The sequence below is a fragment of the Alligator mississippiensis genome, chromosome 6 (assembly GCF_030867095.1).
Source record: "Alligator mississippiensis isolate rAllMis1 chromosome 6, rAllMis1, whole genome shotgun sequence".
NCBI lineage: Eukaryota > Metazoa > Chordata > Crocodylia > Alligatoridae > Alligator > Alligator mississippiensis.
Genome location: NC_081829.1, coordinates 6265349 through 6388258, shown reverse-complemented (window position 1 = coordinate 6388258; position 122910 = coordinate 6265349). Strand labels below are relative to the sequence as shown.

General features: G+C 59.0%; 3 protein-coding genes and 1 long non-coding RNA gene across 8 annotated transcripts; 1 reads left to right on the top strand and 3 right to left on the bottom strand.

Annotated features, from left to right (window-relative positions):
• The first annotated feature begins 7650 nt into the window (after positions 1–7650).
• On the top strand, positions 7651–39752 carry TINAGL1 (tubulointerstitial nephritis antigen like 1). 3 transcript variants are annotated; one of them, XM_014601183.3, is made up of 12 exons: positions 7651–7794; positions 11823–12145; positions 14533–14596; positions 17595–17687; positions 18161–18275; positions 21238–21361; positions 21471–21621; positions 22099–22288; positions 22807–22852; positions 24393–24516; positions 28210–28255; positions 28800–31140. In XM_014601183.3, exons 2-12 carry the CDS (start codon positions 11839–11841, stop codon positions 28941–28943), a joined length of 1404 nt encoding a protein of 467 aa, XP_014456669.1. In that variant the 5' UTR covers positions 7651–7794; positions 11823–11838; the 3' UTR covers positions 28944–31140. The 3 variants fall into 3 exon arrangements, with proteins under 3 accessions (XP_014456669.1, XP_059585575.1, XP_006274876.1); XM_006274814.4 differs by having other exon boundaries at positions 7673–7794; positions 11826–12145; XM_059729592.1 differs by lacking the exons at positions 28210–28255; positions 28800–31140 and adding an exon at positions 39432–39752 and having other exon boundaries at positions 7670–7794; positions 11826–12145.
• On the bottom strand, positions 39753–46426 carry LOC109282047 (uncharacterized). Its single transcript, XR_002088924.2, has 3 exons — positions 44142–46426; positions 42589–42905; positions 39753–42315 (listed from the first exon to the last, which is right to left on the bottom strand). It is a non-coding gene; the product is annotated as an uncharacterized LOC109282047 (long non-coding RNA).
• A 4117-nt stretch (positions 46427–50543) lies between these two features.
• Positions 50544–55347, bottom strand: PEF1 (penta-EF-hand domain containing 1). Its single transcript, XM_006274813.4, has 5 exons — positions 55261–55347; positions 54423–54723; positions 53169–53324; positions 52348–52491; positions 50544–51756 (listed from the first exon to the last, which is right to left on the bottom strand). Exons 1-5 carry the CDS (start codon positions 55282–55284, stop codon positions 51527–51529), a joined length of 855 nt encoding a protein of 284 aa, XP_006274875.2. The 5' UTR covers positions 55285–55347; the 3' UTR covers positions 50544–51526.
• Positions 55348–57072: 1725 nt separating this feature from the next.
• COL16A1 (collagen type XVI alpha 1 chain) lies at positions 57073–121014 on the bottom strand. Of its 3 annotated transcripts, XM_059729589.1 has the most exons (72): positions 120911–121014; positions 119412–119528; positions 112850–112924; positions 111939–112056; positions 106309–106432; positions 105401–105676; positions 105047–105127; positions 104410–104544; positions 101336–101386; positions 100279–100323; positions 99390–99425; positions 97333–97359; positions 97006–97068; positions 96285–96326; positions 96156–96200; positions 95411–95446; positions 94974–95036; positions 93150–93194; positions 92960–93055; positions 92640–92678; positions 91552–91596; positions 90932–90967; positions 90382–90498; positions 89657–89692; positions 88698–88733; positions 88401–88514; positions 87888–87932; positions 87574–87609; positions 87234–87287; positions 86470–86601; positions 85232–85267; positions 84800–84907; positions 84238–84360; positions 84085–84138; positions 83963–84004; positions 83158–83193; positions 82808–82861; positions 81446–81514; positions 80669–80722; positions 79522–79548; positions 79205–79261; positions 78918–78971; positions 78240–78293; positions 77151–77204; positions 76906–76950; positions 76223–76339; positions 75551–75586; positions 75060–75134; positions 74626–74670; positions 74039–74083; positions 70851–70904; positions 70436–70489; positions 69957–70010; positions 69316–69360; positions 68995–69048; positions 68423–68458; positions 67371–67433; positions 66285–66356; positions 65160–65213; positions 64884–64928; positions 64400–64444; positions 63368–63421; positions 62603–62656; positions 62128–62178; positions 61524–61613; positions 60966–61001; positions 59932–59976; positions 59560–59748; positions 59370–59436; positions 58893–59069; positions 58565–58642; positions 57073–58303 (listed from the first exon to the last, which is right to left on the bottom strand). In XM_059729589.1, exons 2-72 carry the CDS (start codon positions 119494–119496, stop codon positions 58101–58103), a joined length of 4938 nt encoding a protein of 1645 aa, XP_059585572.1. In that variant the 5' UTR covers positions 119497–119528; positions 120911–121014; the 3' UTR covers positions 57073–58100. The 3 variants fall into 3 exon arrangements, with proteins under 3 accessions (XP_059585572.1, XP_059585573.1, XP_059585574.1); XM_059729590.1 differs by lacking the exon at positions 74039–74083; XM_059729591.1 differs by lacking the exon at positions 78918–78971.
• Between the last annotated feature and the right edge of the window lie 1896 nt (positions 121015–122910).

Below are 122910 nucleotides of genomic sequence, written 5' to 3'. Positions count from 1 at the left end.
AAGCACGCAGCCTTCCTTAGCAGGGCAGCGGAGATTCAGGTACGTGGGTCACCTGCCCTATCTTGCTTCAAGCGGGCAAGGCTGCTGGTGCCAGAGGAAAGGGGGTTGCCCAGGATTTTGGGCCAGGCTCTATTTGCAAGAGGCAGCCAGCTGCTGTTCCCACATGGGCACCCTTCCCTCGGGCACTGGCAGGTGCCATGTGGGCAGCACAGTCATGCCAGCTGGCTGGGATCGGGAGCACCTTGGCAAGGCTGACTGTATGGTTGTGGGGCCGGCAGGGGTGTGTGGGCTTTGTCAGTGTTGTTCAGGCCGTGGGCTCCAGGCAGGAGTGGAGAGCCGGGCATCAGGGCCTGTCAGAGGAGGTGGTAGCTGGAGGTTGCACCGTATCACAACACACATGGTGCATGTGGTGCTGCTCAGCTCTGCACTGTGTGCTGCTGAGTCCAGCCCAGCTGGGCCCTCCCCTGGGGCTGCTTTACAAGGAGGTCCTGTGTGGTGCCTGGGGCAGGGTGATGGGCACCATCTTCAGCCTTGGGGTGGGCAGGAACCTTTCAGGAGGTCTCACAGGGGTTTGCATAGTGATGGTCTTTGGCCAGAGGCTGGGGGTGGAGCTCAGGCCCCTCACCTGGCTGGCTCAAACTGGAGGCAGGGGCAGATCCTGTGATGGCAGGGCCCCGGGGCTTCCCAACCAGGCCAGGGCTCTGGAGGCTGGGTAGCTCCTGTCTGGATGCTTTCAGGCTTCCAGGTCATCCCCTTCCCCTGCCCACCCTTGGGCTTCTCTAGATGGGTGCATGCAGGCTGGCACGGCCCCGGTCCCAGGTTGCAGAGACTGTGTACCTCTGCCAGCTGCTCCGGAGGGGAGCTGGGTGCCTGGGTGGGAAGGCGCCAAGCAGGAGGCTGCCAGGAAGGACTGAACTTGAATTTTATATGTGTGTGTGTGTGTGTGCATGTGCATGCATATGTGGACACATAGATGTGCATGCTTGTGTGCGTGTGCATGCACACATACACACACATAGAAATGTGCGCGCACATATATGCATGCTTGTGTGTGTGCGTGTCAAGGGGCCCTGGACCCTAAGCAGCCATTATGGCTAACTTGCCCAGAGTCTAGCACAGGGGACAAGGCTCTGGCCATCCCATCAAGGCCTTTGGGGCTTATTTGGCCCATCTGTGGTACCAGCTTCTTGGGGAAAGACCCTGCCCCAGCCTTGCCTTGCAGATGTCCCCCACGTGCCTGCCCCTGCCTCCTGTAGATGACTCCTCCTTGCTTGGACACCTGCTCAGACCTGCTGCAAACTGCACCCCCAGCCCCAGGAGGTGGCACTGGCTGTGGTTAAATCAGGGCTGGATTCTCCAGAGGTAGCAAAGGTTTCTTTTCCTTTGCTTGCTCCAAAGACTCAGTCTGGATTGGGGAAGGGGAGATCTTTCCAGGCCATTCCCCTGCATTCCCTGGCAGCCTGTCCAGCCAGCGGGCACGTTCCCAGCTCTATTAGGAATGAGCCTGCAACGTGCCAAGCTCCTCGCTTTTCAGAGATCTTCCCTGCACTTGCTAAGAGATTCGTCCCCACATCCCAGGATCTGCACTTTGGTGACAATAGCAGCCTTTGTCTGCCACATCCCCCCAGGGACATGAACTCTGGCTGGTCTCTGGGAAGAGACAGAGGCTTTTTTCTGGCCGCAGGGAGAACATCTGGGCTGGCTGGTGCAATCCCCCTGGCTGATGGGAGGCCCCCGAGGTGCCTGGTCCTGGGGGAATCCTTGGCCCCACTTGCCAGGGGAGAGATGCATCCGTCCCTCTCATCTGCTTTGAAGGTGGCAAGATAATCCCGCGGATCCTGGTTTTTAAATCATGTTCTCAGTGCATTTGTAAGCCCAGCTGAGACAGAAGCAGAGCGGGGCTGGAGGGAGGCAGCCCCACAGGTCCCCTCGGGGCATTGTGTGGGATCGCACCAGCCCGGCAGCGTAAAGCAAGCTGCCTTGGCAGTGGAGTTGGAGGCGAAGGGCTGGTCCTGGGCTTTCATGAAGGTATACAGACCACCTCCTATGAACTCTGCTCCCTAGGGCATGGTTGCAAGGTGGGGGTGCTATCATTACAGCTGCTAGAGACACGGGCCCGTTCTCCCCAGACTCCCAGCTGGGGCTTGGAGCAGCCCTGCAGAGCGACTGCCCCCCGATGGTCCATCCCAGGCTGCTCCCCGTGCTGCTGGACCGGGCGGTTGGAAACGGCTGCACTGCCCAGCCAGGGCTCCAGGCCGTGCCGGGGGTGCGCTGCAGGGATCCCAGACACAAGGACAGGGCAGGGCTTGCCAGGTGAGGACACCCCACCACTTCTCACATAGTGTGGGGTGGGCTGGGGTATCTCCTACTGGGCTGGGTCCTTCCCCTCCCCTGTCCCACTCACCCACCGCCCCACTTCTGCATGGCACAGCCACATTACCCCACCTGCTTTGGAGGGCAAGGGCATCCTGTTCAGCAAGGTGCCCTGGTAAGGGTGCGGGGAGGCGGATGGCCCCAAATCTCTCTCCCCTGAGGCAGGCAGTTCAGCTGCCTGAGTTTACAAAGGGCTGAGGAAGGAGTAGTGGGGTGCAAAGGGCACGAGTCTGGCTTTAGAGGTTTCCTGCTGGAATGCCCTCCTCCTGACCGGCCTGGGTCTCCAGGGTCTCCCAGCGCGCTGGCGAGGCTGGGGCCCCAGTGTCCCGAGGTCAAGGCAGTCCAAGCGCTGCATCCTTTGGGGTAGGGGAGCTGGGGCTGAGTCAGAGGTCAAAGCTCCAGCTGACACCATGGAAAATGCCAGAGCAGGAAGAGTTACTCATGTGCCTCCTGGCCCCCTGTGCTCCCAGCGTCCTGCCAGCAGTGACACAAAGGCAGGAAGAGGGTGAAAGGGGATCGAAATACCTGAGCGATGCTTCATCATCACCCACCCCTCCACCCCGGGCACTGAGTGCAGCCTCCAGCCCCCACAAGGGACCCTCTGCAAACACCAGGGGATGCTGCCCAGGCTGGGGCAGAGCCGGGACAGGGGTCCCCAAAGAGCTGTGGGGGCTGTGGGCAGTGGGGAGAGCTGTTAGTGGCAGTGGTAGCTTTGGGACAAAGCTGCTAATGCCATGGGATTGGCACTTGGACTCGGCTGTGGGATCCTTCCCACAGCATAACTTTGTGTGCCACCAAGCAGCTGCCGGCTCCCACCCCAGAGGTGGCTGCATCTTGGTGCTGGGGCAGGGGACTCATGCAATGAGCAAGCGGCTGCAGGAAGCTTTGCAACCATGCAACCCCCGTCTCAGTGCCCCCCCAGGGATGTCTTGGCAGCCAGTGGCCCTCACCCTCCCAAGGGACTCCCGGAAAGGCTGTGCTTGTCCCTGGCTTCTCCCTGCCCTTCGTCATCATGTGAGTCCATGCCAGAGCCTGCAGGGCTCAGAATAGCTGACAGTTCCTTCCTGACATGCACACCCACACCCACCCCCACTTCTTCTCCTGCCGCCGGCGCCACTGCTAGCACAGGAAAAGACCTTCGAGGTGCTTCAGCTGGCGAGACAGGTCCTGGGGCAGCCTCCATCCCGGTACGGTGCGGTCAACCAGGCTGCATGGGTCTAGGCTGGCAGGGAGTCCACTGAGCCCAGCCCTGCTCCAGCCAGAGATCCCCATCTGTGCCCACCCCAGGTTAAAGCAAGAAGCAGGAGGTTTGGTGGTATCTGAGCTCTCATGCTTCAGGGCACCAGCCCACCCCTGAGTATCGGGGTCAGGCAGGAAAGGGGTCCAGGGGCAGCTTTTCCCATTAATACAGGGGGTGCCTCTTCATCAGCACCCTCCAGTGGGGCTGGTGGTCCATCTCAGGCAGGAGCCTGGGTGGGAGGGACCCCGCTCGGACCCACTTGGCTGGTCCCGTGCACTGCTCCTGCCTCTACAGCTGCTTTGCTGCAGATGGGGAGGTCCCTTCCCCACCCCGTGCCTCACCTTCCTCCTCTGCTGGCCCACAGTCTCCTGCATGGGACCTGGAGGGGACATGTCCATGGCAGGGCCCAGTCCCACACCCCTGTGCCATCCCACCTGCCCCCACCGTGTAATGCTCCAGCCCCATTGCCATCTGCCCGGGGCGGCCTGGGGTGAGTTAAAATAATTATACCCTGTCTGGCAGCGACTCCTCTGGGGACGCTCCAGCTCCAGCGCAGCAATGAGCCTTTCCGGCCAGGACTGGTCCCTGCACGCCCGAGAAGCAGCAGTGTCTGCGTGTCAGGGACACAGATGCTTTGAGAAACCAGCTCCTGTGGCCCGCGGAGCATCTGCGGGGTGCGCACCCCCTTCCCAATTCTGCTGGGAGCCCGGGAAGGGGGGAGCAGCAGGCGGGTGCATAGGGGGCACCATGGCCCAGGTTCTGGGCATTGCAGGCCAGGCCTGGGGACAGGGCTCAGCCAGCTGGGGTGGGAGCAGGCCAAATCCGTGCCAGCTGGGGAGTGGTGGGTGTGCATGTGTATAGGTGTGTGGTTGCACCAGCAGCTCTGCCCTGTCCCAGGCAGAGACAGCCCACCTGCATGTGTCATGTGCCCTGCACTGCAAGGGGAGGGCTTGTTCTGTTCCCTTTGAGGCAGATGATCTGAAGCCCATGTCCCCTTTCCCTTTGGACCCCCCTGAGGCTCCCAACCTCTACCCACGGTGCCAGCTAGAGGCCCCCAAATGGCTCTTTGGCTCGCCACCCCCTGCCCCAGATGTCCAGCTTGGATCTGTGACACCCCCACTGCCTGATGCATCAGCTTCCTGATGCGTGGGGCTGACAAAAGCTTGTTCAGCACCTCCTGCGCGTGACACCCTGAGGGGACGAAGGCAGCTTGGCCTCAGCTGCCCTCTTGGCTTGCCCTTGCCCTCTGCCCGATGACTGATGAAGCTTTCTTGAGTTGTGGCCGCTAGCCCCGCATGACTCAATGCATCTGCAAGCAATTTCGCAAAGCTGCCCATGGCACAGGCTGAGTCAGGCCGATGCCTACGGCTCTGGCAGGGTCCAGACCCCTCGGTTCCCCTCTGATTGTCACTCAGGGCCCCTGGGGCAGCAGTTTCAGTTCGTCTTCCCTTCCCCTACCAAGAGGCTCAAGCCCCATTGTGCAAACACAGCCTGGCCGGGCACTGCCATCCTGTGATGGGGCCTCCCGTGAGCAGCTCAGGGGGCCGAGCAGGGGTGCTCAGCTCTGCAGCAGCCATGCCAGGCTCCCTGCCATGCATCGCCTCTCTGAGCTCATTTCTCCATCTATGCCTGGTCCCTTTCTGCTAGGGACCATCCTGTGCTCAAACCCCCATGGGGCAGCAAGGGGCAGCAGCCTAGGGGCTCCCATCCAGCTGGGGTCCAGCATGAGGGCACTTGGCTGGGCTCTGCAGACCAGATGACCTAATGACCGCTTCCTGATGGAGCCCTGTGGTACCAAGCATGGCCTTAGTGGAGCCTCATGAACAGGATGAGGCCAGTGCTTAGTCTCAGGTGCTGGCCCTTTTAGACCCTGTGCCTAAGGAACTGAGAGGCCAGCTTGTCAGGGCTGGCAGCTTGTTCCTGCTCTGGGCAGAAGGCTGCAGTTAGCACCTGTGCGCCACATCCAGCACACCTGGCAGAGGGCCCAGCTGCAGCCCCACTGTTTGCAGGAGCTGGTGACCCCACCATGCCTGCTGGGTGCAGCTTGCGTCCCAAGGTGCAGCTCTGTAATGCCCACCGGGTTCAGACAGCAAGGGGGTATGCATCAGGAAAACCGACCATCACCTTTGTTTGTGGAGCTGTAGACCAGCCTTTGCAGCACCTTGATGTCTCTGCTTGACGGCTTACTTAACCGAGGGACCATCTCCCAATCACCAGCATCCTCAAATTAAATGATAGCACTTATCGCTGCAGTCATAAGGATGCAAAGGCGCATGCGTTTGTAAGGGGCAGGCCACGGAGTGAAGGGGTGTCGTGCTGCGAGATCACAGCATCGTGGCACTCTGAGTGACGCAGCAGACTATACCTGGTGGTAGCTCCCAAGGACCAAATGATGCTTTGCACAGAAGCATCCCTGCCCTGGAGACTCCAGCACTCCACTGGCCCCCTCCCCAGGAGGTGGGCAGGGGTCGTCACCCCCCAAACCCCTGTTCCAAAGAACCCCCTGCCCTCAAGGGTATTTATGGGGTTGCCAACTGCCAAAGGGCTCCAGGCCTGAATTTTGTGCATGCAAATAAATGACCCTGAATGCAGCTTGCAGGGCATTGTGGCCACTGGCATCCCTGTGCCTCTGGGGCTGTAGGCAGGGTGCTTTGCTGGCGTTTGTGCTACCTGCTCCTTGGAGTCATGTTTGATACATTTGGGGGGGTCTTTTCAGGTGCCCTGATGCCACAGTGACTGGCATAGATAGCACAGAGCTAAGCAGCACAGCCCTGCTCCTTCCCCAGCCTGCCTCCGTGCCAGCCCAGGCTCTGCCAGAAGAAGCCCTTGGTACCCAAAGCTAGCAAAACTGAAGCTATGGTAAAATCAGTGCTCCTGTGGTGCAGGTTTGGCTTTTCCCCCTTCTTTCCTCTCCCTCCCACTCCTCAATGCTCCACCTGTTTTCTATGCCCTGGGTCAAACTCCATTAGCCACGCCTGGAGGTTTGCTCTGCTGGGGTTGAGTTTGGCAGGCTCTGCTCAGGAGAGACCTGGGACTGGCATGGGTTGGCTGTGGGTTGGGGCTGCACTGTGCCAGCAGAGCGGTGAGTGGGGACCTCTGGACTGCCACTCTTTGGAGGGGCTGGGGTGCAGCAACAGAGCGATGTGTGGGTCGTCTGGGGTGGGAGTGTAGTCGTGGCCTCTGGCCTTCACTGGGCATATCTCCTGAGGTCAGGCCACAGCCCCTGACCCCTTTTTTGGGCCAGTGTGATTTCTCTGGAGGGGGCAAAGTGCCAAAGTGAGTAACTAGAGATGATCTGGCTGTGACAGAGGGGGAAACTGAGGCACAGGGCATAGCAGGGACTCGCCCAAGGCTGCACAGTGACTCAGTGGCAGAGACATGGAGTTTGGGCATCTCAGTTTCCATCTCTGCTCTTACAAGGAAGCCTGGCAGCCTCCGTAGCTGGGGACCAGCCCTCAGCATCCATGGCTGGGGTATGGGGATGGGCTGCACCCTTAACTCCCAAGCTTTGGGGAGCCCTATGTTGGTGTGAGTGGTTCCTGCACCCGATTGGAGGGGCTGGAGCCGGGCAATTTGGCGGGGCAGGGGCTCTGTGGCCCTCCTTGGTGTTGCATTGCTCTTGCAATAGTCTCAGCAAGAGCAGAATCCAGCCACTTCCCCTCTCAAATCTAATGCAGTCACAGTCCTGGGGCACTTGGCATCTTGGCTCCCATACCCCTCTCCCTCCCCACTCTGGGCCAAAAGCCCCCCGCTTCCTGCCTGGCATCTCATAAGGCTTCCTTATTCCCAGCCACTGTCGGGTGGAGGGGCAGCCCTGCATGCCCAGCAAGGAGGCAATAGGACACATGGAGATGGGGGGACGCAGGGCCCTGTTGCCCGAAGCCAGGGCATGCCGTGCCTTCCCCACTGGTCTGGGTCTCTCCTGCCCATGTGAGTGCATCAGCCTTTCCCACAGCCGCCCTGTCAGACAGGGAGGCCGGCTTAGAGACGCTAATGAGCAAAGCAGGAGGTGGGATGGAAAGCATTTGAACAGCGGCTGTACATAAGGAGCGCCCTAGCCCCTTGGCCCCAGAGCGGAGAGAGGAGTGGCTGAGGGAGGAGCCGCTGCCTACAGGCACCCAGCGAGACGGGCTAGGTCTTGGCTGGCAATCCCGGGTGTCTCGCTGCAAGGAGCCCTCCAGGTAGGACTGTCTCTCCTGGGACTTGCCTCTCACACGTGCCTTTGAGTCTGGACAGCTGGTTTCTGCAGGAGCGGGCACCAGGCAGGAGCTTGTGAGCTCAGGGGTGCTAGCACTGGGGAGGGGGGACATGGGGACCTGGGGGCTTGAAATCCCTGGCTCCGAATGGCAAAGCTCAGCTTTAGGGCCAGGTGGATGGGCTGTCAGCTGCTCGTTGCCTGCTTGGGGAGGCTCATCGAACACTTCAGACGCACCCTTGGGAAGGGGTGTGCTTGCTGGGAAAGCTGGAGCCCCCCAAACTGGGAGGGACTGGGGTAGCCACGAGGTTGGGGTTGCTTCCAGCTCACTTCTCACCAGTGTGTTTAGTGAAGGCGCGGTGGGGAGGCACCTCATGTCCCCAAGCAGCCAGCTGGGAAACTTTGAACCCAGGGTGTGTCTGGGCAGAAATCCACCCGCCTTCCCTATCATGCCTTTCCTGGAGAGCAGTTCCCCCCTGCTGTGTCCTGCCAAAGACCCAAGGAACTGTCTAGCTATTATCCAGCTTTTCTCACCCAAACTGAGCTCCATGGGGTTGCAAGAGAGCAGAATTCAGCCCTGTATTTGCAGGAGGGATTTTATCCGCCACTGAAATGCAGTTCAGTTATTACACCGCAAGGCAGCACAGGGGTCATTAACCTACCGGCAAAATGCAACAGCCTCCGGGATGGAACGTACCTGTGGTTTGACAGCCGGCACTAAATGCTACTTTGCATGGGGGTTTAATTGCTGCAGCAGCTGAGTCTTCCCAACCGGACCCCTATGCACAGCTTTGTCGGAGCCCCCAGCCTGCCAGGAGCCAGCAAGCTCGGTTTGGACACATCCCTGAGCCATGCCAAGACAGCAGACAGACGGTCATGGCTGAGGAAAGGGTCAAAGAACAGCAGGCATCTGACCAGGACTGTGCGTGCTGGTGCAGAAGAGGGTCCCAGCCAGGGGTTTTCATGCTTGCAGTGAGCAGGCAACAGCTGGTTGTGCTTGAAGTGCTGCCCGGAGAAGCACACTGGGTTAATTCAACCCTGTAGCTATCTGGGAGCAAATCTGCCCATGGGCGCTGACCTCGCCCAGGATAACATTATTCGAAGCTGCCCTGTGATTTTGAGGCAGGGCTTTTCTAGACTTGCCCTGGGATTTAGGCTCCTAAATCGCTTTGGGAATTTGTTACCTATGGTTTCTTTTTAATGGGTTTAAGCTAGAAGCAGAACCTAAGGCTCAGTCAGAGCAGGACTCTCCTTATCCCAAACCAGCATCTGCACACAGCACAGCCTGGAGATTTCGATGAGGGGCGTTGTGCTAGTTTAGGGGTGTTGAACTCATCTGGTACAGATGAGTAGCACAGGGTTGGGTCATGGGCTGGATCAGGCCCACAGACCCCTCGATATGCCAAATCCAGCACCCACTCTGGCCAGTCCAGGATTGCACTGCATGTGACCAGGTGGAGCGGGTGCCCTGGGTGTTGGATTTAGCATGCAAGGTGGGGATCCCTGACTGGCCTTGCATGAGTACTGTGTGCATCATGGATCCTGGAATGGGGACCACGTGCAGCATGTGCCCTGGGTCCTGCCCACCAAGCTGGCATAGCACACGCTGCATGTGTGGGTCAATTCAAGACCCAGGACCAGCCCGTGGACCGTACCTTTGACACCTCTGTGCTAGTTGCTCCACAGGTGTGATTTTAAAGGGGTTTAACAGCTGGAGCAAGATCCAGTGCAGACCCATGAGGTCTGTCTCCCGTGCTGAATGGTGTGCAATTGTAGTATGGTGAACAACCCAGCCAGAGCAAGTAGCAGCAAAGGTGGCAGTGACATGGCTTTGCTGTAGGCTGGCACAGCGTGGCACCGGGGCACCCATGCCTTTACATCTCCACCGCTATCAGTGCTTGTACCAGCCTGCCTACAGCTCACAGGGGCTGCACCCAGCAGGGTAGAGGTGCCCTGGGAGCTGGGTTAGGTCCAGGCTGTTCAAGCTCAACCGAGCAGGTTGAAATGGAGCTGAAACCAGTTCCTCTGAAAGCAGACTTGTGTCCATGCTGAGCATGGCACTGATTTAAGTACGCCGGAGCGATGTGGACTTAGACACCCCCTGACTGTGCCATGCTGGGAAGTGGGCATGATGGTGTGGTCAAGCCTAGGGGTTTCAGCAAGGACCCCCTACCCACTAGGGTGGGCAAAGCCATGGCAATAGCAGCCATGTGCCAGTCTGTGGTATTCGGGGCTCCATCCCCCGGCTGCCCTCCAGATGGGGCAGAGAGAGAGCCGTGTCCCCGGCTGCCTCCTCTCTTGTAACCATGAGACGGGTGGCACGGAGCCAGGCTCCCACCCTTTGCTGATGCCCTCCAGAGCAGTGGGGCTGAGAGCACTTAGGGAGGGGGCAGAGCGGTCGGGGCTGGGGAAAGCTGCCAAGCTGCATTCCAGTCTGGTGCCATTCCCGTGAGTCCAAGGGGTCTGAGTCACAGGCTGAGATCACCTTATTCCTGGCTGGCCCCGCTTGGCTGTGCCCCAACCCCAGACGGCTGCATGCTCAGGGTGTGTGTGAAGTCCAGCCTTGCTCATGCCCTGGGTTCATGGAGCACCGTGTACCCTGGAGCTCTCCTCCCTTTCAAGCAGCCGCCTCGCTGGAGTACAAGGCAGCAACCGCTGCACTCTGCACTGGACTGTCTTCCCCGCGAGCGTGCCATGCTGCTGGGAGAGCAGGCAGCACCACGGCTGCTGACCCCTGCTTGATCTGCAGGGGAAGCCAGCAACACCCCAAAGGTGCCAGGCCCCTGGCTCATAGGGAGCCAGCACCACCCCAAACGTGCCAGGCCCCTGGCTCATAGGGAGCCAGCATCACCCCAAAGGTGCCAGGCCCCTGGCTCATAGGGAGCCAGCACCACCCCAAAGGTGCCAGGCCCCTGGCTCATAGGGAAGAAATAAGACAGGGGCTCCGGATGCAGCGGGGCAGCTCAGGGACCCTTCTCCCAGGTTTTATTTTGCAACCGGCAGGGCAAGAAACAACCTCTTTCTTCTTTACATGGAAGCTCTAGGAAGATCCTGTCCCCAGGTGGAGGGTGGTGGGGTCTGGCCGTGTCGGGAACCTCAGCTGGCTCCTTTAGCAAGCTAGCAGAGAGCTCACAGCCAGGTCTCCGTGCAGGCTGCCTTGTGTCCAGCTCAGTCTACCAGCTTGGGCCTGGATCCAGCTGGTCTCACCTGTGAGCCTTCCCCACGGCGTCTTCAGACCTCCCCTAACCCCGGTGCATTTGGCTGTCACCCCAAGCAGGATTTGGGAAGCACCACGCTGGTCATTGCTCAGCTTCCAGCACCCGCCTTTGGAAACCATGTGTGCTGCGGCGATTGACACCTGCCCACCTGCAAGGGCACAGCCCGCCTGCCTCTGTTTTTCTCCCCTGGTCTCCTAGCTCCTGCAGGATGGGTCCGCAGCTCCAGAGAGCCCACAGCCTTGGGGAGATGGCATCTCCCCAGGGAGAGAAAGGAGGGAATGTGCCCCGCTGCCTAGGCCTTCCCAATCCCATTGCCCTTTGGGTCCAGATGGCCGATAGCCCCTTCCCCAGCCAGGCTGTGCGGCTTGTCTTTGCCTCTTTGGGACTCGGGTGTCTTGCAGGCTGGGGAACAGCACACAGCTTTCCAGCTTTCCCTCTCTCCCGTGGGAGTGGGGAGCTGACTGCCTTAGTGGGGGCATCATAGCTGGGGGGAGAAAGGGTTCATTGTTCCTAGGGGCAGATCCATGCATGCCGTCCTGGGGCTGGGGCTGAGGCAGCTCCAGTCAGGCCCTTCAGCAGTCACAGAGCCACCAGTTTCCACCTGGGCTGAGGGGCCGGGGCACTGCTCCCACTCAACCCCCTGTGAGGATCCCAGCCCCCCAAGGAGGGGCTCTGATTGCCCCTTTGCTTTGCTGTGCCAGGCTGCGGTGAGCCGGGTGCTCATGCCCAGAGATGGGAGGTGTCCCATGCCTGGAGAGCCCCGGCTCACCCTCCTTCCATCCTACTTTTCCCCCAGCAGATTCAGAGGCGAGATGAGGCTGCTCCGAGGTCTCACGCTCCTGCTGCTCTTGGCGGTGGCAGAGGGGCATGAGGGGCGCAAGGGGCGCACGCGGCGGGAGCTGGCGCCCGGCCTGCATGAGCAGGGTATCCGCGACGCCGGTGGGTCGTACTGCGAGAGCAAGGATGCGTGCTGCCACGGGCGGGACGACGGCTGCACCGTGCCCTACCTGGACACCATCTGCTACTGCGACCTCTTTTGCAACCGCACCGTGTCCGACTGCTGCCCTGACTTCTGGGAGTACTGCCTGGGCATCGAGCCGCCCTTCGCCGTGCAGAAAGGTAAGGAGGCCTCAGGCATCTGCGTCGGGGAAAGTGCCAGGTGTGTGGTCCCTAGCACCCTCCCTCCATCCCATGCATGGGGCAAATCCCCAGACACGGGGCGGCCTAGCCCCCCACTCCCCTCTGCGTCACGCTGCCCTTGACTCCAGTCCATGGGGCCTTCCTGGTCACCCTTCTCGCGGGGCCCCTGAGGATGTGGTCATTTCCCCCGCAGCTGTGAGCCGGCAGCTCTGCACACACAATAGCTGCTTTTCTCTGCGCTGGGCGGTGGGAAGGGGGGAGTCACCAGCAGCTTTTCCTCGGGCTCTGGATGTCTCTGGAGTGAGGAGCCATCCCTCCAGAGGTGCCAGGTGCAGGGATCCTAGTGAAATAGGAAAAGATCCTCTTTACCCCTGTGCAGACCCCGGGACCAGGCTCAGCTAGAAGCGAGAGGTGGCGCAGCATATTCTGTGCGTAGGGGCATGGGGCTTGCTAGTTAGCTGGCGTCAATCCACGTCCTCCATGGAGCCGCACGGTTTTGCATGCTACACACTGACCCTTTGCTAACCCCTCTGCATCCTCATACTCTGGAGAAACCCTGGCAGATCCCTAGCCCCCAGATTGCAGCCAGGTGTAGCCGGAGGCAGAATCCAATGCTGTGTCCAGCCTTGGGTTGCTTTGCCCATGGGTGTGGCGTGGCCACTACTGGGCAAGGACAGGACAGCTCTGGCTGCGACGCCCTGTGGGCTAAGTTGGGGCACAAGCATCCCCCATTTACTTTAAAAACCAGGGGAGTGATCCTGGAAGAAGGGGCCAAGACACCATTGACACCCATCCCCTTGGAAATGGGGCCACAGGGGCTTCTGTAGTGAGCTGGACCTGGTGCTTGTGGATGTCCAGGGCTGAGTTCAGCACTGTGGGCTTGAGACTCTTGTGGCCACACTGACTCACCCGAGCAGGACTTGTCCCCACACTGCAGGAGGTCCCTGCCTCTGGGGCCTGTGGCAAACCTCTTTCTGAGAAGTCATTGAGGACCGGAGCCAGCTCATGCATAGGGATGAAGCATTTGTCACTAGCTCCTTTATCTAGGAGTTGTTTGCGTGCCCTGGCAGCCTGGCACGCTAGGTCATCTGCGAATGCCCCTTGTAGGCAATGACGCAAGCGCTCCATGCCTGCAGGAGCGTGTCACACCTTAGACATTCTTAAGTCCTCCGGCATCAAACCCCAAGCCAGCCAGGGTCATGCCCCCTCCGCCGGCAATCCCGTGGGTGATAAAGCAGTTTCTGGCTGCACTCTGGGCAGCGGCTGCCACCAGACCCTGGGGGAGGGAGGGAGAGGAGAGGGGCAAGGGGCTGCAGTGCAATCAGCTAGATCAGAGGGGCAGCTGCACAGCCAGGGATGTGGGAGCACCTGCCTCTTCCCCACCTCCAAGAAGGCATTGAACCCATTAATGCTCTGGGAAGCCAGAGATCAGCACTGGGCAGTGTGGAGCAAAGCTGGAGCAGCTGGAAATAGGAGCGTGGGCTAGTCTGGGAGCATGTTACAGGACTGAAAGCACTGGGTGGGGACTCTGCAAAGATGTCGAGTGCCCTGCTCTTCTATGCCCCCCCTTGTGACCTCGTTCTTTCTCCCTGGACCTTGGTGAGCGAGTGGAAATGCACTCGAGCCTGAAGGTGCTCCCAAGGGCGGGGGGAAGCACCGGCATTTAGAATAGGATTTGGGAGCCAGGTGGATGCTTGTTCCCGGTTTTGCCCAGCTCCGCTCCAGAGCAAGCCGGACCAGGCCATCTGCTGCCAGGCAGGGCCAAGCTACAGCCTAACCTAGGGGGTAGAGCAGCCCCAGGCTGTGATATGAGGCTGAAAGCAGGTGAGTTGGGACAGTTTATTCACAGAGACCCAAGTCCTTGAAAGTTCATGGGCCTCTTCATAGCAGAAATGGCAGTAATAATGTCATGGGATGCATTGTCCTCTCCCTAGCCTGGCCCAGAGGTGCTGGGAGCCTCCCTGAGCAGGATTTAAGGGACGCTGTTAGCACGCTCCCCGCCAGGCTTCATTGTAGGCTTGTCCCCGTTGGACCTGGCATTGCTGCCTTGCTCTAGTCGTGCCCCTTCAGTCCTTCTCCGTGGCCTGAATGTTGTCCAGAGCAGTGTCTTTGCCAACGAGGCCATTCTCTGCTCCATCATGACATGCGAGGAGCCAGGGGTTGGATCCGTGGCACAGCGGGGAAGACCTTGCCCTCAACCCATCTTCACGGCTCCCTGCGGGCAGCTCTGACCACGCTGGGTGTGGGCCCAATCCTGCTGCCGCTGAGAGCAGAGGGAGTGAGGCCCAGCCTGGTGTTAGCAGCCACTTGCCTCACACGCTCCCTTGCACGAGAGCTTCTCACCATGGTTTCTTTCTCCTGCCCAGTGTGTGTCCGTGGTGGACACAAGTACCCGGTTGGAGCCACGTACAGAGAGAACTGCAACCTCTGGTGAGTGCCTGTGCTGTCCTGCCTGCCTGCCAGGCTCTGCTAATTACTCCCTGAGCCCCCAAGGACTTGGGTTTGTCTTTAAAGCATCCAATGCATATATTTCATAGAGGGGAAAAAGGGATCATGGCCTCCCTCGCAACTGTGAGACTTCAGGCTGGGGGAACGACGTCCTTGCTGGGGACAGATGGGACAGAGCATTACACGTGGCAGGGACCGCCTTGGTCCGGGAGAGGGGTGTTGGATGCTTTGCCCTCTGCAGCGTGCAGCGGTGCGGGAAAGGAACAGCCTTTCTCTGCCGCCCAGCGTGAGCTCGTTCCAGGCGTCGGGGGTTTGTCTTTAAACACGTTGCAAAAGCATTTCTGGAATCCTGGAAACTGGAGATAGGAAAGGCAGATTTGGCTCCGCTGTGTCTCCATGCACAGAAAGCAAATATTCTGCGGGCCTGGAGGGCTCTTGTCTTAGATTGGCGATAGCAATGCCCATCAGAAGTCAAATCGTATGTGTGTGCTTCTCTGCAGGGTCGGCTTGCAGGCTTAACACCAAAGGGCTGCCCCCACTCTGCCAAGAGCAGATCCCTCGTCTTTTCTAGGTGGGATGCATAGAAAGCCAGGGTGTAACGGTGGGACAAACTGGAGATGGAGTGCATTGTGCAAAGCCGGTCCTCAATTAGATTCCAGCCTGAATCTGGAGTGACTCCATTGATTTCAATGGAGCTGCTCCAGATTTACACTGGTTTCATGGAAACGGATCCAGGCCCACTCATTCCACCCCTGCCTGTCACCTGCATCTGCTATGCAGAGTTTCCCTGCACCCGGGGCATGTTGTGAGCTTCAGACCGTGTGTCCCTTCCCACCTGTACTCCCTCCCAGCACACGGCCACCACAGCCATGGCACGAGCCAGTGTGGGTCTCAAGGGAAGTCATTTGCTACTCAGGGCATCGGGGAGGGGGCATGGTGCCCTCATTTGCTTCCTGCTCCAAGGCTGCAGGTGCTGGCAGGTGGCACGGGATCTGGCCCATGGGCTGTTCCCAGCCTGCAGGGGTTAATATCGCGGTGCAGTGCTGCCAGTGTGGTGTGCATAGAAACCAAACAGCAACACTGGAGGGGGGAGAGAGGGGGCTTTTATAAGGCATCTTAGAAGCACTGGAATTTGAACTCTGGCTTTTTCCATTACCTCATGGGTGTTGGTGGTCCAGCCCCGAGGCACGGGCTGAGCACCCGACAGGCTGCAGGGAGAGAGGATGCCCCCCCATCCTGGCTGATCCTGCACAGGAGAAATGCTGGGCCTGGGGGGCAGTGCTGCCCCGGGGGTGGCCATCCCGATGGACCTGGTCCCAGCTGCAAACTGTCCCAGGGGCAAACTGCTGGCTGCGGGTTGGGGTGGGGGTGTCTGTCTCCACCCTCTATGCAGTGCATAGCTATAGCTAGAGGCCTCTGTCTGCGCACCCACGCATCTCTCGGCCCCAGGGAGCCTGGGGTGGGGTGGAAGGAGAGCAGCATTTCTTGGCATTGAGGAGGTACAGGAGCAGGGGGCTCCTTTCTCCACCTCTCCTGAGTGGAGGATGCAGCTCATCTCCCTCCACCCACCCAGGCTGTGTTCCTAGCTGCACTGTCTCTCCTCTGGGTGTGTGTGTGTGTGTGTGTGTGTGTGTGTACATATGCACGCATGCATGCGTATGCACATATGAATATGTATGTGTACATATGAGTGTACATCTGTGTGCATTCATGTGTGTGCACATATGAGTATGTGTGTGCACATATGAGTGTGTGTCTGTGCATGCATGTGCAACAGATGAAGGTGTGTGCATGTGTGGGATACTCGTGATGTCCTCTCCATGCACCTGCTGCCACTTGCCCAGGCTGCCAAGCACATCAGCTGTCCAGTGGTGTGAGCCTGGCAGGGGGGCAGGGTAGGACCTTGGGCACAGTGGTCCCCTAAAGCCCAGCGTGCTGGCATGAAGGGCAAGGGGCAGAGGACATGTCTCACCTTCCTTTCTTCCCACTCCTCAGTCTGGCCAGCTGCCAGGGGAAGAAAGGCTCAGATAGACTGGCAGCCCCTGGTGGCAGTGCCTGGCAAGGGGCTCCCTGCAGCCCCAGGTCCCACCTGGCTCTGACTTTAATTGGTGCCCGCCATGCCAGCTCCTCAAAGGGAAGCACAGGCTTGCGGATGGGGAAGGAGCAGAGCCCGGCGGGGCCTGGAGGTGCTGGAAGCAATTAGTGCTGTGGGCAGCTCAGCTCTGGGCTTGCCCGTGGCAAAGTGGGAGTGGGGAGGTATGTGGTGGGGGCAGCGCAGCAGCAGGACACGCAGCGATGCCCCCTCCTCGGCCCTGATCCCTCCCTGTACCTGCCTTGGGCCTCTCTAATCCCAGCTCTGTGGCTTCAACTCGGGCAGATACCTTCGTTCTGCTGCAGAAACAGTGGCCTGAAGTCTTCCCCTCCCCAGTCTGGGCTCCAGCCCAGAGCTTGTTGATGTTAGCAGAAGCCTGGCTAACTTTCCAGCTCATTATTTTTCATCCCAGGCTCCCTTGCCCTCCTGGACTCCAGCAGGGGCCCGCAGGTCAGCGTGCCAGAGCATGTCCTGACTTCAGGGTCTCTCCAGCCTGCGATCCCGTGGCTGTGAGTGGCCAGCAGAGATGTGGGATGCGGGTAGATGCAGGGCTAGGGGAGACCCTCAGTTGCTTGTGGGAAGGGGAGAGCTTGCCAGGGGATTGCAGGAAGACTGCGGAGCCGATATCAGTCCGTGCACCATGGTGTTGCCCGGTGGCCCCTCTCGAACTCCTGACTGGGTAGCAGACCCACCCCAGCTCATGCCACAGACACGCTCATGACTGGTGGCCGTGTGCTTGGAGGGGGTGCGGGTGGGAGGCAACACACTATCTGGAGCCCACAACACACCCCGAGTACAAGGAAACCCTACACAGCAATGCCTGCCGGCCCCCTGGGTCCTGCTTTGATGTGCGTCCAACTCAGCACCCCGTTCTCTCCCCTCCACTAGCACCTGCGGCTCCAATGGCCGGTGGGACTGCGAGGACCTCGCCTGCCTCATGGATGGCAGGATGATTGAGGCCATCAACAGAGGGGATTACGGGTAAGACATGCAAGGGGTGCATGCAAAGGTGTTGGGCTGGAGATGTCCAGCCACAAGGCACCTGCAAAATGGGCCTTTTTATTCGGGAGGAAACCCTTTTTCTTGGAAAATCTGTGAATACTTTCTCTTACCATGGCCCTGTCCCTTACTTGGCCCCCCTGTGAGATAGGCACTGGGGCCAAGGGTGAGGTGACCTGGGGCTCTGGTACTGAGCAGGGATATAAAGACTTCAGGAGACGGCAGCTCCTTCCCAGCTCAGAGTTGGCTACCCCGCCATGAGCTGAGCTGAGCTGAGCTTGGAGGAGAGAGGTCCACGGCTTCTCGAACGTAGCAGTGCCCAGAGTTGGGCCAAGTTGCTGTCATGACATTAATACCCTCCTGCCTTCCCCGTGGGAGAATCTGGTCGTGGAGCCCAGGGAGGGCTGGGTGCCTCAGCGCTGCTCTTCTTTCACCTCCCTGGGGTTGTCCGGCAGGTGGAAAGCCGCCAACTACAGCCGCTTCTGGGGAATGACACTGGACGAGGGCATCCGCTACCGCCTGGGCACCATCCGCCCCTCCACCACCGTCATGAACATGAATGAGCTGCATGTGAGTTGGTTGCGCCCCTGCCCGGGGGCGGATGGGGGTTACTTGGGCTGGGGGATGTGGGTCCTGCCTGGGGCTGCTGTCCTGGAGACATCGGGACTTGAAGCACGTTTCTGTGCTCAGGTGGCCCGTGTCACTCCTTGCTGCTGTGGCTCATGGCTGTGAGGTGCGGGAGCACTGCTTCACCCCTGGCTTCATGGGGAACTAGACTTAGGGCAGACTAAGTGACATGACCATGGTCCTCCAGGGACTCTGAGCTGGGGTCCCTCTGAACCCAGTGCCTAACCAGCTCCCCTACTTGAGCAAGGCTAGGCTGCCAGGGGCCACCCCTGGCAAAGGCAGTGGCTCCATGCTTTGCAGGCCTAGCTGGGACTGCTGCTGCTGAGGCCCCTACAGAAATGCTGAGAGTGCCAGATGTATCCAGCAACAAGCCAACTAGTGCAAGCTCCCAGGTTGGAGAGCAAGCCCTGAGGAGCCTTCCAGTGCCCAGAGAGGGGATGTTATCATTGCATGCTGAGGGCGAATGTCCACAGCCCCCCACCATGCATGTGAGCACCGTCTACATGCATGGCTGAACATGCAGCAGCCCACGCGAGTGTGCGGCTTGCTCATGTGGAGGCACATGCATGACCTTGCGTGTACTGAGATGCAGTAACCCCATGCACCGGAGCGGGGAAGGGCTCAGGATAAGCTCACAGCCCTGTTTTCTGCATAGCAGTGGGACAGGTGAAAGGAGGCAGCCTCGGGGGGAGAAGGGAGAGAGATAGGGGCAGAGGCTCATCAGGAGAGGGACAGCGAGCCGCCCCCCCCCCTTTCCTTTAAAACCACTGGCTCAGCACATTCAGCCTCACAGTCCCAGAGTGGGATTTTCTTTCCCATGGGAAACCAGGTCCCTGCAGCCCCCCCACTCCAGCGCCTGCCGAGTCAGCAACGAGAGCCTGGCCGCATGCCACAGGACCCCAGACACCTCCCAGCCCTGCCACCTCCGGCTGTGCCCGGGCATCACCAGCAGCCCATCCGCTGGGGGCAAAGAGGGACTCTGCTCTCGCCCAGCACCGCCCTGTGTGCTGCAGAGCCTGCCCCTGCACGATGCAAGCGGGAGCTCGGTGCTGTCACGACTCAGGTTTTCCAAGTGTGATCCTGGAGGCTGTTTTTTCCCCTCCCTCCCCCAGCGAGGGACAAGGCCAGCCGGAAATCCAAGCTGTCCAGGACAGGACAGGACGTTATTTCAGCTCGGGCTATTGTGTGCTCTGCCTTTTTGTTTGTCTCTCCACGCTTCTATTTGACCCGACTGGGGCCGTGATAAGCCAGGGCCGGAAGAGGTGGAAATGTAGCAGGGGAGGCGGCAGGCTGCAGGCCAGGCAGGAAAGTCCGTGTCCTTCTGGTTTAGGGGTTTCCCTGAAATTACGTGACCCAGATGCAGCTGCCCTGGTTGGCAGGGAGAGGGCTGTGATGGGGCATCATCCACACAGCCGTGCCCAGCCCCTCCTGGCACTGACGGCACCTGGCAGCAAATGCCCAAGGTGGGCAGGGCGCACTGCTCTTGCTACAGCCCCCAGCCCGGTGGGTAGAGGAACCCCTCCTGCAGCAGATCCTGCCTGTTTCTGCTCCCACGTCCCCTTCGCTCAGGCCACTTGGGAGCTAAAGGGCCTTGCTATGAGCCCGTAGTTGTGGGGCAGGGCTGGGCTCCCCATGCAGCTGGCTTGGAGCCTCCTTTCACTGTGCCAAAAAAAGAGAGCGTGAGCCCAGTTGCTTTTGGCTTGGGCTGGGAGCCGCAGCCTTGTTCCCACGGCCCTGGGGGTGGCTGGGTCTTGGCTGCTTCCAACCCTCCCTGTTCAGGGACCCTTGGTCTCCTCGAGGTGTTAGGACAAGGGTGGACATTTTTACCCTGGCCTGGCTCTGCTCATCTTGGAGGGCACCTTTCGCTGGCTCTGTGGGAGATCCAGGAGGAGGGAGCCCAGACATTAGGCAGCCTCTTTGCTGGCCCCACAGCTCAGCGGGGGAGCAGTGCTCCTCCAACACCTGCTTTGTACCCCTGTGGCATATACTTGAGGACTGGCCAAGTTTAGGGGAAGGGGAGGACCAGCCACTCCCCACCTCCCAAGTGAGATGCTCCCCAGGGTGCTGGAGCCGGAGGAGGAGCTGGGCCCTCAGCAGCTCAGGCAGGCTGCAGAAGAGACCTCTGCCTAGTATCACAGGCTTGCCTGGGAGCCAGGAGGCAAGATGGCACTAGGCACTGCACAGCCACGGGGTGACAGCCTGCAGCCTTGCAAATGGAGCGATCACCAGGGTCTGCAAACACAGACCTACGTGAATGAGGAGAGCCAAACAATGGACTTTGTGCACTGAGCAGTAGGCGACCTCTGCAGACCCTTTGTCTGTCTCGGGGACTTAGGGACTAGCTCCCAATTCCCAATTCGCTTCAGTCTTCTAAGTAAGGGTGTGGCAGAGGAAGGCTCCTTACCCCATCTTGCTGGAGGGGTGGCGGGGAGTGGAGGCACAAAGAACCCAAGTGTCTTAGGATGCTCTGTCCTGTATCCAAGCCCTCAGGAGCTGGATGCTTAGCTGTTGCTCTCGGCGAGAGCCAGGCTTCCCAGTACCTTTGAGGCACCAGGTCCTGGGAGCCTGAAAGCCACCCAGTGAGGCAGAGGGTGGTGCGTGCCCAAGCCACTTGGGAAGTGCAGCGGCATCCTCCCTTGCCCCGGAGATGCCAAGCAGTTTGCCAGGACCTTCTCGGAGACTGCAGCAGTCTGGCAGCTCCTGAGTTCCCGTCATCTGCCTCAGGCTCCTTGGCTCAGGGACTTGCAGATGACTTCTGTGGGGCAGCCGGGAGCACTGGGGGCAAGAGATGAGCAGGAGGCATTACCGCCCCTGGCCCTGGGGCACCTTCCAGCCCCTCTGCCCTTGTGCAAAGCCCCCTGGCCTCACTGAGACTCCCCCACCTCCCATGTCTTTGCCTTTGCAGATGAGCATGGACACCAACGAGGTGCTCCCCAGCTCTTTCAACGCAGCCCACAAGTGGCCCGGCTTGATCCATGAGCCCCTGGACCAGGGCAATTGTGCTGGCTCCTGGGCCTTTTCCACAGCAGGTGAGATGCCCAGGAGCTGAGCAGGAGGCTGGGAGGGGGCTGAAGGAGAGGGGAGATGGGCTGTACCTGCAGTGCGAGGAGCCCTCTAACCATGTCGGCTTCCCCCCAGCCGTGGCTTCGGACAGGATCTCCATCCACTCCATGGGGCACATGACGCCCGCCCTGTCTCCTCAGAACCTGATCTCCTGCGACACCCGCAACCAGCGGGGCTGCAGCGGGGGCCGGATCGACGGGGCCTGGTGGTACCTGCGCCGGAGGGGGTGAGCATCTTCTTACCTGGGGCTGGGCTGGCCCCATGGGCAGAGCTATGGGCATAGGAGAGGGCACAGGACTGGAGGGCAGAGTAAGAAGGCATCAGCAGGGTGGTGTAGGGCTTGGATTGTGATTTGGGGTTGAAAAGCATTGGCTAAGCTGTGGGGGCCAGGGGAGCCCAGACCTGGGGGAGCTGGGGCTCAGGGTTGAGGGGCATTGGCAAAGCTTGAAAGAGAAACTGGGGGTAGCACACCCACTGGCATGGTCTCCCCCAAGCCGTGGGGTGGCTAACTTGCATGGCCATCTTGGCCAGCAATGGATACTTCTCGAGCGGTCATTATAGAGCATGTCCCTCCTGGTTGGCCTTCCAGATGCCATCGTTGCCCAGGACTGGGGACAGTGCCTGCAGTGCTAGGGGGACCCCAGATACTCTGGGAGCTGCTGTGCACCACGGGTTGACCCCCATGCCTTGTCTCGCTATCCAGGGTGGTGACCGAGGAGTGCTACCCCTTCACCAGCCAGGAGAAGGACAGCCCCCCTGCGGGCCGGCCCTGCATGATGCATAGTCGCTCCACGGGCAGAGGGAAGAGACAAGCCACCCAGCACTGCCCGAACCCCTACACCCACTCCAACAACATCTATCAGTCCACCCCTGCCTACCGCCTGGCTTCCAGCGTGAGTGCCTGGCCCACAGCCATGGGGGGAGAGCTGTGCAGAGCCCCGTGTTGGAGAAATGCATGTGCAAGCATGTCTGCACACTGGTGGGCTCACACGGGTGTGCCAGGGTGGGTCAGAGAGGGCACACGAAGGGCTGCATGGATATGTATAAGTGTGGGTACAGACGCGAGGGCTTCTGTGCCCTTGTGAACACGCCAGTTCACATGTTTTGCAAGCACTCGTGTATGCCTGTTGCGTGCCTGCAGGGCACTGCATGAGCATCTGTGCATGGCAGCGAGTGTTGTACACGTGTGTGCGTGCAAGTGAGAGTGAGCAAAACACATGGCTTTGGGAGGAGTTGCTTTAACAAAGGGGGTCAGAGCCCATCCTGCTGGCATCTGGCAAGGCACTCAAAGGGGCTGTTTGGATGGTCGCCCCAGATGCCCATCCTCGGCATCATTACAGGGCTGGGGGAGGACGGTGCCCAGGGGCTCCTGCCCTAGCAGTGGGTGACCCTCCCTGCTTTGTGTTTGCAGGAGAAGGAGATCATGAAGGAGCTGATGGAGAACGGCCCGGTACAAGGTAAGAGATGCCCCATCCACTGCCCCTGTCCCCCAACCCTGCCCAGCAGCAGGCCACCGCAGAGGCCTGCTAGCTCCCCCCACCCCCAGCCACAACTAGCCCTGCCCAGGACACGAGTGACCCTGTCTCCCAAAGGCCAGGCTTCCTTTGGTTCTTGGCTTTTCCTTTGCTTTCTATTTTGGGAACAGCCATTCCCAGCCAGACACCCAGGGTGGGCTCAGCTCCTCCAGAGCAGCCTCTGCTGCTGGCTGCATCACGGACGGGTGTGTGCCGGGCTGGCACTGTGCCCGAGCAGCCACGGGTGGCAAAATGGGGAGGGACCCAGTGGCAGGGGAAGTGAGAATAAATAGTCCTGTCGCCCTGCCGGAAGCACCAGGTGCCAGGGTGATGAATGACCCGAAGGGGCAGAGAACAGGCCAAGCTGGACCTTGCAATGGGAGGTGGCTGTGCCGAAGGGGCATTCCCTAACTTGGGGAATCAGAGTAGGGTGGAAACCAGGGATGAGGTGTAGACACAGCCCAGGGCAGGTGGGTCTAGGCCAGGACTTTGTTCAGTGCTTATAAGACACCTGGCACAACAGGGAATTTATGATCCCTTCTTAGCTGCTACCACGATATGAATAATACCACAGCAATAGCAAGGGGCTGAGTCCCAGAGTGGGGCTGACAATCAGCCGTTTGTTGGTCCCAGCCCCTGGCACTGCACCGGAGCCAGGTCCAGACTCAGGTGTGGTTGGGGTGGGGTGGAGCTGGGACCAGCAACCAGCTGCTTGTCTACCGCACAGCTGGCAGTTAAACAAATCATGCACTCAGCCAATATACAGCCAAGACCATGTTCCCCCTATCTACCAATCGGCCTAGCTCTGGCTATATTCTAAGCACCAGGAGCGATCAATCCCGTGCAATGTGATGCCAGCCTGCATCACAACCTCCCTTCCTCATCTCTGACCATAGATGCAGTGGGAAACACCAGCTTGCAGCCCCTGGAAAGACTCTGCTGTTTAATAGTCACCAGACTTCTTGCTCAGTAAACCTCCTCTGCTTGTTGAATCAAGATTAAAACCTCCTTGAAGCTGGTTAATAGCAGCTGGCCCCAGGCCTCCCCATTGCATTATCGTCATGATCAGGGGCTGTTTTCCACTAAGGACGCGTCAATTATTAACCGCTGAGATTTGATCTCGACATCCCAGCGGCTGCTTTTTAATTTGCATGCCCTCCATTGGTGAGATCTCCCTAGGCAGGAATGTAGCAATAGTCCAGGTGGACAGGGGCCAAGCAAACCCTCCCCGGCTAAGATCAGCAGTGACCTGCCCTAAAGCTCCCCTTGCTAGGTAGGGGCTAGCAGAGACAGAAGTCTGGCCTGAAGGACCAAAGTCATCCCTGGAGGAGACTTCATTGGTGTGAAGGGATCTTTGCCAGCTTGGGTCAGTGCTCTGTCCTGACCTGCCCCACCGCAGCAAATGTAACTGCTCCCAGGGCTGTAGCTGGCCCATTTCCCCAGTGATCCCAGAATAAAACTGTTCTCCTCCCTTGGCTTGCAGCCATCATGGAAGTGCATGAGGATTTCTTCATGTATAAGAGTGGCATCTATCGGCACACGCCTGTAGCAGCTGGGAAGCCAGAGCACCACCGCAGACACGGCACCCACTCGGTCAAGCTCACAGGGTAAGGGCCTTGGCAAGCATTTGCATTTGTGTACATACTTGTGTATGTGTGTGTGCATGTGTGAATGCACACAGGCATGTTTGTGCATGCTGGGGCATGGTTGTGTCTGTGTGTGTACCTGTACCTGCTGGTGGTCTTGGACTGGCATGTGGTCGAGAAGACATGTGCTGGAGTGTCTGGGGAACGTGTGCTTGTGAGTGTGTGTGGAGTATGTCGGGTTGTGTGTACGGAGGGTGTGTGTCGGGGTGTGTTTGTGCATAAGCTGGGGCTTGTGGCAGTCTGTGTGATTTGAGCTGTCTGTGGCATCACGGCGGGCGCTGCGATTTGTGCAGGTCCAGGGAACCCAGGCAGGGAGTGAGGGTGCTGGGCTTGCCTGCCTCATGGGTGTTGGTGCAGCTGTGCATGGCCAGGCTGGCACTGACTGCGGGGTGAGAAATGGAAGTGCTTCGTGGGGCTGCACAAGAAAGGCAGGGGCTGGGGCACAATTGCAGCTGGACCGGCCTGCTCCCCTCTGGGATCAGAGATGGGGATGAGGACCAGGCTCTTTTTTTGGCCCGAAGGCAGAGTAGTCTCCAAGGGAAGACCACTCCCAGCCTGCCCAGACTTCACAGGCCAGCACTTGAGTCTTTGCCAACCTCCCAGTGCCCCAGACTTGCCCAGTGCTTCCTACAGGCCAGGTTGGGTCCAGCCCCCTGCAGAGCTGGTTCGAATGGCCTTTGATGGAAGCCAAGGGAGGGGAAATTCAGATCGGTTTCCTCTGCTCTAAGGAAACCTCAGGGCGGGCGAAGTTCTCGTGGAAGGAAGTGGCCAACAGCGTGGCACAGGCTGTGAGACGGTGCCTGCCTGCCCCGACGTGCCCTCAGCTAGGTTGGCTGGGAGCTCTGCCAGCTCCTCTCTTCCCTCATCCATATCCCCTCCCTCTATCTCCTTGGGGCTCCCACTGCTACCCTGCCAATGCCCCTCAATCCCACCCCGCAGCCCCTGCTCTTCTGTGCCTCAGCCTCTCAACTGGGCCCAGGGTAAGGGGCTGGGCACTGCTCAGTGTGGGATGGAGAGGAGAGGAGTCCCTCCTGTGTTGGCATGCTGCCTTCCTGGGGAAGGGGTCCTTGTCCTGTGGGCTCTGGGCACAAAGTCCCCTCCTGCCCCTCCAGGCATCATTCTGGTGGCCCTTCTCTAGCTGCACAGTCCCTGCCCCAACCTGGCTCCTCCTGCAGCCCCCCATGCCAAGCTCTGGGCTGTGTGGAGCCAGGCACGGCCCTGGGAAGGAGTGTGCTGGAGAAGACGAGCTTTCCTGCTGCAGCGGAAGGGCGCTCCCTTCCTTGGGCAGAGGTCTGGGAGGGGGTGCAGGTCCCCGCCTTGCGCTGTTTCTGTTCTGAGTCACAGTATCCCGGCGTCCCCGCTCAGTCCCACCCTGTCCAGAGAGCAGCAAAGCAGGGGGCAGCTGTTCTCATGGGGAAGGCAGGGGATCCAGGGGGACTTTGCATTGCAGCAGTGGTTAAACCCACCCCTGCTGAGCCCAGGGTGCTGGTGCAGGACCTGTCCATGTGTTCAATGAGAGATGGTCCCTGCCTGGCCCCTAAAACTTAACCCTGAACAAACCGGGCAGAGTGAGGGGTGTTGCAGGGAACCCGGAGAGAGCCAGACCGCACTGCAGTCCACAGGAGCGTGGGTCTGGGTGCAAATCCCTTGCCCAGGGTCCCTCGGGCAGTGTAGCAGAGGCCACCTTCCCAGGGCCGGAAAGCGGGGCCACCTCTTCCCTGCGAAGGCATCTCCTCTGGGGCCGATGCTGGGAAACAAGACCGGACAAAGCCCGAGGAGCCTGGAATGTCCTGTTCCTGGGAGGGTCTGAGCCAGCTCGGCAGGTAGCGCCAAGAACAGCATCCGAGTCCTGGCTCCAGGCCCTGCGTGCTGTCAGATGCACGGCCCTCCGCCTCCCCCCCGGACACTGCCCCAGCATGCCGTGACCTGCGTGGCCCCGCTCCCCCCACGCTGACTTGGCCGCCTTGCTGGGTGCTGTGGGTGGGGGGCACCTGAGCAGTGTTTTTGCAAAAAAGTGCCACTGGCTTTTTCCTCCCATCTGGGCTGTCCAGGCTTGGTTCTTGGAAGCAGGATGTTGCCTGCCTGAGGTCTGTGTGCGGTGTGTGGCAGGCCCAGGCGTCGGGGCTTGCCTGGGGGGGGCAGGGAGGAATCCCGCTGTCCCCCCCACAAAGGCGACGGGCTTCTGGGGCATTGTCCATTGTCCTCCGAAGTCTCGGGGCCTGAGGCTGGGAGGTTTGACCATGCTCCTGCAGGTACTTGGAGGACTGGAGGGCCTGGTTCTTCTCCCAGATTGGGGGTCAGGGAGGAATGGGTCCCCTTAGGCTGGCACAGAGCGTGAGAGCTCTGTCCTCCTCTGTGGTGTGGCCAGCTCCAACCCTATGGTGGCAGTGCCCTCGGCTCCCTTGCTTTGGTTTGTGGCATCGTGCCATGGGGCGCTGGGGATTTCTGTGTTCCTGCCTTGTGAGCAAAGTCTGGAAGTGATGATCGGGGGGTTTCGAATGCAGGATACTGGACTCGGTGGCCTAGGACAGGGGTGGTCTTGCTGTGCCACCAGGGGCATGGGCAGCCTCTGTGGGTGGCATGCGGCTGACCGGGAAGGGGACCAGGCAGCATGGTGGCAGACAGGGCAGGGAGCAGAAAGCAGAGCAGCAGATCAGGCAGCAAAAGGGAACTGGAGTTCAGGGAGGGGGGGCTAATTTGTGGCACGCCAGTTCAAAAGGTTGGTGTCAACTGGCCTAGGAGGTCTCTTCCTCTCTGATGTTTCTAGGCATGTTCAGGTACCTCATGCCAAGCCCCAGCTGGCCGTACCCATGGGCTTGTCCTGCCCCAGCCTTCCAGCCGTGGCGCAAAGGGGCTCCAGAGCAAACAAGGGCTTTGGCCACCGATGCCCTGAGTGTGACGTACTCAGCTCTGGTGGGCTCTGGGTCAGGGGCCAGGGGCTTGAGCAGGGCTGTCTGTGTAGTACGTCCATGCTCCATTCCCGGCCCTCTCCACCCCAACCCTGGACTTGCCCAGCCCCAGGGCTAAATATACCTGGCTGCATTTTTGCAACCAGCTGCAAGCTCGAGCTGGGCCCCTTGGGAGGCCCATGGCCTGAAGGATCGCCCTTCCTCTAAGCAATGCCGCTAAACAACCCCTGGCACCGAGGAGCCGCTGCAGCTCCTTCCTGGCCTCCTGAAGGGAGACGAACCGGAGGGCTGCCTTGGTTATCCATTCCAAACACTCCTGGAGGGGTCACATCTCCTCTCATGGCAGGAAGAGCCCGAAGCCAAGAAAAAGACAAACAAGGAGTGCAGGACTTTTTTCCACTTGCCCTATCTGTGTCGGCTGGCAGGAGAGGCGCTGACAGCAGCTTCCAGCCGTGGAACAGCAGCCTGGGCCCCAGGCATCATTCTGGTGGCTCCAGGATTACATGCCCAGGCAGGATCCGGCCCCTGGAGCCACCCGGCTGGGCTGTCTTGGAGACAAGGGGGCACATGGGCCGTTGCCTTTGCATCGTGAGCTGACCTGGCAAGGGCTGTTGGAGGCCGGCGGGGCCGTGCTTCAACCCCATTGCCTGCAAGGAGGAAAGGTCCATGGTCAGTCAGCAGGGAGGGGAGAGGGGAGCATCTCTGCCAGCTGCCTAATGACCTGCTCCTTTCCTTCCCACTGTAGGTGGGGAGAAGAGCGGACGCCTGATGGGCACAGCCGGAAGTACTGGGTGAGCGCAGCTCCTTTTCCTTAATACAGGTGCCCATGATCCTGGGCAGAGATGCCCTTGTAAATGCCTCCCCTCTGCTGGGGCTGGCTGCAGGGGCTGGGCAGTGGTAGCAGGCATAGCTGAGCCATTGGCATTGATGTGCCCTCAGGCATTGGAAATGCAAAGCGAGCCAGACTGCAGGAGCCCAGGGTGGCCAGGAGGGACACGGCAGTGGCCAGGTGCTTGAGGCTCTCCCCATGTACTAGGGGGTATTTTCATAATGTTGCAAGGCTTCGCAGACCCTGGTCACTTGAGGAGGCACTTGCCCTGGGCATGTGGCCTTGCCCTTGCCATCAGTCGAGGGAGGGCTGATGTATGAGGATGGACACGCACGTGCCTTAGTGGGCTAGATGCCACAAGGCTCAGTGTCAAGGTCAGGCGCCAGCGGGTCTGTGTGGCACTGACCCTAAAGTGGGTGCCATGAGTGGGGGGAAGAATGAGCATCATAGAGAGGGCTCTGCCCTGGGGCATCCACGGCTGACTATCTTTTCCTCCTTCCTGGCAGATCGCTGCCAACTCCTGGGGCAAGGACTGGGGAGAGGACGGCTACTTCCGCATCACGCGGGGCAGCAACGAGTGCGAGATCGAGACCTTCGTGGTGGGCGTGTGGGGCCGGGTCAGCATGGAGGACATGCACCACCGCAAGTGAGGCCCCTCCACCCGCCGCCCCGGTGCTCTCCACACTGTGATCTGGCCCTGGCACCCGGCACCCGCAGCAGGCTCTGGCTTCTCCCAGGGACCCGAGAGGAGACGGGTGTGAGACCCAGCCACTCCCCGGCACCCCTTGGCACCAGGGCAGGCTGTAGGAGGTCTTGGCCGATCCCCGAGGCCTTGGGTCTGCAAAGGTTTTGGAAGGTCCATTAAGGCTCATGGAGTTGCCCCTAAGGAAAATGGCTTCATAGCACAGGCCTCCCTTGTACTGGGGGCAGCCTCTACCTAGGTCCCCGAGGGAGACAGGAGGGGACCCCCCAACCATCTGCTATGGACCGCATCCGTGAGGCTTGGGCTCATGTCTATCCCACAGGTGCTTGTGTCCCTGCCCACCCCCAGCTCCTTGTGGGCACAAAGCTCCTACCTGGGCTGCCCCTCACCCCACCTCTGCCATGCCCCCCGTTGCTGGGCTCTTCCCAGAGGCACCTCTGAGCATTAGGTGGCCCTTGAGTCCCCACCCTTTGGAGCCAAGCCTGGAGCTAACCCCTTTGCCTCCCAGTGGGCAGACACTGCTCCCCCTGCGGTGGTTAGTGACACCGAGATGGGCTCCTTGCCCCTGAGAGCGGGTGGCACAGCCTGTCGGGAGCCTCCGGGGAGCAGCTCTGCCTCTACCCCTGCAACCCCATGAGCCCATTCTGGGGCCTTCCACAGCCCACTCCAGACCCTGTGGGGTGCTAGCACCCCCCGATCCTGCCCTGTGCCCCTTCAGAGCCCCCAGCCCTGTATCTCATCCCACGCTGGTCTCCTTTGCTCCCGGGGCCTGGGGGGGTTTTGCTGACACCGAAGCCGCTGTGCACTGGCCCGGAGATGATATGTGTTGAGAGCAGGAAAGCGCATCCCAGCCTGGCTTTCTCTTTTAACCCCAGCACCCAGCTTTGTTCATGACACCAGGGTCTTAACGGTCTAATCCCAGCCTGGCTAAACAGGGCATTGTTGGGAGCCTTACGCTGTTCAAATGCTTTAGCCTAATGCCGCGGCTGGCTTGGTCAGCTTCACGGCCTCAGTCTAAACATTCGGCCTCCTCCATTCAAGTCAAAGCGGCAGAGGGATCAGCGAACCAGCCCTGCCTTCCACATGATGGGAGCGGCAGGGCTGGGGGCGCAGCTAGAACTGCTGACTCCAGCACCCGGGGTCACGTGGAGCCGGGCACCGCTCTGACGGAGAGCAAGGGGTGTCTGGGTACTGGGCACTGGGGGCAAGGACAGACCTGGGCATGGGCTGCTCTCCTCCCAGGGCCACGGGGCAACAAGCTGTCATCAGGCAGCTCTCCGGAGTGCAGGCAGGGCACAGCAATGGGTTCCCCCCATGGCAGGGCTGGGTGTTGCAGAGGCAGGGCACGATGCCTGTGGCATTTAAGGGGCAACTAGTGGGATGTTCCCATTCAGGTTTCCCAGTCTCTTCCAAGAAGTTTTTCAGGCCCATCTCCCCACTGTCCTGTGGCCTCCAGGTGCTGCCCCTGCAACCCCCAGGCTTCCCACCATCACCATGCTCAAGAAGAGGTGCTGGCATCTCTGCCAAAGCCAGCCATTAACTCACAGGCCTCAGGAGCCCTTGAAATAATGCATCAGCCAAGCACATGCAAACACTCCTTGTGCAAAGGTGTGCATGCTACCCATGCACCTTTGCACAGAGACAGTAGCATGGCATCAGCGTGCTCCTCTAGTGGTCCCACACTCCCCAGCCCTCCGCTTGCCAGGATAACCAAGGAGTCAGCAGGCTTGGCCTTGCCTGGATGGTGCTAATGCTCCTGGGCAGAAAATAGTCTTGCCCCGGGGCCTCAATTCAGGATGTCAGCCTCCTGTTGAAGCCAGTGGCTGAGCCTTCTCCCCAGTGATGTCTTCGGGTTGCCGGCGCATCCTAGTCTCTATTACCCTTTGCAATGCTCTGTTGTGCTCGCAGCTTTCCGGTGCTCCCAGGCAGCGTGGGGGGCGGCAAGAGACCTGTCCTGCTCCAGGTGGGACGTGCCTGGCTGAGAAAAGTTGCGCTAGCCAGGCTTTGAGTCAGTCTGTAGGCAAAGAGGAATGGAGAGAGCAAGCTACCTACCTACCTGCCTATTCAGAGGGCTTGTATTTTAAGGTTCTTTTGTATTTATTGTGCTTTTTATTATTTGTAAATAAATGGAAGGAAGCCTCGTCCCGGAGCGCCTCTGTGGTCTCCTTTCCCACTGCTGCAGCCTGCTTGCCATCAGCCCTCTATACAGCATCTGCCAGATGCTAGACCTTCCCCTTGAAGTCTGCTTTGGATGGACTCAGGTGGTTTGAGGCCAAGGGTATGACGGTGACTGTCTCAGGGCTCATTTCTGGCTTGCCTTTGGGTAGAGCATGTCACCCACATGGTTTTGCTCATGGCTGTTCTCGGGACCTGCAGAGAGAAGTGGGTTTTCTGCCCTGGCCAGGAGGGAACTGCCTGCTATCCCTGACCCCAGGCCGGCTACCGCCCTGCTCATCTCCCTTGCATGGGAGCTAGCGTTTCCCTTGCTGCCTCCTGCTTCGTGGGCCGCCTTCTGCTCCCCTCTGCCCCAGTTCCTGGCCCCATTGTTCTGTGCAGCCATAAATTTCCCTGGCCCTGACACAGGGAATGCTTTGCATGTTGGCACCCTGTCCGTGCCCCGGCTGGCAGCCCCTGAGAGCTGCCAGCTTTCCACCTCATTAGTGGCCTGTTCTCCAGTGGCTGGAAGTGGGGCACAGGTGGGGAAGAACTGGCCTGGGAAAGTGCTCTCTGCACCCCCACGGCTTCTCTATGGGTGTGTGGGGAGCATGGCTGAGGTGGTGGAGGGGGGTTGTGCCCTCCTGTGCCCTTGCTACAGCTTCCCTGCACTGCCCAGGGACTGTGCCTCGATGCCAGGGCACAGCCTGAAGAGCTGAGAGTGGACTGAGCTCCCCAGCATAAAAGAGCCATCCATAGCACACCAGCCCCCAGATGCATGGGACACCACCCCCTCCATCTAGCCTGCCCAAATAAGACAGGGCTGGGGGGGGGGGGGGGGGGCGGTCCCCAAATCCATTCCACGGTATTGCGCAGCAGCTCGAGCCCTCACCCCTTGGCTGTGGTCCTGCAGGCAAAGAGCCCATGTGTAAGGGGTAGCAGCAGGCCTAGTGGCCCCAGCTAAAAGCATAAGGGTTTTGTTGGGGCAGGCGGTGCATTAGGGGCATGTCTGCTGTAGATCAGTGGCGCTTTTGGGGGGGGTGCTATTTAAGGGGGGGAAGTCTGGGTTATACTGTTGTGTGGGGGAGTTTGTCGGGGGGGGGGTGTTGGGGATACACCAGGGCCATGTCTGGGTCATATTGTGGTATGGGGGGGGGGGGGGGGTTGTCGGGTGGGGTGTGGTGGAGGCATGTATGGGCTGTGTTGGGTGTCTGGGCCATATTGCAGCATGAGGTTTTTGTTGTGGGGGTATTAGGGGTATGTCTGGATCATATTACTATGTGGCACTTTTGTTGGGGGGCTGCTGTGGTGGGGGGTTGTCTGGGTCATATTGTTGTGGGGCTGTTTTGTTGGGGGGGCTGTCAGGAGTGGGTCGGGGCGTGTCTGGGTCATAGTGAGGTATGGGGTTTTTGTTGGGGGGGGGATGTTGCGGGGGCTGTGTCTGGGTCGTATTGCTCTGTGGTGCTTGCGTGTGTGTGTGTGCGCGCGTGCGTGTGTGTATGTGTTTGTGTGCACATGTGCGTGCATACACACGTGCATGCATGTGCATGTGCATGTCCTATTGCTGTGTGTGAGGTTTTTGTCAGGGCGGGTTGGGGGCATGGCTGGGCTTTGTCGGGGGTGCATCTCTGGGTGCATGTGATTGTGGTAGGGGCACGTGTCAGGGACACAGGGGGAATAGGGATGGGGATGGGTGTGCCGGGGGTAGGGGGTGGGGCTGGTGTGTGCAGCTGTGTGTGCTCCACTATGATAGGCTGCCGTCATCCCACCCCTCTCCCCAAGCCTAGGTCAGCACCTGGGAGGAACGCGCTGGCCGACCCTGCAGCATGGGGCCTGCTATTGTCTCGCTTCCTGTTTTGCCAGGACACCGTGACCCCTGAAAAACCCTTGTGTCGGGCGCACACGCCAGGAACATGCAGCCAGGCACGCCGGTGTAGCCGCAGCATCTCCCCTGCCTTGACCCTGGCTGCCCACACGTGTGTTTGTATGCCTTCGCGTGCTGCCTGTGTGCCCCCTGCCCTTCTGTGCACACATGCCGTGGACGTGTGCATGGGCCTGGGCTCTGCCTGAGCATGTTTGCACACACATGCATGCATCAAGTCTTCTGCATGCGTCACCTGGGTGCATGGGCCTTTGTGTGTGAAGAGATGAGGGGAGAAGTGGGCACGATAGAAGATGTGGGGAGAAGTGGGCATGCTAGAAGGGAGGGACAGGCTACAACTAGATCGGGACAGGTTACAGGGGTGGCTGGATGAGAACAGGATGGGATTCAATACTGACAAGTGCAAGGTGCTGCACCTAGGGAGGAAGAACCAGCAGCAGACCTACAGGCTGGAGAACTCCCTTCTCATCAGTGCAGAGGCAGAAAAGGATCTTGGAATCATTATTGATGCCAAAATGAACATGGGCCGACAGTGTGGGGATGTGGTCAAGAAGGTCAACCGCACCTTGTTGTGCATCCACAGATGCATCACGAGCAGGTCCAAGGAGGTGATCCTCCCCCTCTACACGGCACTGGTCAGGCCGCAGCTGGAGTACTGCGTCCAGTTCTGGGCACTGCACTTCAGGAGGGATGTGGACAGCATTGAGAGGGTCCAGAGAAGGGCCACCCGCATGATCAGGGGTCAGCAGAGCAGGCCCTACGAGGAGAGGCTACGGGACCTGAACCTGTTCAGCCTCCACAAAAGAAGGCTGAGAGGGGATCTGGTGGCCATCTATAAACTGGCCAAGGGGTGTTGGCTTTTTGTAGCAGGAGGGCACCACTGGGTACCTGCACACTGCATGCCCTGGGGTACCTGCTCTCCCATGGGTAGGGTGGTTGGTGACACCAGCAGCAGCAGCCTCTGGGTTTCTGTGTGCTCCAGGCATGGGGGATGCCACTGCTCACCCCTGACTGCTGGGGGACTGGCGCAGATGTTGCTGGGCTAGGCTAGGCTTGCCCAGATCTCCGTGGGCCTAGTGTACCTCACCTTGGCACCCATGCCGCTCGTGTCACTTGGGGTTCAGCCTCCCTGCTGGAGCCTGGTCCTTGCCTTTCAAAGCAGCCAAGACTGGCAATACCAGCCAAGTTGCAGAGCTAGGGTGGGATGCAGGGGCTGTTGGCCCCTTCGGAGAGCAGCTGGGTGGAGCAGGGCATAGGCAGCTGGTCTCTGGGGGGCAGCTCTAGGGCTCAGGGGGGAATTCAGGCTCTGGAGCACCCCCTGCCCCCCCATGGTGGGACCCAGGTCATGTGGGTGAAGTGGGCTCCCCTATGGAGCTCAGGCAAAAGCCTTGACTGTAAAAAGCCTTGGAGAGATGGGAGTCCAGGAAGGCTGTGCGTTTCTCAAGGGACTAATCCTGCAGGCACAGAAAAGGACCATCCCAGGAGACATAAAAGGGGGCAAAAAAAGCAAAGAAACCCTCTGGGTGCAGCAGGGAAATCCAGGAGAGCCTGGAGAGAAAAAAAGCTGCCTGCAGGCTGTGGAAGCAGGAGGCTGCCACCAAGGAGGAGTATACCTGCTTGGCTCGAGCTTGCAGGGAAGCAGTGAGGAAAGCCAGCGTGGAAATGGAGCTTAGGCTGGCAGCAAAAGTTAAGGATAACAAGAAGTCATTCTTCAAGTATATAGGAAGCAAAACGAAGGTGCAGGGTAACTTCGGGCCCCTTCAGGATGAACTAGAGCAACTGGTAACGGATAGGATGGCCAAAGCAGAGCTAATAAATGATTTCTTTGCATCCGTGTTCCTGGACACGAATACAAATACACATCCCGTTGGGACCTTAGGTAAGCCCAGTATAGATACCAACCCACCAACTGTTTGTGCTGACCTAGTAAAGGGGCACCTGGAGGGGTTGAATGTATTTAAGTCAACAGGTCCTGATGATCTTCATCCTTGGGTCCTTAGGGAATTGGCTGGAGTTGTAGTGGAGCCTCTGGTACAACTGTTTGAGCACATGTGGTGCTCAGGACAGGTCTGGAGGACTGGAAAAGGGCCAATGCAGTCCCTATTTTCAAGAAGGAGGGGAAGGAGGAACCGGATAACTATCCTTGGCAAGACCTTTAAGAAAATTGTTAAGGATCACACTTGTGGGGGACCAGCGGGTAAAATGATGCTAAGGGGCAATCAGCATGGGTTCATAGCAGGCAGATCCTGCCGGACTAACCTGGCTGCATTTTACAACCAGGTCACAAAATGCTCAGATGAAGGAATAGAGGTAGATGTTATTTACTTAGATTTTAAAAAGGCCTTTGACACAGCGTCACACCCAATTCTTATAAATACACTGAACAGTTGCAATGTAGATTATTATACAGTCCGGCGGGTAGAAAATTGGCTTATGGGACGCACCCGGAAAGTGGTGGTTTATGGGTTGGTTTCTACTAGGTCTGTGCGAGTCGGCAATCCAGGCAAGGTCAGTCTTGGTCCAGAGGGCTCCAGGTATTCATACTACGCAGGTGCAGCCGTGGCACAATGGTGGGTTGCCTCATCTTTTGTGTCTTGAATGCTGAGGGTGGTTCCAAGGGCTGGGTCGTTGGTCCAGGTATTGGTGTTGATGGTTCGGTCATTCAGAGGGAGCTAGTTTTAGACCTGCTGCCATTGTCTCTCAAGCACCCGCATTCATCCCCATTCATCCAGGAACCAAGTTACACAGGAGGGGTAGGTGTGAGTCATGGGTTGCAACTTCAGGGGACACAAGATGGAGGCTTGACATTACAAGAAGGGTACTAGCCATGACTTATGCTAACTTACATATGTAGGCCTAAAACGGTAATCACACAATATAAAAGCAGTAAAAAATTAACACAAACTAGACGGCAGGGAGCGAATCCAGGCTGATTTGGAGAGGCTGGGGAAATGGGCCGAACAGAGCAGGATGCAGGTTAACAAGGATACGTGCCATGTGTTGCACCTGGGGAGGAAGGATCTTCAACACTCCTACAGCCTGGGAGGCACCGCTCTAAGCACTGCTCTAAGCACCGCTCTAAGCCCCACAACTACAGACAGGGATCTTGGGATGTAGTTGACTCCAAAATGAACATGAGTCACCTGTGTGATGAGGTAGTAAGTAAAGCTACCCACACCCTTTCTTGCGTAAGTAAGTGCATCATGAACAGGTGCAAGGAGGTGATACTTCCCCTCTATGCTGCGTTGGTGAGGCTGCAGCTGGAGTACTGTGTCCAGTTTTGGGCACCGCACTTCAGGAGGGATGCGGATGGCCTGGAGAGGGTTCAGAGGAGGGCCACTCGTCTGGTTAAAAGCCTACAGAAAAAAAAACTTTATGTGGACCGATTGGGAGACCTGAACCTCTTCAGCCTCTGCAAGAGGAGGCGGAGAGGTATTCTGTGGGCGCTTACAAACTCATTGGGGGGGGAGGAGAGCAGGAAATAGGGGATACAGTGTTTACCAGGGTGACCATCAGGGTAACTAGAAATAATGACCACAAGCTGGAAAACAGCAAATTCAGATTGGACATCAGGAAAAAGTTATTTACAGCAAGGGTTGCCAAAATATGGACTACACTTCCAAGGGAGGTGGTGCTGTCCCCTTCCTTGGAGCTGTTTAAAAGGAGGTTGGACAGACACTGGGCTGGGGTCATCTAACCCCAGCACTCATTCCTGCCCAGGGCAGGGGGTCGGACTCGATGATCTAATAGGTCCCTTCCGACCCTAACAGCTATGAAACTATGAATGAGCCAGCTCTGCATGCCTGCCTCAATTTCCTCACCTGGCCAAGAGCCGTCTGGGTGAGGTTTGCTCTGTGGGACTCCTGGATGGCAGCGGCAGGGGGTCTCTGAGATGAAAGCGGCACACGGGAGGTCAGGCTGGAGGGGAAGAACTGCAATTAAGATGTTTCCTGACCCCCCATCCCCACTGCTTCCCCAGAGGAGCTCAGGGAAAGGGACCCCCCCACGCAGGGCACCCCTGTGCAGGCAGGCTGCTCTCGGTGCGCGATCCCTGCTCTGCCCGCCAGGTGGTGCCCCAGGCCCGCAGATGGCTTGTGGCCTGGTGCAGAGGGAGCCCTGCAGCCCCTTGCACCAGCCAGGCTCCCTGGGGTTTGGTCCTGACTCACCTGGGCTGGGCCTGTCCGGAGCAGTGGGGCACCCAGGCTGGGGTTGCCAGTCCCTCCTTCCAGCCCTTGGTGCAGGCTCCGGCTACGGGGAAGGCGCCAGGCCCAGAGCCGGGACTGAGCAGAGCCAAGGGAGAAGAGTCCGGATGCCTGGGTCCTATCCCTGCCTCTGGAGACTTCCTTGTCCCTTCCCCAAGCCTCCACTGCCCTGCAATTGCTGCTCTAATGACCCCCTTCCCACTCACGTGTCACTTGTCCCATCTGTTAATGCTGTCTGTCCAGGCTTGGGAAGAAGGACCTGACCAACCCACCTTTGCTACCAGCCCTAAGGGGATGGCTGTGCCCAGTCTGTCCTGTCTGTACAACACCTAGCACCTGGGAGCTGTCTGGGCACTGCTGAAGTAGCAGCAGCTGGGATTTGCATTGCAAGCAGAGCTTCTTCTCCCCATTGTACAGCTGGGGAAACTGAGGCACTTAGTGATAAAGTGCCACCACCCCTTCAAGGCATCTGTGGCTGAGCCAGGACATGAAGCCAGGTGTCCCGAGTCCCCATCATCCCTGCTGTCCCCCCAACCCCACCCCCACCCATACCAGCCCCCACTTACCTGAGAAGAGGTATTTCCACGCTGTTTAAGACTCCCAGCACCCTGCCAATTATGAAGGACACCCCCCCCCCCCGAAATCAGCAGCTCCTGGTGCCTGGCCTGGAGATCCAGCAGCCTAGAAAATGCCTCTCAGCTGCAGCACTGGGACGGGGCGGCAGGGGAAGGGCCAGGGCCCATGTGCAGGAGTGACAGTGTGGGGCTCATTAGCCCCATCACCTGCAGCCAGCGAGCAGCGCTGCGGCCATCCCCTCACAGCCCAGATGCATGTGTCCTCTGTGCCCGGCTGCACCGACAGGCACCAGCGCTCCCTTGGGATCCCTGCCTGCGGATCAGGGCTAACTGCACCAGGCTGAGACGGCAGGGATGCTCCCATGGTGCTGCAGAGACGCAATGGAGAATTCAAGGGAGAAACTCTCTAGAGAGCTAGAACCCCTTGACATACACACACATCTCTGGTCTAGCCCCTGCCAGCCTCCTTTGCTGTTTAGGTGGCATGGGGGGGTGCATAAGCCCTTGGGCAGGGACTGGACACTTGCATTCAGGGGACGCTGTTGGGATCCCCGTGGCCAGTACTTCCACCAGCCACGAAGGAGATGGAGAGCAATGTGGGACCATCCAGCAGTGACCCTGCCAGGGCCTGGCAATGATCCCTTCCTGGCTGGGGAGAGGCGAGGTGCATGGGTGGGATGGCACTCAGACCCCAGTTCCCACCACCTAGCTCAGCAGGGAGGGCACTCCCAGTTCAGGATTAGTCTGGACTGAAGGAGCCAGGACAGCTACAGCTGCAGCTTGGCAGGGCAGGACCAAGGTTTATCAGCAGGAAGGGGCATCTTGCTTGTTCATGTGGTGAAGCCGGGCTGCAGGGAGCAGGCGGGGGCAGCTTGCTCTATGCCAGCCATGGTAAGAGTCCGTGGGCTTATTGCATCTGGGAAGAGAGGTCCCAGACAGCAGCTACTGCACTGGGATAATCACCGCCTCCAGCCCCAGGACAGGATATAGGGCTACAGACACAGGGAGGGAGGGGATCCCGCAGGCCCTTCCTAGGAGCCCCCATGCCTGCAGCCCGTGTCAGCAGGGCCCCTGCCCGGCAGAGGGCAATGGTCCCCGCTAACGTGAAGAGCCGTGGGCTGGCTGCACCACAGCCTCTGGCCCCAAGAGCCTCCAGGAAGGTGTGGGGCACCCATGGACCAGTGCATGCTCAGGCTGGGCACGGCAGCACGCCCTCCCCACCCAGCTATGAACCACCACCCTGAACAGCAGCAGGTGCTGGATTCTCCCATCTGTCCTGCTGCTGACTTGCTGCCATCCTCCACCCTTGGCTCCTGCCCTGTGCCTCAGTTTCTATCTACAAGGAGGACCAGGAGATGCCCCCTCCCCAGGGGGTAGAGGGCAGGGCTCAGCCAACGTGCTCCAGACTGCTCTGAGCAAAGGGAGCAACACCGGCTACTACCACAGGTATCCGCAGCCGGTAGGAAGAGGTGCCGCGCACCCAGGGGTGATGCTATTGCTTAATGGCCTTGGGCTGGTCTCTTCAGGCGTCCCAGCGCCCGCCTGGGTGCCAGCAGTCTAGACCTCACAGCTGGGAGCTATGGAGATGCAATCGCTTCAGCTGTGGTCTTTTCCCCCCACAGTAATCCCACCCCCTGCCTTTCTGCTGGCAGAAGAGCATCGTGGTACAGACCTGAACAAAACACCGCCATTGCCATGCCCCAGCCTTGGATGCTGCCCTCACCCGCTGTGTTTCGGAGTCGAGGAAGCTGATGTTGACTCTGGGACTTTTTTCCAGCAAGCTGAATGTGGCTACTAAAGCACAGAGGTCTCAAACGATGGATGGGGATGAGCAACAGCCCAGCACAAACAGGGAGGCAGAGGCCAGGAGATGGGGTGACCAAGAATAAAAAGGCAGTTGTTCTGGGTTTTTTTAATAAATATATTTAATCTTCCAGGTCAAATCAGTTCCAAACTGAGCAGAACTTAATCATTCCAAAAACCATATCGACTAAGCAGGCAGAACTCAATTGCTCTAAACACCAGGTATGGCTCAACAACCGGTGAGCATCCTCTGTCCCAGCCGCTCCCCCCTATCTGGGGCTTCAGATACTCCCAAATCCATTAGCAGGATCCCTACATGCAGGCCCAAGCCTGAAGGTCTTGGGATTTGGATACCCCCAGAAAACTACAGGCAAGCACCCTCCATGCCAGATTCTTTAGTCTGGGACTTCAGATACTTCCTGCGCTCAGTCTTAGCCCACAAAGGTAGCTATCACTGGTGAGTGCCATGGAGGTCTGAGGAGGGCAGCAGCCTCAGCTCCAGACGGCACTTTATGATCCTGGCACGGGGCTTGGGAAGGGCAAGCTGGCTTTCCAGCCTACACCAGGCTGGGTACAAATAGGGAGAAGTGGGAAATGCCGTCCAAGTCCAAGCTCTTTCACCCAGTTAGCAATGGGCAGACACACGACTAGCTCATCTGGAGAAATAGTTCAGGACTAGTATAACAAAGGGCAGGACACACCAGTGTCCTACACCAGGGTAAAATTTGGAGTAGACAGACACCCGGCTATTCGGGCACCTTGCCCCAGGTGGCTGAGAGCACATTTGCTTCCAGCCAAAGCAGTTACCCTGGGATAAGCTGCAGACACATGGCACATACGTAGCTGTACTCCTGACTTTTCCAAAGGTAATGCCACGCTGGAATCAAGTAAGCTACACTGGTGTAGAAACACGTGCTTCGAGTCCCTCCCTGCCCCCAGCTTTTCTTTCCTGAAACACCCGGGGAAAGGCTGACGAATCCAGTGCAAACATGTCATGCGGGCTGCTGCAAAGCCTGGTCTGATTTGGGAAGTTCCAGTTCAGCAGCAGTAGACTTGGGGTGAGGGCTGACAACCTCCTGGTGTCCTAGGTCTGGGATCTCCCCCAGCACACCTGGCCATACAGCACTGCAAACAGTGCCCATCCTCCACCCTGAAGCATTAGGCTGGCAGCTGTCCCTGAAACCTGGCAGGTGGGACAGTGAGGCTATGACCACCACAGACACACCTGGTCTGGTTTGAAACATACTGAGCACCTAGCGCCAGGGCAAGGCAGGAAGCAGATGGAGGGAGGCCATGGGCATTCAAGTGGGCATCTGTACTCCCAGGGGACAATCCTCAGCACAGGGCAAAGCAAGGGAGCTCTCTGCCAGTTTGTGCCACTTGTGGGAGTTGGCTCAGACCCTCACCAACAGCAGGAAGGAGGAAAATCCCAGGCACAACGGAGCAGCGATCAGATGCACACAAGCTGGAACGTGCAGGATACAAGCCAGTTGCTTTGGGTGCCCAGAAGCTGCAGCTTCTACCCACAGACACTTTCAAGGGGCTGAATTGTCCCAGTGCCAGCGCCCAGCACATTCGGGCAATAGGGTCCCTTCCATGCAACTCTCCCAACTCCTCCAGCCAGGAGCCCTGGCAAGCCCTCTCCTTCGCACCGCCAGGAGATAAAGGGCAGAGCCTTTCAGAAAGGCACTGGAAATGTCAAGAACAGATTAGGGAGATGCTGCCTGGCTGGTTCATGCCACCTGCAATGAACAGAGGCAGTTAGACGTGCTGCTGCTCTCAGCACCTTCCTTCCACTGCTCATTTAAATAATGTATTCACTTGTTATCCATGCAGATCCCCTGATTCAGGCACACCAGCTGGGAGTGCCAAGAAGATGGGTCCAGCTCTGCTCAATCACATCCTTGAGAGACACAGCTGGTGGGAGCTTTACAGAAAGCCGTCCCAGGCATGACTCTTCATAGGGCTTGGTTCATAGCCCGGGCCCAGAAACCCCAGCGTGGCTGCAACAAAAAGGGGAAACTCAGCAGCCGGCTGCTTGGAAGAGCGAGGTCTCCAGTCAGCGATTGCTGTTTCCCAACAGCAGCAAACTCAGCCCTGCCGGAGAGCAGGCGGCGAGGCAGACAGCTTCAATGGTGTTTGACACCATTAGTGCCGCGAAAAACCAAGACGAGACCGAATTTGGCCTTGTTCCCCTGCTGCTTTAAGGAGAATTGGAGCCAAGCTGGGGGCTGGTGCAATTACCGAGGCAAACAGGATGCTTAGCAGGCTGGGGAGCAGGTGGAAGCTGCCAGCGCTGGAGTTTTCCATGGAGACTTGCTTTCCCCTTGGCTTGCTCCCTTCAGGGGGGCCGGCCACTCCAGGCCTCCATCTAGCAGAGCACTTGGCCACCACCACTGCGGCTCTGCTGGCTAAGCGGGATCTGCTTTTGCAACCTGCCTGGCTTCATTGCCTGCACCCGCACCGAGGTGATAGCTGAGCTATCGGCGCCCGCGGGGACGTGTCCCTCCCTGTTGCAGGCAGCCGAGCAAAAATGTGTAGCGGAGACACCTCCTGAGGCAGCGCCTTTCCAATCCCACCGTGTTTCGCTCCCCGGTTAGAGGTCAGGAGCAACATCACGTGGCCCTGGAGATGTCTCCGCTGGCCAGCTTGTCCAATAAAAGGGGCTCCACTTCCAATCGGCAGCTGCTTCCCATGCTCTCTCTGCAAATAAACCAATAAAACTACCATAATTACTCATGTACCCTTCCCCCAAATAAAACACATAAGTTGTTTTGGGAAAGCAGAATGAAGGAAAAAAAAGTTTTTTCCAGACTCTTACCTGCCACCGCATGGGCTGGTTGTGGCATCACTCACCCTCTGCCTGCAGCTGGAGGTTTAAACCTCGCACAGGGGCTGCTCAATTGGCAGCAGCTTTTGGCTGCTCGGCTTAACCAGGAGAGCCTGAGAAGATCCCATGTGAGTACATCCCCTCACCTGATCTCCGAGCTGAACTGTCCATGGGTTAAGCACATGAAGGACACTCATTCCATGGGGCTCGGTGGGCAGCTCCACAAGCCCTGGACATTTTATCTTGGTGCAGGAATCAGGGCTGGCTAGTGGCCTTTGTGTGCACTGATGCCATCAGCCCAGCTTGTTGCCTCCATTGGGGTCCTTCTTAATGTGTTTGCTGGGAAACCAGCATAACTGGAGCCGTCTCCTCCCCAGATGGTGTGCACACAAGGGGTCCTCTCCTGGCTGGCTGTAGAAACCTCTCGCTCAACACGGAGATGCTTCAAATCCAGCCACAGCCCCTAAGGCACAAGAGACAGACAAGTCCCATTTAGCAACAGACTCCCAGGGGCACCAGATCTCCACAGCCTTTTCCAGTCAGTGCTGGGAAAACTTTGCAAAAGCTAATGGAAACCAGAAGCCACTGTGATGGCACAAAAGGTCTGTAAATATCTGAACCTCTGGGGAGGAAGGGGAAAGGCAAACACCACTGCCCAGAGCCCGGACACTGATTCTGCCAGCGTGCTATCCAATGCAGTGACAGTGGGACTGCAAGGAGGACCGGCTGCTACTCTCCAGGACATCTGAGAAGTGTCCACTTTAAAGGGGATAGGGAGAAACATGATTGAATAGCCAAGGGATGGGGATAATCCCAGGGCATTCATGACCTGCATTCAGTACTTTGGACAGAGCTATTTAAAGCTTGCAATGGATTGTCTTTGGCCAAAGCAAGCAGGCGATCCAGCCAGGAATGCTGAGCTGCGAGGGGAAGCCAAAGAAAACATCTCTGGGAAGGTTTCTGGGGAAGATGGTCCTTCCCGGATTATTTGCAGTGGAACATGTACGGAGCAGGGTCTGCTTGGCACTTGCTTCACTCCACCCAAGGCTCCAGTAGAGAGAAAGAGGCAATTCTGAACATGCAGAGAGGCAGGAAGAGCTTGTGTCACACAGAGGAGCTGGAAACTCCTGCTTCACCTCTCCCGGGTAGCTTGACGGTCTTCCCCAGCTGTGCTCTGCCTAAAAGTCTTGTATCTGGCTCCACCAGCAAATGCAGTGGCTGGAGAGATTACCCGGAGAACACCATCAGAACAAGGTGGTGGGCACCTTAGGATCATCAGAAAGTAGGACTGGAAGGGACCTCACGAGGTCATCTAGTCCAGGCATGAGGTCATCTAGTCGAGGCTCAAAGCAGGATCATCCCTGACTAAGTCATCCCAGCCCAGTGTCCAACCTGCCTTTGAAAATTTCCAGGGATGGAGATCCCATGACCTTGCTAGGCAGCCTGTTCCAATGCCTGACCACCCCCCATAGCCAGAAAGATCCTCCTCTCCAACCTCAATTTCCTCTGCTGCAATTTGGGGCCACTGCTTCTAGTCCCATCCCCTATGGCCACAGAGAAAGGCCCATCTTCATCTTCTTTGTCATGATCCTTCAGGTATTTGAAGACTGTCATCAAATCTCACCCTTTGGGAAGGACTCCAGACTACGTAACCCTAGTTCTTTCACCTTAACTTATAAGTCTTGCCTCCTAGGCTTACCTTGGGATATGTTCTGTGGGACAAGGACATCAACCCAGAGCAAGTCCAACTTGCTGTACAAGAAAAGGCGACAAAAATGTGCTCTCGTGGCTGGTGTTCACTGGGGAAAGTCATCCGAGTCAGACAGCAATGCAGACATGCTCCATTCTGGTCGTGCTGCCAACCAAGGTCCCTGCAGGGAGAGGCCTCAGACACAGCCAATTTCCTGGTGCCGGGAGAAAAAGGATTATTTTGATTAAACTAAACCTGGAAGACAAAGAGCCTGCAAAAAAGGAGGCCTGAGTCACCAGCCGCCTCCTAGGGCTCCGAACCCCAGGGAAATCATGTGTGATGCACGGGATGGAAACCAAGAGTTCTGGCCTTGCGTCACAGCCGTGAGCTCTCTGGAGACTACCATGGCGCTTCGTATGGAGATAACCTTTATATTAGTCACGTGTTAACTCTCTGTAGGCCTGTTACAGCCATGAGTAATAGGAGCTGGAAGCATCGTGGAGCTAGAACATGAAGAGAAGATGGTATAACGGGGGTGGAGTGGGCCTGCTGCATGCTAACAACTGCTACGTATCAAGACCCCTGTCAATCATCATACCAACCCCCTTATACAGAGAGACTGCAAAGATAGCATCGTGCATTTGGCTTATGGCTTTTCATCCAAATGCAGTGTCTGGAGTAGGACCCTAGGCAGCACTGTAGAAATGGACCCATTTAGCGGTTCCCAGTCCCCTGCTAGAGACACGGCATTCAATGAATACACTCAGCCCACGCACTCTGCTTTATGAGACCCCATAGCACCCCTGCAAGACAAAGTGTCTCATAAAATGTTACCTTGTCCAATTAAAAATATATATATATCCCATTATCTCTCCCAGTCCAGGGGTCACTTACATCAGCTGAGGATCAACTCCTCCCGACCCCGGCATAGAAGCTGCCAGCCAGTGTAACCCTCTCTCTCTCTCTCAGAGTAGGGAATAGGAATCGAGACTGGCAGATTTTATGTCTCAACTTGAGCTGGATGTGGAATAAAGCAGCCGGGTTAATGAGGGTGGGGAGGGATGGCCTCGTTACAGCTGTCGCGGCTGCTGCGCTTAACGGCTGAGCTAAAATGGCACCGCTCCCTTCTGGGAGGGCTTCAGATGGGCTATCCACAGGAGAGGGTTAAAAGCATCCTCCTGTTGCCGCAGGGGCAGCCGTGTCTGCTTCGTTTCAGCCTCCAGGCCCCAAAGAGCAGCCATGTCTCTGCCAAGCCAAAGTGCCACGGATTTAAACAGATACCTCCTTCATCCCTGTCCCACTGGGTCCGCGGTGCTTGGAGACAAGTCCATTCCCACTGCCAGCTTGCAAGAGCTCAGATGTGGCTGCAGGTCTCAAGAAGAGCACAGACGGGACAAACATTTTGGGGAAAGGCTCCGGGACTTGACCCTGTCTCTGTTGAAGACCACAGGAAGAGGCCTTAGCTCCACACCCTTCCAGATGCCTTTAAGCCAGCCCATGTTACAAGAGGTAGTTTGCCCTTCTCTACCCCTCTCAGGGCATGTTACAGGCCTGATCCTGACTGTGCCATGGGGATCTGGGTCTCTCATTGAGTTCAGGCATTCAGCACCCAGCCAGAGGCGCTCCAGGACCCCAATAAGTGAAAGCCACCAGCAGCCTCTCCATCAGGGAGGTAGAGAAGCGTTACCACTAAGATGCAGCTACATCTGGGGTGGAGCGCAGCAGCTAGAGCCACACCATGGGACATTTTAGGCAGGAGCAGATGCATAGGATGCCAGCAGCAAGCAAAAACACAACAGTCAGCACTGGACTCTGGCCACAGCACTGGGTGAGCACCAGGCCCCTGCATAGCAGTGGGGTATGGCTCCTCGGGACCCAATCCCAGGGCCAGGGACCTGGTAGAAGTTGCACCTTCTGGTGCTGGAAGCAAGGTGAGCACCTGGCACCTCAGATCAAGTCCTTCTCTGTGTCTCAGCCAGCAGGCAGCTTCCAATGTCCCAGCCCTGTGACAGCCTGCCAGGGGGCCACAGGGGCAGGCTGGGGAGATGGCAGGTGGGACATAACAATGAGGTCTTAGCAGGTCCCACAGCATAGCAGACAAGACAACCGCCATCAGAGCCCAGGTGCTTGGAAGCAGTTGTGTGCATCCACCGTACAATGTTGGTGCCATGTACTATGCATTTGCTACGGTGCCCGTGTCCACATTAACTCTCCCAGGCCTCAGGCCAGCGCAGGTCCAGAACCAATAAGCAGCTAAACCAACGCCCGCTAAACCAATGAAAAACCTCCCCTTGTTTTCATCAGCTTCCAGTTGGGGCCCAAAAGACCAAAAGCAGAGCAGGAGCTGGATGGTGTGGCTGGCTCAGGGCCGAAGAGGAGCATTAGGCCTCACGAAGCTGAGCGTCAGACACGTGCTAGGCCATTTACCTCGCTGACGAGCCAAAGATCGTGTTGCAAAGCCCTGCTGTTTTCCTAACCAAGCGCAGCTATTTTGGGCAGGATAAACCCATTAGAAAAGCTATTAGACAGGGTTTAATTTAAAGTTGCATGAAGCTTAAATACCTTCATTGTGCAACGTCCTACAGATGTCACCTGAATATTTGATCACCGGCTAGGATACAGTTCTGCAGGCACAGAGCACACATCCTCCCCCCACCGGATAAATAGGCCATTCAGCCCACGCCGGAGATGGAATTTGGGCATGAAATTAATTGCAACAGATTGCATCAAAGCCCTGCGCCCAGCGATAGCGTCCTACCTGACATGAGAGATCAGCAGAGCGGCTCCCTTCTCCCCAGCACTGTGGCTGGCAGCCAGCCCGGACCCAAGGAAAAGCACAGCTCATCCACGCAGCCTGGTTAAGCTGAACACAAATGCTAAGACAGAGCAGAAATCCGCCGTGGTCTGTGGACACATCACATACCCTACATCGGGTGTGTATCAGAGCGACCGGGCTTAGTCACAGTCAAAGGGGGTGGAGGGGGTGGGAGCTATTTGCTGCACCCAAGAGAAAATGGGCTTGGGGCCAAATGTGCATGTGGTGTAAGTGGGGAAACCTCCTTTTTATTCTTTCGGCTGCACTGGAACTGCATGGAGCCTTCTCACACCAGAGCAGAGCTCAGCTGCTTCCTGCTTGGTCCCTGCCAAGCCAGTGGTTTCGTAGTTTCATAGCTGTTTGGGGCTGGAAGGGACCTTGCAGGTCATCAGGCCTCCCTGCACTTGGGAAGGAAAAACTGCTGGGATCACAGGGGCATACGGGAGAAAAGGAGCCTGGCCTTCTGGTGTGAAATGAGGCCTCTGCCCGGTTTGATGGCAAGGCCGAGGAAATTTCTTGCCATCACGGGAACTGGAATCTACTCGCAGGGGATGGACGCTGGCTGCCAGTTATTTTGGGGATGCATCAAGTCTTGTCACGCCCTTACCCCGGACGCAGGGTGTGCAGCTCGCCTGTGGATTCTGCGCTGGAGGTCACGGTCCTACAGGCCACTGGCAAACATAGGGCAGCCCCGATAGAAAAAAGGGGACAGGGACACTTCACGAGCACTGTCATGTGGGTCCCAAGGCAGCCTAGACTGAAGGGGCTGGACCCGATGACCTGTAAGGTCCCTTCCAGCCCCTAACAACTATGAAGCTCTGAAACTACGAAGACCAAACCTGTCAGTTCTCCGAGGGATTTTCCAGCACTGTCTGCTCCATCCAACATGAGTCAGCTTCATAGCTATGCCCCATGAGTACAAACCACAGCCTGGATCAAAAAAGAGCAACGTGGGAACAATGAACAGTCCTAGAGGAACAGAGAGCGAGCCCGGCTCTTCTAGAGAGAGGTGAATGATAAAGGGAGTGCCAGGTGCCACCTCCCTCTTTCCCCAATCTTAAAAGAAAGTTAAGAGCATTTCCTTCAAGCCACAGCAGATTCGACATCCTTCCCTTGAACACCAGTGGGGTGTTTCCCCTTTAAAGGGACTCTCTCACATGGATCTTACCTGTAGCAGACCATCCCCTCCATCCCCAGCCTCTGCTGTGCTGGTAAGGACCACCAGTAGACCTCAGGTCACCATATCCCAGGGGTTCTCAACCATTTTAGACGCAAGGTCCCCCTCGTTAGACGCAAGGGCACCTTCAGAAAATGCCAGTTTTTAGTGTTCGTGCATTTTTTTGACTACAGAAAAAAACAGAGCAGCTCTTCTGTTGCAAAGGACTCAGAAAGCCTGAAGCAGGGCAGAATGGTTTTAACACTGGGCTGCTTTGCAATCACTGGGTTTATCTTGTGAATCGTGCGGGGAGCCCTAACAGCAATAACACTGCAGGCCATCCTTGAAAGGATCCCAAGGCATCCCAGGGTGGCAATGGTTGAGAATCACTGACAGTGAGAGCAGCTGCCCGGGATGCAGGTGCTTATGGAGAGCTGGGGGGTCACATGCAGGTGCCCGCCGCAAAGGGGGCACCACGACCACATGCTTGACTAGGTCCTGGCCAACAGAAGGGCCTCATTACATGGTAATTTTGGGCAGCTCCTGGAGCTCTTCATCCCTGGATGGTCTGCACATTAACACCTTGAAGTGGTTTTAAGCACTCGTTAGGCGACTCAAAGTTATGCCACTTCAGAGGAGGATTATCTCTGAGCAACACTATGCCAGCTCTGTGGGGCCACTCCCCAGATGAAGTCCTCCAGTATCCCAGGATCTCTCACACTCCCGCCCATAGGCCTGCCCTGGCTCACCAGCCCTCCAGGGGCAACTCACAGCTACAGCTCCTAGTCCTGCCTCTGCTCCCCAGGCCTCCAGCGGCAAGTCACAGCTGTGCAGATGGGGGGGGACAGTGAGAGAAGGTTTCTAGATTAAGGATGCGACTGCTCCTAACTCCAAGCTAGCACTAACACGGATCAGCATTTGTCCAGCTCGCAGTGCAAAGTCCCTAGAAACAGCCAGGAGCAGAGCGTGGCTGTGCAATCAGATGCAACTCCTTTCCAGCACCAGCACAGCCACCTGGCCTGCAGCCAGCTGCTCCGGTAGGCGAAGGGGTGGAGGGCTATTTTGCCTCTGCAGGGCTCTCTGCACGGAGAAGCTTTAAGGCAGGGCAGGGACACCAGAGTGGTAGCCACTGCACTGCAGCCAGCTCCTTCAGACAAGGCCCTTCCCCAGCCTGCGCCTCCACTTACTCTTCTTCAAAACAGGGACGATGCCAACTCATCTCTCAACAGGATCCAATGCTTCTGTGAAGATGACAAGCACCGCATCATACCTTGCAGGGGCCAGGTTGTCAGCGTGGCTCGGCTCTCCTATAAAACCCCCATACATTGACAGCACTTTATAAAGCATCTCCCAGGAGCCAGCGGCAGGGAGCAAGGCTTGCCATGGGACTGGACTAGCATGCTGAGCTCACACAGGGCATCACACTTGGCTGTTTTACTGAAATCACCACTGCTTAAGCAATCAAGTCATTTGAAGCAACTTCCGCAGTGCCAGATCTGCTCACCCAACCCGAGCGCGCTCTGGGGTGAGAGCAAATGTTTTTTTTCCCAGGGAAAAGCAGAAGTAAAGTCTGTGTTAGGGGCCTGGAGCACCTTTGTCCAGGCTTTTTAATGAAATCTGTCCGAGGGAAAGGTATTTCATCCTCCAAAAGCTTCTAAGTTCCAGAGTTAAGCAGCAGAGGGAATTGAGGGGGCTGGAACATCTGGGAGGGTGGAAAGTCCCTTTAGGAAGCCAGAAGGTGCAGCCAGGCGGAAGGAATCAGGTGGCTGGACAGATTCCCAACTGAGAGCATTAAGAAAGGGCCCAAGCTGCAAAGAGAGGCAGGCAGAAGGAGCTTGCAGAAGTTGGAAAGCCTTAAAAGCCTAAAGAGAGAAAGGCACTGGTTTATTTGGTAGCCTGAAGGGAAAAGGCCCTGCTTTTGGTCTGCCTAACTTTCTTTCCTGAGGGCTTTGAATTAAGGACCTGTTTGGGACCTGGAAAGCATGACCGTGGCTCACATGAGAGCTGTTGGCAGGAAGCACTTCCAGCGCACGTGGCCATGTCTAGAGGAGAATGGAGCTCATATCACATCCCCATCTACCCCAATTTTCCAGATCACTCAATCAAGGGCACTGCTGGCCCACAAAGTAATAGCACTTTATCCTATAGGGTAGCAGGACCACTCTCCTCCCCACTGTGTGAACACAGATATAGCTGCCTCCTAGCCCTGTATTGATATAAAGGAGCTTAGAGCAGCACCGGTTATCCTGCATAGGAAGAACAAGTGTCACAGCTGGTACTTTGAAAGAGCAGGCCCATACTCGGACAGCTGTGACCGCTGCAGGGACAGTCCCCTGTCCCAAGTCCCAGCACAGTGCCAGGAGACAGGGAGGGAGGGCTGTCTCTCTGCTGGGTGGCCATGCAGCACCTGACACCAAAGCACCACTCCGACAGCCAGCAGTTGCAATGCACACAGTACTTTATTGTGGAGCTCTCAATATAAACCATCCACTGAAGCTGGAAACTGGTCATGATTTTGGCCCTTATACATAAAGACAGTAATGGGAAACATTATATGCTGGTAATAAAATGGAGCAAAATATCTTTTTGGTAACTGAAGCCAAGGGGCCTGACTGAGCACTGCAAAGGGAAACCCAGATTTAATGGCACCCAGACTTCCCGTAACGTCCCAAAAGAACAGGGCCCCACGCTGGAGACAGCAAGTATGGGGACTGGTCTGGTTAGATGCTGTATTGTAGGTAGGGGAGAGGTGTTTGAGAGGCAGGAGGAACCTGAACAGCTGCTTCAGTGAATGCTGCCTCCGCAGAAGCAGAGGATGGTCCACGGCAGGGTGTCGTCAGGGTACAGTTGGAAACGAGGAAGCCAGCCCAGCATGGCGTGCTGAGGAAGAAGCCGGTTTGGATGTCTGTCGATGAGGACAGCACCTATTGCAGGTATTAGGGTAGTGTGACCCGAAATACAATCTTGCCTGACTTGGGAGGAGAGAAAAAGGATAAACGCTTGTTCTGCACAGAGCTATAACAGGCTGCGATTTCTCACGTTTGGCTTCCCTCGTCCACCGCTCACCCCATGGCGGCAAGCTGGTGGAACCGGGCTGAACTGATGGCAAGGAGGAAAAGTGATTGGCTCCTGGGTTTCAGACACAAATCAAGGTGGCCAACAACTGGGGTTTCACCAGGCGTTTGTGGCTGGGTTCCACCTTCCCCTGTGGCTCAAGAGTTCTCGGGCACTTCAGGTTGGGTAGGGAGCTGGGAAGGGAGTGGGTTTAGCCTTCTTATGGGAGGTCAGGTGCACCCCAGCAGAGAGCACGGCTGATCCATCCTTCCTGGCAATTCCTGTTTTCAGGTAGACAAGCGTGGGAGGAGGCTGCAATGACCAACCTCCCATCCCCACCGCCATCAGGCCGAGCATCGTCCCGAGGCGTCACAACATGCGGGTGACGACCATGGTGAGGAAGTCTTCGTAGCTCAGACGGACGCTGCCGGACATCCCCGCATCCTTCTCTCGAAAGCTTTCAGTCAGGCTCTGGAGCTGGATGCAGACCTGGATGAAGCGATCCAGCTGGATGGTGGGGTTGGGGGCCCGCTGGGAGTAGCGGGATAGCAGCAGCTGGGTGAACTGGGGGCTTAGACTGTATCCCATCTGAGACAGAGCTGGGTGCAAGGGAACGGAGAAAATGAACTCCCACACATCTCTCCAGGAAGAGTATTTCCACCCCCACCTCTTCAAAATGCTGAGACACTCCCCCTAATAAACACACCTTGACTGGAGTTGCAATGTTATTTAACCTGATTGCAACCCAGGGCTGAGCTGGGTGCTAGGAACATAATATGGGCACACCCTTCCGGTGCTTCCTACACAAAAGGCTTACTCAGACCATGGCCACACCTCCTGCTCTCCAAGCCCTGGGAAGAGAGTTAGCCACAGGGTGACCAAGTCTGCTACAACCGGTAGAGATTCAAGGGAAACCTGATTCAGCTGAAGCTTCCCGCTCTGCTCCGCTGCAGAATGGGAGAGGTGTCATTATTTAAAAGGGGAGGCAACAAACCACTGTGGATTTACTGATTGGTCCACATTTGACCTGGATGAGCCTGGGCACAAGTCAGCTATGTAAATGGGGCAAACAAGTCCTTCAGCAGACTTGGTTTAAGGGAACAGCTACCACGGTGTGGCCAAGGTCACTAGTGCCGTACAGCCCAGGCTGTCTCCTCACTCCCCGAGGCCTGTGCTCCCTCTGGTCTCACCTTGCTGCAGCTCGCTGAAGTTGATGGAGCCCGAGTGGTCCCTGTCATACTGCTGGAACAGGTTCTTCCACTGCTGGATGAAGCGCCACAGCGCCGAGAACCCAAAGAGGTCGATGCGGCCTGACTTGGTTTTATCAAACATGTCTGCCAAGGAACAACACAGCCAGAGCAGGGCATTGAGCAGCGATCCAGGGACAGCACTGTGCACGCACCTGTAATGCTTTCCTTCAGAAGTTCCCCATGAATTTCGTAAGACATCATAAAGACAACACAGGGAGCTCAAAATGCAGTGGAAACCTGATGTCCCAACTCCCAACCCCCGTCCTCTTAACCATGAAACTGCTGTCTCTGAAACTCTGTTGCTTATGTGTTGTGGGCTGCTCTACATGCAGGAATTAAATGGAGTGCACCCAAATGCCAGGGTGATAGATCTGCTGGGTTGGCAACTACCCTTAGTCTCTGTGTACGTTCAGACCTGCACGCTGAATGAACCAACAGCACTACACAAGGCAGATGTGCAAGTTCCCTTTTCCAGGGAAGTAGAAAGCCCTGCCCAGAGAGCCTCTGATCAAGTATCCTGCTCCCTCCCCTTGATCTTGCATTCACCACCCATTGCTATATCAGTATTGGTCATGGCCTGCTCAGCCCATGGGGGAAAGCACATAGACACTATACGGTTGATTTGGGGTTCACCTTACAAGGTGCAAACACACACAGATTAGGGCAGAAACACAACCAGCTCTTTGTTTTCTCCACATTAAACAGCAGCCCAGCCAAGCTCAGCAAAGAACAGCGTCTGGAGAGGAAACACCTAAACTCACTTATCATCATCAGGCAGGTCTCATCATTGAATGCAGACCAGTTGGAGTTGACCAGGGCCTGCTTGAGTTCTTTAACGGAGATGTACCCACTGCGATCAGCATCCACCGTCTGAAACCAGGAGAAGGCTTCTGGGTCCACGCCAGGTGGGATGTTACCTGTCAGGGAGAGAACATATACAGCGTCATGCAATCTCTTAGAAATCTTGGCACAGCAGCATTGGGCAGGACATCACCAACCCACCTCGCTACCAAAAGCAGAAGCCAACTCGAGCACCTTGGGAAAAAGCCTCTGGCAAGCTAGTAATTAGGGATGGAGAGATACAAGGAGACGCTGAGCCAGCATTTCCGTTCTAAATGGCTGATTACAGCCTGGGTATCCATCCTACAAGCAGGTTAACTGTGGCTGACGCCTCGGCATGCGAGGCCTCGTGAGAAACAGAGCGAGCTTAAATGAGATGTCTTCAGATCGTTTGCAAACAAACGCAAGTGATGCCACTGCAGCAGGATAAATGCCGGCAGTTGAGGGGAGACAGATGTGCGGCCGTAAAGTTTAATTTCTGCTGCTTTGAGCTGCAGCCTCTTCAGCACTTTCTTCCACGGAGGAACTTTAACATAACAAACGGGGACTCTTTCCAAACTGGCAGCTTAATTGGCATGAATAATTCAGTTAAACGCTACAGCTCCCGTCCTGTTGGGCAGGGGATAGTGCTCAAATGCCTCTCAGAAGTGCCTCCAACGTCTTCCAGTGACAGCGGCACTTGCATTAGCCTGTCTGGTTGAAAGCCTTGAGCCAATCAAAAGCATAAGCCCCAGGACTTTAGACTTCCTTCTTCTTTTTAAACCCATAGGGAAAGCAAGACAGAGGCGAGACGCTAATCCCCACGGCACAGGGGAGGCTAGGCTGAGAGGGGAACGCTTGGCTTTTTATCACAGCTACATGCAAGTGCCTGCCAGGGTGGAGGATCAACCTGTGGTTTTGCAAAATGGAGGCAAGGGTTTGCTTCGAGCCGATACAGCCTGACCTCCGGCACTAGGAAGCCCCCTAGGAAAGGACTGCCCGGCTCTACAAGGAAGCAAAAACCCCAGGGAAAACTCAGGAAAAGGGGGCTGGGGCCAGGGCTCCTCTCCCGCTGCCCCCCTTCCTCCATCACTGGGGACACGACCAAGCCATGCTTGTGCGAGCGAGTGAGATATGCGGGCAGCCCGATGGAGGGGTCACGCTCCTCTTACGCAGACACACGCTTGTGCACTCACCTGCCGCAGCCCCCGCTCCGTACGATCCTGGCTGAGGGGCACCATAGGGGTTGGTCGATGGTTGCCCGTAGGGCCCGCCAGGGGCTGAACCTCCTCCATGAAGTGTGCCAGGAGCCCCAGACGGGGGTCCCCCAGGGGTGGGATGCCCATAAGCCCCTCCACCGGTTGGCGGTCCATAGGGCCCGCCAGGCGCCGGCCCGCCGTAGGAGCCGCCGGGAGGCAACCCGCCTCCGTACTGACCTCCAGCATAGTAGCCGCCCTGCGGGGCACCTGGCGCTTGCCCCGCTGATCCGGGGTAACCCTGTGGAGGAAGGGGGCAAAGGGCAGCTGAGCCTAGAGAGCACCGTGGGCATCCAGTATCCCCCACGGCAACCAGACTCCCCATGACACCCTGTTGTCATGGCTACGCAAACCCGGTCCACGCCTCCTGGGCTGGTACCGGGGAGACCTCCCGCCCACCTGGCCTCAGTTTACCCAGGAGGGAGGTTTATGGAACAAACCCATTGCATGGGTCGGGCAGGGGGCGCCACCCCGCTTTTTCTATGTTTCTCCCCTCCGGACTGACCCCAAAACACCCCCCGCAGCGTCCAGCTGGGGTGATGCGTGCAGACCCCCGAGACCAGCCTGCGGGGCTGCAGCACGACGCCCCCGGCACGCTGCTCCCCCAGGCACCCCGGCCCCGCGCGCCCCGCCCCGCCCCGCCCCGCCCCTGCAGGCCCCCCCGGCGGCAGCCACGTGGCCCCGCTGGGGACCCCTGGGGTTCCCCCGCGCCACGTCACCGCCCACGTCACCGTCACCGAACCCCAGCTCAGAACAGGGGACCCCACCGCGCCCTCACCTGCCCGTAGGGATAGGTCGCCATAGCGCTCACCACGGCCGGCCCCGCCCCTCGCCGCGATTGGACCTCGCTGCCCCACCCGCGCCGCCCATTGGCTTCGCGGGACGTCCATCCCGCTGCGTTGCCGGGGTGCGAGGCACGTGGTGCGGAAGTGCCGCCTGGGGGTCTTAAAGGGCCCGCGCTGCTGCGGCCTGCTGGAGGTAGTTTCTAGTTGGCTTTTGGAGCAGTTGCAGTTGCAGTTGCAGTTGCAGTTGCAGTTGCAGTTGCAGTTGCAGTTGCAGTTGCAGTTGCAGTTGCAGTTGCAGTTGCAGTTGCAGTTGCAGTTGCAGTTGCAGTGCAAAGGGCTTCGAGGAGAGTTTGGGACATGCTGGATCTTCTTAAAAGAGGTGGAAAAAACCCCTCCGGTTGAGTGTTGTCGGTCTGGGGCTGCATGCGTGGAAGTGAGCGCCCTGCAGAAACACCGCGTCTGTCCAGATCTGCCACCGTGGTGCGGGCTGCGGGGCTGGGGAGCGTTGCGCTCCTGCCACCCGCATGCAGATCCGTTCCTATCACTGGTGGGGATCATTTATCAACCAGTTGTGTCGCCGTCTTAAACCCTGCTACACTAAACTGCAATTCGTCGTCAACCACTGGTTAATAAAAGAAAGGGGTGGCAAGGGTCCGCATGCTGTTCTTAACAGAGATGACATATGGAAAGCAAGAGGGTCCCGCAGCGCAGAGGGGGCCTGATACAAGTCCAGATCCTGTGCAAAGATTCACGGTGAACGCACCCGCCGAGGGCCTTGTCTGGGGTGCGGCTCGGGTCCTGTCTGCTGTTGGAGCAGAGCCTTCAGCTCATTCGTCCTAAAGGAGCGGTGGCCAAGCTGTACAGCGCCGCAGCGAAACGCAGGCACGTCTTGGATTCCAGTGTTAAATGGGGAGGTCTGAGAGAGCTGGTTGCACGGCTCAGCTTCCTGCGTGGCAGCGCGCGGTCGCGTGATGTACCAGGCGCTGGTGGCAGCAAGATTCCCCGGGGCCAGGCCGGCTGGGATCGGATGGTTCCCCCGCATGAGCGGTTCTGCTGCTCTCCTCCTCTGTCACGGTCACAGTTTTCTTCTCGTCGGCCAACGCAACGCATGCGTGGAGCAGGCAGGTTTCTCCCGGGTGTTTGATTTAGCCAGCTGGCCTTTGCAGGAGGGACATTACACATAAATATCGCGGGTTCTGGTAACAAATAATGCCTTTATGGGCCTGCAAGGGAGTCTGCTTGCTTTTAATGGAAGAAATGCTAGGAAGCCAGTTGCTGATCCTGCTCTCAGCTCCTGTTTCCGCTGCGAGCCCAACCGTTCCCTGGGACTGAAATGGAAACGACCAAGGAAGGCTGCGATCGGGGGGGTTGGTACAAGAGGAAGAGCAAGCATCAGAAATCGCCCAACAAAGGAAGGTTGGCTTGTGTTGAAGGCATCTGACCGGCACCCACGTCCCTTAAATTCATGCACAAACAATGCTTCCCTTCCTGACCTACACCACAGTCACACGCTCGTGCGAAGGCACTCACATGCAGTGCGCACACCTACTCGGACGTTGCTTTTTCACCCCCTGGTGTAGATCCTGCATGTTCCACCGAGAAAACCAGGCGGTAGGGTATATTCCAACTCTTTGAGGTCCGTCCGTCACCGGTACGCATTTTGCAACATGAGGGTTCACGCAGATTGATTTATGCTTGGAGGGATGCGCTGGCAGAAGCTCAGCTCTTTCTTCAGTCGTTCTTGTGAGAGGACCTACGCAAGACTGTTAAAATGTTGCTAAAGAAACCAAAAAAAGACAAAGCCATGGGCTGGAATGTAATTTATTAGTTCTGCCTTGTTTGCTCAACCTGCTTTGAGGAGGAAAGCAAAATGCTTTGCTGGGATACAGATCTGACAAGTTGAAACCAATTGCTCAGCTGTTGTCTTTTAACATCTGAAACCGGGGACGGGGCAGCCGTTAGCAATCCAGCTGTTGTGTCTAAAGCTCAGACGCTTGTTTTCCAACCGAAGGGGGAAAGCCGTGCTTTGCATTCACGGCCAGCGAGCTTCCAGATGGATCTGCGTCACGGCTACGAGAAGAGCCGCTAAAGTCTGGCAGAAGGCGCCAAAAAGTGGCTTGCTTAATTCAGTCTGTTGAGCTGAATTTCTCCCTCGTGCTGCACCCCAACGAGAGGAGCAAGACTTGGAAACGAGCTCTCCGCGAGGAACGAGCCACGCTGGTGCCGGACAGAAGGCAGAAGGCTTCCAGCGGTTAGTAAAGATGACGCTGGCATGTTACAAATGAAAGGAGCGGCAGAGCGTGGAAGGCAACACAGATGGGAAGCACGTGGGGTAGCGTAGCGGGCCAGTCTGCTCACTCCTGAGAACAGGGACCTGGCCATCGAACGGCAGGACCTACAAGCCTGCATGCAGGGCCAGGCGCACGTCATGGCCAAGTTGGCTAGGAGGCAAGGCTGTTATTCTCCCTCCACTGACTTCAAGTCCCAGGGCCTAAAGTGCGGGTGGTGGAAAGGGATTGAAGAAGTAATGAATGAAACGGAGTAAGACGGGAGGCCTCCGGAGGCGGGGGGTTGTGCATGGCAATGAGAAGCAAAAGGCACCATCATGAAATGTATTTTGGCTGGTCACGCATGACAATTCCCTTTAAAGACACGAGAAGAGACGTACATACACCCACAAATGCCGTCGGGGGAGGTTTGACCCCACTGGAAAAACCAAAAGGAGAAAACCAAAATATTAACAGCAATAAAAAATACTTCACGACCAGTCGCGAGGACTAGAGCTTTGGCTGTCCCCAATGGAGTCCTTTGTGCAAACACCCTGCCGCGTCACTCAGCCTAAAGGTCCTTTCATGTTTTTGGGCTGGTACATGGGCTGCTCCAAGGGCATCATGCCGAAGCAATCTGAAGGGTTACAGTGGCCAGTCTTCCCAGGTTGCCCTGTAGCGCCCGGTGGTCCAGGAATGCCCGGAATACCTTGCTGTCCCACAGGCCCTGGCGGACCCATCTTGCCATATCCTGGTGGCCCTTGGGGACCTGCAGGAGAGAGACATGAAAGAGAGGTGAAGAGGGGAGGAGGCCAGTTTGTCCAAGTCCAGTCCAGGGCGGGACTGGATGAGTCCAGCTGAGCCACCACAGCATGGATGGTCTGGGTCTGGTCTGTGTTTGACATCATTTGGAAGAGCCATGCCAGGCGCAGACTTCTCTGGGGCCTTTCTTTTCATGCTGCTCCCTGGCCCTGCAGCGGGAGGAGCTCACCAGCTCGTTCCATGCCAAATGCAAGCAGAAAGTGCTTACCTGGTGGACCCGGCAGGCCGCTATCTCCCATCGTGCCAAGGCCGACCTCTCCCTTCTGGCCCTTTGCTCCTGGCTCACCTGGGACAACAGAGAGCTGTGAGAAATTCCAGGCAGAGCACCGCATGGATGTAGGGCAATGGCGTGGGACTCAGCATGAGTGATGGGGTCAGGAAGACAGAGCAAACCTGCCAGTAGCCACTGAAGGCGCTGACTAGGGGGGTGGGATTTGTTTGCTTCGTCAGCCAGTGGCACCATCTGCCTGACCCTTGCAGCCACAATCATCAGGAAGCAAAGGGAGGGAAGAAAGGGCTTCCAGAAGAATGGTTACCTCTCATGCCTGGCACGCCTTGTCGCCCTTCTCTCCCTATCTGTCCAGGGAGCCCAGGCGATCCAGGAGGTCCTGCCCGCCCTGGCAAGCCGTCTTTCCCAGGAGGCCCTGGTCTTCCTGGGGAGGCAGCCATCTCCACAGGGAACTGCATCCTGGAGGTGTAGTATGCCATCCTCTCTGCAGAGAGAGACAGGGTCAGCCCAGCTTCCCCAACATGGATGTCCTTCTCCATTTGGAGGGCAAACCCCAGGCTCCTAAGAGAGAGGGCAAACGCACTGCCCACGTTGCACTGCAGACCTTGCAGACCTTAATTTGAAGGTATCGTTGCCTTTAGAAGGACGAGGGGCCGATGCCACCCCTCTGGGCTTTGAACGTCCGGGCCCAGAGAGTGCAGGTCTTTTCAGACCCGATGCTCTGACCACTGAGTTGCTGCTCAGCCCCACACCTCTCTTTTCCCATTCCCCCAATGCTGATTACCGTCAAACATTTTGGTCAGCTCCTGGCGGATGAACCTCTTGATTTCATCATAATTCACCATGTCTCCCTGGAGAAAGGGGATGATGGGAAAGGAAAACGTCAAGCAAAATTCATCTGCTCTCCAAGCTGGGAGAAAAGCACGGGGGTTCAACAACTTGTCCGACAGCCCACAGGGTTTCACCCCTCTTACCACTGAGCCTGGGAGTCCCGGCATGCCAGGGCTGCCGGCAGGTCCTGGGGAGCCTGGTGTTCCTCTCTCACCAGCAGGGCCACGTGGTCCCATGGGGCCCATGGAGCCACTTTTCCCTGGTCCTCCGGGCATGCCGGCTCGTCCCTTTTCTCCAGGATACCCTCTCTCTCCTGGAATCCCAGCTTCACCCTGGAATAAAGCAGGTCCGATGCAGAGCTCTCTCCAGCTGCTCCTTGCCCTTCCCAACCTGGACTATGCATCTATATGACAGCAGCTTGCACAGCGACTTGTCCCCCAGACAGGGGGAACATGCACCTCCACTCAGGAACGTGGCCCCAACTCTGCAGCTGAGCAAGCCCAACCTGCTCTTACCTTCTGACCAGCTGGTCCAAAAGGTCCTGGTTTCCCTGGTGGGCCCTGGAAGGGTGCAGAAGGAAGCACTGATCAGGGGAAGAATTAACGACCATTGTTTGCTCTGGAGGTTTTGGTGCCAGGGTTTAAACCCGTGGAGAGTGGACACAGGTGTCAAGATTACACCCTAGCTAATGTACCACCATGAGCTGCAATACTACAAAACAGCCACTTCCTCCAATTTAACGGCAAACCAGGAAGTCCCGACTTCCAGGAAACGGGATGAAACGTTGCCCTTGGTGGCAGAGAGCCGGTAGTTCAGGAAACTTTGCGGACAGGGGAGGAAGCTCCATTTAATGCAATTTAATGCAATTCGATTCCACTCTGTTCAAGTCTCCGAATGCCCATTCATAGGTGCTAGGGGCTGGAAGGGACCTTGCAAGATCATCGGGTCCAGCCCCCCTGTACTTGAGCAGGAAAGACTGATGCATCTACTTCTGTAACTCCCCATCACCTGACCCATATGAGAGTCCCAAAAAGCAGTGTGGAGGAAGAGGGCCTGCCCACAGTTTTGCATTAAGAGTTTTTTAGGGACTTGAGCAGGGTGGACGAGAATTGCACCTAGGCCCCTAAATGCACATAAAGACCTAGTAGGTGGAACGTGGCTCATAGCACCTTGCTCTGGATCCCAATAGCAACTCAAGGCACCGTGCTGGTGCAGCCTGGATCCGAAGGGCATTGAGGCCTGGCAGCTGCCTTCGGGGCTGCTGTTATTTATGCTCCGTTAGCCAACTCCTGCAGTGAACAGGGTTTTTACGGCATACTCAGCACCTCTGGTGAGAGGACTTTGATACCGAGGGAGTTCTGCTTGAGTCAGGGCTTCAGGACTTGGCTCACTGACAGCCCCAACTGCAAACATGATTCTCCTGCAACACCGTGGGGAGAAAGGGAGGGGCTGCGAGTGCAGTGTGGGCCTGCCAACCAGAGCTGTCTTCTGCGGCACAGCCAAGGGAGGAACCGGGGGGCTTGGAAGGGGAGAGCCAGCACTGCAGTACCTCTTTGCCAACTGGTCCGTCCGAGCCTGGCTCGCCCTGGAAAATCAAAGGAAAGAATGTGATACACCTGGGAGTCTGCTCCAAAAGGAAGGGATGGAGAGCTCCAAGCCTATCTGTGTCTGTGAAAGCATTTTGGATGTATGCCCACGTCCCCCATCAGAGCCCAAAGATCTGCCCCGAGCACTGCTAGGAATGGATTTGTCATACGCTATGGTTGAGACACGCTGACAAGACCAGTATCCCACACCCTGTGACCAGGTCTCCAGTACAGAACGTCGCGGCAGCCAGGCTGGGCTGGATACTGCCAAATCCACGTTGCATTTGTAGAACCCTCTGTGCCGTGGCGTAAGCCTGGCAGGCCCCAGGCAATGCCATCATTAGCAAACCACGTGCTGAACCAACACACCACGCTGGCAAACCCAGCAGCTCAGCGACCGGCCTCATTCTCCATCTCTACCCACAAGGCAGTTGCAATGGGGTTAGTGTTCAAACCCCGTTCCCCATCAGTGCTCTAGCATCACCCATTCCACCTCACATCTCCTGCCATGCAGCCCTCACCAATGGTCCGGGGTGACCTGGGGGTCCTGGTTGTCCGGGCATCCCTGGGAGACCTCTGTCACCTGTTGATCCCTTCTCACCCTTCAGTCCCTGAGGAAGGGAGAAGCAAAGGGCAAGAGCTGATTTCAGCAGTAATTTCAGGAGCAAGATGGATCCTGCAGTGGGGGTGGCTGCAGAGAGGGGTTGAAAGGTTCCCGAGTCCACATCCGTGTGGTCCAAGTTGCACTCGTGTCCCTGGGATGGCAGCCGCAGAGCTGAGCTGAGTGCCCGGATGCAGAGGAGAGTGCCCTGCTTTTGCAAAGCCTGGCTCCTGCTCCCACCCAGACTCCAGCTCCCAGCAAGGCACTGGATTCCCATCCGCCCCATTCCCTCCTGACCGTGGCTCTGGCACAGCACAGCTCTGCAGGCCAACACATGGCCAAAGCTCAGCTCAGGCAGTTCCCCTAGTGCTTCAGGACTGGACAAGTACAATTTTGGCCTTGGGTCCAAATCAGCACCCTGGGGGTTGACACTCCCACTCCACTCCAGGTTGCAATCATGCATGGAAGAACGAGGTTGCCTCTGGAGGCTTTAGGAAGCCTGCTGAGGTTGGGCCAGTACTTACAACTCCAACGAGTCCAGCTGGGCCTGGCTGGCCTGGGCTTCCTGGGGGGCCCTGCGGAACAAGAGAAAGCAGGAAAATGAACCCGGAGATAGGAGCTGAAGCTGATCCTAGGGGGATCCTTATCGGTTCTTAGATGCCTTGGCAGGGGACTGGAGAAATGGAGGGATTTCCAAGAGACCCCAGAGCCCCCTCTCTTCAAACTGGAGGCCTAAACATTGTGGGATAAGGCAGCGGTAGCCAAAGCAGACATAAGCTTCCCCACCGCTCGCCACTCAGTTCTGTGGGGCACCCCGTTCACTTGAGTCACTTTAGTCGAGAGCAATAAAATATCCCCACTGCCCGCAGCACCCTCTGCTAGGAGAGGCCAGGGCTGCAGGGAGGCATCACTGCCCTGCCCAGTGTTATGCCCCTCCATTGGTTAAAGCAGCACAAGTAAGGTGTCTTCTCAGCAAGCTGGAGTAAGAGTTCAACTTACAGCAAGGCCAGGGGGTCCCTGCCTGCCTTGGGGTCCCATCAGGCCAGGCTCCCCCTGGAAGAGACAGAGCATCATGTTAAACCAGGACAAGTTCAGTGAGTAGCGCTGGCAGCGAATCTTTCCCTAGGCTGTTGCTGAAGGGCCTGCTGAGCTTGAGAGTTGCCATGGGGGAAGTGAGCCCTTTCACCTGCCGAGTCTGGCTATGTGTTGCAGGCCAGATCCTCAGCTGGAGGAAACCAATGCAACTGCACAAATTTCAACACAGCGAGGCCTGTTTGCACCAGCCAAGAGCTTGGCCCTGCAGCTAGTGGGCTGCTGAGGTTCTCGTTAACCTTTAGGTTGACATGCAGGCAGGGAAGCGAAGCCTGGGACACAGGAACAGCTGGTGTGGGGGTCTCTACAATCACAGAGGGCTGCAGGCGTGATGCACGTTGCACCCACATCTTCACAGTGCAGGGGAGCGGAGCCCAACTCTACCCAAAGAAGGGGAGATGGGGGACAGGGCATGTCCACCAAGCCATTTGAATCTGCAGCATGCATAGCACAGAGGCACTCGCTGCAGTATCTTGGCACCTCCATCACCCTGGGAGAGGTGGGCCAGGGCTCATCTCTGAGGACTGCTGAGCTCTGGGTGCCAGTCGATGCCATGATCTTGAAGGGAGGGGACAGGTAGGCAGGGAGGCCAACTCAGCCAGCCATGCTGTGCCACCACAGACTGTGCCATGCTCCCAACAACCTGTGTCCCTTGGGACTGCGCTGACTCACCTCTGCTCCCGTCCGGCCAGTGTTCCCAGGGGGGCCGGGTTTGCCACAGTCGCCCTAGGAGGGAAAACAAGGCTGCACAGTGCGTGCTGGAGAATGCAGAGTGGGTCACCAGGCTAGCAGACCTGGCAGCCAGAGGCGAACCCCCAGCCTAGACAAGGAAAGGGACGGTTTCCCATGATGCATCCAAATGGGAAAGCCCTGCTCCATGACAGCTAAGAAGTCCCAGGCACCCTCCTAGCTTGCAGCGGGCTCTCTGCTCCACTGCTGCAAGCTACGCTGGCTTCAGTACGTCTGTGCCAATTTAGAGTGACGGGCCCAGTGGTATAAAGCATCACAGTAGCATCTGCCCTTTTACAAGGGAAAGTCCATTCAGGACGTGCCCAGCTTCTCCTGCCTTCTGAGCAGGGAATGCCATCTCTCCCCTGCAGCAATGAGCATGACCTGGGAAGAAGGAGAAGGGGAGAGGAAGCCACTGCCACAGCTCTGTGGAACAAGCACAGTCTGGCTGGCCACGGTGCTGGCCATCGGAAGCTGTCTGGCCAGCGTGGGGTTCAATCAGGCCCTTTGGAGTATGGTGCTAGGGGCTGCGAGGCTGGAGCTGGGATGTGCTCTCCACACCAGGCACAGGCGAGCTGCAGCCCTGAGGGACCGGATGGGACGTGGGAGGGGTGGGCTGATGGACCTGCCTTGCAGGGACCATGACAATCAAATACCAGATAGCCTAAAAGGACAGAGCCCCACAGCCCTGCCTCTGTTCCCAAATCCCCATCTCTTCCCCAGGCAGGTTTCGGGGTGAGTGGCAGCTTCCTCATAGATCAGTGCCTCCCTCCTGCCCCAGGTATGAAATCCTGACCTCGCTGAAGCCAACAAGAGTTGGTGGTGGTCATCACAAGGCCAGGAGCTCATCCTAGGTACCCGCAGGGTTTCACTGTCACTGAGGCCCCGTTTAAGTCATCTCCAAGGGGAGGGGTACACAGTCGGACACCCCAGGGGATGCTAAAACCATTGGGATGGCTAAGCCAGCCAGCTCACCTTTTGCCCTGGCAGGCCAGGGTGCCCTGTTTTTCCTTTGAAGCCCTAAGGGGAGAAGAAGCACAGGATGGCATGAGCAGGACTTTTCCAACGGGTGCCACGCATTCCCCCTCCCCTTCCTCTCGGATACGAGGGGAACTAAACCCAATGCACCAGCAGGCAACTGGGAGGAGCTCTCCCATAACAAGGGAACCCCCGGCTGGACAGAGAAGTCCCTCTGCCAGCCCCCCACTCTGCCTAGGGGACAGCCACCCCAATGCGGGGCATGGGGGACCCAGGGAAAGGCAGTGACCAAGCCAGCCCTCAAGGTCAGCCTCTTCCTTGGTAGGCCAAGCATCTGTGCGGCTAGAATGGGCATGGGAGGGACACAGCTCCCAGCTGACAGCACAGGAACGAGACACTCAAGACCCCCCCAAGTTCCTCTTCCCATGGACACCTGTCATAGCATGGGCAGGGGCAGCTGAGAAACCCACACGGCACTTACCGGAGGCCCCATCATGCCTGGTGTCCCTGGGGGACCTGGGTCACCCTAAGGAGAGAGGCAGAGGACAGCCAGAGTTAGGACAGCTGTGGGAAGGAGCTCCAGGCGTTTGAGGTCCCACTTAGGAGAGGACTCCAGCGAGCGTGGTACAGGCTGGGGCAATGCCCAAGCAACCCCGAGCTCACCCGCTTTGGGCGTCCCCTAGGAACCTATTCCATATGATGACGTGGTCTGAGCAAAGCCAGGAGCTGCCATGCTAACACCCGCCTATGTTCTTACCCGCAACCCTGGCTTCCCGTCCTTGCCGTCCAGTCCTTCCAAGCCAGCTGGGCCCTGCCGCACCACAGGGGAAATGAAGAAAGCGAGAGAGACAAAGAGAGAGATGGTGCATTGTAGGCCTGTTCATCTACCCTGTCCTGCTCTGGTTTCTGACCCAGTCATCTTTTGGGGGCCCAGCTAGAGGCTCAGTTTATGGCTCCTACTCTGCTAGATACCCGCGGTGCAGCTGTGATACCACAGGGCCCTGGGCAACTGCATGGCTGGCACTGCCCTACTGTCACCAACCTCAGGTCCTGACTGGCTAATCTTACCTACTGCTACAGGTGTGGGCTCTGCCAGGGGCTGGGACCTGGTGCCCAGCATGATATATGACCTCTCATGGGGTCACACAAGGCTTCCCCCAAGCACTCAGTGACCTTTCGGCTGCAGCAAACCTATGAGCACCCAGACCCGGGTAAGTAGTGCTTCCCCCAGCATGGCCACATGGACTTCCCAGGGCAAGACCAACCCCATGAGCACCCAGTCTCGGGTCAGTAGCAGCTTCCCCTGGGCTTTCCAGGGCAAGACAGGGATGGGACTCAGGACCTGCTGATCCGAGATCACAGGTGCCCACCTCGCAGGGTGCTGATCGAGGCAGCAGTGTTAGCTGTAGGTGTTTTCAGACCAGATGTGATCACACTTGGAGCAGGGAGGGCATCCCTGCCAGTCTACGGCTACTGCTTGGGCATCACATTATGCACAGCAAGGGGGAAGTTATGCTGGGCTACTAGGTGGAGAGTGGTGAGCCGGTATCTGTCCCCCGGCCCTCCCAACACACCGTGTGCTTCTCTCCCTGGTTCCAACCCTGGCAGCACTGAGGTAGGGCTCCTCTGGTCCAGGGCATGAACGTAGAGCAATAGGGCTTTGTAGAGCCCCATTGCAAAATACTTGTGCTTGTATTGCAGTGTTCCCATCTACTGAGACCTGCTGACCTGCTAGGTGCTTGTTCTGTGCATGCACATGCCTGTACCAGCTGTCTATGGGCACAACCAACAAGCTACTGCTGCTGCACTTCCCTGTTGCTCCCTTCTCACTAGGCTCCACTCCAGGCAGTGAGGAATTAAGTTGGGAAGAAGATGCACTTACCTGTATCCCAGGAGGTCCCGGGGGACCCGACGGGCCTGGCATTCCCGGGGAGCCAGTCATCCCCTGGCTGCCCTGCAAGAGTCATACAGGAAGCAATGAACCTGCATGGTCACTGCCATGCCCCAGCATCGGTGCAGAGCCTGGGAGACGGGTCTCACAGGCACCTGCAGCCCACATATGAAGGCTGCTGTCAAGCCTTTCCTTAGCCACCAGCTTCCCCACTCACTGACCTCTCCACCCAGGTCTGCCCACATGGGGCAGCAAGACCCTGGAGGGTGGGGCCAGCCGCCTGGACCGGGGCAGGTTAGGAAGGGCAGTGCTGCCTGGCAGGTGCCTCCTGAGCTCCAGGAAGTCTAGATCCAGTTTCCCTGGCAAGACACACTCTGCATCAGCAGCACTGAGGGGCTAGATGTCAGGTGTCCACTTTGGCAAGGGTCCCTGGCCCAGGTCGCTTTGTGTCTCCATCCAGCCGGCCCACAGCTGACCTGCAGTGCTCAGCTCTGGTGTCACCCATCCCGACTGCCCCGCCAGTCCCTGGAGTGAGGCAGACTCTACAGCGCTGCCCCTTGCCCCCCAAGAAGGCCAGCTGTCAATGGTCTGGATCCACCCTGTGCAGCTCAGACCCCTCTGGGACTGGGAGACAAATCCCAGGTGGAGCCTACCTCCCGCACCCTCACCCCCCAAACTGCAGGGCTCCTGCTGCACTCCTTGCAGTGGCCAGCAGGTGCCCACAAAGCCCCGGGAATGCCACGGGATTGTCCTCTCCCAGCTCAGCTTTTCAGGGCTGCCAGGGTGCTATGGGAGCTGTGGGTGCCTCCCCTGCATCCTTAAAGCCATGCCCTGGCTGGAGAGCAGCCTGAATACAAGGTCGTGCCAGTGCCCAGCACCAGCTTCATACCACGGAGCCAGCTTGGTGCAGGGGGCTCCAGCGCCCGCCTTCTCTTTTGGGGTTCCCCCAGGCTGGGGCAGCTCCTCTGCTTCCCCGCAGGGACCAGTACAGGCTCAGACCCCTGCCAGCAGGGGGAAAGGAGTCTCTTCTAGTACTGCCAACCCCATAGGCTCTCATCCCCACTATGCAGCACTCACCTTCTCTGCGGGGGGACCCGGGGGTCCGGTTGATCCAGCTTTTCCTGGGAAACCGGGGGGGCCCTAGGAACAGCAGAAATTTAGGGATCAAAACCACTTATTCTGAGGGTCTGGGGAACCCGATGGAACAGCTCAGCACCCAGGCCTGGGGAGAGGCACCTGCCTGCCCACCCTGGGAGAACTCGGCCAGAGGACATGATGGCAGAGGCACTGTCGGCCTTGACACCACCGCAGCTGCCATTGCATGGCCAGAGCTGAAGTGCCAAGATATATCAGGACACTAAATCCAGGACAGGCTGGGTCTCCAGCACCAGCTATTGGTGAGGATGGCCACTCCCTGCAGGATGGGGAAGCCAGACAAGTCATGGCTGTACTTGCTCCCGGCAGCTGGGCCCAGCATGCTTGGGCACAGGCTGCGCATGGCTGGAGGTCACTTGTTGCTCCTGCTGTGGACTGGACGTTAGCCCCCTCCCAACCAGGCCTGAAATTTAAGCTGGAAGAATGCCCCTCTGGCCCAGCCCTGGCTGCTCTCCTTCCCCCAGCCCCGGCCTGTTCTCAGCTCCAGTGAGGATGCCTGGGGCCGGCGTGACGTCCCAAATGCAGCCAGGTTCCAGGTTGCAGTTGCAGTTGCAGCAGCTTGGATAATGCAGCAAGGGAAGGTCGGTGCCTTTGTTGCCCTCTGCACTGCCCCTAAGAAATGCGCTGCTCTTTAGCCAACCTCAAATAAACTCTACAGTTTTGCATATCCCTCTCCTAAAATACTCTCTGCCAGCTCCTGGCACTCACTGGACCCATTCGAGCACCTGCGCCCATGTAGGCGGAGAGGTTCTTAAAGAGCTACCTCCTTCATCCTGATGCTGCTACCAGGGAAGACTTGGTGTTGCAAAGAGGATTCAGCCTTTATCTCTGCCCACTGCCAGAGCCCTTGAGAACTGAGGTGCTTTCTCCCATCTGCATGGGAGCCTGCAGCACAACAGGCTTTCCCCTCTTCCCTCTCCTTTGCCGTATGCCCCAAGCCCCTAAATACGATGCGTCCACCAGGATGTACTTACAGGTGAGCCGGGGAAGCCTGGTTGTCCCTGGAATCCCTGCGGAGACAGTAAATGGATCCATGTCACTAGTTTGCAGTGGAGCTTTGTCAAGCAGCCAGCCAAGGGGAGAGGCAACACCAGCCACCCAGGAGCTGGTTTTTCATTAACCCAAGACAGGGCATTTAATGGGGCTGCTTTTGGGGAGGGGGTAACTGTGCGAGCTGGGATCCACAGTGGCGGCCCTGCCAGACCCCACACGGGCTGCAAGGAAGTGGGGTGGGCAGCTAAGGAATCATGCTGACGACTCCCTGACCCTGGAGCAGAGTCCTGCCACTGCAGCCACCCGGGTCAGGCCCGTAACTGCACTCGCTGAATGGGGGCAAGGCTGGGCTGTCCCTACTCCATCAGCCCTCCCGGCAGCCTGGAGGGGCTGCAGGCCTGGGGACCCTGCGACCGTGGAGACAATGTAGGATCCCCATGGGTGGCTGCTCTGCCTAGGGGGGGTTCAAGAGTGTGCCCCATGGGCAGTGCCCTCTGAGCCTCCCTCCCCTGGCCAGGTCCAGGACTTCCCTTGGAGGGACTGGGAGCCTCACCTGATCTCCCTTCTCCCCAGAGTTTCCTGGAAGTCCACGCTCTCCTCTCGGTCCCTGGTGCAAGGAAAGAAAACCAGGAGGGGCTGTTGTTTCTGCGTGGCCGGCGGGTGGTACCCACTGGATGGCAAGGCCAGCGCAGGTAGACCTCCAGCCTCTGCTCCCCAGTGCACATGCCAGGACCCTCTCCCGTTCCCCACCCCAAGGCTTATGAGGAGCTGCTGATCCAGCCTCAGGGATGCCAGGGGCCAGGTGCTGCCCTTGGGATCAGGCTTGGGTTTTTCAGTGCAGTTTTAACATGAGGATCTTCAGCCATGAACCTACCACTGGCCCCGCGGGACCGGGGTTGCCATCCGCACCGGGGGGACCCTGGGGAAACACAAAGGGAACAAGAATCAGGCACATGTGCATGCCCTGGCTCCGCAAGGCTCAGCTCAGACCCGATCCCTTCAGCAGGCACCCTCAGGAGATCCTGAATCCAGCACATCCCTGGTCCAACAGCGCAGCCCCGAGGATGCAGTGCAAGGGGCGATGGTGGCATCATGCACCGGGATTATTTCTACTGTGGGGGCCCCCAGTTGCCTCGTCGGGATGGGGACAGAGGCACCGCTGCGTGCAGTTCTCCCCCGGGAAAGGCAAGGCAATGTAGGGGTTGATGAGGCTGCACTTCCTATCATGCCCTAGCTGCTTCATGCCAACAGCTGCCTCCCTTCCCTGTCCCTGGTGTAAGTGGCCATTGCCATCGCCCCACCATATCCAAGACGCTGCTTTTGCCCTTCTCCTCCTTCCTACTGCTGACCATAGGCCTGGCCGCCCTCATGAAACACCCAGCGATGGCACTGGAAGCTGACGTGGTCTCTGCCGGGACATTGGACTCTTCTCTCCACACTCATGGCGGGCTTTGGGAAAGGAACCGATTTCCTCAGGGGCTCTGAGGTGGCAGGCGGCTGGTCTGCAATACTCACCGACTCCCCTTTCTCTCCCGGGGATCCCGTGTGGCCTCGCTCACCTTTGATGCCCTGGGGAAAGAAGATAGGGGAGGGCCTGAGTCTTGCTGGGTGGCACCGAGGGCTGGGGATATCCCCTGGGCTTGGTGGGCTGGGGCTGGCAGGGAGGGCGCTGATGGCAGGAGAGGACATCCATCTCAGTGCTGGTACCTTGGGGCTTGTATGACCTTGCTCCATGAGGGTAGTTAGGCCAACGGTGCATTCGAGTGACCCCCGGGGACAAATGTGCACCCAGCTCCCCCTCCAGCTGGGCAGAGGGGGGTCTTTCCCACGCTGCGCTGCTTGGTCAGACCCATCTTCCGCACTGCAGCAGCCCAGCCTGCCCTGCAGAGCTGGGCCTTGCTGCCATCCCCATGCCAGCTGCAGCCCCCACCCCAAAGCTTCTGGATAATGAGCTACCCAGCCTGCCAGGCTCCTCCTCTGCCTTCAGTACTCACATGCAAGCCTGGGGGTCCTGTTGCACCGGGATAGCCGGGCTGACCGGGGGGGCCCTGGAAGGAAGAAAACTAGTGTTAAGACCTGCCAGGCTCAAGGGCTGTGTTGTCCCTGGGCTTGCCCAGGTGCCACACACCTGCATGTCTTGGCTTGACCACCCTGCTGAGCACTGATGGATGTCACCCCCCTGCAAGCAAATGCTGCCTGCTCACCATGGACCAGGAGGTATCCCAGGGCAGGGCTGGGCAGACCCAGCAAAGCCAAGGGAACTTAGCTCCTGTCTCTCCCCAACTCCAAAGCCCCTGAGAGCAGAGATGCCTCTTCCCAGCCCCGGGGGGTGGGGGGGTTGCCACAGGCACCCAGCACCAGCCAGGCCCTCTTCCCAGCCTAGGGGGATTTTGCAGCGGGCTCACTCACCAGTTCCCCTTTCGCACCAGGGAGCCCACCGGGTCCACGCTCGCCTTGGAGACCCTGGGGAGAGAAAACAGGAGGCTCTGCAGGGAGGTGTCTGGCTTCAAGCCCATCTCCCCAAGCTGACCATGGCATGGCACGGCAGGGCAGAATGGGCCGGATGGACCAGGGCATGAGCGCGGCCCTCAGGCCAGGCATGGGGCATTTCAGCTCACGCTCCCTTTGATGCAACTGGGTGCAGGAGGCTTTCCTGGCTCTGGGCACTATGCAAGCCTGCCCTATCAGGGCCAGCTTCTCCAGCACAGGCCTTGCTGCCAGTGCCAAGCACGGCATAACTGCTATTTGCACCTGTGCCTAAGGGACATGGACATCCCACTTGTCTAGCAACAACCTGTGCTTGTCTCAAAGGAAGGAGGCTGGGAGGCAGCCAGGCTGGAGATCCTGGTGCTATCCAGGATGCCTGAACCAGCAGGCCTGCCCCCCACCCAGGGGGTAGATCAGTACAGCTTCAATGAAACGAAGTCCATTTGCAGCCATGAAGGCCTGGCCCTGGGTGTGGAAATGCCTGTGGCTGGATCTCCACATGTCCACAGCCCTCAGCAAGGGGCTCACCTGCCCCACCTCCAAAGGACCAGTGGTCACTCTCTTGGATGCTACGTGTCCTAGCAATGTTCCCTTCATCCCAGATTGGTGGAGATGACCTCAGAAGTGAGCTCAGAGCCCAGGCCAGCACTGACTGGTCGACCCATGGGCAGAGCCATGGCAGCCTCGTGCTCTGGAGAACGACCAAAGGAGGGTCCCTCCGCAGGTGAGGACCTGGGGCTACCAGCAAGGACCCAGCCAGGTGAGGAAGGTCCTGCCGCACACATGGCTCACTGCTTGTGCTCGTATCCACCCAACCCTTTCCAGCGCATGTTCTCCAGCACGGACAGCATGCCCTCCGTGGTCCCAGCTCCAGACCCCCGTGCCCCAAGGCTTCCTACCCCTCTGTCTCTCCCCTGCCTCCACTGCTCGGACGTGTAATGGATGCATCACCGTGTGAGACACAAAGCGTGGGCAGGGGAGGAGACGCTCCGCACCCAAGCAAGCGTGAAAAGAGACGAGAAAAACACATGAGCTTCTCACTGGGACAACCAAGACACGACTGACACCTGGGAGAGGCCAAGGAGGACCCCCGCACGCCCCCATCTCCACCCTCCGCCCACTGCCCAGTCACTACAGCTTCCAGGTGAACCAGGTGGGGACGGGTACAGGAACGAAGAGCTGGTGGATGGCGTTAGTTTCGGTTACATGGCACGGACGTGGTGGTGGAAGGTGATGATGGTTTCACAGGACACATTAATGACACGCACACGGACCCTGGGACAACAGTGACATTAGTGGGAGAGAGGCCAGACACAAGACTAGGAAGTGGACAATGTGTGTGTGCGGGTGAGGGGAGGGGACCGTGTGATCTCCCTGAGAGACACACCAGGATGTAAATGCCTCCCTCCCCTGTGCCTGGCACCCAAGACGCAGCCCTTGGGCAGGGCAGGGGGCTGTGCAGGAGAGGGCCCGAGGGCTCAGCCTGCCCTGGGCTAGGGGGGAGGAGGAGAGATCAAGAGAGAGGGTGATGATGATAAAGGGGGGAAACCCTTGATGTGGACCCAACCGTTTTCTCCGCTGAGGAGGGTTGGAGGATGCCCGGGCTGCAATCCCAGCATGGGAGCAAGCCAGGGCCAGACACCAGCATGCCTTTGGCCTTTGCAGAGGATGTCAGTGAGCCCTGGGCACAGAGAAGGGAGGCTGGGGCCAAGGGCCAGCTGCTTCTCTGAGCCAGGCCTTCACCTAGTGCAAACCCATGCAGCCCCACTGGAGTGACACCACTTCTGGACAGAGTTTATACCAGGAGCACGGACAGACCCTGCTTGAAATGAGGGCCCAGGGGCTGCACACAAAGGCTGCCCTTGCCCTCCAGAGCCTGCCATCTAACCAGACAGGAGGCGCAGAACCAGGGGGCAAAGGAGGGCCAGATAGGAGCCAAGGCCCAGAGAAGTCAAGTGCCTTGACGAAGTCCACAAAGGGAGTCAGTGGCGCAGATGCCCTTAAATCCATGTCTCCACCCAGCGCCTTCACCAGGACAGCTCCAGCGGCTGTGGCCCCACTGCACTCAGTGCTGTTATAAAATCACAGAGAAGCTGGGCTGGAAGGGGCCTCAGGTTGTTTGGTCCAACCCCCTGCCTTTGGCAGGGCCATCCCTATCCAAACCGTCTTATACAAATCCATTGTCTAACCTCTTAGCTACACTACACAGTCAGCTTGACACAACACAAGACTTAACACCCAAACCTGCCACCCATAAAGCAGGGGGACCACTGCTGCTGCAAAGGTTGCTAATATATGCTTGAGACATCCCAGGCAGAGGCCATGCCCCCGGCTATGGAGGAAGGCAAGAAACCCCACTGTCCAGCTCAATCTGACCATGGGTAAAATTCTTTCCTGACCTCAAAAGTGGCATCGGTCTATCCATGAGTGGAGAGGCAAGACCCTCTAGCCAGGAGCCTCTGGGTTTTGAGTCCCAGCAGGAGCACTGGGCATACCCCAGGCACAATCCCCAGCCCTGGCTGCAGCCCACACCCAATGCCACTGAGAGAGGATTAAAAACACACCCTGACACATAGCAGGGTGAGGGGAATTGCCTCCTAGCCCCATGAAGCAACCACCAAAGACCAGAAGCCACAGGAGAGCACGGGCCAGATCATCCCCGACCAATGGCTCTTCCTGAACACCTCCAGCGATGGAGAGGCCACAGCTTCCCCGGGCACCTATTCCACTGCCTTGCTGTCCTAGCAGAGATGTTTTTCCTGAGATCCAGTCCCAACCTAAGTTGCTGCAGCTTCAAGCCAGCATGAGAAGAGAACACGGCCCGCGGTGGGCATCTAAAGGGAGGGATGGAAAGCAAGAAGAGAGGTGGGGAAAGAAGAGAGGACCAGAGGCCACCGGGGCATGGAGATGAGCAGCTCCAGGGCTCTTCACCCAGGCCAAAGCCCTTGAGCCTGGGGACCGGGGAGGCCGAGAGCCCCGTGAAGCGGGGGGAGTGGGGTTGGCTGGGGCTGAGGGGCAGAGTGTGACCACAAGGACTGGACGGGGGGAACAAAGCCAGACAAGCAGAGCGACACACGACCGCACAGAGCACGTGCAGTGCTGGTTCTTACAGGCAGTCCGGGTGCGCCAGGTGTTCCAGGAAAACCTGGAGGGCCCTGAGGGAAGAAACAGCGAGGTCACCCCTTGGCCGTGCCAGCGCCGTGGCGGGCAGGACGCCGGCTTGCATCAGCTCCTGCTCTGGGCAGGACGCCTCCTCGCCTCCAGAGTGGTTTTGTGCGCTCACCCTCCTCAGACCCAGATGCTCAGGGACACCTTTACAGCCACGGGCAGAGGCAGTTCTGCCCCAGCGCTGGGATCCCCTGCCCCATCCGCCCCATCCGCCCCTCACTGCAGGCCCTGGGCTGGTCTCTGCTGGGGTAGGGGGCACCTGCTCTCAGCTCATCTCCCCTCTGCCCCTCTCCAGCAAGCCACAGCCCAGGTGCTTGGGGGGCAGATCCGGCTGCCGCTGCCTGGGGACTGAGAGCTTGCTCTGGGGTGTAGGGCAGGGCGACAGCCTGGCACCGGGAATGGCCCCTGGAGCACTCAATGGATGCCTTCCCTGGGCTGCTCCTGAATAGAGCAGGAGGTGGGAGGGGAGGGGAGGGAGAGAGACTGGAAGCCCAGGCTGCAGTAGGTGCTCATGGCCAAGGCTACTTACAATGGGTCCAGGTGGTCCTGGGGATCCCCTCACGCCAGGCGGTCCCTGCAGAGAGAGCAGCTAAGGGTTGGACCTGGGAGACAGGCAGATCTCACAGCAGAGCATTGCGCCCGGGTGCTGCATGGGGCACGGGGGCGTAAAGACACGGTGCATTCAAGAATGCAAGTGTGTGTGGGAGGGTGGAAGGGATTACAGCTCCCCACCATGCCCAGCCCTCTCAGGACGAGGCAGGAGCAGATGGTGCTTTGGCAGTGGAGGACCTTGGCCCAAACCTGGGGCAGGCAGACCATGGAGCAGCAACCCTGTCTGCTTCCCCTGGGCAGGAAGAAGGCTTTAGTGGGGGGGGAGCTGGCTGAGGGACCTGCAGAGGTCACAGTGGGTCCAGGGGTAGGGAGCTTGAGCTACCTTGCAGCTGACCTGAGTGCTACACGTACCTGCTCTCCCCTCTGTCCGGGCAGACCGGGGCTCCCAGGGTGCCCGGGCTCCCCAACGCAGTCAGGTTCATCCCCCTGGAGAGGAAGAGGAGCCATTTCAGGACATGCTTTGGCCCCTGCTTCCAAGCAGAGGAAGGCATCATGGTGCAATGGAGCAACTCAGACAGGGGTCTGCTTTCATCCACCCCTGGGCCATGCCCCCCTCTCCAACCCTCCAGGGCAAAGGGGCTGAGCAAAGGGCAATGGTGGTAGGGCAACGTAGAGCAGACGAAGCCCATGGGTTCTCCACCTTCATCCTTCCTTTACCCCCTCCCCTTCAGGTGATGCCCCCCCAGGCTGTGCTGAGCTGTGCTGGCTTCTCCCCAGAGTCCCAGCACCCAAGCCAGGAGGATTTCACTATGTGGTTCACCAGGCTCCAGGAGACAGACGGAGAAGGGTTCCCTCCCTCCAGACCCCCTTGTCCCTCCCCAGGTTCAACAGACTCAACTCACCCGGGCTTCCTCGGCACTTGGGAACTGCTCAAAGCACTGGAAAAGAGGAAAGACATGGCAGGGTTAGACCTGGCTGTTTGCTCCACGTTGCTGCCTCCCAGAGCAGCTGGGGAAGAGGTGTTGTGGTGGGGGTGCTGGCAAACCTGATAGGGAGCCAGTATGGAGGAAAGGAGGTGGCATCTGCTAAGCCCCTAGAGATGGAGCCTGCTGCTGCCCCCAGCACCCACCCTGCCCCCAAGAGCCCCCCAGAATCCAACCCCCTGCCCCTTTTGTTGCCACTGAGCCAGGGGTTACGGCTGGTTGCAGCTGTTCTGCCTTCCTGCCCACATTGTAAAAGTGCCAATGACTGCACAAGGTGGGTAGAGCAAAGTGGCAATGGTCCCCAGGCCTGGAGGCACCTGTGTGCAGAAGTAGAGGGCAAGTGAGCATGAGCTGGAGCTGTGCAGCGGGGTAGGAAGCTGTATATCCAGGCATGGTGGAGGATCAGGTCTGTTCCCATGCACATGTGATATATGCAGGTGGATGTCATGCGTGTACTGTGCATGTGTGGTTGGACCTTGCTCTGCCGTGTTCCTAGTACAGTGGTTGCCCACCTGGCAGGGGACTGTTTCCGGGGTCTCCCTGGAGCCAAGCCACCTCCTGAGAGCTGCTGGGAGCTGGCAGCATACTCACCCGGGCACAATTGTCCAAGCCAGGAGCACCAGGCATGCCCTGGTCGCCCTTCTCTCCTTTGTGGCCACTGGGCACTGGCAAGCTGGTCTGCATCAGAGCGCAGTCCCCACAGATGTTCTAGCGAGAGACGAGGGAGAGGCGTGAGGTGTCTGCCCAGCTCCCAGCTGGACCCTCCTGCACATACTATGAGATGGCTACGAGATCTCCTTCTAGTGACTGGACCGAGTAGCTACAAGAGCTGGCTATTTCTAGGAGTCACACCATTAGATCCAGTGTTAAAAGCCCATTGTGGGAACACAGGGCTGGGCAGGTGACATTGGACCAAGGATTTGCACAGCTCAGCATGCTGCTTCTGAGCATCCCTGTCCCCAGGCACTGCAGACATGAGTGACTGGTGCCTCCTGAACCTGGAGGGGCACCCGCAGAAGCTACCAATGGCGGTGGCCCTGTCGGGGGGGCACCTGCCCTACCGACAGTATCAGTGTTGGCCATCAGGGGGGCACGTGCACCCCCGTGCACCCCATACCAGTCACCTATGACTGCAGAGGCAGGTGGAAGCAACCCCGCTGCAAACGGCGGTGGAAGAACAGCTCCTCAGTGTGGGGGTTTCGGCCTAGCCCTTCCACACCTGAGGCTACCCTGAATGGCAAACGCATTCCCCAGCTGGCCAGGGAGGCTCTTACCTTGAGCACCGCGATGTTTCTCTCAGCCACAACTGCGAGCGGCCCCTGCAGCAGATACACACGGAGAGGAAGCGCTCAGAGCCAACAATTCCTTTGGCAAGGGGCTCCCGGCGCTGAGTGCGACTGCTTACAGCCGTGGAGGGCATGATGGAGAACAGGTCCTGTTCTCACATGAGCTTTACCCAGGCTGACTCAGGCACTTGGGGACTATCTGGGTACAGTGCAGGAGCTGCTCTTATACCTACCAAATCCCCCGCTGGTCCGGGCAGGCCTGGCAAACCGTTGTGTCCTGGGATTCCCTATGGAGCCAAGGAGACAGTGTGAATATTTCAGTCCTTCCAAAGGGCTGTCTTCTACCACTGATATCCTCTCCCCCTCTCACTGCCTCCCCCTCCATTCACTGTAAGGAGACGCTGTGCTACAGGTCTCGGGCCCAGCCCCTTGTTGGCCATGTCAGCTGTGCACACACGGAGTTGATGTGTAGATACTCGATGCCTGTCCTAACATGGGTGCGGGGAAAAAGCTGGGCTCTGGGTCCTGCTCATCTGTGATGTGAATGATACATTAATCTGATGAGCACCACCACACGTGGTCCCCCTTGTTGCAGCATTTGATCGCAGCTGAGGCCGGATGCTTGCAGGATGAGGGCTGCTGGTTATAGGTGGTGCCAGAAACCCTCTTCTTTTTATGGCATCCCATAAAAATATGCCCTGCCCTGTGCTCCCAAGTGCTGGCTGGACAACCACACTGCCATGAGAGCCAGCTGCCTGAGCTGCACTGATGCCCGCCTGCCTGCTTGTGGCCCCAGCACAGACTGTGGCCTATGATATCTACCCTTCAATGCGATGGGGAGCGGTGCTGGGAGAGTGGGGGATGGCGCTGTGTCTAGCAGGGGTGCCTCATGCCATGCCTAGGACGGCTCAGCTGGCAGCCCGCATCTCAGAGCGGTCAGACCCAGCCTGCAGACGGGCCTGTCTATAATGGGCCATTACTTTGAATTGCTCCCAAAGAAGCAACTCACAAAGCCTAAATCAGAGAGCAAAGGGCTGCGCTGGCTAACAAGGGCAGCGCAGGGAGTCCTTGTGGGTCCCTCCACCTGGAGAGGCCCCGGACATGAAAGATGTCTTGGGGAGGGGAGAAAGAGCTATGAGAGCCTGAGCTGGGCTCCCCAGAGGCTGGGCATGACCGGAGATCTCATGTGCACAGGAACATCCACACGCGTGAGCACATGCATGTGCACAGGTAACCAGAGCTATGCTACAGGCACCCACAGGGCAAGAATCAGGTCCGTGCCTGCCCTCCGAGACCATGGTCCCTCCCTCCCTTGCACTCACCTGTCGCCCTGGAGCACCAGGGGGGCCTGGAGGTCCCGGAGCACCAGGGGGACCCTGCAAGAGCCCAGAACAAAGGACAGAGACTGTTAGTGTAAGGAGTGATCTAGAAACCACTATTCAAAGATGAAGCAGAAGAGAATGTTATGTGATGAATGCCCATCTGCAATGATAAGGAGGAGACAGTCCTAGATAAAGGGGGCTTGAAAACAAAAGCAGAAGCCAGGGTACTGGGTTAAAGGGCTCATTAAAATACTAAAAATCATGCCCCTAGGTGGGAAAGAAGTATGCTAATGAAACATACATGTATGTAAATGAGATACATGGCTAAAACACAGGTATAGAGACATGCTCAGTAAAGAACTCCTTGCGTCACTCCTTTATAACCAATCAGCAAACAAGGATGCTTATGAAGGCTCAAAAACTCCTGTATAAAAGATGCTTAGAAATAGTAATCTGGTGTGCTTGTTACGTGAAATTATTCTGCTCGCACCTTTTATTGCTAGCAATAAACCTTCTTTGTACTTTCACCCCTGGTATCTTTATTGGCCTTTGCATACCGGGCACGATCCCAGACTTGAGCTGGGGCTCAACATTAGGACAGGGCAAGGTGAGCGGTGGGCGGCGTGGGCCAGCGCGGGGACACCAAGGCTGAGCAGGCAGAGGAGGAAGCGCACACACCTGAGGGCCAGGCTGAGGCTGCCAGGAGGTCCCGATCCAAAGTCCAGGGGCTCCCTGGGGGTCCAAGAGAAGGGGAGAGCCTTTAGCGGGGGCGAAGCAAAACCCAGGGTGCAGGCGGCCCGGCTCCAGCCCCAGACGCTGGGGCAGGCAAGCAGCTGGGCTGGCGGGGGGCAGGGCGGCGGAGCACGGGGGGCAGGCAGCCCAGACCGCCCCCAGCTGGCGGCGCAAGGAGCCTGCGAGGCAAGGGTGGTGCGGACAGTCGTGGCGCAGATGGTCACGGCGCTTACCGGCATCCCTCCGGAGATGGGGTCCGCACGAGGGCACGTGCACTCCCCGGGGTCACCCTGCAAACACAGAGGGGTCAGTGCTGGGGGGGGTCCCCCAGGGGCTGGGGCAGCAGGAGGCAGGGCAGGTGGGAGGGAGCCCCAGCAAACTGGGGATGCATGGGGCAGGGCACCCAGATGGGGGGCAGGAAGCTCAGGGCCGGCAGCCCCATGGCTGGGGAGCTCAGTGCCAGCATGGGAGGGCTAGCACACGCCACCCCACTGCAAGCACACCGGGGGGGCAGGGGCCAAGGGAAGGAGGGTGCCCCCCCACAACTCACCTTCTCTCCTTGGGTGCCTTTCTCTCCCTGCAGGGAAGAAGCCGAGAAAAGCAAGCGTTAGAAGCCAATGTCACCGAAACCAAGGGCCATCTACAGCCGGGCAAGTCCTGTTGGGGCCTCCCCAGCCAGGAGTAGTGACCTTATTTGTGTCCGTTCCCCTGTCTGGGAAAACAGGCCTGGCTTGAAGTCAATGGCCAGGCTCCCAAGCGAAAGCTGAGAGCAGCACCCAGACCCCTTCCCCATCCTGCCACACCTGGCCCCTCGGGGAACACCCCATGGGTCACATCCACGTGGCACCACTAGCCCCACTGGCCACATTGCCCCACGCTGGCCAGGCTCCCTTTAGGCTCTCACATGAGTCTGCAACACAGGCATGATCAGGAGAGAAATATGCCCTATTGCCTTGAATGAGCCACCACCTGGTACCCTTCTTGTCCAGACTGAAGACTTCCCTTCCCTCCTTAACACTGGGCCTCCATGGGCTGGCCCCATGATGGGACTGACTGTGCTGTTATCCCCACTGAGCAGAGGGGAAACTGAGTTACAATGAGACTAAGCAGCATGCCCAAGGCCACCTGTGGCAGCTGTAGCAGAGCTGGCCTCCAAGGGTGTTTGCATTCCCTGGGAAAAGGCATGGATGGGCCTATTCCTCCCCCACTCCCCTGCCACAACGCCCCTTCTCACTGGGAGCGCAGCGCCCGGTTTGGACTACGAGTGCAGTCATGGGAGGGGATGATGGAGCCCACCATGATGGGGGCAGAGAGTCCCTGGTTCACACCATCACTGTCACCAGGACTGAACCAGACACCAGATGTACTCAGGGCGAGGGGTGGCAGCTGCTCTCATGTCTCCTGAGATGGAGGCCACCAGCATCGAAGCTCAGAAGCTGGCACAGTTGAGAAAGCAAGGTGGCTCATGCCAAGGATCGGGCCTAGGGCCGGCCGTGGCATGGCCTGATGCGACCCCATGGGAAGGGCCATGCTGGGATGCTGCGGTGCAAATCCCTGCAGGGCAGGCTTAGCTCACGGCAGGAGGGAAGATCAGGAGCAGGGGCATGGTCTCGAGGGCACTGAGGCTCAGGCAAACAGGCTATCCGGGGGGAGCTGCACGGAGCAGGGTCAGGAGAGCAGGGCTGCAGCTTACGTACCATCAGCCCGCTGGATCCAGGCATCCCTGGGAGCCCCCGCTGCCCTTCGCGGCCCTGGGGGAGCAACCAAAATAGCAGAGGTAAGAGGCAGGCGAGGGTTCATCCTCAGTAGACAGATGGGGAAACCGAGGCACAAGGAGACCGAGCCACTTTCCTGCTATGGCCCAGTGCTTAGGAAAGAGCGGGGAGCAGAACCCAGGTGATCTGACACCCCATCTTCCATGTGCACCACCAGCTGGCAATGCATCCTGGGGAGTGCCCGGAGCAGGGACTTGATGGCACGGAGCAGGACTTGGAGCCTGCCTATGGGTCTGCACTGCGGGGGCTCAGCAGGCCCCTCCTGGGCCCTGGGAATCCAGGCCCAGAGGGAGGAAGCCCCAGCGGGGTGGAAAGCAGCACAGGCAGCGGTCAGTCTGCCTGGGAGCTAGGGAGAGCTGCAGGGGCTGGCGTGTCCTGCAGCCCCTTTGCAATCAGTGCAGCCAGGTCTCAGCCCTGCTCGCTGGGCTGGAGAAAAGCATGAGAGTCTTGTACCAGAGCGGGGGCCACAGCAGAGATGTGCCCTCTTTTTTTCCCATCCCACTATGGAAATAAGCAGACAGATGCGGCCGTGCCCAGTGGCCCTGGGGTCACACATGGCACCTGTGTCGTGCCATGGGGGAGAAGCCTGGCACCCTGAGAGCACCCAGCCATGTGCTGGGAAGCTGGGCACCCATCCAGGTTTGGACCCTGGGGGCTACCAGTAGCATCCCAGACCAGGAGCTGGAACCTGGCACTTACCGGTGGCCCAACCACACTGGCTCCTGGAGGCCCGGGGGGGCCCTCAGCTCCTCTGGGCCCAGGCGATCCCTGCAGGAAGGAAAGAAGAGTCACCTCTGGACTGGGTGAGGAAGCGACTGCCACAGGCTCGAGGCTCAGGCTCCAGGTCTTCCTGGCTCTGCCTGGGTGACACAGCGCCCTCCTCCCTGCAGTCACAGCTGGTGCCAATAACTCAGCCACTGGCACAACTATAAAACCTCTGCTAGGAAGGTTTGGAGCCTGGGCAGAGGAGCATGCTCCTGGAAAGGAGATGGAGCTGTCAAGACCCACGGTGGCCTGGGCAGCAGCCAGCAGCATCTCTGCCCCCTGCTCGATGTGCCAACAGAGTGCCCTTCACCTGGGGCAGCTGCAGGATGCCAGGGACACAGGATGCCAGGATGCTGGGCACCTGACTCTGGTGGGGGAGTGTGCCAGGGATGGAGAGTGTTGTGCCAGGATCCTGGTTAACCCTTTGCTTAGCCCACACGATGGCTCTGTTGTATCTAGATGTCCGGTGCATCCCCCTGGAGCAGTTCTAGGCAGGCTGCCGGTGCCACAGGGTGACTGTGACTTACCAGCACACATCTGCCAGATACAGGATGCCCCGTGACCTGGGGCTGGAAGGGTAGGGATGGCTGTGGGGCAGGACCAGTGGCTCACAGGGACAGGATGGGTTGGTCTCTGCATCAGGTGAACTTGTGGGGCTACAGAGGGGGCAGCAAGGATGGGAACAACTGCAGGTAGGACTGCTTGGCACCATGAAGTGGGGTGTGCCCAATGCCTGCAGCAGCTCTTCTGATGGGGGAAAGGGGCTGGGTGGGTGGGAGCCCAGCAGCAGGAGGCAGAGGCCCAGCACAAGGCAGGGGGTGAGGAGCGGAGGCAGAAGGCATCAAGCAGAGGGCATAGGCCCTTCCAGGCACTGTGCCCAGTCCCTTCCCACCCTGTTCCCAGTAAAGCTGGGAACTTGGATGCAGGCAAAATCCCCAAGGCACATCCAGGCATCCCCTATCCTCTGCACCTCTGACCAGGCCATGGCATCTGGCCCCTCAGGTGCCCCTGCCTCTGGATTTCAGCTGGCACCATTTGCTATCAGCACCAGCATCCCCAGCTGGCACAGCAAAGGGCTGAGCAGAGCCAGTTGGACCCACACCCCCATCAGCCAGCTCTGCGCGGCTCATCACCAGAGTCGGTTCTGTGATACCAGCCGCGGGAGGCTCCTGGAAGGACAGCGGCTGGCTCCAGGTCTGAGCTCCATCATTGTAATGAGCAGGCAGCAGTGCCTGCTCTCCTGCAAGTCCCCTGTGGGCTCGAAGGCAGAGCCCAGTGCCCATCTGGGGCACTCACCGTGATGCCTTTCTCTCCTGCTGCTCCTGGGGGCCCTTGAGGTCCGGAGGGTCCCTGAGGGGCAAGAAGAAACCAATCAAGGACTGCCTTTGCTCTCCCCACTTGACGGCATGCTCTGCAGCCAGTCCTGAGGCACCTTGGCATGATACAGTTTATGCTGCACAGAGAAAACCCTCTTCAAGGGCTCCCCTGATGCCCGACCGACCCCACACACATGCCCTTTGCAATTGAGTGGCTGCTCTGTGATAAGCCCCGCGCCACGGAGGAGGGCTTGGGCTGGCCGCAGCCGAGTTGCCTCAAGCCCTTTCCCTGGGGTGGGAGGGAGTGGGGAAAGGTGGAGCTGTACTCACACGCTGGCCAGGCAAGCCGGTCTTCCCAGGCTCCCCCTGCAAAACAGAGAGAACCAGTTGAGTCTCATTCCAGTCACAGGCTCCAGCAAGAAGATGGGGAAGGCAGGGAAGGCATTCGCCTTGGATGGGGTGGGGAATGCCCCGCTGCAGGACGGGCATCATTCAGGTCATCTGGGCCTCCCGGATCCGGCCGGGTCTAGGTTGGACTCCGACACATTCCTCTGCTCGGGGTTATCCCTGGATAAGTACCTGTGGCATCTCAGAGGTGATGGAGTCCCACAGGCTGGGGGGCGCTGGACCTCATCTGAGGTCCCTTGGGCCTCTCCGTTCCCCCCCAACATGCTTCGGTAGTTTAAGACTGAAGACAATCAGAAAAAGGAGGAAATAGAGGCTCCCAGGCCAGGCTGCAGGGAGGAGCCAGGGAGGAGAAGACTTTTGTGCCCCCGGAGCCAAGGCTGAAGGGGTAAGCAGAGAGAGCTGGGAGAGGAGGGACAAGGGAGGCTGGGCAGAGCAGACCTGGCTCCTGGAATGAAGGAGGGGAGAGGAGGAGGAAGGCAATGCCAGCTTGCTTTGCTGAGCTGGGTGGGGTGAGGAGCAATGTCCAGTGTGTCCCAGACCAGGGTAGAGGGAGCTGTAATAGGGTGCAACATTTGGGAAGCAGGGGTTGGCCCAGCTGGGGAGGAGGCAAGAGGCAAGTGTGCAAAGAGCAGGCACCATGCAGGCTCCTGTGGTCGGGGAGAAGGTGGCATGGGGCTGACGGTCACAGAACAGGCGCCCTGGGCTACAGCCACATGCTGACACTCACCTCCAGACCCTGCTGCCCGATCCCGGGGGGCCCAGGCTCACCCTAGGGAGACCAGAGAAGTGGGTGAATGGCAGGGCTCCAGCTCATGGCAGCTCCTGGCACCCGGTGCAGCCTGCACTCACCTGCAGCCCCTTCAGCCCAGGGGGCCCTTGGATCCCTGGGAGTCCTGGTTTTCCCTAGGACACAGAGAAACGTTAGCCAGCAGCAGTCACGGCAGAGCTGGCATCGGCGTCACACTGCCAGCAGCGGTGCCAGGTGAGGTGAGGGGCACTCACGGCTTTGCCTGGCTGTCCGATGCCTGGAGGCCCTTGGTCCCCTTTGGGTCCGGGCTTTCCTGGGATCCCAACCACATCCGAGAACTCGCCCTGGAGACTGGGGCAGGCATCGCAGGCGTCTCCCTGCAAGGAGGCAGCACGCAGAGAGATGGAGCACGGAGACATCCACCCACCTGCATGGATCGGGAGCACTGGGGACTCGAACTCGCTGCCCACCATTTCAGAGACTGTGGGTGTCTCTCGCTGCCTGGGGCAGGACTGCCAGGACCATCAGAGAGCAGCATGGAGCAGATCTGGGAGAGGCACCCATGGCACCATGATGGGAGGGAGCGCATGTTGTGGGGTGAGGGGAAGGGAAGTCAGCTTTTGCAAGGGGTGAAGGGTCCCCTGCAGAGGAGCAGTGGGAGACTGGGAATATGGGGCACAGGTGGGTCCCCCTGTGGGAAGGGCATGCCCTGGCACTGCGGCGATGCCAGGCCTTGCAAAGACAGGAGACTGAGGTGGCTCCTAAGACCCTTGCTGGGCCCTGCTGAGAGCCCCGCGGGGGCATCCAGGCACTCACCTTTTCACCCTTAGGCCCCTTCAGACCCTTGGTGCCAGGCTCTCCCGAAAGCCCCGGCAACCCCGCTGTGCCCGGGATGCCAGGGTCGCCTGTGTTCCCAGCATCTCCCTAGACAGGGAGCAGACAAAGCATGTGAGGCAGGGAAGCATGCAATGCCCAAACCCACCGCCCCAGGCTCCTGCCCCTGCTCTCCTCGGGAAGCTGGGTGCCAGCTGCTCTGGGGTGGGCACTAGAGGCATGCTCTTGGCCCCCAGCCCCTTTCCCCTCCACAGAGTACATGGAAGGCTGCTCCACTCGGGTGCGAGCCAGACCTCAGGTACACGCTCCCAGCAGCTCCATGCCCTCAAGCCACCCACCCCTGTCCCTGGTGGGGGATGCTCAGATGCCCCCACCCAGTCCCATACAGAGGGGCTCCCCTGGCAGGCATCTCACCTTCTGTCCTTTTTGCCCAGGCTCCCCTGGTTTGCCCTGGTGAAACAAAACAGCAGCAGGAGGAAGAAATCAGCCCATCAGGGTAGAAGGAAAGTCCCTGACCCCCCCATCCCCACAACAACATCCCTTCCCTGCCCCTGTAAGGGAGGAACCCAGATCTGCAATGCAGCCAGGCACTTGGACCACATGGACTAGTAGGTGAGAACAGCTCTATAATGGGCCTGGAGCTAAAATCAACCCATCGCACAGCCGCTCTATCTCTTGGGTGAGTAGGAACTCATGACCTTGGGGTCCCAAGCCACTCATCACCATGGTCTGAGGGAAATGTCCCAGCTCTGGAAGCCCCAGCTGGAAACCTTCATCCTATGCTGGTGGCATCTACCATGCCTGCCCCGTCCTGAGCCTGGTGCCCTGTCCCTGCCAACCTGCATCCTTCCCCTCCAACTGACAAGTGGCTTTTGCAGCCAATGCAAGCACTTTGTTGGAAAGTTCTCGCTTCATCCAGACTTTCCAGAGGAACCACCAGCAACCAAGAGAAGCCAGGAGGCTCCAAGCAAAACATGCATGTGCACATTACTGATATACATCAGCTCCCAGAAGGGGGAAAGAAAAGGAAAAAGTGGACTCTGGGTTTCAAAAGCGAAGAAGGTTCAAGAACCAGAGAAAAACTGAGGCCAGAAGAGTTTGCAAAACACAAGATTTGGGGGCAATTTAATAATAAAGAACTAAGTGATTTGCTCCACAGGGAATTTCTGTTTCTTTTGCTACTGAGTCAGTGGCTGGAAACTTGGCTCCCGGGATCCTCTTCAACCTCCAGGAAAGAGGGACTCTCCCAGCTCAGAGATGGGGCTGCAACCCAGGAGTCCGGGCTCCCAGTCTCCTGCCCTGTTTGCTCTGTGCCAGCACCTTGCTGGGAGCAGGGATGAAGTGGCACTGGCTCATGGCTCAGCAAGGGCAAAAGGCATGCCCTCACCTCCAACCCCCTCCCTTCAGCTGGGGGCACCATCCCCTTCCCACTTATAAAAGGTGTTTATGTGATGCATGCAGGGACCAAGTGTGTCCTGGCCCCTGCACCCAGCCCCGCAGAGCCCCGGGCTCAGAGCGGGTCTGGGGGTTAGCTCTTTCATGGCCATCTCAGCTGCATCAGTGCACCTCCGCACTGCGATGCTCACTCCTTCCAACCACCCCCCACAATCGCGCAGGCCTCTGGTCCATCCCAAAGGGCAGAGCTGACTCACCGCCTTGCCAGGCAGTCCCACGCCGGGTGGACCAGGCTCGCCTCTCTCCCCTGCAGGGCCGGGCACGGTCACCACAATCTTCCCGCCTTCCAGCGCCTCTGAGCCAGAAGGGCACTGCTCACACGGCTCCCCCTGCAATGGCCATGGAGAGATCCTGGGGTCAGAGAGAGGAGGGCACCTCCTTGCTCTAAGCTCCCAGTCCCTTGCTGGCAAAGAGCCTGGGGTCCCTGCCCCACACTGTCTAAAGCCACTGACATCTGGTCCCAGCGTGCCCCACCCAGCCCAAGGTGCCCATCATGGAGCACGCCACACTCGGATTGGCAGGGAGTGGGTCTGAGTAGAGATGACCACGTGGGGCAGGAAGGGGAATCCTTCCACGCCTGGCTGCAAGCAGCTGGGTTTTGCCTTGCTGGGACTGGGGTGATGCATGTCAGCACTAGCACAGAGGCCGCTGCTCTGCCTCCACTGCGAGCAAGGGAGCAGACACCGCCCATGCTGGGGGTGCCCTTGAGTAGAGAGGGGCTGTGTGCACATGGGCAAGGGGATCATCCCTCACCCCCAAATTGTACCCAGTGTGGGGATTTTGCAGAAGAGGCTCCATCAACATGCAGGCAGCATTACTGGGGCCAACTATGGGTGTGATGCAGCCCGGGTTGCCCTCTTTAGTGCCCCACTCCTCCCCTCTCTGACTGCCCCCCACCCTTTGGCTGCCTCCCCTAGTGCTCGACGCTGGTCCCTTCGAGCCAGGCCAGCCTGAGTCTCACCTTTGCTCCTTTGAGACCCTCGGGCCCCACGTCCCCTCTGGCACCAGCAGAGCCCTGCACAGAGAAGCAGCAGCTGAGAGGAGGTGTCAGCTCAGACCCCAAGCACCTAGGCAGGCCCTGGTCTGTGCACACACACACAAACACAGCCCTGCCACCCTACCCCAGAAGTCCACCCACACCTGGATTAACCCTTCCCTCCCTGACTCACTGTCATCACACCACACCTGTGACCCAGCATCCCTCCCTCCAACCAGCTGGACAGTGGCAAGCCACCCCCTGCCCCCAACACCCAGCCCAGCCCAGCCCAGCCCAAGGGGACCCGCTGCCCCCTACTACTCACAGGCTTGCCAGCAGGTCCCTCCTGGCCAGCATCCCCCTAGGAAGTAGAGCAGAGAGTATCTGGGTCAGGCTCAGAGGGGGGCGGGGGACAGAGACAGCGATGGCACAGACCCAGCAGGGCCACAGGGCTCACAAGTGACGTGAACTTTGGCCCTGTGTGGGCTCAGCCTCGCCCAGCAGTTTCATGGCAGAGCAGGGCACCACTACGACCCACAGAAAGGAGGTTAGACCTGGCTGGAGCTGATCCAACCCTTCAGTCCCAGAGACCTCCAAGGGTGAGGGGACAGAGGCAGGATGGGGGCAAGGGGCACTCACCTTTTGTCCCTTGGCTCCAGCCAGCCCAGGAGCACCGTTTTTCCCCTGCAACACAATCAAAGCTCTGAGTGGTGGATTCAGCAAGGTGGGGAGAGAGGCTGGGATCCCGGGAGGCCTGTGGATGGGTCTGGGAAGACCCCTGGGAACAGCCCTCTGCAGCCCTGGAGCCTGGACCACAGCTGGGACCAACCAGGGAATTAATTCCAGCACCAGCCAGGCCAAGGCAGAGGGAAAAGGGTAGGCAGGCCCAACTGGGAGCAAAGGAAAGGGCAATGGAGGCTCCTAGCTGGCTAGGGTGGAGAGGGGGTGCAGCCCTGGCCTTTAGCACCAGCAGTAGGAGGGAGGCTGGAGCCCTGAGCGCTGCCTGGGCCAGGGGCTTGGCTCCACAGGGACTTGGATGCAGTCCGAGTGCGGTCCCCACTCAAATCCCCCGTGCTTCCACCCACGTGCCCCCTCAGCCTCTCACTGCACGTCCCCTGCAAGTGGGGAGGGGAACAAAGGATGTGTACTCACCGGCAACCCAGGCAGGCCGATCTCCGGGGCCCCCGGCTCCCCCGTGGGTGCTCCCTCCAGGCTCCGCAGCCTGGCAGCCAGGACAACGGGGTCGCACTGCAAGCAGGGCTCACCCTAGGGAAGGAACCGGACAGTGCGGGGTCAGACAGGCTCCGCGGCCACTGATACAGCCAGATAAACCCCGCAGGTTGCCTACGGGGTCTCTCTTTGCAGGGCAACCAGAGGCAGCCGCTGCATTCAGCGTGAGAGCAGAAGGGGTCCCCATGGGGGGTCTGAAGGGCCCTACCGGGCACTCACCTTCTCACCCTTGATCCCATTGATGCCAGGGTCTCCCTGAAAGAAGCAGACACCAGTGGGGCATCAGCCAGGACACAAAGCCCAGCCTTGGAGCAGCCCTTCCCACAGCGGCTTGGACCACAACAGCATAAGAATTGCCATTTACTGGGTCAGACCATGAGTCCAGCCTGCCCAGTCTCCCGTGTCATAGTGGCAAAGAGCGGACGATGACAGGGAGAGAGACCAGGGCATGAACAGGGGTTTCCCCTGTTCCCCCCTCAGTTGCAGCCTCCCGTATTTAAGGTGTAGGAAGCTCTGATGCAGAGGCCATGCCCTTCACTCCCCTGCTCAAGTGATGGATGCCCCTTTCCTCCAAGAACACGTCCAATCCCTTTGTGAATCCGGCTAAGCTCTCAGCTTCCACCACATTTGGTAGCAGAGCTCCACGCTTTAATGACGCGCTGCGTGAAAAAGCACAGTCCGATGTCCCGGTGGACTTTCTCTTTGCCATTTAGTATTTTGTATCCTTTCTCATGCCCCTTTTCTAAACTGAACAGGTCTGGCCTTTTTAGTCTTTCTGCATATGGAAGCCCCTCCATACTCCTTGCTGCCCTTCTGCACCTTCTCTAGTTCTCCTATATACCCCCGTCCACCTGCCCCCCCCCAGACTGGACACAACGTGGGGTCCAGTGTGCCCTGGGGAGCCCTCCCCGCAGCTTTGCATCCTGTGGACTGTCTGCAGGTTCTGCATCTGAAAGTGCTACTGGGGCTAGGAGGCATCACCGTCCTCTGCAGAGCAGAGCGGCTAGCTTTGTGTGTCATAGGCCCCATACTGCCCACAGCTGGAGGAGACTCTCTGGGGGCCCCCACCCCATGGTCTCAGGGTAAGGAGATGTGGCCCAGGCTGGCATGGAGTCACTAGCAGTGTGAGCTGTGACAATCCCCAGAGCACAAGACTCCGGAGCGAAGGCATCACCTACCCTGTCGCCCTTGTGTCCACGGGGTCCCGGCTTGTCCTGGAGGGGGGAAAACCAAGCAGTGAGATGGAGCAGGGCTGTGCGGCTGCCTCGCTGCAGGTCCTACCACCAGGGACCACAGGAGGCAAGCGCGAGGTTTTGCTGGTTGCGTGGGTGCTGTGTGCTGCCGCACAGCCCCTCATACCCCTGCTCAGCCCCGTTGGTGTCTGGGCTACCCCCAAATAGGGACTCCTTAGTAGGGCATGGGTGGTAACCGGTGAACAGAGCCAGGCAGATAGGGCTGGATGGACCATGAGACTGCAAGCGTTTTGGGGGGAGCAGGACCTGCCCTGGCTGGTGCCAGCTCTGGGCTGGATCCCACACCTGGGGAGGAGCGGGACGGCCAAGCCCCTGGGAGCTGGGTGGGCAGATTGGGCACTGAGTGCTGACCTCCATCCTGCCTCTCATCTGGACCCAAAGCAACCTCCCTGATGCAGCCGGCGAGGGCAGCGGGGAGCTAGGGCCTGCATGAGGAGCGGGCAGGGGGCTGGGTGGTGTGAGCAGGGCAAGGAGAAGGCAGGAAGCAGCTAGAGCCCCTTTCCGCCACCCACTCCTTCACCCTCCTTCCTCCCCCTCTGCTCCCCGCGCATGGCCCAGATGTGCGGTGCTCCATAGACAGCCTCCCCCTGCCCCCCAAAGTGCCCTGCGGGGTCCTTCACTGGCAGAGGCAGGGGCTGGTTCAGACTCACCGCGATCCCAGCCTTCCCCGGTGCTCCGGGCTCACCCTTGGGCCCTGGCTTTCCTGGGAGGCCGATGGCGTCGACCAGCCCCTCGGGGATGGTGGGACACACTTCGCATGGATCACCCTGGGGGAGGGAGAAGGGGAAACACGTGATGATAGCTCTGGGTACCCTCCACACTCACCCTCCTAGTGAAACATGGGGTCCCTAAGAGGAGGTGACTGCATCTGATGCGAACACGAGGCACACGCAACTTGGGGTCTCCCCATGGCTCCGGGGGTGCAATGCAGAGGGCCCAGAGGGGTTAGGTCTTGCCAGGACCCAACGGAGTGCCCAGGCAGGGTTGGGTGGTGAGGGCACATGGGACTATTATGCCCCTGCATCACCTCTATCTTGGGAGTCTCTCCAGACAGCCACAAAAGCGCCAGGGAGGGGTAGGCAGGGCAGGAGAAAGGCTGAGGCTTCTCCATGTGCAACAGGCAGCCTCGGGGCATCTCCATTCCCTGCCGCACTGCGCTTCTTCCCAAACTGCCTCTCCCGCCCCTGCTGCGGTACCCACCTTGTTGCCTTTCAGGCCGGGGGTCCCGGGCTTCCCCTGAGAAACAGATGCTGGTTACACACCGCAGAGCTGATGAGCAAGCCCCAGCACAGGGCACTGGGCAGCAGCAACCCCCTGTAGCCCGCTGGGGAGAGCACCAGCTTGTTGCAGCAAGACACCCCCCAGCTCACAGCCCCTTGCCACCTGCTCACGATCAGCAGCCCCGAGCTCCCTCGGCCAATGCTCCTCACCTCTGCCCTGCCCCTCAACACACACCACTGCTCAAACACCTCCACCTGCTGCGGACCCCCTTTCCCTTGGCCGTTCTGGTCCCAGGCCTTGCCTGAGAAGGGGCTGTCCTGATGGGCAGTGCCCAGCTGGCTCCTTTGGCTCCCCTGATCTGTTAGCTGCATTTGAACCCATCTCTCCGGAGGAGAGAGGCCGGCATGTTAGCAGCTCTAGGACAGCTAGTGGGGCCTCGGCCCAGAGTCAGACGCTCCCAGCCCCTCCCTGACAGCTGGGCTCAATGCCCACCTCTGCTCCTGCCAAGCAGCTGAAATGCAAAGCCACAACCCCCCCTGCCCACCCCAGCGCTGAGCCCACAACCCCCCACTCCCAGGCCAGAGGAGGCTGGCACTCACGGGTTTCCCAGTTGAACCTTCGGGTCCAGGAGCTCCCGAATTACCCTAGAAACAGAGGCCAGAGAGAATGCAAACAGCCTGAGCCCGGGGCTGGCCAGACACCAGGCAGCGCCAGGGAAACGTGGTTGGCTGGACCACACCACAGCCAAGAGCTGAGCTGCAGGGGCAGTGCATGAGGCTGGGGATTAGTGTGGGGTTCCTGAGGTTACAGCTCCCCTGCAGCCCCCCTGGTCCTACACACAGGCTTGAGGATGCCCCTCTATGCTGCCCTGTAGCCATCCTGCTACCCCAGCCCTGGGCTCTCTGCTCCCAGCTCTGCTGATGCTGACCTATAAGCCCCTGGCTCCCTGCACTCAGCCCCACCATTGCCCCAACCCTGCTCCTCCACCCCTCGCTATCCTGTCCCAGAGATGCCCACCCTCTACACAGGTACAGCTGGGGGCTGCCAAGCTACCTCCCTCTGGGGAAGTCTCTGCCCATGCCAGGCCTATGCCCAGGGAAGCTGCATGGGGAGCCAGCAGGAAGAAGCAGAGCCTGGACAAGAAACTCAGCTCTGCTGCACAGATGCACAGACAGTCCCCAACTCCGAGACGCGGAGCTGACATCACCCCAGCTTGCTGCTTCCCGCGGGCTTGCCAGAGCTTCAGCCCGTGGGTGGCGGGTTGGATTCTCCTTGGAAGGAGATGAAAGCAAAAGCAGCCCAATTCCACCCGCTCCCCCGCTGCCCAGCCACTTCCTCTCCCCGAAGCCCTTGAGCTCCCAGCTCAGGGATCTGTCCTCCCTCCCATCACCCCCCTGCCCTTCACTACGGCTCGGGGACAAAGGCAGGCAGGGGGGCAGCCTTGCTAATGGGGTCTGTCTCAGCCCCCTTTGCTGTGGGGCCTGCTTCCTGCTGCTCCACGTGGCAGCTGTGGCCTCTGCTGGAATGAGAGGATGGGTACCAAGGTCCAGGGGTCCTATCTGAGCAGGACCCTCCATCCTGGGCCGGCTCCAGACCCAGAGGAGATGGGGTTCTCTTAGGCATGGCTATAGCCCTGCCAGGCCCTGCCCTGGGCACGCTGGCTTTTACCTGTGGAGGAGACACTAACCTTTTCTCCTTTAGGACCCGGTGGGCCCCCAGGGTCCCCCTGGAATAAAGACAGAGGGGTTAGCCCAGCCTGGGGGGAATGCGGTCACCGCAGCGCTGGACCCCAGCATCCCAGCTTGGTCCGTGAGCAATGGGAAGCCTGCAGCTATGGCACACACAACTCCCCCCACCCAGCCATGCCATGGACTAGAGTTAATTATGCAGCCCACTGGCCCCAAGGATTGCTGGAGCCCCCCAAGAGGCTGGCAGGCTGGAACGGCAACTGTGCACATCCCATTGGAGAGGTGGCCGGGGGGCCTGGGAGCCTAACCAAATCCTTACCGGCTTCCCTGGCAGTCCGATCCCTGAGGGCCCGGGCACCCCAGGTGGACCTGGCTCTCCAGCGAGCCCCTCTGGTCCTACAAGCCCTGGATCACCCTAGAAAGTAAACAGAGCCATGAGCCTGGCATCTTCTGCCACCGGGTCCCCATCCACAAGTCATCTCTTGCCCACCGAACCCTCAGCACAGTACCTTCTGGCCCTTGGGCCCCACCACACATATCTCTCCAGGCCGGCCCTGTCAGGGAAGGAAAGAAGAGTTAGTCATCCCTGTAGCTTCACTGGGGCAAGGCCTAGCTTTTTGCTTTGTGCCTGTACATCACCTTGCACCATGCAGACCTGTTCCATGACTTGTTCTGCTATCATGACACAAGTAATAAATAACACCGCTGCATGCTGGAGTCTGGAGAAGAGAAGGCCAAGAGGGGATTGAATAGCAGCCTTTGATGACTTGCAGGGGGGTTGCAAAGAGGATGGAGCTGGGCTGTTCTCAGCGGTGGCAGATGATAGAACAAGGAGCAATGGGCTCAAGTTGCAGCAAGGGAGGTTGTGGTTAGATATTAGGAAAACCTCTCTCATAAGGAGAGTGAAGCACTGGAACAGGTTACCCAGGGAGGTTATGGACTCTCCAACCTTGGAGATGTTTAAGACCCAGAAGCCTAGTTGGGGCTGGTCCTGCTTTGAGCAGGTGGTTGGACTAGATGTGACCTCCTGAGGTCCCTTCCCAACCTCATTTTCTATGATTGTGGCCCCTGGAAATGTCAATGTACCTTGGAGGCAGGCCTGCAGCATAGGCAGACACACCTGAGCCAGCTTTCAACTAGCTGCCTGGGGCACCGATAGCAGTGAAGATGCAGCAGCGGGGACTGGGTACCAGCAACCCAAGTACATCCCCCATCCCACGGCAGCGTGCACTTGCCGTCAGCTCCTGCCAGCGAAAGACCATGGCTTGGCCCCTGCTCTAGGGAGTTCACGCACCAGGGAATCCCACACAGGTGCCAGAGCGACTGCCAAAGCAAGCGGCATTGCGAAGATGGCCTCCCACTTATACAGCACCTCCCTCTGGAGGCATCTCAAACCTCTTCGCCATATGTACTGCTGGGCTCAGCAGCCACGGGTGAAATGCAGCCACCTCTGGGGTGGATGCAGCATCTGTTGTACAGCACAGCCACTTAACAGCTGCCAGGGGAATGTCAGGTAGGGAACAGGGCTTTGCTGGTGGGAATCTGTCCAGAACAGGCAGCTCTTGCAGGCTTGGGTGTGCCCTGCAAACAGGATGTACCTCTTTGCACCAGAGCCCAGCAACGAGGCAAGGCCTGACTCTAAACCAAGGGAGGTTTGGAATGGACAGGACCAGGGCAGGATCAAACCCCCAGGGCACACAGCACCCCTGGCACCTGGCTGCCTAGCCCCTGGGTCTGTCTAATAGCCCATGGCCCACCAGGATATTGGAGGTGGCCGAGGGTCCTGGGCGCTGAGCCTTTCTCCACCCTGCTCAGTCTGGGAGAAGAGTGGGCAGCCGAGCCCCTACTCAGTGCCCAGGAGCACGCTGCTGTCTAAGAGGGCGCTCCCAGGATGCCAGCACATGGGATAGAGGCTGGAGCTGGGGATCCCCGAAGGAAGGAAAGCTGGGCCAGGCCAGACACTGAAAAAAAGGGGCCAGATCCTCCATGAAGGGGTAAAAGGGGCTGTGCTGATTTACACCCTCAGTGCCTCTGGCCCACAGAGCCCTGATGGCTTGGAGAAACCCTGCACTTCGGGAGTCAGCTCAGCCTCCAGCAAGGTCCCACCTCCGCTGCACCTGTGCGGGGAAGACCCTGCAGGCTCAGAGCCCTTGGTGGGTGCATGGGGGTCAGGGGGTCTCTTCTGCAAACTGAGCTGGCAACTCTCCCAGGTATTTCATGGCTGCTGAGGACCCACAGGGATGGCTTCAGCACCTGCCAAACCCCATGTCTGGAAGCAGTTCTCAGAGGGGAGAGGCTGGGTTTGAAGATGGAGATGGCAGGGAAGGACTTACGTCGTGGCCTGGGCGCCCTGGCTTCCCGTGGAGCCCTCCGTCGCCTTTCTCGCCCTTCTGGCCCTTCAGGAAGCAAGTCGGAGAGCTGCAGTCAGTGGAGGATGCAGTTGCCTCCCTCTAGGAGGGGCTGTCTCATTCCCAAGGACCCCAGGCCCCTTCCCCAAAACCCCCACTCATCCCTCTCTAACCACCTCCAGCATCCAGCTCACCCCCATGTGGCCTCCCTTCACTCTCCCACCACCCCTTTGCTGGGTCCAACCCTCAGCTCACACCTTCACTTGGCCCTATCCCTCCCCCCAACACCCTCTCCCCACCAGGAGAGAGCCCCTGCCCCTGGGGTGCCCTCTCCAGCCATGTGGGATGACCCCCCCACACAGCCCTGCCCCTCCTGGTCCTGCCACCCCTCCAGTCCTGGACCCACAGCCAGGAGGAATTACCTTCTGCCCATCAGCGCCCATCGAACCCGTCAGGCCCTGTTCACAACAGAAGCAAGGGGCATTAGAAGGGCTCCTTGCTACTCTCAGCAGGATCCTGTGCCTGTGTCCACCTTACAGGACCTCCCTGAACAGGCCTCCCTCCCACGCCAGATGGCTGGATGGTTCCTCTGCAATCCCAGCACAAACCCTGGCTGATAAATATTTACTTCCCCCCATATACACTTGGCTGCTCTGCAGGGAAACATCTGAGTGGTCTCCCCTGGCAAAGGCTACAGCGGGGGATTAACCTGTGCAAGGGCTGGGAGCACGAGTCTCTCCAGCTGCCAAGGGAGGAAGGATCAAAAGGAAGCAGAGACCGGAGCAGGTGCCACGCGTGGGCCAATGGGTCCTGATGCAAGGAGCAGAGTCAAGGGCATAACTCCATGGGAGCAATGCCTATTTTGACTGCCCTGGGCTTTCCAAACCTCCCATCTAGGCTCAGGACAGCCCCTGGGGAAACTACCCGCCTATATAACACAGCCAGCAGGTGCTGTGCCCCTGGCAGTAGCTGAACAGGGGATGCTGCCTCCCACGGTGCCAGTCTGGGGGAGTAGGCTCAGGAGGGCAGGGCAGCAATTGGAGACGCCTGGGAGAACCTCAGATGCCTGGCGACAGGGAGAAGATGAGCTGTAGCAATGGGGAAATCCAGCTCGGCAGAGGGGGTGCGCATCCCCCTCCTGCCACCATGCAATTGCTCTGCACTTACCACATCGCCACGCTCCCCCTTCTCGCCTTTCGGCCCCTCGGCACACTTGGGATAGAAAAAGGAGGAGGGTTAGAGGAGCGTGAGGCATCCCTGAGGGCAAGGTGGCAAGAAAGCAGGGCGGCACCTCACCTGCAAGGGGCCGTCGGGGGAGGTCCGCACACAGTCGGAGCCCTGCGGAGGGAAGGGACAGGCTTCAGAGGAAAGAAAGTGCTGGCATAGCAGATGCGGGGGGTTGAGGAGCTGTTTAAGACCCTGGGGCTGGGGCACAATGGGACACCAGAGCCTTGGGAAGGCACAAGGTGTCTGCTCTAGTGGTCGCTGGTAAGGGCCCTTCCCCACCAGCCCAGCTATCACGGGAACGGGTCAAGCCCAAGATGAGACACCCTCAGGCTTTGTGGCCAAGGCCCATCCCTAGATGCAGCCCTGGTTGATCAACAAGCAGAGAGTGGGATCTGGTTTTGCCTCCCTCCCCTCATCTCCCCCAGCAGACGTGGCCCCACCAGCCCCTGGAGCCTCCTTGGCTGAGACCCAGCACCTTCCTCCATGCCACATCTGGGACAGCACGCTCGCTTATCCTGTGCCATTGAGGGGGACGATGGGTGGGGAGACAGTGCCGGGGAGACAGTGCCCAGGGCTGGCTGGGAACAGGGACAGGGACCCCAAACTGTGCAGTCCAGCCAGCTTGAGGGCAAGGCCATCCTGGGCAGGGGGAGGTACCAGCCTGGGAGGCAAAACAGGAGGACACGGGACACAGCTAGGTCTTTCCGGGCACACTTCACACAGGACGTCACCCTCCAGCCCCTACATCAGGCAGGCCGAACAGCGCCAGGTCACCATCCCAATCACTCACGCGCTCGCCTTTCTCCCCCTTTGAGCCGAAGGTCCCAGGCAGTCCTCGTTCTCCTTTCCCACCCTGTGCAAGAGAAGGGGAGATTTGTAGGGCCAGCCGGAGCATTGAGAGCACCCAGCCCTGGACACATGGGGAAGCCCACATGCAAAAGCATGTGCACAATTATGAACACCAGGACAGACACGTGTGTGCAAGCACACAAGTGTGCGCTCACTGGCACCAGCATCCTCTGAGCCAGGGAGGGGCGGCATAAACAGAACCGGCCATGCCCCAAAGAGGGGCTGGCCCCTGGGCTCTACTTGTTCTGCAGCGTGGGGACACACTTACCTTGGGGCCGGGGGGACCAAGCGTGACCTAAGGAGACAGAAAAGAAACCTGTCAATGCAACGTGGCCCTCCCTGCAGCCGAGAGAGATGGGGGACAACGTGCAGGAGGACAGGAGAGGAGAGGAAGAAGGGAAGAGCGTGGGGGACGGTGGGAAAAAGAGGCGTAAGCAATTGCATTCCTACGAAAGCCACAATTCAGGCAGATTCTGGCACCGGTGACCAGCCTGGACGCCCACGTGACCTGGTATCACGGTATCGACGTGTCAGGGCCCATCTACCAGTGCACGGAGAGGCTTGTTGGAAGGCCTTGGGTCCTCTGGACTCCTGCCGCCGGGCAGGAGGAGCTGGGAGCAGGACGGGGGGAATGGAGCACAAAGCAGAGGAAGCAACGCTCTCCCCTAGACGAGCCTCCAGCCGCTCCCCAGCAGAGGCCGGCTGGCTGGGAGAGCGACTGCGGCACGGATGAGCGGAGGGGAATGTCAGACCGCAGAGAGCTGCGCCGCCGCCTCCTTCCCTCGCGCCTTAATTCCTTCCTCTGCTCCCGCGCTCTTTCATTCATTGTCATGCCCTGTGCCAAAAGGGGGTTGCCATAGGAACCCTGCTGACATCTGGAAGCCATCAGAGATGTTCCCCAGCCAGCCAGATGCTCTGGCGGACCTGGGCCAGGAAGGATGACGAGTCTGGGGGGGGTCTTTGAAGATGAAACGGGGGGTAGGAACAAGCTGAGGAAGGCGAGGTCCCGGGGAAGCTCCTGGGGTGCACTGGATGGGTCCCATGGGGCTGGGACAACAGGAATCCAGCCCGGTGCTGCGGCAGCATCTTCTGACTTGGCAGAAGCAGGGAGCCGGCACAGCTGGGGGCAGGATGGGGACAGACCTGTCCTGCTATATGGGGGCAGAGATGTGGGGAGAGGAATTAGGACCAGGTGCTCCTGGCCTTCTGCCAGGGGCCTGCCACTGGTGCCGTGAAACAGGTCCAGGGCCCAGATCCAAGCCCTGGCGTTGCGCCCGGCTTTGGCAACAAGGGGCAAGCCTCACGTCACTCCTTTGTGGGGCTCGTCCCCCCTCCCCACCGGCTGGGAGCCAAGCCCCATGGAAAGCAGCTCCATCGCTGCAGCAGTCAGCGCTGGGTGGATCTCCGGTGATTCCCGCCTGCCCCCGTGGGCTCCGAGAGCTGTGGGTGAGGCGTGGCTGCGGAGCGGGTAGCATGCACGGGCTGGAATGGCACGGCGCAGCATGGCCTGGCATGGCACTCTGTGCTGGGGAGCCCTGGCAGGCTGGGGCCTTTGATGCACAGGCCATGACGAGCCCTGCTGGTATGTGGGAGTGTCGAGCCACGGTGCTGCACCGAGGAGGGATGGGGCTGTGCACGGCCTGGGCAACCTGCAGCTTAGGCACGGGCTGGGACGGCCCTTCCCGGGCTGCTCTCTGCGCTCGGGGCAGCTCAGGCAGCCTCGCTGCATTAGGAGATGTGGAAGGTCTACCTGCAGTGCCAATGCACCACCTGGAAGGGCAGGGACTCAACTTCCTCGTCTCCCGTGTCAGAGCATGGGGCAGCCCAGAGCCAGATCTCTGGCCTGATGGTCCCCAGCTCACCTGGCTCTGCCTTCTGCAGGGTCAGACCTGGGGGCTGGACCCGCCAGAGACCTGGCCTGATTCCCACCTCAAGCTGAAGAGGGAATCTGTCTCCACTGCCAGAGGACCGGAGCCCCCCCTGTGACGTGGTGACTCCTCCAGCCCCAGGCAGGAAAGCCAGGCAGCTATCTCCAGCACAACGGGGGAGCGGCTAAGGGACTCACCAGCGGTCACACAGGCAGGCTGTGGCGGAGCTGGGAAGCAGACATGGGTCTCCCAAACAAGAGCCCCGACCACAGGGCCACACTGCCTCCTCTGAGCGTGGGCAAGAGCAGGAGACAGAGCAGGGAAGAGTGAAGGACCCAGAGCGCTCCTCGAGTCAGGAGGACCTGCAACCACCCCACAGCAGGGAGAAGCCCTCTTCCCAACCTCACACCCTGTCCCCAAGCCAAAACCCCAAACCAGCCTCAGGTCCTTGACTTACGTTGGTGTGCTGGGCTCTCGGCAGGCAGGGCGGGCACTGGAAGAGAAGGGCAAGCCTTTAACTACCTCTGGGCACAACCGACCCCACCCGCCCCGAAACCTTCCCACCTTGGATCCCTGGGCACCACCCTGATCCCTCCCCAGGGGGTACGGAGGGTGATGGGCATTTAAAAGGGGTAGGGGGGATATTCCTAACGACAAGCCAAACCAGGCACTTGAGTTAGGCCCCAGCGCTGCTGGAGATTGACTGGCATCGGTGGGGCCTGGTGCTGGGCACTGCCCAGGACTGTGCTGTGCAACAGGCAGAGGCATGGGCAACACCAGAGGCAGCTGCAAGTCTGCTGCAGAGGCCAGGACCAGGCCATCAGCAGCAGGCAGGAACCCTCCAGAGGCTACTACCTAATGGCTTGACCCTGACCTTGACCTTGACCCCCCTCCCAGAAACTGCTGCTGGGGGCAGGAGGGGAAGAGCAGCATAGGAAGGGCTGGGGGAAGCACACAGCTGCTCCTACAGCAACAGATTCCACCTCCCAGCTCCTTCTCCTGGGGCTCCCGGACCTGCCAGCGCTGACCTGGGGGTTGTACGTGTGGGTTTGTGGCTTGACCACAGGCTCCTTCAGCCAAACCAGTGGCTGCGAGTTGCTTCCACGGGAACAGCCAGCTCCAGCCAGGCAGGCATCAAGTGCCCTATATTCTCCCTAAACCACTTAGACCAGCTGGACTTCTTCCATGGGAAGCAACATGAGGAGACTACGGGCAGAGAGAGCAGCTCCCTCGCTGCTCTGAGCCATGCGTGGATGGGCAGGGGAGCCCAGCTCATAACAGGGCTCCCCCCCCCCACATCTGGCACAGCTGGAGCACTGCGCAGCCCCCCAAATGCCTCGCCTTACCTCGCCCGCTGGCATGCCTGGCTGGCCAGAGGAGCCTTGGTAGCCCTGTGGGAAGCAACACAGAGAAAGGTGTGTGTAGGAAGGGAAGAGGCTGAATACACGGGGTCACACACCAGTGCCGTGCCCCTCTGATCTGGGCCTGCAATGTGGGCCTGGGCACAGTCATTTTCCCTTGCTGAAGCCAGCTCTACATGCAGCTCCCACCAGCAAAAGCCAATGAGGCATCAGGCCGACTGTGCCCAGGCTCTGCCACAGCCAAGTGGGGGTGCAAAAAAAAAACCCCCTCGGAGAACCCAGAGCTATGGGGGTCTCCCTGCACCTGCCCGGGGCTCCTGATAATATTCAGTCTGAGCTCCAGCAGGATAAATGGGGAAACCAGGACTCGTGCTGGGAGGCCAGGCCAGGCAGCACTGGAGGTGCCGAGGTCCCGGTGCCTGCCCAGCATTTCAGAGCCATCCGGGAGCCCCAGCCAGAGCTCGGAGATGCCAGTAGCTCCAGTCTGGCTGGAACAAGGAAGCCCTGAGAAGCAGCTGGGATCTCTCCAGGAGCGATGCGGAGCAAACACCGCTCTAAGTGCTGCAGGAGAAGCCGGACAAGCCGCTCTTTGATTCAGTGTCCGTAGCCTTGGTGGGAGGGGAGGAGGCAGGATGGAGCCCCGCTGCCTCCGTGGAGGGAGCACAGTGCACAGGGTGTCTCCCCACGATGCCCAGGAAGGCAGCAGGAGGAAGAGCCCCCCCCGCACCAATCAACGGGGCAGGGCGAGGCAGCTCCCAATGCTGGGCTGGGATCCAGGCCCCCTGGCCAGGCTGAGCACAGAGTGGCAGCGAGGAAATGTAGGCGTGGGCTGCACAGCGGGCTGCCTGCCAGGGTGCCCTGGGGATCAAGGTCTCTGGTGTGGAAGATAAGAGACTGCATGGTAACGATGGGGGCATGGAGCAGGATGCTAAGGGGGTGTCTGTTCAGGGCAGGGCAGGCTGGGGGCACCCATCCGGGGGGCTGAAAAACAGGAGAGGTCCCAATCCCCACCCCTGCACTACGTGCACCCCATAGCCCTCACCTTTTCTCCTTGGTTACCCTTCACACCGACTTGCCCTGGCGCCTTCGCCTCCTGCAGAGAGAGCAGAGCCACCACTGCGCTACAGACCCTCCTGCCTCTGTCGCGGGCAAGAGGAGGCTGGGTGGGGCAGCTCCCGTCATCCTTCACTGCCCCGCTGAGAGAAGCGGGAAGGCACCATCTTTCCCCCGTGGTTGGAAACTACAGACGACTCTTGCCATGCCACCCCCCAGCCTTGCCTGGAAGCTCAATACGGCTCCCCACGACACAGCTAGAGCCATCCAGGTGGGGGGACCTCCTTGCCAACGCCCCCACAAAGGCGCTTTGGGCTCGGACAGCCAGCAACCAACCCCCTGCCCTCCACGGCCCATTTGCTCTTGCCATCCAAGTCCCTTTCATTGCAAGGCAGGCAGCCTGCCCGTTCACACGGGGTATATGGAGCATTGCCGGTGACGGCGAGGGCTGGACCTGACCACCCAGGAAGTCTTTGCTGGCTGGCGCATGACTCCAGAGGCACCCTATAGTGACGTGTCAAACCCAACATCCTGCCCTGCCGCCCTCATGCCCAACCCCAGCCTCCTCCCCTGCCTGCCTGCATTGGGCTCTACCCTGGCACCCTCGGACAGACACCCCTGTCCAATTTCCCTCTGAGCCTGGAGCCTCTCTCCCTGGCTGCTCAGGAAGCAGCCGGAGCCCAGAACTCCCCGTTCGGCACAGACAAGCCTAGTGCTTGTTTGAGGAGGGAGTTTTTCCCCTCCTCTCCTGGCCTCGGCCCCCACACACCCTGCCAGCCGCTCAGCCGCTCGCGCCCCGACTCTCCCGCTGACCCGACAACCCCGTCACTGCTCACTTCCCCAGCCTGCGGAAAATGTGATGCAGGATTTCAAGCGGAGGGGTGAATCAATGCAGCTGTGTTCTCCACCACAGGGGTGTGGGCGCTGCATCAAGAGGTCTGGGGAACATCCCAGAGCCCTGGAGGAGAGACAGACCTCAGGGACAGAGGCCTGCTCTCTGCCGCTCAAACAGGAGGGGTTTCAGGGCACAGGGCTGGGCTTTCCAGCCTGGTTCTGGGTTCAAGAGCATGCAGGTTGCCAGGTTCCCGTCTCCTGTCTGTGCTACTCAGAGGGCATCAGGATCCATGTCAGGGGCTGTTTGTTGGAGGGGTGCGCTGTGGCCCAGCCCTAAGCATACCACCTTCTGCCAGGCCAAAGAGCCCAACCCGCCCTCGTAGGCCCCTATCCGATGCCTGCTTCCTAGCCAGACAGCCCGGCTCCCAGGCTGGGATGAAGAACCATCGAAAAGCAGGGCTGGATGGGGCCTCAGGAGGTCACCTCTAGTCCAGCCCCTTCCCCAAGGCAGGATCGTCCCCGGACACGTCCTTGTCTAACCTATTCCTGAAATGGCATGATTCACCCTGTTGCACAGCTATAAGACACGCTGCCCAGAGGCACCGAACCTCCACAGGTAAAGCAGGACCAGTCGCTCCCAACCCCCTGCCCCCACAACACGCTAGTCCTGCTCCATGCATCCCGAGCAGCTTCTGGGTATGGCTGGCTGCGGGGGTACCTCCTGCCCTAGACTGCCGATGGAAGAGGCTGGACCCAGGACAAAGCCCCGTCAGGAGAGGCTGGGAGAACAGGGTCCAGGCAAGCATGAGGGCAGAGGTCAAGAAGGGCAATCCGCTCGCTGCTGTTTGCAAATGCAAGGAGATGTGGCTCTTGTCGCTGAGCACCGCTGTGGCCTAGATCCTCTGGGCACTGGTGGGGGTTCGCTAGCTGGCACAGGCAGTATGTGGGGTGGGGGGCAAGTTTAGGGAGGGGATGGGCTGGAGTGTGCTCTGCTAGGGCTTATCTCTGCTGCCCAGGACTCATCAGGCATGGGTTACAGCAGCCCAGGGGCTGCTCTGAGTGACACCCAGGGCTGCGCTGGCCCCTGAATGGGTCTACTTCTCAGAGCTACCTGGCTGCCCTCCCAAGCACAGGGCATACTGGTAGCACTGACTGCCACGCTGATGCTCCATGTGGAGTGAACCGCTGGCACCAGGAGGGAACGTTGCTCAGTGACATGCCCGGTCCCAAGGCCCAGAGACGCTGCAGCCCGCTCCGTGGGAGACGGGGGACATGGAAAGCTCCCAGAGCCCTGCACTGCCGTGGGCCATGGGGAGCCAGACTCTGGAGCCCACTAGCTGCGCAGCCCAGTGGTAAACACAGGAAGAGCCAGCTTGTCAAGGCCACGGCACCATGACAGGAGGGGAAAGGCTTGGACAGACGACAAGACAGAGAGGAAACCGGCCGTCCTTCATATCCTGTCTCCTTGCCGCCAGCAGATTTCGAGCCCAGACCTCTTGGGCTGCCAGGGATGCTGCAAGGGAAGTGAAGGCACGAGCACACACGCACAGCACCAGTGAGCGCAGCTGGCTGGGTGGCACTGCTGTATCCAAGCCTGTCCCCTGCCCTATGCAAGGTCCCTCTGCCCATCACACGTGCCCCAGCAGCTCTGCTTTGGGGGATTAGCTAGTCTGGGACAAGAGCACGGCCAGGGTTGAGCGGAAAGCTGAGGAAAGGAGGAGCAGAGAGCTGCACCAGGGAATGCCTCACCCAAGCCTGCCGGGGCAGCTTCCCTAGATCCCAGCCCTCTTCCACCTGGGAGCCACTTTTTAGGCCTCCTGCAGCTGGAAGCAGCTCTGATCCTCTCTTGCAGCCCCTGCTCCCAGTGGGAGAAACCAGAGAGCAAACAGTCCTGCTCCATTCGCCAGATCCTTAATCTCTTCTCCAGCTCTTACCCAGGCACGACCCCTCTCCATCGCACACACGGCGCCTTAAGCGTTCTCCCAGCTCTTCCTGACATGCCTTCCAGTTGGCCAAGCCCTGGTGCCCAGCAAGTCATGCAATCCACCGGGCACGGGGGCTCTACAGCCAGAGACATCTGGGAGGGGGGCTGCCACTGACCCTGCCTCACTGCTGGCCTCGTCTAGTTTGCCTAGCTGGCTGGAAGCTCCCAGCCCCAAGGGTGGTTGCAGCTCTGCCGCTTCCCAGCTCCTTCCTCCCATGCGCCTTCCCCAGTCATCCCCCTCTCACCTGGCCCCCCAGGGTCTCCTCCAGGCAGAAGCAGCGGGTATACACCTTCCCCTCCGACTGGGGGTTGATCTCAATCAGGTTGTTGTTCTGCAAGGCCTCTGCTTGCCTCCGGGTTTTGGGGGCTTCAGAAGGGCACTGTGCAAAGCGGAAATGGGAACTCATCAGCATGTGAGGCCGGGGTACCGGAGCCATGCAGAGGCTGGGAGCTGAGCACGGCCACCAAGCCCCCGTGTATAGACAGGATGCAGGAGGGCAAAACTCAAAAGATCCTCCCCCATGGATCATTAGGGAAAAAGGACCCCCAGGCTTTGACTGACAGCTGGAGGCAGCAATGGGGATGCATCATCCCCTGCAACAAGGACATGGGGAGATCTTCCTCCTGCCCAGGGAGGGGGATGCTCTGGTGCTCAGAGCACCAGGCTGGGATGCAGGCCTCGGTTCAACCCTCAGACTGGCCACAGGCTTCCTGTGTGATCGGGGGACAAGTCACTTGCCTGCCCTGGGTGGTGCCCGGATGCCAGAGGGGTGAAAGCCAAGTATGCACGTGGAGAGAGAGCCCCTTGGCCCCACCAGCCCCAGGCGAGACCAAGAGACCGAGGGCTTTCGGGAGACCCTGGACAGCGAGGCTAATACTCACCCCGCTGGCTGAGATCTCGCAGCAGCCTTCCTGCACGGCCAGCTCAGCGCTGCAGTAGATGTGCGCCTGCTGGATGTCGAACTGCAGGAGTGGGAACACATGGACCCCATCAGAGCCACAAAAAAGGCAGCCCCCACTCACGGGGGGCTGACCCTAGCCCCAGAAGCCATTTCAGCCAGGGAGCCTCTGCATGTCCCTGTCCCGTCAGGAGGACGGACCCTATTCCCTTTTGCTGCAGGCTATGGGCCCGTGACACATGTGTGCACACGCACACCCTCTTACTGCTTTCCTCTCCCTCGCCCCAGCCCTTCCTGCCCAGACTGGCCCCTTCAAGACCCATGCACGATGACCCACCTGGACCGGCGTGCCCTGCATGGCATCCAGACCGATGAAGGTGTTGCCCTCGCCGGCCACCGCCCGCCAGGGCTCCAGGGGCTTGGCGGAGATGTAGCTGCAATCGATGTGGACCGAGACCCCCTGGCTCTGCACGCTCAGCACCATCTTGTGCCACTTCTGGTCAAACAGGGAGGTGACCCCCTTCCCGGTGAAGACCGTGCTCACAAACTCCTTCTCCTGGCCCTTGACCTGGAACTCCAGGCTCCTCTCTTTGCCGTGGACTGCCAGGGAGAGCTATGGAGAGAGGAGATGTGGTGGCTGAGGGCAATTTCTACAGGTGCCAGTGGGAAAAAGACAGCCAGGTACAGTCATAAGGACAGGGCCTGGTGGGCCAGAGGAAATCCCCAGAGAGTGGCATCTGCAAAGACCCTGCCTGGTGATCGGGGGCTTGGACGGCTAAGGCCAAGCTATCGTGCAACCGTTGCCACCAGCCAAGCCAGCTCCTTCCACCCCCTCCCATGTGGGGTGAGGGCTGGGGCCAGTTGCAAGGCAGGATCCCAAGCTGGCACAGCCCATGGCACACAGGGGACCCGTTCCAGACATGCCCGCAGGTGGCACTGTGCACAGCAGGTCATTGCTCCCATGCACAGGGACAGAGCAGAGAGCCCGTGTCTCCTTGATGCCATGGCTGGCATGGCCCAGGGAGCACATGGCTTTGGCCAACCAACAGCCATTAGCTCCCAGGGAAAAGCCGGCTGGCAACCCGCGTCAGCAGTAGCCACCCTGCACCTGGTCTGTTGGGCGACTCCAGGGCTCTCTGGAGCCTGTGCTGTAGTAAAGCCAGCGGGAGTGGGGCATGAAACACCAAGGGGAGGGCGAAAGCAGGAAAGGAGAGCGCTGCAGGCACGGGCGCAGGCCCAGGGTACCTGGGGGTAGCCCTGCCGGTCGGTGATCTGGAAGAGATACCAGTCTTCCTTGCTGCTCTTCTTCTTCAGGAGCAAAGTGAAGACGAGGGTGAATTCCTGAGGCAGGCCAAGGGGGAACACCTGCCTGGGAGTGGGGCAGGGAGAGGAGGAAAAGAGACATCAGTGGAAGCAGAGACTGACATCGCTACGGGGAGCTGTCTCCTCCCTTAGTCCCGCAGGAGCTGTCAAGGCAGCACAAGCACCTTTCCAGCACGGAGCCTGGAGAGCTGCGTGTGTGTTGGTGTGTGTGTGGACCCACAAGGACATCTCTGCCTCTGACAGCACGGATCCACATGCCTTGAGACCAGCCCAGATACTGCCTGCACAGGGCTGAGGCTGTGCATGTGTCTGCAGGGGTCTCTGGGAGTGAGACCCACCCATTCATCTGCATCCGTGTGTGCATGCATGCATGCACTGCTGCATGAGTGAACATGGGCACAGCCATCCATGCAGGTGTGAAAGCGTGTGCCCTTCCATGGGTCTGTGGGCATGAGACCAACTCAGAGGCATGTGGGCATGGGTCAATCTTGCAAGTGATGGATATGGGCAGGTGTAAGGATAAAGAGACTTCCCGCACCTTTAGGGCACTCTTGGATTGCTGTAAACCCCCAACACCATCACTGCCAAAAACAGCTCCCTTTGGGCATGCGGCAATGCACCCATGCCAGGAGATGCATGGCCGGAGATGCCATCCCCCCTAGGCTGCATGTCTCATCAGTACGTGACGGGAGCCAGGGGAGCCTGGGGCTGGAGACCTGGAGGCCACACAGACAGCAGAGCTCTGGTCAAAACAGACCCGGCTCGTGTGCTGGGGAGGGGGAAGAAGGGGGGCTGAAGCTGTTTGTCTCAGTGCTGCAGGAGAGAAGCCAGAGCTTTCGAAACAGGAGATAAATCAGAAACAAACAGTAGGAGGGATAACCAGGCCCAGCCAGTGGGGGTATGTAGGGAGGAAGGGTCCATCGGTCTGTCCTTCTGGCAAGTTCCCAATGCACTGGTGCTCCCGGGGGAGATGCCCCAGAGCCCCTCCTACAGGACCCTAGCCCCCGTACGTGCCATGCAGCATCTCTCCACCGCACCATCTCCCTCACACACCCATGAGACCCTGAGATGTAGCCCATAGAGAGGATCTAGACTGGGCCCCTTCCTCCTGTGGGTGCCCAAGCCCCCGCGGCTGGCAAGTGACACAGCCCCGCTGCCCCCCAGGGACTTCCTTCCCTGCACAAACAGAAGCTGCTTCCCACTTTCCATTCCCCTCAAGCCAACAAGAAGGAAAACAGCCCGACCACAGCCCCCGCGCTCCACCCCCCGAACCAGGCAGCACCGACAAGTAGGGAAAGCAACAAGAAGCCCAGGCCAAGACCTGCTCCTCCTCTGCCGTGGCAGCTGCCAGCAGCCAGGCCTACTGCTCCGGGCACCTGGACGGCAGATCAGACAGTGCAGGAGGCCTGGAGGGCTCCTCAGGATGGATTAAGCTGAAGCACGTGCCAGCTCCAGCTGCCGAATTGCTCCTGCTGTTGCAATCGCATTGCCCAGGCGTGAGTCAGTCCATCTCCGCACAGGATGCTTCTCTCAGGCTCCTGTCCCAGAGCACTGACTGTTCACATTGGGCTTGGGCATGGCCTGGGCACTTGCAAGATGATGGGGATCTTGTGGTGCTCAGCTCATGCAAAGGGACCTGAAGCCAGACTGCAGGGCATAGGCAGGATCAGGGCAGTGAACGCCCAGCAGGCACAAGGGCATTGGGCCAGGAGGGCTGCGGCAGCTCGCTGGGAGGCCGGGTACAGCAGCTGGAAGTGAAGGGAGGTGCTTCTCACCCATGCAGGGATCTGGCAGAAAGACTATGTGAGCAGGGGGACCCATCTCCTCAGCCATCAGGGTTTTCTCTGGGACAGGTGCACTATCAGAATGGCCTCATCCACCCCCAAAATGCAGCTGCATCTGGGGTGGAGCATGACAGCCACTCAAGGCAGCATGAGAAAGTCCTGTTATCTGGAGCAAAGTTGCAGGGGGAGCCTCTGGAAGTAGTGGCATGGTCAAGACACCTGGGTTCTCCTTGCCAGAAGTCACGGGAAGGATGCAGCGGCCAGACAGGCAGTGGGACTGGGATCCCACCGTGTGCTGCGTGATCCAGTGCTCCTGCCCCATCACTGCTGCCCCTTGCTCAGGATGGCCGGGCCAAAGGCATTTTGCAAAGGCAGGACTGACTCCTATCTCACCCAGTGGGATTTCGGCTGCAGTTTGGAGAGCCAGCTAGGACCCATCACAGCTCCGCTGACCTCCCCTGGCAGCCACCAACGTGTCCCACAGATCCCAACCCAGGCTCAGGTGGTGGAGGACCCATATCCGCTCACCTGGGACCCAGAGAGACCACCCCTTCCCTGCGTGGCAATAGATGTCATGTTACTTAATGGCAGCCTCCATGGTGATGTGCACTGGACAGACACAGAGTAGGAGATGGGCCTGGCCCCCACGAGCAAATGATACCCACAGACAACAGATGGGAGGCTGGAAGTGCAGGGGTGAGGTGACTCCCCTGAGGTCACACAGAGAGGCTGTGGCAGAGATGGGTAATGACCCTCCTCCCTGCCCTTGCAGAGTCTAAAGCAGGGTGCCAGCCTGCTGGGCTGCAAGGAGGGAGGGAGACAACCCCGGTCTACATGCTACTGATCCCCAAACCCCTGGGGCCTCCTCCTGGGTTATAGACACTACTTCCACACACCAAACGCGTCCATGGCTCCAGCATGCAACTGCAGACTGCAGGGTGACCCCGGCACAGAAAGCAAGGGGTGAGCATGGGTCTCCACACTCCAGGTCCCTCGGACAGGGTGACGGGGCTGACCCCGGCTCCAGCATGGTGCAAGTACCAGGGCAGGGAGGACTCCCACCTCAGCCCCCAGCCAAAAGTCCAGACTGCAGCCATGTTTGCCGGCCCTGCTGAGGCTGGTGCTGCAGTCTGGCCTGGCTGCCAAGATCCCAACTAGCCTCATCTCCACCACCCCAAGGGTTCCCATAGTCTCTGCTCTGGAGTGGGACCAATTTCCAGGACTGGGAGAGACTGGGTGGGTAAAAGCTCTGCTGGGAGTTGGCAGCACCCCAGAGCTGTAGGAGACAGCAGGGTGGACAGGTATGGAAAGAGGCTCCAGGGACCCCCAGCAGCTCCCATAGGGGTGGGGATGGCAAAACACTGCTCTGAGGCACTGCTGCCCTTCCAACCTGGTGGCAGACATTGGGCATGAGACCCAGCGAGGCAAAGGGGCCTCTGCAAGTCTTTGATGGGAGCAGGAATTGAACCCAAGGGCCTAAGACCGAGGATCCTTCCTCCTCACAACTGCCCATCCTCCCAGCAGCTTGCATCCTTTCATGAGATATCTCTGGGCCTGGCTGGGACCCCAGCCGGCTCTGATGGAACTGGGCCAGCACCGGGAGGAGCTGGTGAAAGTGGCAACATGGAGGGGGGCATTCATACCATCCATGGCCTGTGCAACCAGCTACCTCCCACGCTTTCGAGGCCGCTGGCCCTGACTCACTTCCATGCCTGGAAGAATCAAGCAGTCGAGCTCCCAGCACTTTGTACACAGCCCGTGCAGGAAGCACTGGGCAGGGGCACAACCGTACACACAGGCCTCGCTGGGCACTGCGGAGAGCCGTGACCCCCAGGTCTGTCCCAGCAAGTAGCAGCTACCGCTGGGGAATGGCACTGCAGGACCCGACCCCCCTGCTCGGATGCTCCCTCGATGCAGCCTCTGCAAGCCCAGCATGTGGGAGAGCCCATCCCCAGCCAGCCGCATGCAGGGTCGAGAGGGGAGAGAGCCAGCAGCTCCGTCTAGAAGCTAAGTCAGGGCTACGCATTTCCATGGGCTAGTCTAGCCCCCTCCCCTGCCGGCGCCTGGCCAAGCGTGGGAGAGAAACACACGCCTGCTGGAGCAGGCATTGCGTAAGCCTGGCCAATCGCCCGGTCCCTCGCCTCCCAGCATGATTTACTTTCTAGGATTGAGGCATCCTCAACAGTGCTCACCCTGTCGCCCCGGCCTGGGCACCCACCCCCAGCTGGCACCTCTGCAGACCGAGCCACTGCGCCCTGCCACCTCCCCAACCCCGACCCAGTCCAGGGGGAACGAGCCCCCACTGCCAGTAGCTCTGCAGCGCCCATTTGGCATCTCCCACACTGGTGCCATCCAGCCTGGACACAAGCATCCGGCCTATTCCCTGAGGTCTCGGCTGGGTTACAAGCCGCACCCTTGCCCTGGGTCTCTGCGGTAAATGCCAAAGGAGCTCCCTGCTGCCAGAGGCTCCTGGAGGAACGCAAGGGCTGGGCTAGATGGAGTTAAGTGTACCCGCCTCCCGCCTGGAATGATTCATCCGCCGTAATTCACCACCTGCCATCATGCATGACGCCAGGGGGAAGAAGCAGGGGGCAAAGGAACCTTTCCAGGGCCTGGTCTCCATGCACAAGACAGACTGCAGGATGTGCTGCCTAGAAGCAGAGGTTTGGCTCCAGGACTCAGTGAGAAGATCCCACTACTGCTCCACTGTGGCATTGTGCGGCCCCCAGCTGCTGCTCTCCAGCCCCGGGGAAGCCCTCCTCTGAGTCCTGCAGTGAGCACAAGTATTGCCAGCTCCCACCCAACATATCCATGCTGGAGCCCGGGAGCATGGTTAAATACAACACTGCTATGCTCCAGAGCAACACACCCCCTGCGTTGGGTAACGCCCTGTATAGCTACTGCTGCGCTCCAGAGAGCACTGGATAACCCCTGCACAGATGCTGCAGCTGTGTCCTCAACCCTCTGCATCCCGGGACCTCCTTCCCTTCTCCTGCTCAGGCTGCACCTCCAAGCTGAAGCCAGAGGGCTGCCCCTGCACGGATGCCCCACACAATGGCAGCTGGGCTGCTTCTGGTGGCAGGGATGGAGCAGCATAAAACCGGATACACAAAGAAAGGCAGGATGCTGCCTGATCCTGCTGGAGGCAGGGAAAGCATCTAACACCACCCCATGCAGATGCCCAGAGGCTCAGCTGAGATCAACTGAGATCGATATTCTCAAGCCATGGATCTGCAGAGCCACACCACGACCCCCTGCACCCATAAATGTGAGAGCAGTAGGCATCACCGCATGCACGGCAGTCACCCTGCACAGGTCAGAGCCAGGAGGATGAAGTCACCAGACAAGCCTCAGTATGGATGCCCCACACAGCCAGGCTCTCTGCCCATGATCACGCACAGCCGCCTGCACAAATGGCTCTGGTATGACACAGTAATGCCCTGTACCCCTCCGCCCAGGGCATGCAGCAGTGTTTTAGGCCAATGGCCAGTCAGTGCATGACGACTGGGTTGGAGGTGAGTAGCCACCAGAAACATGGACACGTGCAGAGATCTGCACCCCAGGCACCTGGATTGAAGGCAGAGCAAAGCCAAGTAACCCCAGACACCTCCCTACCGTACCCACTCACTCCCGCCAGCAGGAACCAAGGGCATCATGCCCCACTGCAAAGAGATTCAAGTCCCATCTTCCTGGCCTTTCTACCCACTAACCCTTCATCTCCTGACAGCATTAAGACCCTGGCCACCAAGGAATCAGCCAGACACTCACTCCGTGGGCCGGACCAGGGCAGTGCTGCCCAGCCGTAGGATCAGGGGGCCTTTGGGATTGCGGATTTTCTTGATGGATGAGGTCTTCAGGAGAGCAAAACTTTTAATGAGGTTAAACCCTGTGGGAGAGAGAGAAAAGGAGCCCAGGTGAGACCAGGCCAAGCCAGCAGAGTCTATGCGACTGCATGGGGGAAACGCCACGTGCTGCAGAGACTGGCAGATCTTCAGAAAAGGGAAAGGAGCCGCAGCTCCAGGGCCCCCAGCTCCCCCGGGGGTGAGGCTGGGAACCAGGCAGGGTCTGAAGCCAGCTGGGCGGATGCCGGTCCCCGTGTCTCATCTCTGCAAGCTGCTCTGAACCTGACCAGCAGCTTCCAAGGGGAAAATACATCCCAGCCCAAAGCTCCTCACCAGCTTCACTCTGCAGCACAGAGCTTCTCAGTGCTGAAGGCCCAGACACGGGCACCGCAAAACCTGGGCTCCATGCCTGGCTCTGCCCCAGCTCCCTGCAGGGCCATGCACACCTTGTCCCATCCCCTCTGCCCTGCTTCCCCAAACAGGGGTGGCGGCTCTGCCCGCAGTGCAGAAGGAGGTGCTCAGCATCCCTGGGGCCATGGTTTGTCATAGACGATGGACTACCTTCTACTTGGGGCTTCTCTTCCACCCCCAAGCGACCAGGGCTGCGGTTGGTCCCAAGTCTCCTCTCCCCAAGATGTAATGATGAGTAAGGGGGTTCACTGCCCTCTCCAAATCCCAGCTATATTTGCCTTCCTGGGCCCAGCACCTCCCCAACACCCCTTGCCCCCCACCTTGGTTTCCCCCAGCAGCTCCACAGCCCAGACCCAAGCACGTGGTGCCCTGCACGGACCCGCCACACTGCAGATGGACCCTGACCGGAAGAAGGGGGCTCCTTACCCGTGATGTCAGCATGGCTGTCACTGCTCTGCTCCAGCCTCAGCTCCTCTCGCTGTAGGTGCGGACACAGGTCCCCTGGAAGACAAACTGCTGTCATCAGCTGCTCCCAACAGCCACGTGCCCTCAAAGGGCTGGGAGCTGTTGGGGGGGACTTGGGCGTCAGGCTGAGCATGCCTGCATGGATCCCCTTCCTACATCACCATGCTCCGGTCCCAGAGCTGCCTACACAAATCCCAGCCCATGAGTGCCCCAAAGGTCTGGCAGATAGAAGAGACCCTGCACTGCTTAGCCTGGAGATGCTGGAGTATGGCTTAGCTTGGGGCTGATAGATGATGGAGCCCCCTGCCCCCGTATAGAGCCATATGAACTGCTACCATCGCCATTTGCTAGGCAGCCTCTGGGAAAGGCTGCCCAGGGGATCCAGGAACCTGCCAGCACCCAGAGACAAAATGCATTGGGCTCCCGAAATCAAGCCAGTGGCTGATGGAGCAGGACAGAGATGTTCTTTTTGCTCTGGCTTTTGGACTGACTCCATACCCAAGACCCCAGCTCTGTTTCAGAGACTTGGCCTGCCAGGAAGGCATCACCGTCACCCAAAGGGCCCAGCCAGGCCCAGCCCTGGGACATCCCAAACTGCAATATCCTTTAAGGAGGGTCTGCTCCCCCCTCCCTGGGGCACAGCTGCTCTAAATCATGTCCCTCTTCCTCCTCTATGGAGCAAGGAGTCCCGGGGGGCAGCTCCAGGACTCCAACCCCTGGATCACCCCTGGATCGTGTCCTACTGCCAGGGACTTCCCTGCCAAAGCCTCTTCCTCCATGAAGAATGGCTCTTCCTCAATGGGCTCCTGGAGCCGATGGCCCTGCAGTGTCTCTGCAGCACATCAACTTAGTCAAGGACCACAGGATGGGGTGGGGTCTCCTGGGCCCCTGAGTGCACAAGCTGCCGTTTCCTAAAGAGGTGCCCAAAATCACCACTTCAATCCCTCACCTACAGCAACACAGGCCAAAAACACCCAGAGCACCCTGTGCGATGCCACCAGCCAAACCAGGTGAGACCAGGGCCCCATGAGGTGGGTTCAGGAAGCTCTGAAGCCCCTCTGGGGCACCAAGCCCATAGCCAACTTTGACCAGAGAGAAGGGGAAAGGGGTCAGGACAAAAGAGAAGGTGGGTGAAAGAGTCAGGCTGGAAGGGACCTCCAGAGGTCATCGAATCCAACCTCCTGCCTGAGGCAGGACCATCCCTATCCAAACCATCCTGTACACATCTTATCTAACCTCTTAGCTAAGCAGCACAGTCCACCCTGATGCAACACAAGATGTAACACTCACTCACACCTGCCACTGGTAAAGCAAGGGGACCAGAGCGCCTGCCGGCCTGCTGCTGTATATACGCTCCAGAGGTCCCAGGAAGAGGGTGGTGCCCTCTGCTACAGAGAAAGACCAAAGCCCCCTCTGACCAAGGGGTACAAACCCCTCTTGACCCCAGATGTGATGATCCGTTTGACCCTGAGCAGACGGGCAAGCCAGGAACCTCCAGGTTTAAGTCCCAACAGGAGCACTGGTGCTCTCCTTTCCCAATCCCCAGCCTTTGCTGCAGCCAACATGCAATGCCTCTGTGGAAGCAAGCAAATCCCGGCACATGTAGCAATAAGAGGGGGGAAAAAATCCTTTCTGGCATCCTGTGGCAACCAGCAAAGCCCAGAAGCATGAGAAATACTCACAGCAAAACACAGGCAAAGCTACACCTAGATCATCCCTGCCCAATGCCTGGCCAACCTTTTCCTGAACACCTCCAGCAATGGAGAGGCCACAGCTTCCTTAGGCAGCCTATTCCACTGCCTCGCTGTCCTAACAGCAACGTTTTTTTTCCCCTTGAGATCCAGTCTGAACTGACGTTGCTGCAACTTCAAGCCAGCGGTCTGCGTCTTGCTCTCGGCAGCAAGGGAGAAAAGATGTTTCTTCTCTTCTTTATGGCAGCCCTTCAAGTATCTGAAGACTGCTATGATGTGCCCCTGTGAGTACTTTTTCTGCAAGCTGGACATGTCTGCTTCCTTCAGCCTCTGCTCATTGAAGATTCCCAAGACACGTCCTGCTGAAAGGTTACCTTACTCTCCAGATGAACCCAGCAGTGCTTGGCTTAATCCCAGGCAAGATCACGGGGTAGCCCATGGCAGCACTGCCCATGCCGAGCTCGCTGTGGGTACCCCGGGGTGAGGAGACCTGGGGAAGGCAGTGGAGCTGCTGAGCAAAGAGGCAGAATTAGAAAGGAAGAGGAAAGAAAGGGAAGAGGAACGAAAGGCACCTCCTGGTTCTCCTCTGGCTTCGTGGAGGGAAAAGGGTCCAGAGCGCAGGACTCCTGGGTTGTGCCACCCCACCTGGGCACAGCAGCCAGGGGACATGCTCCCCAGACAGGGTCTGCTTTGCCCTGTCACTCCTGCTATCATAGCTGGGTGAGCCAGTCTCAGCACTGACCCCGAGGAGCACTGGCAGCCTCTTTAATCCAGAACCACGTCCCGTCCATGCCCAGGGATGCCGGCAACACACCAGTGCACCAGACAGACCTGCTGATTGAATCCACCCCAGGGTCCCCAGCTCCAAAGCCCAGCCCTTAGTCCCTCTGAGGAGCACTGGAAGAGGGTGGGGAACGCTCCAGCCCTGCACTGCCAAAGTCAGCAAGGAACTGCTTTGCTGTGGCTGATATGCAGCCAGTTCTGGGGTGGTAGCTGTCAAACAGCTCACAGCAACACTCCACAACTCCCAGAAAGAGACCATTGCATCCCTCCAAACCAGCTGCATGCAGTGGTGGGGAGCTGAGATCGGACACTTAGGTTAACCCCTGTGCTCCCTGGCACTTCCAGCACCTGTCTCGGGCTGCTGCGCACTGGAGAGACCGCAGCGCCTGCTGTGTGGCCTCATCACTCGGATGATGCTCAAGGCTTGACTTGAGATCTAAGCCGATTCCCAAAATATGCTTTCCATGGGCTCATCTGAAGCCAGGGAGGCAGGCCACGGCAGAGACCGGATCCAAGGAGAATCCCAGTTTGTAAAAGCTGGGCAGACAGTTTAGTGCATGGGAAATGGGACATCACATGGGCTTTTGCCACCGTAGTAAATGCTGCTTGGCCAGTGAGCAAACAATAGCCTGGGACCCGCGGGCTGGATTTTCACTCAGTAACTGAGACGGGGCCAATTCAGCATGGGAAAGCTGAACCATATGGAAAAGTCTGAACTCAAAGCCAACGAGCCTGGCTCACACAGCAGCTTCCAGCTCCTTGTAGCCGACCCCTAGAGCAAGAAGGATCTGCAGGAGTCTCTACAAAACACACAGCAGGTGCCCCCCTGGCAAAGGGCACCACAGTCTACAGCTCCCTTTAGCAAACTCCTCTGCCCGCCTGGAAACTCAGCCTCTGCAGAGCCACCACGAGACCTCCAGACTCAAGAGATGCCATCCAAGGATGCCCAAGGCTGCCTGGTGTTTGGGACCAAGACTGAATGAAGGGGAGAGGGCAGCTCTCTGCATAGAGCTAACCTCCATATTCCCATTGCCAGGCTGCGTCCAAACCTGCTCCCACCCTCCCCACAATTAGCAGGCTAGGCCCAGCCCGAGCTGCTAGTGCAAATGCTCCAATTGTTCGCCCCCGCAGGGGTCACTGGCTTAACAAGAAGGCACACAGAGCCCAGGGCCTGGGTCAGCTTCCCTGTCTACAAAATGTTGTCGCCAGAGCCTGGGGGAGCAGAGAAGCCCTTGGACATGCAGCCGAAGCCAAGTCCTTGCAGAGAACAGAGCGAGCTGCCTCCTCCGCTGGTTTCCAGCGATCTGGGCTCCGATGTGCTCATGGGCAAAGGAGGCTCCCCACGCCCCTCTGGCAGGGAGACCGCGCCGTAGGAAGAGGGACCCGCTCCAAGAGGAGGCCCCATCAGTGATTTCACTGCTGGCTGCCACCCCGCCCAGCGTGACTCCAGCCTCTTGGCCCGTCTTGCCTGGGCAGGCGTGTCGAGGGATCAGCTGGAGGGGGAGGCCTGCTCACATTGTGCACCGTAAGACAGCAACGTGCATGAGCTCCGGGTTGCGGCATGCCCAGCTCGGCACCTTTGGGGCACTCCACGCTGGCTCGGCCACCTCTCCAAGGCCTCCTGGCTGCCAGGTGGGGAGAGTGGGAGGTGATGGAGCAGTTGGGACAGTGGGATCCACACATGGCATCACAGGAGCCCCAGGGCAGACTCCAATGGGGGCCCGGGCCCTTGAATTCCCCTCCCCTCCTCACCCGCAGCTCCAGGGCTCCTGGCTGTGGTGCCAAGTCCAACAGTGGGGTCCAAATTGCTGAGCCCTTCTGTCAGCTCTTGGCCCAGCCTTCCCTGCCAGTCCCGGCTGGGATGCTCCATGGAAAGGCAGGGGCCTCAGATCTCCGTTGCCCCAAACAGCCATTCACATCATCACAGACCTTCACGCACACCGCACTGGTGCAAAGGACTGCACAAGAGGCCTCTGCATTGCTAGGAAGAGGGCAGAGACCACACCAGGCTGGTGGCGTTTTGGGACACTGGTGCTCGAGCTCTTGTCACCAGCTGCCTGCATCACCTCGGTCAGGTTGCTTCCCCTCTCAGTGCCTCAGTTTCTCCACTGAAAAGCAGGGGTGCTGTCCCTGGCCTAATTCCAAGGGATGCTCTCGCAGGATGCATCACCCGTCAGACACCGGCTCCTCTCTACCCCAGGAGACACCAGCAGCAGGAGGAGTGAGCAGCTCCCAGCAGGGAGGGAGAGGGATTTTCCAACTCTCCATGCCCCAGGGAACCTTTGGACATCATGTGCACAGAGGCTGCAGGCCGGAGGGTCAGCGTGCCTCTTAACTAGCCCTGACAGCAGGACAGAGCCTGGAGAAACAGCTCCCTGCAGACAGGACCCGCCCCCCCCCTGTACCCCAGCAGGTCACTTCTTGTCCTGTCCATCACTGCTTGAGGGCACCCCTACCCCATAAAGCACCTCACCACCCTGCACACAGATCCTCTGTGCATGGAAGGGGAGAGGCAGTGGGAACAGGTGAGCACGAAGGCACCCCCAGGGTAGAGCAGTCCCCTGTATGTTGGGACCCATGTGTCCTTAATTAACAATCCCAGGCTCGTTAAATGGAAGCCAGCCTGTCATTTCCAGTTAATAAACCACATAGTGCAGAGGGTGAAGGAAGGAGGTGGGGGTGGCATCTGGGCCCTCTAGCCTGCACAGGGGCCTGGAAGAGAGGATGGGTCCATGAACCTCTCTATTAGGCAGCATGGGGTCTGGGGCTGGGCCTGGCAGGGGGAGCTGGGCAGACATGTGTACACCCACCCTTGACACCATGGCCCAGCTGCACTACCACCATCCAGCTCCAAAGCAGCCCTGGGCCACTGTCCTGGGACACACTTAGCTCTCCCATGCAATCAAAGGGAAGTCGGGCCAGAAGAGCCCTCCAGAGGTCATCTAGTCCAGGTCATCTGGTCCTGAGGCAGGACCATCCCCATCCAAGCCATCCTGTACAAACTCACTGTGCAACCTCCTAGCAAAACTGCAGTCAACCCGACGCAACACAAGATGTAACACCCGAACGTGCCACCGGTAAAGCAGGGGGACCACAGCGCCCAATGTCCTGCTTCTAGACAAGGTTGGTTATATACACTGTTACAAGGAGATCCCGGGTAGTGCAAAACACTGACCCACCACCGCCCCCCCAGCCCGTACCAATCCCTTCCTGACCCCAAATACACCATCAGTCTGGCCCGAGCAGAAGGGCAAGACCCTCTAGCCAGGAACCTCTGGCTTTGGTCCCAGCAGGACCATTGACACAGCCCAGTCAAATCTGGGTAGCTGTAGCCAACACCCAGTACCTCTGAGAAAGACACGTGGAGCAGAAAGGCAAGGTGGGGGGCAAAGATCTCTCTGTGAATTCCCCCTGCCTTCCAGGAGGCAGAGAGGAAGGGTTGCCCAGTGGTTAGAGCAATGGCTTGGGCTGTGAACACGTCACAGGGACAGTCTGCCTCTGTGCCAGGTCCCCAGCTGCAAAGGGACCTAACGAGATGCAGTGAGGATGAAGGCAGTAAAGGCTGGAGGTGCCCCAAGGCCTGCCTTCCTGAAACGCCCCTTTCTGCCGGGCTGGGAACAGGACCCCGCACCGGACTCTGGGCCCCAGCCCCTGGTCTTCACCACCAGGCCATCCTCTGTGTGTCATCCACACCCCAAAGGGACTGGGACAAGAGAGCAGGGCCTTTTGAGGCTAACGCTTCCCACAGCTGGGACATGGGAAGGAGCACAGCAGGTCCTGGGCTCTACCAATGCCTGCTTGAGAATGACTAGCAGACTCACAGAGGAACCACACCAAACCCCCTCTTACCAAGCACCAAGCGGAACAGGATTCGAACCCAGTACTTTGCATACAATAAGCAGCAACCTTCCCTGCAACCCCTGCCCCTGCAGCCTGGACCCCAGCCACCCTATATCCCCAGCCTGCTACTGCTCCAGATGCAAGCGCCCCAGGCACTGCTCCACCCGCACAGCCTAACCCAGCCCTGCCCTCCAACGCAGCTCACTTACCTTCTCTGAACGCAGGCAGCTTCCCGCCTCGGCAGGCTCCCAGGAGGCCGCCGACACAGAGGGCCGAGGCCCAGATGCCCCACATGATGCTTCAGAGGGGCTCAGACTTTGCTCTCCCTAGAAGCAAAAAGGGCCAGTGCAAATCAGATGCCCACCAAGAGGATGGCTGCTAGGTTTTGCATTAGCAGGACCTCGGCCAGGAGCCACTCAGGCCCCAGAGCAGGCACTTAGCATTGGGGAATTGGAGGGAAGCTCTGGGACAAGCATTGACCTTCCAGGGTGGGCAGAGACAGCCCCAGGAAAGCCACACTCAAGGGGAACAGGCTCAGCCGCAAATCTCCCCGAACCCCAATCTGGTCCCAGGACCGGCTGTTTGACCCACCCGGCCTGTGCCATAAGGGGTGGAGGCAGAGACCACAGTGCTTCGCCAACCACCTGCTCTCAGCACCTGCCCCTCCGCTCCCCTCCAGCTCTGGACCCCAGCGAGCGCCTCCCGTAGTGTCACAGGTGCAGCATCTCCCCAGAGCACCTGAGGCTCTGAAAGGCCGTGGGCATCACCCCACCGGCGTGCAGAGAGGAACAGCCATGCATTCAGATGCCACCGAGCCTGGCCATGCCACCACCCAGAGCCATTGCTCCACCAGGCAGAATTCAGGCCTGTTGCTGCGGCTGCCACACCAAAGCCCTCTTCGGGTAACACGTGTGTCCTGAACACACGTGGTCCAAGCACCCCCCTTCCCAGGTGTCCCCACGCCCCAGGGAAGGTCCCAGACACAAGCTGCTTGATGCAATGGAGAGGGGGCCGGTTCAGCAGCCTCCACAGGCCTCGCGGACGCCTGCCAGGGGCTGGTTTCCAGTCAAGGGGTTTTTTTAGCAGGCCCCGAGACGAAAAGCTCCTCCTCCTCGATTGTGCTCAGACGTTTTCCTGCTAACGTCCCGCTCAGACCTAAAGACCTGAACCAACCCCACACCTGGAGACTTTGGGCTTTCCTTTCCCTTCTCTCTCCGGTAGCTCAGGCTCTCTTTTCACCCCGACGGAGGGACACTCGGTGCCCCTCAATCTCGCCCAGTTGTGCAGCTGATCCCAAAGACACCCTCACCCCCCAGTAAAGACTCCCCTTGGGCTCCATAGGCAGTGACTCTGAAGACCTCTTCTCCCTGGCCTTCTTTGCCACGAGTGTGCCCAGAGCCATGCAATCGGGGCCCGACGGGCGGGCAGGGAGTCCTGCTCCCAGCAGCGAAGAGGGCATGGCGGGCACCAGGGTCTCCCCACCCTGCCCTGCAAACCAGCCTGGTGGAGACGTCGGGACAGCCGGGCGAAACGAAAAGAAGGGACGGAGGATCCGGCCGCGGGAACAGCTGGATGCACATCTGTTCTGCACCCCGCGGCTGGGGTCCACCTCCACCAGCGCCCGGGAGCAGCGGGTGGAGGGTCCGGGAGGCAGGAGAGGAGGGCAGGGCAGCAGTGCCCACGCGTGTCCCGGGCCGCCCGCGCTTACCTGCCCGCGGTGCCGGGTCCCGGGCCCCGCCGCTCCCCGGGCGGCAGCGTGCAGGAATGCCGGAGCAGCTCTGTGCGCAGCTGGGACGGGGCAAGGAAACCCCCTCCTTCCCTCCCCGCTCCCCGCCCAGGCCTGACACGGCTGCAGCCGGCTTCCCCGCCCGCCCGCTGCAGGGTTCGAACCTGCGGTCCCCGGGCAGCGCCGCCTGTCTGCGCCCCCGCAGCCTCTGCACCCCCGCACCCTGCAGCCACCCCCGGAGCCGGCTCCGCTGCTTTCCTTGCAGGGGAAACTGAGGCTGGGGACTCTGTAGCCACCTCCTCTGCTTTCCTTGCAGGGGAAACTGAGGCTGGGGACTCTGTAGCCACCTCCTCTGCTTTCCTTGCAGGAGGAAACTGAGGCTGGGGCAGGGTGAACCCCCCCTTGCGTGAAGAGCACAGCACGGGGTGCCCAGGGGCCCATGAGGCTCCCTGGACCTCGGTGCCAGCTGCCCACCAGGAGCACAGGCCCCACCGGCTGCCAGCCTCATCAGGACAAATTAGCGTGGGCATGGAAGGCAGGGTACGTGGGGTCAGAGGGCACACCCCAGTGCCAGGGGTGCCCTGGCCGCTGTTCCCCACTCCCAACCCCGGTTGCTGGAGAAAGTGAGGACAGAGGCAGGGCCTGGCATTAGCTTCCCCCCATCCGGAGCTGCTGCCGACTTTCCAGACCAAAATAGCTCCTGTGAAAGGCGCCAGCCCTGGCTCGCGGCAGAGGAGTGGGGCTGGAGTCGGAGCTGCTGAACTTCCAGTGTTCAAGGGGGAGATCAGCAGCTTGGGCCCCCTGTGCCCCGGTGGGAGCTGGCACAGCACTGGGAGCCTCCCATGCACATTGCCAGAGCACAGCCCAGCTCGACAGCGCTGCCAGAACAGCCCCGACATTGCACCCAGTAGGCACCTCATAGCAGCTCCTTGGACCTGCCCAGGGCCTCCTCTTCCTCAGCCCTGCTCCATACCCTGCAATAGGGGCCGGAGAGTGGCTTGGGCAAGCTATTGCTCCCCAAGTGCAACTCAGAGCAGCCCCAAGGCTGCTCTAACCCAGCACCGGATCCAGGCGCAGCCCTGCAGAGGCAGGTTCACTCCCCTTTGCCAAGCACAGAAAGGAAATGCAGCCGAGTGACCCAAGAGCCTCCAGCATGAGGATGTGGGTGCAAGAAGATACAGCAACATATCACCCATCGGCAGCACCTCCAGGTTGGCACGCCAGCGAGCAGGGCAGTGGAGCACCGAGCCCTTCGCCAGCCGAGGGCCAGCCAACTTGTGTGACCACACCAGCTGCCTGATGCCAGGGACTGCTGGCCTCCCCTGCATCCATCTCTCACCGGGCCCCAAAGCCAGCTGCTGGCAGAGACCGAGCGCCTCTTCCTCTCGCCAAGTGGGGGGCGGGGGGAGGTCTGGTAAGGACGGAAAAAGGCAACACAAAGCTGAGACGTTTCCAACCCCAAATTGATGACAGACGTGGTGGGGGAGCGAGTGAACCGCGGGCTCCCACCCCCACCCCGCCACGTTCAGTGGGACAGGCTGACTCAGGCAAAATCCTCCAACCTCAAGGATTCCCGTTTGCAACCAAATGCCGCCACGGAGAAGTTGCTGGGAATTGATTTTCCAGCGGTAGCAAGCGGAGTGGGAGTCAGCAGTCCCTGGCTGTGCTTCCCAGGCGATGGCTTAACCAGGAGCAGCAGGGAGACTGGGGAGAGGGGGTCAGCTTAACAGGACAGCCCCTGAGGAGATGACCGTGGTAAAAGCGATGCATTGCCCTGCCTTCCAGACTTGACCTCATGGACCCAGCTGCCCCCAGCCAAGCCCAGGCTGTAGGTGCCACCTCTGAGGAAGTCTCTGGGCAGGAACGTCACCAGGCAAGAAAGCCTTTGAAACACTTATCTGGTGATGGAGTCAAACTCCCAGGGGGTGCGGGAGACCGGCCCCAGCGAGGAACTGGACTGGGCTGGGGGCCGGCAGAGTTGT

Bases quoted from the DNA above. Each gene is read 5' to 3' on its own strand.
- TINAGL1 (XM_014601183.3), top strand. From the start codon at position 11,839: ATGAGGCTGCTCCGAGGTCTCACGCTCCTGCTGCTCTTGGCGGTGGCA. The intron at 21,362-21,470 runs GTGAGATGCCCA...GCTTCCCCCCAG, and splicing joins CTGGGCCTTTTCCACAGCAG to CCGTGGCTTCGGACAGGATC. The intron at 22,289-22,806 runs GTGAGTGCCTGG...TTGTGTTTGCAG, and splicing joins CCTACCGCCTGGCTTCCAGC to GAGAAGGAGATCATGAAGGA.
- PEF1 (XM_006274813.4), bottom strand. From the start codon at position 55,284: ATGGCGACCTATCCCTACGGGCAG. The intron at 52,492-53,168 runs GTGAGTTTAGGT...GTTCCTTGGCAG, and splicing joins GACCTGCCTGATGATGATAA to ACATGTTTGATAAAACCAAG. The intron at 51,757-52,347 runs GTGAGACCAGAG...CCTTGCACCCAG, and splicing joins CTTCAGCGAGCTGCAGCAAG to CTCTGTCTCAGATGGGATAC.
- COL16A1 (XM_059729589.1), bottom strand. From the start codon at position 119,496: ATGTGGGGCATCTGGGCCTCGGCCCTCTGTGTCGGCGGCCTCCTGGGA. The intron at 86,602-87,233 runs GTGAGACTCAGG...TGGCCATTGCAG, and splicing joins AGGGTCTCAAAGGAGCAAAG to GGGGAGCCGTGTGAGCAGTG. The intron at 77,205-78,239 runs GTGAGTGCAAGG...TTGGCTCCATAG, and splicing joins CTGGTGCTCCAGGGCGACAG to GGAATCCCAGGACACAACGG.